Source organism: Epinephelus fuscoguttatus, linkage group LG13, assembly GCF_011397635.1.
Source record: "Epinephelus fuscoguttatus linkage group LG13, E.fuscoguttatus.final_Chr_v1".
In the NCBI taxonomy this organism is placed as follows: domain Eukaryota; kingdom Metazoa; phylum Chordata; class Actinopteri; order Perciformes; family Serranidae; genus Epinephelus; species Epinephelus fuscoguttatus.
Window position 1 is genome coordinate 33,297,224 of NC_064764.1, and position 127,878 is coordinate 33,425,101.

The 127,878-nt window shown below is 41.2% G+C and overlaps 2 protein-coding genes across 2 annotated transcripts; one reads left to right on the forward strand and one right to left on the reverse strand.

The window, feature by feature from the left end:
• Positions 1-420: 420 nt before the first annotated feature.
• LOC125900186 (aryl hydrocarbon receptor-like) lies at positions 421-61,605 on the reverse strand. The gene is made up of 11 exons (XM_049595079.1): positions 61,097-61,605; positions 42,812-43,002; positions 18,288-18,403; positions 16,046-16,135; positions 14,905-15,019; positions 14,638-14,765; positions 13,266-13,468; positions 12,994-13,103; positions 11,490-11,631; positions 8,348-10,124; positions 421-5,361 (listed from the first exon to the last, which is right to left on the reverse strand). The coding sequence occupies exons 1-11, from the start codon at positions 61,153-61,155 to the stop codon at positions 5,284-5,286; spliced, it is 3,009 nt and encodes a 1,002-aa protein (XP_049451036.1). The 5' UTR covers positions 61,156-61,605; the 3' UTR covers positions 421-5,283.
• A 23,454-nt stretch (positions 61,606-85,059) lies between these two features.
• Positions 85,060-95,555, forward strand: ndufa10 (NADH:ubiquinone oxidoreductase subunit A10). The gene is made up of 10 exons (XM_049595113.1): positions 85,060-85,204; positions 87,519-87,687; positions 89,319-89,534; positions 89,703-89,789; positions 89,990-90,111; positions 92,040-92,119; positions 92,226-92,280; positions 92,368-92,453; positions 92,735-92,843; positions 95,350-95,555. Exons 1-10 carry the CDS (start codon positions 85,130-85,132, stop codon positions 95,416-95,418), a joined length of 1,068 nt encoding a protein of 355 aa, XP_049451070.1. The 5' UTR covers positions 85,060-85,129; the 3' UTR covers positions 95,419-95,555.
• The last annotated feature ends 32,323 nt before the right edge of the window (positions 95,556-127,878 follow it).

Here is a 127,878-nt window from a genome sequence, read left to right on the forward strand (position 1 = left end):
GCGACAATTCCTGCTTATAACAGCAACCAGCTCTGCTGCAGCGTCACCAAAGTTCCCTTCACGGTTCAATAATCGATTTCCCAAATAAAAGAGCCACACACAGTTTTAGTCATTGCACACATATATTTATGAAAAAGCATTTAACAGTAGACAAAGGTTGGTTATTTATTTAACATATATTACGATATAGATACTAAAACTACTTGGCTAAATATAAGGTAGATTACATGGAAATTATTATGGGATGTTTTTCTTTCTTTTAATTTTTTAAAAATGTTTTTTACAAATAACAGCAATATGAAAAGGCACATTAGGATAAAAACATCAACACCGCTGTGAATAAAACATTTGGCTCCAGGTTTTTTTCATAGTGGCAACAGTCGTGACATATCCGTGTTAAAGTTCCATATCAAAGACGATTTAAAGGCCGTCCTCAGAGCCTCCGAAGTCTGGTGCGAGCAACCAGGACGCATTAACCTCTGCTCTAAGACTTTCATATTTTTAAGAATTCACTTAAGGTGGTAATGTTTTTTCCATTTATAAGCATTGTACTAAAATGAATATTCAAAAATATATAGTTAAGGACATGTAAAATACTGAGTGATTTCCCACAGTGCAGCAGGAATACGGTAAAGCTGCCATGTTAATGCTGTTTTTGCTCAGGTTAATCCAAACCAGTACTGCTGTATTATCTGTAGTGCGGATATGAAGATCTGACGGAGAGCGGGTAAAAAAACACAAAGGAGCCAAAATGACAAACAGGAAACAAAGCAAAGTAAATATGATCTGCATTGTTAGTTCAAATCTCCACATTCTCGATACTAAATATTCAATGAAAGAAAGCATACCATCTCTACAGAGATAGGTCAAGTTCAGTTTTTTCCCTTGTTTCCACTGTTAAGGACGTTTGTGTAAAGGCTAATGGACTTAAGGAAATTCCCCAGAGCCTTGAAATGCACTTAAGGATAATTTAAATTAGTGCGGCTCCTCAGGATGACTTTAGAAAAACAAGCGCTACTAAGGCAAATATTTTACGATGCTTCATACAAGAAGGCACAGATATATTTATAGACAGTTTCACTGGAATTGCATTGCTAGGCAACAGCTTGAGTCCATGTTTGCTTCCTGTCTGCGGATGTCGTTCACACACACTGCAAAACATCCAACAGGAAACACAAAGGGACCCATTTAGAACATTTATGTTGTCAAATTCAAAACGCTCCATATGAGGATACTTTAAAGCTGCCGATTCGGCATGAAGGCACAAGAGTAATGTATATGGTCATGCTGTGTGCTGTGATATAATTTAATGTTTGGGTTAAGGCAATATATATATTTTGGGATGTTCTTATGGAGGATCACATGCAGTGGGAGAACGTAACAGAAGGGTGTTTTGACAAGGGCTGCTGCAGAGTTGGAGATCTGGAAGCTGTTTTTATTTGTCTGTTGCGTCCGTATTTAGGGACTGCATCCTTTGAGGAATGGCCTGGCTCATTTTAAAGGCTTGAATGCACCCATTATCATTTGTTTAATAGTGGATTAAAGGAATACGTCACACACAAAGTGATCATTTGTTTAACAATGACGCGCCACGTGTTCAATTTGTGGAGAAAACTTTGTTTTGCTCGCATGCCTCTGAACGAAGAATCCAAAAAAGACCAACCTTCATCAGGAATTGAAGTAAATTAGGATCGTGTTTAAAAAACAAACAGCAAAACCAGGGTTCCTGCAGATCCTTAAAAAGTCTTAAGTTTGATTTTGAAAATTTAAGGCCATAAAATGTCTTAAAAAGTCTTATTTTTACTTGTGAGAAGTCCTAAATTTAGACTAACGGAGACATGTCTGAATACCTAATCAGATCTACCCATTACTGTATCTAGTTACATGAATAATTATATGATTTTATGACTTTATTACTTGTAACGCGGTCACAAGTAACGACACTGAGGAAAAACTTGGGACGATGGGCGTTGAAGCATCAGACACTGGAGCACCGATGAGATGTGAACGTGATGTTTACTGCCATGTATTAATGCCGTTTGTTGGTGTAAAATGGTATTAATTTTTCTTTGTTGAGGTCTTAAAACATCTTAAATTTGACTTTAAAAAGTCTGCAGGAACTCTGAAAACTGTATCTGAACATCTGCTTACAAGCTCTCACAACTCGTTAGGGCTGTCAACGAACATTCTAAATTCGAATTTAAATTCGAATTTGAAAAAAAAAAAGGACCTTCGAATGTGAAAATTGATATTCGATTGTGGAGGAAAAAAAACACCACCGCAGCTGACCTCTTTGCGAGTGGGCGTTGGCATCAGACGCGCATTTCTCCACGATGGTTGACAAGCAGTTCTGCTACCAGCTGTTGTCTCCGTCACCCGGCTTGACACATTCGCTCGCGGCTCGCGCAGAAAATAGACCAGACGCCGAAATGATCGCTGCAGGACGCAAGCCGGTCACGGTCCGGCGCTACGAGGCTATTCGCAGTGGCAGTGTGGCCACAGGTCAGAGAGAGGGGGGGCGCGCGAGAGGTCCGTGGCCGTTTATAACGTATTGTTATAGATAATTGTTTTATGTGTTTTAATGTGTAGGTATGTAAATGTTTTCAAAGACGTTTATATTGAAATAAAAATACCTACAAGTAGTTATGTTTCCTTGTATTAGTTTGTCCTCTTGTGGACATAATGCGAAAATTTATTATTATTTATTATTTTTAGAAGGAATATTCGAACAACATTTTTGAGCAATTTTGGCAGCCCTACAACTCGTGCAGCATAATCAGTCTCATTTATCCAGTCATATGCTCCGTACTACAGGGCAATGCAGTGGTTAGCATCACAGCAAGAAGGTCCCTGGTTTGAACCCAGGGTGTGTCAGCGTGGGTTTCCTCCAGGTGCTCCAGCTTCCTCCCACAGTCCAAAGACATGCAGGTTAAGTGATGACTCTAAATTGTCCGTAGGTGTGAATGTGAGTGTGAATGGTTGTCTGTCTATATGTGTAAGCCCTGTGATAGTCTGGTGACCTGTCCAGGGTGAACCCTGCCTCTCACCCAGTGTCAGCTGGGATAGACTCCAGTAAGTAAGTGTCCACGAACAGGACATGCGGTTACAGAAAATGAATGAATGAATGAATGAATGAGTACAAACAGTCTCAGGCACGGCTGAGTAGCGTGCCAAGGCACACGTGTGTCTGCGTGTGTGTTTGGACAGTGATCAAGCAGAGCCTGTGTTCGGGAGGAGTGACCATGCGGCTGTCTTGTGTGGACCGTTACATCATTCCATAACCACAAACCATGGATTACCAGAAGTATCCGGAAGCATGGACAATTATAAAGCGGCCGCCAACAATGTAAGAACAGGCATAAAAATGGACCAAATTACAGTGCAGTGTTACAGGAGCTGATGGGATCACATGTCACTGGAGCTGTTCCTTGTATAATTCCATGTGACAAATAAATGAGCGCATGCTCAGGTGCACTCAGGGGGTGCTACTTGTCAGCAAGGGTGTTTAAGATTAAATTTAAAGTTGTCCTCTGCACTGACCTCCTGATTCAAATCACCCATCAAAACTCATGTTTTCAAAACGGCTTTTAATGTGTATTTTATGATTGTTTTTTACTCGTGGAAAGACTGGATACATAAGACTTTGATTACACTGCATGAGTTGTGTGAGAGTTTAAATTCATGAAGGGTGTTCGCCTTTTTGGATTCTTCGTTCAACGTGGCAGCATGCAAAAAAAACAAAGGTTGCTTCACAAAGTCAAATACACACACGATCATTTTGCGGGTGAAATATTCCTTTAAATCAGACTGAAACTTCCTCAGTTATACTTTTATATCATCTCTATCCTGCTACATTGTTTACCAGTCAAGTAAACATCGCTTATTGTCACTTGTGCTGTGAATTCAGATATCATGGGACTCATCCGAGTTCATTCACCACTGGGGGCGACTCTGCAGCGATACATATGTGGAGGCTGATACAGAGCGCCTGAAGGCACCATTAGTTTTGGCAGCTGTTAGGATGACTGTCTTATTTAGAAGGTTGAATGTTGACCCACATTCATTCAAAGAAGTCGGCCCATGAGACGGGATGCCGCTGTCATCATTGTGGTCGGGCACTTCTGAGAAAGAATAATTCCTTTCTCAGAAGTCTTTGTCGACTTTTTTGTAGACCTTTCTTGAGTCACTGAGCGTTTTGTTGAGATGAGTGTGAGTCGTGTTTTTTGATGGACTGATTTCTTTAAGCACAGTTAGATTTAGTTGCTTTACTGACATGAGTAGGACGCAAGGACTCACAGCTCTTAGTTAGCAGCAGTGCGTTCACATCAACTCAACTGCAGCTATGCTTAATTTCAGCTTTAAAAACGTCACTGAAATGGAAACAATGCAAAATGTTTGCATCAAACAGAGTTAATGTGACTCAGAAAGTTTCTGATTTTCTTTCTGTTGTACTCACAATTTGGGATCTGAGATATCTCTGCGTCTCTAACTCAAACACATTCTCCATAAAAGCACATTTATACTGCATACAGATAAACACGTGTCACATGCTGAGGCATTCTGTACATACGGCATTGTTGTGAGCCAAAGCAGACACAAGTACGATTACAGACTGTATTTATACACTTACATCAGCCACATCCAAGGGTTTCATTTAAAATATACAGATGCTCTTTATCTGTAACAATTTTAATTTGAAGGTACAGCTGTGCGCTCAGGTAGCTATCACTTTCAGTGATTCTTTACAAAGATGACGACAATGTCTTTTAGATAAAGTGTCTACTTTCTCAGCATCAAAGTTTAGATTGATTATATATATATATATATATATATACTTATATATATTTACAAAACAACAGCATGTTCAGGTGTTTTTTGTTTTTTTTTTAGTATTTTCAGGTATTTATACTTGGGAGATTTTCAATGTCCCTGGCTGAAAACAAGGACGTGACGACACCTGGTTTCCCTTATAAAAAAACCTATTTCTTTGGCTATTTGGATTTACTTGACCAATCCTCCTAGCTGGCTCAAGCTCCATCCTGGTTAAGCGCACTTGTGGCTTTATACTTCATTATTACTGTAGTGTATCTTCACTAACAACTGACAAGCAACAGACTTTTAAACATTGCAGACTGGACAAAGTATAAATGACACAGAGTGATATATAAAACATACGACAATGAGGGTAAGCATGAGAGTCCGTGGATAAGCACTGATACAGGCAAACTATACTGAGTTTTGTCCTTGTCCTGGGTTTGTTGGAAATGACAACATGGCTCGGCTCTACTCCGCCAGGTACATGGCCACATCGCAAGCAGGAGCAGCGAAGATCCCACTGCGTTCAGTCAGGACTCTTTCATCCTGCGGGAGAGAGCAGAGAGGACATGTGGTTTAAGGAAACTGTGGTTAAGGGTTTTTGTTTTTTTCATTTTTTGCATACAAATAACAGTGACTGAAAAAAATAAGGGAACACTTAGTCATCACAGTGTAACACCAAGACAGTTAAACAGCTGCTTTGGTGCAAATCAAAGTGACAACAGGTGCGATGCAGAGGCAAAAGCAAGACAACCCACAAAAACAGATTCCAAAGATTCCAGACGCAACAAAACCGTTTTAGGACACTGCAGAGAAAAGTTGCAGTGGTCTGAATGACTCGGTTGTATATTGGCTCAGGTCTGCTCATGCAGTTGCAAGGGATTCAACTGCTCGAGAATTTTTTTTTTTTGTACAGCTGGGTACCCACGTGGGCCGTACACATGAGTGCACGCTGCGGCTGTTGCACACACACACAGTAGTGAACATGGCAGACTTCTGGACAGAGGAGAGAAAAGACAAGCTCATAAATCTTTTGGATGCACTACCCTGTTTGTATAACCTGAGGTTACATGTGTAACCCTGGTTCTCTGAGTGAAGAGACTTCCCCTCCACCCAGAGATATATTGTATATATCTCTATTGGAGACCTGAACCCTTGGGTCAGGTGACGTGGATCATTTCTTTAAGACAATCCACCTGTGGACGTGGCTGACAGCCTATATAAACCCCTGTCAACCACGCCCCCCTGTGATCTAGATCTGATGGAACAAATCCTAGAGCGGCCTTGAGGTGGAGGGGAAGCCTCTTCACTCAGAGACCCAGGGTTACACATGTAATCTCCCGTTCTCTATCGTTCTAGCTTCCCCTCCACCCACGGATATATTGTATATATCTCTATTGGAAATCTGTAAGACACACCGCGAGGGGATAGAGCAGCATCAACTTCGAATGAACCCTGTACAAACAAAAAATAAAAATGTAATTGTCTCAAAGAAGCAACACACGCCACGCTGCTCCAAGTGGAATCAGAAAAATCACTGGGGGCATGGTTGACAGGGGTTTATATAGGCTGTCAGCCACGTCCACAGGTGGATTGTCTTAAAGAAATTATCCACGTCACCTGACCCAAGGGTTCAGGTCTCCAATAGAGATATATACAATATATCTCTGGGTGGAGGGGAAGCCTAGAACGATAGAGAACACCAGTTTAAATTGCTACTCCAACAAAACAACGCAAAGAAAAGGTAACGTTAGGGTATCTAACCAGAGATGGTCACGTTCAAGAATCACTGAGTGCTCTGCTGATGCATCCATGTGCTCTCTGGGGTTTGTTGTGCTCAGCTTTACATTACATCACAACGTACCCGTTGCTGTAGAAACGACAGCCGTTTACAGGATGTCGTAAGAGCCAGTCTCAGTTCGGTGCCTTGGTGTGAAATGTACTGTTGCAAGACGTTGTCTAAGTCTACACGAGGAGAGGCTGACAGGGCCATAGAAGGGCATCAACCCAGCAGCAGGACCGGTATCTGCTCCTTTGTGTGAGGAGGAACAGGAGGAGCACTGCCAGAAATGACCTCCGTAATGTGACTGACGCACATTATGAGCTGCCGTGATAAAAATCAAGTTGGATCAGGCTGTGATTTCAATTTTTTACTTTGACTTTCAGTGTGATCCAGCCCTCAGTGGGTTGATGATTTTGGTTTCCACTGACCATTGTTAAGTCATTTTGTTCTCTGTCAATAGAGATTTTCCACTTGAATAATTCATTCATCAAGATCTGATGTGTAATTTTTTTTGAGCAGTGCATGGATGCTTCACACACATTTTCCACCCGCCAGCACAGAAGATCTACGCAAGCAGCACAATTTCAAAGTGGGCACCCAAGATTTGAGTCATTGATTCAGTATGTGACCAAATGTCTCCCCTTCTGTTCCTGAGATATGACGTTGAGTAATGGCCAGAAAAGTGTTTTACGCAGAACGTTATGATGTCACAATGAAGCTGACCTTTGTTTTTCTGGATATAAAATGTCTTCACTTCATCATTTTATCCAATTAGACATTTAAGTGAAGTGTTGTCATAATCAGCATATGAATTCTTGACTTATGCAAAAAACATGTTTTGCGAGGTCAAACTGAACTTGACCTTTGACCACCAAATTCTAATCTGTTTATTTTTCAGTCCAAGTGGACGTTTGTCTCTGTCAACTACGATGGAGCGTCAGAAAAAAATAATAATCTGAGATTTCAGTAAGTCACAACATTGCATCACGAGGCCTTTGCTCTGTTTGGGACTGTCTCACTACTTCAGGATGCTTCCTATTCAAAAGCTCAGGGAAGCATTTGCCAGCTCCGTTTTAACTGAGGTGGTGAAGTTTACAATTGTTTAGACAATAAGTAACACAATCGTGAGATTTATGCCTGATCAGTATAAGTGTTTTCCGTCAGTTTCAAGTTTCCACCTCTGCTGGAGAGCAGCACACAGAGTCCCAGACGGGGCGATGTGTCTGTCTGGCAGTTTGAAACAACAGAGTAAATCAAGCCTACAGGGATAACATCAATACCTGAGGTCAATACAGAATGCTTTAGAGCCTTACTGCATTATTCCATTATATTTGTATTACTTTAATTTTCACCTGGTGTCTGAATTTCATGTTTTCCTTTTCATAATTAGATATTTCCTCCATAAAATGATGCAAAAAGGCAGAAATTGGTGCAGAAATATTCACCACAACGCAGGAAATTAAGTGTTTGATGCTCAAAACGTCCTGAAGGAAGAACCCAAGACCCCACGCCTTTGCATGGCAGAGAATTTGTCTTTTAGTCTTGAACTTGTCACTTTAAACTGTACTTGTCATTTGTTAGTATATTCCAACGCTGTTTAGACATAATGATTAATTGGTTCATTTAAATAGTAATCTTCAGAACTGATCATAAAAATAATCATTAGTTGAGGCCCTACATTTATTAAGAGTCTAAAAATACTGACCATCATCGTTTATTTTCTCCATTAATTTGAATGATCTTGTTTACCTGCGTCTGTCTGGGGCATTCCAGGTAGTGCTGAATGTTGAGTGTGTGCTCTGAAGAGGACATGTTGGGCGGAGCGGTCAGAGGACTGATGTTGGCGTTCTCCTGGTTGATGGCCGATGTGCCCACCACAGGCTCACTGTGGCTCCACTGGAAGTAGCAGGAACCTTGAGGGGGACTTTGATCCAGAGACATGTCAGCCCCCCTCAGGCCTGAAGACCCAGACAGAGCCAGGACGTCGCCTCCTGCTGGACTGTTAGAAAAGTGCTGGTCAAACATGCAGCTGCTGTGAGTAGCTGCCTGGCCACACGTCAGCCCTCCCTGCTGAGTGTGGCTCAGTCCGGTGACGTTCCTTGGCCAAAGGCCAGCACGTGGGAATGTTTGGCTTTGTGGAGTTTGGCTGTGGCATGCTGGCATCGGCTCATGTCCGTTCTGCATGACGCCAGCATGAGGCAGCTTCTGCTGCTGGCCCTGCGGCCACTGCTGAACCTGGTGGTTGTGCGTTTCAAAAGCGGATCTTCCTTGCAGACATGTTGTGGGAAAGGGAATGGGAATATTAGGTGTGCTAGAGGAAACAAAGTCATTGCATGGAATCAAGGGCGGCAAAATGTCCATGACGCCAAGTGCTACATTGTTTGGTTGTTGAACAGAGCTCTGCAGCAGCTGTCCGTTTGCTGTTATTGCAGGAGCCTGCAAATTGTTTTGAGGACCCCGCGGAAGCTGACTGGATTGCGTCTGTGCAGTCGGGAAGCCCATGTGGTTGATAGGTGCCTGTGCACAGGATTGAAAAGGGGCTGAGGCAGCGGAGACGTCAGAGACAGTGAGCTCTGGGAGCTCTATAGAGGGGCTGTAAATGTCCTGGAGCTGCAGCTGCTGAAGAGGGGGCAGGTTGGTGTCAGCCTGAGGCATCAGGGGACCGTGGTGGGAGAGTTTCTGGGTGCTGCTGAACATCTGAGCAGACTCTGCCAAGCTTTGCCCTGCAGTCACTGGACCATTCATTGCATTCTGCTGGTGAGCATAGAGACCATTCACTGGAGAGTAAGTACAATCAGGGCTCGGGGCCTGAAACAACTGAGGCTCACTAAGTCCGGCTGCGGTTGAGAGCTGGACAGCCTGAGTGAAGGGGACCTGCTGATTGTTGTTGACTGCTGTGAGGCAGGCGGGAGTGCCGGTGTCGAGACAGTGATCTCCCTTCTCCTTGAACAAAACACTATCAATGAAGTCAAATATGTCATTAGTGAGGATGCTGTCCAGCTCAGACCTGACGCCGTTCTGCTGGCCCTCGTCCTGACTTAATCCCTTGAGCGTGTTTTCCCACTCCATCAGCTCTGCATCACTGACCTCCAGATTCTGCAGAGCTGCAGAGAAGTCACCGTCCTGTGCCATTTTTTCCAGGTTGTCAATCACAGCCATCACTGACTGCTTGGCCTCCTCTTTCAATGCAACAGGGTCACTTGACGTGGTTGTAGTTCCACTGTCATGCCATACGTCACTGGCAACGCTAATCAGGGCCTCACTGTCCAAAAACACCTGATCCACAGGTAGAGGGGGGTCTACTGGCTGCGTGTAGGCTCTTTCGTCCTGACTCAGGAAGCAGTCCAGCAGAGAGCCAGGGGTCACATCCTTTTTAATGTCGTCTGTGTTGTTAAACATTTTATTGAACTGAAACTGAGTGATGTCCACTGTGGGGCCGATGTCGTACAGGACGCCCTCTCCTGTGGTGAAGGAGAAGGGAAGCTGCAGCCTCCTCTGACGCAGATATTCCTCACCCTCGGCATTGCTGAAAAAGAACAAATAGTTCATTACATTACTGACACCAAGATCAGAGTCTTATTGAGCTGAGTAAGAAACCTGGCCAGATAGGTGTCTCTTTTACCCGTGCATCTCCTGTCCTGGCAGACAACATGCCATCTTTCATAATCATGGCATGTAAGGGAGTGACTGACAATTATTAAAGGTGGGGTAGGCAGTTTAATTTAGGGATGTCCCGATCCGATATTCGGATCGGTATCGGCCGCCGATATTAGCAAAAAACGGGCATCGGCATCGGATTGGATTGCATTGCATGGAAAAATGCTGATCCAAGAACTCCGATCCAGTTTTTTCACGGAATCCGCTCCAGGTTTTCCGGCCAGCCCAGCGCACTGCGATTCAAGCAGTCCATTCCAGTGATCCGGTCCAGCTTTTACTATCAATCCACCAGGCCAGCATGCAGACGGCAGACCGTGCGGCAGACACACACGGAGGGAAGGGTAGGAAGAGTAGCGGTCAATTTAGTTAACTGACTATTTGTTTTCTGCTCTGGTTTTTTTAGAGTGATATTTTTATTTGGTTTACACTCTTACTGTTTAAGTAAAGAGCACTGATGGCACTGTTTTGGGCACAATTAGTGAAATTGGAGCCATGGATGGACTACATAAACACAACTAAAATAAATGAAAAGGAAAGGCTGTGTCGGTATTGGTATCGGCCAAAACTCAAGGCTGTAATATCGGTATCGGATCGGACGTGAAAAAGCTGGATCGGGACATCCCTAGTTTAATTTTAGCTTCACTGGGCAAAAATCCAGAATAACTTTAAGCATATTGTAATTCAAGTGGACTGACAGAAAACTAGACATCAGCAACTTCTCTTGGCTCCATTTTTAGGCCATAGAAAATGTAGCTTGTGACAGGAGACTGTGATCAATCACAGGTCATTTCAGAGAGAGGGCATTCCTATTGGCTGTACTACAAATGCAGATGTGCGTGCGCGCCCTCAGTGAAAGCTTAATTCAGTGGTGCAGAATCCTGCAGAGAAAGCTGCTATTTCGGCATTGTCAGCAACTGCCTACGCTGCAAACAACCCAAAAAAGGTAGACTTATCTAGGGCTTCGAATCACAGTGTGTCCTCCGCCTCACTCTTCGCTGCTAAAGACCACCTCGCTGGTAGAAGTGTGGGCAGCAGTTTCCGAGACAAACCTACAGTCAGCAGCAGCAGCAGCAACTCCAATCCAGCCAACTCAAACCCCATCTCTGGGGGATCAGTGAGCCCAACTCCCTGCTAGATCAGCAAACTTTCTGTTGCTGCCTTTACACAGGTTAGATCCTGTATTGCTGCTTTTCCTGATTTCTGCCTGCACCAGCTTAAAGGGTCAAACACTTACACCAAAGCTCTCTGATACGCGATGATGAATTCAGGTCTTCCTCCTTTGTAGATCAGCTTGGCGTTGGCCTTCACCCACACCCAGCCGTTCGACTTGCTCAGGAGCCTGAAAACAGTCAGACCGCTCTCTCCTGTTTTCATCACTGTGAAATAAAGACAAAAACAACACACAATGAGAGGTTTCCAGTAAAGTGGCAGTAAATGTTTGGTGTAACTGCTGTTATGGTTTATTCACCATACAGTACACTGTGATGTGCTGTTCTTAGAGCTTCGCTAGCAGATGAATTTAAAATAGAATCTTTCCCTTGAGGGCAGGATAAGAAAAAAAGACCACTGGGTCATTAAGATCATTTTGGAGGCATACATTTCAGGTTTCACAACTTTTCCATCAGATGTTTCTTGACTACAAACTGAAATTATATCTCAAGAAGTTACTCAAAACTTTAGAATTCAACCTAAGGGGGTCACAAATACCCACAACTAAATTTCATGTCAATAAGGGCAGTATTTGATGTGATAATTTACTCTCGATCCAAGTATAATCGCTGTTTCGTTACGATACATAAAAAGGTTACACTAATTACAGTATTTTTATACAATTAACACAAAATTTTAAATGTGCTTAATCATGTAAAACAACACGACAAACAAGCTACTATAAAGGCTAATAGTTAAACAATATTTTCTTGAAGGTCCAGTGTGAAGGATATAGGGGGGAGGAGAAACTGAATATAATGTTTGTTTTCTTTGGTGTATAATAGCCTGAAAATAAGAATCGTCGTGTTTTCATTACCTTAGAATGAGACATTTATGTCTACAGTAGCCCAGAACGGACAAACTAAACAGTGACTCTAGATACACCCATTTGTGTTTTCCCGTCAGGCCTGTCCGCGACGAGAAAAACACCAATTTCTTAAAGTGAAACTGCATAATTCAGTGTTGTTAATGGTTTAAATCACAAGGTCCACGTGTTTTGAAGAGGATGAGATCTATGCATATTATTCAGCTCACGGTAAAAACCTCTTTAACATCTGGATCTTAAAGTATCAGAGAAAAAGGTGAGCACACATTAGCAGGTGCTGGGCAAGCAACCTGTCTCTGACAAACCAAACAGCATTGGAGAAACACTGATATGTAACATGAAACTGCTTAATTCAGTGTTTTTATTGGTTTTAATTATTTGGTTGGTCTGTTGGAGAGGAGGAGACCTGTGTGGATAATTCGGCTCCCAGTAAAAACCTCCTGAACAATGAATACAGATGTAATTCTAACCAGGAGAAGTTTCAGGTGATTGCAATCTGCAATCCTCACCACTAGATGCCACTAAATCCCCTAAATCTCGCACACTGGGCCTTTAAAACAAGTATTTGTCTTTGTATGACCTTTCTAGTAGGAAACAATTTTTAAGCTGCCTATTTGATTGCCTCCTACATCAAACAATGTTGCATCTCCATCAAATAATATCCACATTTAATGTTCATGTGCAGTAGAATTTGCCAACATACTGCGGATGTGGTTGTCGGCACAATACATCATGTCAGCAGCGTGGATGAATTGGTAGCCGGAGCCTCTCATGCACAGTTCAGTCTCTGAATAGCCCAGAACAATCTTCCCCCTGGAGAAAGGCAGAAGAAAAAACACAGAGTTTGTTGAAGCTGGAAGAAACCTCAGTTGAAGACACAGTTGAGATGCAGCATGTGGGATTTTTTTTTTTTTTTTTGCTGCACAGTTGGCAAAATAATACATTTAAAAGAAATAATGGAAGAAGTCGCAGCACCTGCTATCTACACCTGTGGGTGTGAAGTCCAGCTTGTGCTTAGTTTGAAAGAGGAGCATTTTGGCTCTGATCTCCACGATGGCTGGAGACTGGACAGGCATAGCGATGGAGAAAAGTGCCAGCTGAGGTTTGCTAGCGTTCCCATTGTCCCTCATAAGCCTCTGGCCATGGAGGTACTTCAGTCGACCCTGGAACTTCAGAGCCTGGACAGGGTGGGAAAAAAGGGGAGGATGAGAAACTCTGGGGGTTTAGCTTGGAACCACAGCACACTTTTACACTTTGTCAGTCAGTGCATTTTAGATGAGCTTGGGCCCAGTTGTTGATGATATATGACTTTCACTTTGCATGACAGAGTCTAAACTTGCATTTGTAGATGCAGTGATAAACTGTGTTTACTGAAAACGGTTTTCCAAAGAGTTCCTGAGCCCATGTCGTAATATCCGTTAATCATGGTGGTTTTTAATACAGTGCTGTATGAGGGGTCGAAGGTCACAGGCATTCAATGTTGGTTTTCAGCCTTCCTCCTTATGTGCACAGATTTCTCCAGATTGTCTGAATCTTTTGATGGTTTTATAGATTGTAGTTGGTGAAATTCATAATTTTCTTTCAACTCACATGAAATTGTGAAATTCACATGGTCCTTGCTGGTGAACAACTGAGCCTTTCGAGGATGCCCCTTTCAAAGCCAATGATGATACTCACCTGTTACCAGTCAACCTATTTAGTTTTTAAACAACATTCCCAGTCTGTTATTGCTGCTGTCCCAACTTTATTGGAGTGTGTATGAGTGTATATTTACAAAAAACAATTAAGATTATCAGTTTCCCGTCTCTGTTCTCTATTCAATTGAATATAGGTCAAAAAGAATTTTAAATAATTTGTGTTTTTTTATACACAGCGACTGTTTAGAAATCAAGATTGTAGTTTCCTGAAATGGCTCCAAATATTTCGTAACTGCATGAGATTCAAGCAAAAGTAATCACGCCACATTACACCTAGTCTGAGTGGGCGGAAGTTCGCTGCATAGATCAGCCTCTTATTGGGCGGAACGAGCCACCCTCTGAAGTCCCACCCTACCACCTTCGGTTGTGTAGCAGTTTTCAACACGTCCTTTACAAACTTTTGCGGTGTTTGATCTTGCGGGGATGTAGCCATTTTTCTGCCATGGTTTGCGTCCTGTAGGCGATATTTTTGTGGGCGTGTTACACCAAAACCTGTTTACCCCCGGCAATATTTTTGCAAGCGCACCGTTGCTGGCACCGCCCAGAATGATTGTGATTGGTTGAAAGAAATAAAAAAAGGTAGAAAGGTCTGGTGAGCGAGACTACATTACACCTGATTTCGACGACGTAACTTTAAATACTGTACTCACCAGGAAGCCAGAGGAATTGTCCAGGAGGCAGCGGAAGCGACACACAAAGCTCCTCTCCAGGAAGGCGGAGTTCTCTGGGGGAAGCTGCTCAGGACTGTAAAACATTGTGCCGCCACAATTCTGCGAGGCTGAGAACACAGGTTGACGTGAAACATTACGCGTCAGAGCCAGTTACCTGAATCACTGATTTATGTCAGTTTCTTGTCGTGTTCAGGTGTGGAAAGACTGAGCTCATGGTAAAACCTGAAATACAGTCACCGTTCTTACCGTTTTCTCCGTCACCGGCAGATGGAGGGTTGAGAGCAAAGTGAAGCTGCTGTCTGAACAGAGCCCGGTCATCAGTATGGATGAGCTCAAACACACTCTGGTGAACCACGTCAGACTGTCGGCAGAGGAAGAGACACAGCACTTCATCAGCAATTCAAGTCCTTTAAACACGAGATATGCACTGATTCAGAATCCGGAATAGGGTTGCAAATTTCAAGGAATACTCAAGGTGGAAACTTTCAATGGGAATCAACAGAAACAAAGGGATTATTTATCGATATGTATATTTGTATTTCATTGTACATTATTTATTGATGTCATCCTATATATTCTATCTCATCTTTAATTGCAAATGGTGCTTTTACTGCTAAGCTAACCCGTTCTCTTGTCCAGTACATTTAAATATATGGTTTCTGCTTTGTCTCTTTTTGACCTAAGTGGTCCTTGGCTTGAAAAACGTTGGTTTAAAGCATACTTGTCATATGAAACGACAGCTCCAAAGTGGTTTATACTGCAGCAGGAGGGGTATAAGAAGTTTCTTTTGACGCTTGGAAACTTGTGACGCATTGGTGACAAAATGAGTGGTGTAATTTACACCTACAGGCAGAGTTTCGCAGAGTCTCGGGCTGTTGCTTGAACTAAAGGCTGTACTTTGGCATTTTCGTATTGCCCGCAGTATAGAAGCAGATAAAGACAGACCCGCCCCTCTCTCTCTCAGACTTGGACCATGTTTAACCGTAAGAAATGGAGATCATTTCTTGCCAACCGACCACAATACATCACCCACTGGCGCGAGCGTTTATTGGTCCTGTGTGGCACAGTGCATCCTTTTTCTCTGTTTTCTCTGGTCATGTGGCACCAATTTCAAAAGTATTTGCATCTTTCTACTGCATAGACAACCTAGTTTTATTAAAGGGGCATCTTTCCAGCGGCGAAATACTTCTTAAACATCTGTGTGAGATATTTGTACCTAAGTGTTGGACATCTCTCTCTACCACCACCCCTCTCTTGATTGTTACTGCCAAGAGTTCAAAAGAGGGAACCTTTAACAGTCAACTTTCAAGTCTACAAATGAGTATTTGATTCTACAAAAAAATGTTGTATGTAATGTTACATATTATTATAAAAGCCAACATCTTACCTGATGAAAGCCCAGGTAGTCCTTGATTGTGGCAGAGACATAAAACACCAAGCCCTCTGACGTGACCACGATCACAAACCCGTTCAGCGCCTGCACAGGGAACAAACAGTCAGTCAGCATTCAGAGGTTTCTTTAAAGTGCATGCACACATGTCATTGTGCTACTGCAGCACTTTTAAATAATTAAATACCAAAGTCAAACCCATGTGCATACAATTTGGCCAGTGAAAATATACATGTTCGAAATAAAGCAAGTAACACTTGCTGCCGGTCCGCTGCTTCTGCTCACGACCATTATTTTGAGTGGTGGAAAATATGCTTTGCTGGTGGATTTTTTCATCCACCTGTCAAAAAGTTAATCTAATTAATCAGACTTAAGCTTTTTCAAAGTCCTCTAGTGTTGGGTGGGCGTAACTGTGGGACTCCAGGGAAAGAAATGAAACTACAGATCTGTTTGGAAGTATCACTTTATAAATCAACTTTCACCGATTTCTAAAAGGTCAAAATAAGCACAGAAATAAATCCCATTCTGTTGAAAAAAAAAAAAAGAATTAAAATTTAAAATCTGCATTAAAATAAAAATAAATGTATATAAATAAATAAAAACAATAAAACCAAAACTCCTGTGTAATGTTGTTTTTGAACACCAACAGCTGCTGATTCTCAAAGGCCCTTTGTGTTACACAATGACCGCCCATTGAGATCATTATACGGAACAAAGTGTGAAAATGCTCATGACAGGTGAGCGTCAATAAACAAGGTGCAGAGTACATGACAAAGCACAGGTTTTGTGAAGAGCCACAAAGCGTGGCCAGGCTTTGGCAAGAGTCAGCAAGAGGAGCAGCCTCACCTGTCAAAACTTCCTCCTGCATGGATAGACCTGGATTAACTCTACACAACCTGACTAGAGTACAAACAAACAAAGTCTGACTTTAAACACCTGCTAGCCTCAGGCTGTTTAGTAATCAATCAGGCCGTGGGACTGTTTCTCCTACACACAGCAGTAACAGTCAATCAAACTGTTTAAAGGTGTATTTGTACTATTTTTAGGGTGCCTAGCCTTTAATCTATTGTGTGTGAGTTTGTGCTCTTTGCTTGTTGTGATCTTTGTGTGACCTGTCTGGTGTTGCTTTCAGAGTGACAGCAGTTTGGGCAGTAGGGGAGTGCCATATCATCTCATTCACAATAATATGAAAAATTCATATTGTGATACTCGCGATATTTCAGCTTGTTGACACTGACATCATACTGTAACCCACGGCAACAACAAGCATGGCTTAAAGCAAAATTATTACAGACTCCTTGGTGGCTCCAAAAAGAGGAGCAGCTTCAGCAGTGTACTAATTTGTCATATCGTCAAGAATATCGTTATCACAAAAACACCCTGAAATATTGTGATATTGTTTTAGGGCCGTATCGCCCACCCCTAGCTGGAAGTTTATCTGACTGAGGAAATGCACATCATCTGACCTGGTTTCATAGTCCTGCTCCTCATGGCCACAGTTTGGATTGATTAGTGTCGAAGAAAAGGTATTTCTTTCAGGGATGGGGCATTTATAAGATTTCAGATTACATCCATGTCTGTCCAGACTCTCATGTAACCATGACGGTAGACAGTACGTCATATGTGGATGTGTCTGTTTTTCTTTCAAAGTTTTTTTTTCTTTCAAGGTGGGGACCTAAGATTAGTGTCACCAATTCAGTATCTGACCAAATGTCTCTCCTTCTGTTCCTGAGATATGATGTTGAACAATGGCCAGAAAAGTGTTTTTGCGGCACATAATGACATTACAGTGGGTTGACCTTTGACCTTTTGGATATACAATGTCATCAATCATCATTTTATTCTATTACATCCCATTTTATCCCCTTCCTGTCAAATTTTGTAATAAGTGATGCATGAATTCTTGACTTAAAGCCAAAAACAGGTCACAGTGACCTTGATTTTTGACCTTTGACTATCAAAATCTAATCACTTCATCGCTGAGTCCAAGTGGATGTTTGTGCCAAATTTTAGAAAACTTCCTCAAGGTGTTCTTAATATATCGCGTCCACAAAAACAAGATGTATGTCAGACAACACGTTAACATAACACCTCTGACAACGCCTTTGCCAGCGAGGAGACATTATAGAAGCCAAATGTAACAAGCATTAAGATGAATGATGAACATACGACAAACAGTTAAAGCAAATGTGACACATTTACAAGCAGCATCTGCATGGGTGCTTGACTTGTGTCTTACCTGGAGCAGCAGGTCGCCCTCAGAGAAGCCCGTGACGTCCATGTTGTTCCCGTTCTGCCCATTCTGCCCGTTCACTCCAGGTAACATCAGACTGCTGTTATTGGTCTTCATGGCCCCTGCACAAAAGGTGACAGAACAAAGACGAGGGGTCAGCAGAGGTTATATTAACATCGCTAAAGGTTTTAAGCATTTTCAGCAAGGTTATGTATTATATCCCTCAATTGAACTGGCTTTGTGTGACAGACAGTGATGTGATCAGGATTTAAATCAATCTTTTAATTTTGTTTTTCTTTTTGACAAATTCAGTGTTTTCTGCCCCCTGACACTTGGCCATCATTTGATTATGGTTACGTTAAATGCGTACTTTTCTAATGGAAGACAAAGCTGTTGCGCAGAACATGAGGGCTCTGTGACTACAGCTTGTGATCAGGTCTTCACTGTACCCCTGTCCAGGTAGATTTTTCTTACGTTTATATCTTGAATAATAATCTAAAAATGATAATTTCATTTATTTTTATTCATAGAAATAAATAAAGAGCTAAGATATAGGCCTACTGTTTATTTTTAAAAATGTTTGCTTAAAACCCTGACACATCAAGCTGACGGTTGGCCATGTCACCCTCGTCTGTGCAGTGTGTCCTGCACTGTTGGCCCTTGTCGGCCCCAGTCGTCTTTTTTTTCTTCCCAATTCAACATGGTGAATTGGTGTCTGCCACAGAGGAGCCTGTCTGTGAATGAAATCACTCCGATTAGCAGTTCAGCTCAGCACACGAGAAGAGAAACGGAAGTGAGGAAAGTAAACAAACAGTTGAAGTCCAGAGGGAGCGAGACCGAAACAAACGTGTTACATAAGGTAAGATTATTTTTCTACAGCCACTGAGCCCTTTAGCAGAAACGTTTCCTGGTGGTTTGTGTTATTGTTCACTGGCACACAGTAAATATGTTCTGTTCTTTCAATATTGGATTGTGTTGTTAATGTGCTAACTGACTAACTAGCGTCAAGACAGTCTTCCTTTTTTGAATGAGGATGACAGACTCCCGCCATCTGCTGCTGTGAAGTTATTTCCTCATCTCACGGTTGATCATCGGCTGTAGTCTTAACGGTGTGTTCATGGGCAACTTTTTTGGTTGAGACACGGCGACATCAGGAGATGCAGCAGGGGGCCTTTGTTGCCACTAGTTCTCTGAAGTTGATTTGGTAAGTTGAGGCCTTTACAAACCTAACATCATGAAGGCCTCATGACCTTCCATGAAGCTTTGGTGGCCCCTTGTGGTGGCAGTGGACCCTCAGGTTGGGAACCAGCACCATAGTTATTCTCCCATTTTCTTTTATCAAAGTTTTTTCTCAGAGAAAGGTTGAAAAAGGACAGTTCTCAAACCTTCGTGTTAGTCTAACAGCCTGTATCATAATCAAATTATCTTGATAAATGGTTTTTATTGCTGTTGCACTAACGTTGAAGGTCACTACAGTTAATTTCTACAAAGATATTGAAAACTGCTGGTTTGAAGGGACTCTCCCAAATTTCAATAAAATAAATGGAAAAATGCTTTTCATCTTTTTTTTTTTTGGAGCTGCTTCTTATCAATCATCACTGACTTTAATAAAGCAGAGAGCCCTAACCACATACAGACAGTGCTATGTAAGATAAACAATGTCTGAAATGTGGCTTTATTGTCGTTTCACTGAAATAAATTATGTGTTTTGGAATTATTTAAGTCGTAAACTACTGCGGAAAAGTTATGGATGTTCTATTTGACAGGTATAAAAGCACAAACCAAGCATGCCAGCGAGTTCGTTGGTTGTAATAAACGGCAGTAGTCGGGGTCTCTGAGTTCATTCATTCAACTGTCACTGTATATGCAGCACAGTGCAGGGGAATAGATAATGGGTCTTTTATATAGTTTACTTGGCAAAATATCACATGGCAGCCACATCAAATCTTGCATCTTGCCTAAAGACATACTGTTTGTAGTCTCTCTTACACATTCCAGATGCACAGTATGTGGCTTGATTAATTATTCATTTAGAAGTAAAAAGTTTATTTGATGGCTGAGAACTTGTTTCGCTGCCTCGGCATGTTTAAGGTTGAGAAAGGCACAACAGGTTTGTTCTCTCAGGCTATAAATACACACTCCTCTGTTAATATAATGAGGCTACTTCAAGAGACCTGTCCACCGATCACATTTGAGACTGTACTCCAACTTGTCGAGGGATCCACACCTTCATCTGCACCATTTCAGAGGTCCTGTGACTGAAAGAACGTGAAGTAACAGGACACTGCTGACATTCATTAGAGCCGCTGGGTGTCGAAAACATGTCAGCTAGAGAACAAAGCCAGTTTAGACAACTATTTCCAGGTAGAGGATTACGAAAACTTGGCAACGTCTCTGTTGTGTTTTTATATAAGAGAGATGAGCGAGGTGCCTGAGTGCGTTTGTTGCAGACACAAAATCAAGCCTCCAGTGTAAGCAGAAGTTGCATCACATTGTTAATACTGCTCAGGCAGTGCTTAGAACGTCCACATCGAATGACAGCCTGCACTAAGTACAGCAACCACTCGGCTCCACTGTTTGTGTTGGCTTGTTGGCTTTACCTTGGCATCTGGGTAAAGTCACACAGTCCCTGCTGAAAGGCGTCTCACTGTTCATCATTGTTCTCTGGGTAGCCCCGCCATGTCGTGTCATGTTTAGACTGCTTCCCACATTCAGAAGAGTCATGCTATTGTTCTGAGAGACGTTAACATCTGAATGATTCTGCACGTTAATGGTTGAACATGCTTACGCTGCAAGCCTTAAGTCTGGGCACAATGCAAAAGTATGCAAATGAGCGTGTAAGTTAGCTGCGGCGAGATACAGCAAGTCAAAAGAGGGTTTTTTTAAATCACTGTGGCAGCACTTGAGTTTGTGTCACTCAGTAACATTATGAAACTGGCCATCGCAAGCTTAAAAGAATTAAAGGATACTATCCGGATTTTTTCTCCTAAAAACCAATGCATAACCTCATACAAAAGAAATCCCTCTCAATCATCACCTGTGAACGCTAGAAGTGTGTGGGGTGTATTTGTCTGCAGAGACTCTGAACTCTGCCTGGATTTTCTTATTTCACTGTGGTCAGGACGTTCCTGGGCACAACGCACAGGTGAGTTTGTGACTTTATAAAAAGCTAGTCACCAGGAACCAGATCGTAAGTTGCACACATCTTAGAGGAAAGCTACAAAAAAAGTCACCAGAAGAAAATTTTGGCACTGTACATCTCTGCAAACCACAGGTATGTTACATTCTTAGGTCAACTGGGTGTTGTATCAACTTTCTAAAGTGATATAGTATATGAGCTGATTGTCATCCAGGAGGCGGAGGGGATGGTGGATGGCGTGACACCTCAGCGAGACGCTCGCCAAGCTGCAGGCCACTGTTCAACACCAACAAACAACAAAGCCAGTTGTGTCTTAGCCAGTCATCACTGTGTTTCCAGCATCTTTTTTGACCAAATATGGGTGTTTTTTAGCAACCTGTTGCTGCATTTACAGCCGGTATAACTCCACCAAAAGTGGATGTTTATTAATCAAGACTGTGTTTCCAGCCGGAATAGTGCGACAAAAAGTGGTTGTTTTAAAAGATACATTTCCAGTCAGGATAGTGCCATGAGGAGCAGTCGTATTTTATCAAAACATCGCTGCGTTTCATGCCAGGATAGTGCCACCAAAATGGTTGTTTTTTTTTTTATTAAGACATGGCTGCATTTCTAGCGGGGATAGTGCCACAAAAAGTAGCTGGTTTTACAGCAATATCATTGCATTTCCAGTCAGGACAGTGCCATGAAGAGCAGTCACATTTTATCAAAACATCGATGCATTTCCTGCCAGGACAGTGCCACCAAAAGTGGATGTTTTTCACTGAGACATGGCTGCATTTCTAGCAGGGATAGTGCCATGAAGAGCAGTTGTTTTTAAAGACACATTGCTGCATTTCCGGTCAGGACAGTGCCATGAGGAGCAGTTATGCTTTATCAAAACATTGCTGCATTTCCTGCTGGGATAGTGCCATAAAAAGCAGCTGTTTTTAACCAAGTCATTGCTGCGCTTCCTGCTGGGATCGTACTCACAAAAAACTGGGTATTCTAAGCCAAAGCATGATCTTTTCCTAACCATAATCCAGTGTTTTTGTGCCTAAACCCAACCACTTGTTCATCACAACGCTGTGGAAACATAAAGAAACGTTATTTGCTACATAAGAACATACAAATGAAATGCAACAGTGGTTTGCAGAAATATACAATGCCAACATGTATTCTGGCAATTGGGTTAAGTATCAGAAAGCACAGGGAAAAAAAATGCAAATATAGTGAGGCGAAACGCCAAGCAGACATAGCTCGTTCCAAGCCAGACTGAATCTGGGGTTGGCTTTAAATTTGAATTTGATGGCGACACTGTTCACAGTAACCAACAATTCCAGCATAGTATACCTTTAAGATTTATCTTGAATTACAGTATGCATGGGTAAAACCATGTTAAATGGCGTACTATATGGTGTACTGTTCCTTTTGCAATTCACTGTTACACCCATGTGGCCGTTCTGCAGACCAAAACTCTTCTGTGGATCAATACATGATATGAATGTAAGATCATGAGTATGTAGCAGCAGCAGAAAACAAAACAAACTATCTGGCTCGAGTCAAGCTTCAACTGTTGGTCCCCCGCCAGAAGACAGGTTTTCTCATTGCTGGAGAACTAATCTGGCAGCCTGCATATCTGCACACACATAACACATACACAGACATAACACACAAACACACTCTGTCCTCTTGCATCTGTCCCTGGGGGTTTGTTGTAAGCAATAGCCGACAAGAGCGCTTCCCTTATCTGGACGGCCACTACAGGAAAATCCCAGGATATGGCCTCTCCCAACCCGTCCGTTCAGTCCTGTCACGCAACTTCTTTAAGGAGGGAAGGGGCCCCTAAACACTCCCCCTCAAACACAGACACATACAGTAGACACTCCCCACCCTTCAGCTAGAACTCACACAGTGTTTACACAAACACTAAGACCTGCACAGCCTGACAATCACATGTCTACACCACACTAAGCTGCAGGTCTGACACACAATGCAATCCGTGCATACAATCACTGAGTGCAGCCAGTCCAGGATAGAAACCATCCGACGGACACTTCAAGTCCAAATCTGGATTACCAGCACTTTTTTTTTCTTAAATTCAGTGTTAGCGTGAGTAAGTGGGCCTCATTGTCGTCGTCTGTTTGTTTTCATTCTACTTTTCATCCCCAGTGGTGGACTCCGCATCGCGTTCTCCCTCCCCTTCTTTTTCCGCTGCGAACAGCTCGACACTTAATGGCGCTGCAGAGTTGTTCGTGTGCACTTTCAGTTCTCCGTGCGGCTGCAGGAGAAACATGTTTGATGATTGTTGGCCAGAGGTTGACCAGAAGTTGGAAAGGCATTCCTGTAAGTTTGTGGGAGGCAGCAAAGGAAGAAAAACACAGATTCCCACTAACATCAAACATACACACTGCCCTCACAGAGCAGGAGAGGGGTTTTCACATGCCTCCAAAATATTGTTGCACCATGATTTTTTCGATACTGTTTGATTGATATCATTTGATGGCATGTGATGGTGGGAATGGACACTTAAAGGCTCAATCCCAATACATCACTTCAACTTACCACTTTCCACCACTTTCCCTTACCCTTCCATTTTGCGCGTTCATGTCTACAGGTAGGATGTCTGGATTTTTGTTAGGATAAAGGGACAGGGCAAAGTGGCCCTTCAAAAAGACATTTTTTTCAGAGGCACACTCCCAGCATCATGAGAAATAATCAAGGAGATGGCTGCACAGTCAACATAAGAAACCCACAATCTTTGTTAATAAAGATTTTAAAAATTACAATAATCAACGTAATATTTTAGTTTAATGTTGTTTCAATTTATTTTGGTCCTTTTCTTTATCACAAGCATAACATAAAAAATTCTAGGCCATGTTTACATGAAAACAATCCGCTGAAAACGGAAACGTTTCTCATTTTCTTTTTGAAAAAAGTTCCGCTTTCAGGCGACAACATTTTGCTAACAATCACCGTGCACACGGATCCACAAAAATGACCAAAAACGCTATAGTACACATGCCAGGACAGTAGTTGGCGGTGTGACTACGCAATGAAACAATACAAAATGGCAACCGCACAAACATTTGTCTAGACGGACGACGAGGTGGAGTTGCTTCAGTAAATCTACACTTTGCTGGAAAAGCGTTGATAATTTCAACAGAGTGAGCAGCACAAGCAGAGCTCAGGAGTCTGCCATTGTTGTTGTGATGGTCAACTTTCTCGCACATGCCTAGTAACTGGGACCGTAATGCGCATGTGCGAAAAGTCTCGTTTTTCAGAGGAACTGCATATTGCAGGTTTACATGACAACGGAGACGGTGCTGTTTACAAAAAATTGCACTCTGGAACCCGTTTTCAAAACGTTGCGTTTTCAGGCACCCAAAACACAGCTGTCGTGTAAACGATCAGCCAAAACGCAACTAAAGTTTACTGTTTTCAGTTGAAATCGTTATCGTATAAATGGGACCCTAGTCTACTGCTGTGCTAGTAGCTAACTAGCTAGTTAGCTAACGTTACATTGTTTGTGCTGATTAGTGCACACAAGTACCCTGGAAATCCAGAGTTTTCACTGGAGCACAATTTGAATTTGCTCAGCGAGTCACTCTGGCAATCAGTAATGATGCTCATCACCCATGCCCTTGGAACCGAGCTGCACCAATCACATCGGTGTATCTGATATAGGCGGGCCAGAGGCGAGCTAAACAGATGATGACAGTGCTGCAACAACGAATCAGTCAGTAAACATTGCGAGATGGCTACGGATGAACACCAGTTGTTTGAAACGGCTTTGGCCGCTTGGTGCTGCCCCTCGAGTTGAGCCATTTGCATTACTCATAGCCAGACCCTAAATCTTTCTAGATTTGGATCTGGATTTCTAGGCTAGCACAAAAGTGCTGTATTCTAATATATTTCCATTTCGCATTCCCCCTTTTCTGGCATATACCACCTTGAATTTAACTTAAGTCCAAAAATTAAGTTGCTGTTATAGTTAAAGGAATGATTTACAGTTCAGCCTGGGATTTCAAAGCACATCTGCAACACTACAAAGACGACTTAGGTGCTGATTACCTGCTGAGTAGATCGACAGAAAATCTTCATAATCCAAATATCCTTGTTTCAGGTCATAAGAAACAGCTCGTATAAGACGAGAAAACATGACCACATCACACCAATCCTGGCTTCACTACCCTGGTTATCTGTTGCTTTTAGAATTGACTTTAATTTTATTGATGACTTACAAAGCCCTGACGGGCCTTGCTCCAAGTTATATAACAGACCTTTTATTGCCCTATGTTCCTTCTCGCACCTTGATATCGTCAGTTGCATCTTTTCTTGTTGTTCCAAGGTCGAGATTAATTCACAAAGGTGATATAGAACCTTTCCAGTCAGAGCTCCATGACTTTCGAATGACCTGCCTGAGGTGATCAGAGCTGCAAACTCAGTCTCATCTTTTAAATAACTCCTGAAAACCTACTTGTTTAAAATGGCCTTTAGGGTGATTTTAACTGCTTTATTATAGTGTGTTTTACTCTGTTATGTGTGTTCTGTTTTTACTGCTTTTATCTTGTGTTATTTGCTTTGTCTTTTATTTGGTTTTGTAAAACACTTTGTAACTGTGTTTTAAAAGGTGCTATATAAATAAAGTTTATTATAATCATTATTTATGATGTGAAAATGACAAATGTTCTTTGATTACATTTCTTTATATAACTTTCTTTGTTTTATAGAAAGTCTCTGTTGTGGGACTTAACCCTACAACACACATGAAGGCCTTGACAGTAGTTAGTTTTCCCTTTGACATTTGCTAACTACAACACCAAGAGAGAAGAGTTACAGAAACGTCGTCACATTGGGAAATTTATGGCTCTTGGCGACAACAGCCCCAATTCCATATTTCACAGCGATGATCTCATTCAAAACATCCTGCAGTCGCCCTTAAAGCTTCTTCCAATACTGTCAAACTTTTTTTCAAGCCGAGGTGTAATGTGACACCAAGAGAGGTCACTTTTTTTAGCATCAAACTGTAGCTTCCTGTTTCAGGAAAAAAAAAGAGGCCATTATCGGATTTGTGAAATGCAGAGCATGCTTTTGATGCAAGATCCACTCCAGGCAAACATCCCTGTCACTCAGAGAATGAGGTAGCCTTTAAAGGATTTGACATCTTTTCATCATGGTGTAATTAAGTGAAATCCAAAGAACTTTGAGGAGACGAGGAGGAGTTTCTTTGAGTATTCGGGGAAACAAGTTAAAGCAAAGGAAAACAAGTCAGAGTCTAAAGTAGTGGTGGTGAAGCTTGAAGCACTGAAGAGTGAGAATAAAACACAGACATAACTGGCTTCAGTCTTATATTTAAAGCAGTGATCAAACAATGACAAGTAAAAAAGAAACTAAATCTTGAAATGCTTTAAGTTGAACTAAAAACACTACAGTCACTACTTTAAAGTATTTGCATGTGGCACTGAGTTAGGACACAGTGAAACTAAAGAGAGAAAAAGGAAATGCTGTCAGGGGCTGGAAGTCTGCCAGGTTCAGAGAGAGAATAAAGCATGCCAGCAATGCATAGGGGAATATTATCTTGATTTGAAAACATTTAGTTCCAGTAGATCCTGTACAGAGATCTGTGTTCTCACGCAGATGTGCAGGAAAGGGCAGTGCTTGCAACAACTCACAGCCAATGAGCTGGGTCACCCAGTCCACAGGTTCAACCTCCCATTAGTCATTTGATTAATGTCCCCATTTACTTCCATGACTTTAGGGGAAGGAAACAGCCTCCTGTTTTTTCTTCACGATCAGACAAGAGTGTCATCTCAGCATGTCAAGGAAAGAAGGGAAGAGCAGCTCTGGATAGAAAACAGAGGTTTGCACAGGCTTATTATGGCTATGAAGCCACTGTTGTGCTATTAAAGAAATATGTATTTACATAGCAAATTGTTGGATTTCAAAGTGTTTTTTGGAGTGTTTTTATTTGATTTGGAGGGGGACGGGGGATCTATGTGAAAGTACATTATTCCTGTTTTTTTTTCCTCACACATTAAAATCACTTGTTTTTACAGAGACATCACTGCGTTTCCAGCCAGGATAGTGCCACGAAAAGCAGTTGTTTTTTTACTGTGTCAAGACTGCACGTCCAGGCAGGATAGCGCCATTCAAAAGCAGTTGTTTTTTTAGCCAAGATAATGTTGCGTTTCAAGCTGGTATAATGCCATGAAATGGTGTTTTTTACTGACACATCACTGCGTTTCCAGCTGGGGTAGTCCCACGAAACGCGGTTATTCTTGTGACATAATTGCATTTCCAGCCAGGATAGTGCTATTAAAAAGGCGGCTAGTTTTTACCGATATATTACTGCTTTTCCAGCCGGAATAATGCCATGAAAAGCAGTTTTTTTTATAGAGATATCGCTGCATTTCCACCTGGTATAGTTCCAGAAAATGTTGGGGTTTTTTTGTTTTGTTTTGTTTTGTTTTATAAAGCCAAGTTATCGCTGTATTTCCAGCCAGAATAATGCTACAAAAAGCATCTGTTTTCTACAGAGACACGCTACCCTTCCAGCCAGGAAATGCCATGAAAAGCAGTTGTCTTTTACTGAGACATCACTGCATTCCCAGCTGGTATAGTCCCACGAAATTTTGTTTTTTATCGTGACATCACTGCATTTCGAGGTGGAATATGGCCATTAAAACAGCAGTTGTTTTTTACAGAGATATTGATGCTTTTCCAGGCTGGATTGTGCCACGAAAGCTTGTTTTTCCACTGGGATATCACTGCGTTTCCAGCTGGGATAATACCATGAAAAGCAGTCGTTTTTTTACTGTATCATGACTGCATTTCCAGGCGGGATAGTGCCATTAAAAAAAGCGATTGGTTTTTACTGAGATAATGCTGCATTTCAAGCTGGTATACTGCTACGAAATGATGTTTTTTACCGATATATTACTGCATTTCCAGCCGGAATAATGCCATGAAAAGCAGTTGTTTGTTAGTGAGACATCATTGCATTTCCAGCAGGGATAGCACCACCAAAAGTGGTTGTTTTTTATCGTGACATCACTGCATTTCCAGGCAGAAAAGGGCCATTAAAAAGCAGCTGTTTTTTACCGAGATATCGCTGTGTTTCCAGCCAGGATAATGCCACGAAAAGCAGTTGTTCTTTTTAAAGATATCACTGAATTTCCACCGAGCATAGTGCCACAAAATTGTGTTTTTTTTTTTAACCAAGATATCAGTGTTTCCAGCCAGGAAAGCGCCACCAAAAGCAGTTGTTTTTTATCGTGATATCACTGCGTTTCCAGGCAGGATGGTGCCATTAAAAAAGGCGGTCGGTTTTTACTGAGATAATGCTGCGTTTCAAGCTGGTATAGTGCCACGAAATTATGTTTTTTGCTGAGACATCACTGCATTTCCAGCCAGGATAGTGCCATGAAAAGCTGTTGTTTTTTACTGACATATTGCTGCGTGACCTGCCAGGATAATGCCACAAAAAATGGGTATTCTATGCCAAAATATGATCTTTTCTAAATCAAAACCAAGCAGTTTGTGTACCTAACCTTAACCACACATTAACCACAGCGTTGTTGAAGCGTGAGCGTAATAATTCTACTACATAATAATAAACAAATGTAACACTGTTTGCAGAAATTAACAATGCCAACATTCATCCTTGCGATTTAGTTGTGTTTACGGGCCCTTGTGCCAGCCCTGTAGTGCAGGTTTATAAAGGTTTGTGTGCTGCAGCACAGAACCCACAAGCAGGCCTTGATGATCAAAATAAACAGTGATTATATACCATTCAGGACACAATGTCTGTGTTGCTGGTGGTGGTGGTGGTGGTGGTGGTAGTGAAGTCTGGGGGCATCTGTTTTTTTAATCAACACCCGCTCAACTATTTTTGGCTGTCTGGGCTCTTTATCTGCTTGACAAGTAATGTCATCGGTTTTGGAGCTAGGCAAAGACAGTTATAAAAAAAAAACAAAAATGTCATATTGCAAAAATGATTCTTATCAGTCTCCAGGCAGTCATCGTGTAAGACAACAACACAAATACCGACTTGGCCTTCTAAATATAGCCAACAGATAATGACAACTTGTTTGTTGAAGCTGAGTATAAATGTTTGAAGTCTGGAAATATATGCAAATTATAATCAACACTAAAAGCTTACTCACACTCCTGAGTAAAACCACTGTTTATGTTTTCAAATTCCTTCTGAACCCTGACAGATTTTAATCAGGGCCCTTGAATAAGTGAAATAATACATCTTCTGTGTCTCTGATCCCCCAACCAAACTTTGAGTGGGACGACAGCTGATTTTGTTTCGGCGCATAAACAAACACGAGCATTTTTGGAAGACTCTAAATGTCACAGAAAGCGTTGGTGGGCGAGCTCGGCTCTGGCCAACAGGGAAGCAAAAAAAAAAGAAAGGGTTTGGGTATGAAGGGAGATGTAGCGCTGTGGTTTAAAAGCTGGAGGAGTGACTGAGAACAAACCTTCCAGAGAATGGAAATTGAACAAAAATGAAAACATGATTAAATCTGTCTCCCAGCGGTTGCCTGCATTCTCACGACATACTGAAAGGCGAGTCAAGAATCAAGAGCCAACAGGCAACTTCTGTCACCCCAGTGAGATGTCCTCCGCTCACATATTATGATGCTGAGTTGACAGGTGAATTATGCTGAGGTTTTAAGGGCATGTATGAGTAAAACACACATCTTAAAATAAAAGAAAAAAAATACTCCTAATGAGACCATCAGGATTCAATAACAAACAAGACTGGGCTTCCCCGTACTGATACTCTCCTCTGAGCTGCAAACGTTTGCCAGGACTTAAAACGTTCTTCTTACCCCTTTATTCCTTCTGTTACACTTGTGTCATGTGTACGGGTTTGTGTGTACATGGTTCAGATATCCCAAATACCAAATTGTATCAAATTATAGCACATGATACGGTGTTACCACATCAGCTATGATTGCTAACAGGCCCTGGATGTTTTCAATGAACTTGGAAAGCAAATCCACATTTTTCAGCAGCAGCGAGCCACAAGCCTTTCAAAATATCCAGCGCTGCCTCATAAAGTCACGCGATGAGGCAAACAGTCCAGCTCTCTCCAAAAGATCTGCCTTTTTCAAGGCAGCCATAAATAGCCTGTTTCATTATCAGGTCTTTAAATCTCACTCATATCCCCCAAAATTGCTTATGTTTGTTCTTTTTTCTAAAGCCTTTTCTTTTACCTCACAATTTATGGGATCATTATCTTAAATTCTAGGCATGCCCCGACTTGCACACACATCGTAGGCTGATGTTTTGACTGGGATAACCTCTGAGAGGCAACCTTAGTGATCTCGTTTACACAGATAGCAAAGACTCTGTTAAGAAATCCATCACATGTATAAAAACGTCATCTGTCTTAATGTTGTGCAAACTTATCTCATCCAACTTGATACGACTGAAACTGCGGCTGAGTTTAAGTTATTGAACTCTACAGAGTTTCCTACACAGAGGAAGTTTAGAGCTTATCGTACTGCACAGCTGTTGCTGTGTGTGTATCTGGAAATGTGTGTTTACTCTCTCCATTTTCTCACAAGAGCTTATTTTGTGTGAAATGGTACAGCACTGCATGAATCCAGTTTTTTTTAACTTAACGTTACGTGGAGGTCTTTAGCACACTATTCAAACACTTAACGTTTGCATATATGTAACATCTCTCTGCCACTGGCTCTGTCTTCATTCCTTCACTTTTATTTCTGCTTGGGACATACAAAGTGTTAATGAAGCTATATTGCAGTGATGGCGTCCTGAGCAGAGAATGAAGTCACGCTCCCTCTGTGTGTGTGTGCTGTAATCTGAGCTTCTCTGTGGGTTATTGTGGTGTGCCGGTCTGGGCACACGTGCATGTTAGTGCATTTTCTGTATCCCATTGACTAGCTCATAGCTGCAGCTCTGCACAGTGCTCATACTCATATCAGGACGCTGTTGTAGAGGAGGCGTAGTGCCCACCCTCCAGTTCCCCCTGGTTAACACCGTGACCTCCGTCAGGACTAATACTGATGTTTAGCACTGTTTGTGGAGTTAGCACCGTTAGCTGCTAGCAGCCAGCTCAGATGGTGGCCACCCTCCTGTCTCCCCAAAGGTTACATCCATAAAAGTAAGTGGCTTAAATTCTTCCCCTTTAGCGCTGTAAACTATGTTAGCACCACAAATCATGCTAACGGTGCTAACAGTGTTAACAATGCTAAAGGACGTTTGTGGCTAAAATTGAGCCAGAGCAACCTGGGGGGAGACCAGGGGATAGGCACTTTGTTTCCACTGCAACGCTGTCGGGTCAAGATGGCGTTACTAGCGGTAATCGCCAAACAAGCAGCACCACTAACTAGCTTCCGCCAGACCTGTTTGGTGCGCAGTAACAAACTAATAATTGGTTAACCTTTGACATCCCTAATCCAAATTAATACAACATTACATGTCCAGACAACTCATATGCTCTGAAACTTTTAGCATGTGAATGTTTGTTGCAACATAAAAGAGAAGCATACACTCACCGATTAACACACAGTGAGTTGCACTCATGCTCACAGTGCACTTTCTGTAAAACAATTAAATTCACTATATTAGGAAACGCATGGTCTCACCCACATATCTGTACAGGGCCATCTGTACCAGCTACAACAACAGAAGGCAACATAAGATACAGAGCTGCCAAGCGTGACAGTCACGCAATTTGACCCATTCTCACACCACACGCCACACTTGACATTTCTCACGTTTATATTTCCCCATTCAATACTCTGTATTTATTTTTTTCATGATAATAAACTTTGGTCCTCGCAGCTTGCCATAGTTCGAGTAACTCTGATTGACCGACCGAGATAACCAATCCCAGACCAATCCATCAAATCCATCAGTCCTTTGTGCCTAGATCTAACCAACCACGGAAGGCACCACGCAATATAAACTAATCAGAAGCAACGTAAGGCGGGTCTTGGCATCTCTAACTATCTTTCACACACAACAGCGCCGACATTTAAAACCCACTCAACGTTCTCCTGCTTGCTAGAAGACGGACGGTAGGTAACTACCCAATTTTGTTCACTGTTGATTCGCTGTTTCTCCTTGAGTTTCCTAGTTAATATGTACTGTTTTAAGGCTGCTATAAGTCTATCATTGTCCTGTATTTGTTGCAGAGCTGTGTAACATTTATTTGCCTCTTCTCTTGGCCAGTTCACACTTGAAAAAGAGACTCTAACGTTAGTCTCAATGTGTGTGTGTGTGTGTGTGTGTGTGTGTGTGTCAGAGTTACAGACTTGTAAATATCAATTTGAGAACCACTGTAAAACCAGCATTAGGAGGCCACAGTGCAGGGAGGGCCGCTGACATGGAGGTGAGGACATCAGTCTTAAGGTATAAATCGACGTTAAAACAGGCCAAATCGATGTTAAAAAAGGCCAATTTTTTCCCAAACGCATCATGACATTAAAGTTTCACTCTTGTCATTTTCTGAAACTTGGCAGCCCTGTAAGATACAAAGTTTTCCACACCACATGCCACCATTCATCTTCCTGTCTTTACAGATCTTTTTAGATTAGCTTAATCTTAGCTCTGGTGGTTTGTACATAAAATGCTATTAGTGCTCATTAATCATTTCTGTAGCCGCCCCCATAATTCTCCACCGAAAGACAAATGAAGTGTTGAAAAACAAAGAAATCTTTGTGAAACTTAAAACCAGGACCCTCAATCACTTTTATGCTTATTTACACAACACTAGTATTATCAAATGACCTCTTTGTTTGATGAAATACAGTCAGTAATCTGCGGCGAGGTTACACTGAACAGAGAGTATACATCCAAGATTTGCTTTAGGATTATTATTGTTTCTGTCGTGAGAGCAGCTGCAACAAAACAACAATAATCTTGCAATAAGTCTGATTTATGATCATGCGTCAGGGAAACCAACACCCTGGTTAAAATACACAGAGAGTAACCTGTCTTACAAAGCATGACACTGAAGCTCTTTGACTTTATATTGGAAGTAGACAAACAAAACAGTGAGATACTTGATGCTGCAATCTAATATCCCTCCTGATAAGGAACAACACACTTTTTTGGCTTCTATTGTGCACTTATCAAACCGGCATGTCACATAAGGAGAAAGTTGGCACGGCTAACGCTGTTTATCATTGCAGACATATCACATGTCAGGCCCATGCCAGTGCCAACAGGTAAAGAATGAGACAGCGTGTTTGTCTATAAGAACGCGTTTGATGCCAGTAAAAGCATTCAGGGGCGTTTGGTTTTACACCACACCCTCCATACAGGAGACAGGGGTTGGGAATGTTAACATGGGAAGACTTTTGTGGGTTAATCCCTGTTACTGTTAGCAGAGAGGCTTCAGTCTGCAGTGCAGCTACAGTTTACTGCTAAACCATAAAATTATGCACAGTTACATTACATAACTAGCAGTTAAGTTGCCTTTCTCTTGGTCTTTCTCACACATGGACTCCTCCTTTGTCTTAGTTTCTTCAAGAAGTGAAAATGTGAAATGATCATTATCACTGACTTATTGAAGAACTGTGGTCACTGAAACCAGACACGGTCTCGTCCCATGACCTTTTAACCCAGGTCAGGAGGAGTGTAATGAGGAAGGGTTGGCTAATTGTCTGTTGACCCAGATTTAACCCACATTACTAGCTGCGGTTACATGGACAATATTTCTTCATCTTACCGATGTCATTCCGATGAGATATCCCAATTTAACAGTTTACAGGACACTAAATAAAGTCATCAGATTAGATGTGTTTATAAGCCCCAGAGCATCAAATCATGAATATAACATTTTTGACTTGTGCAAAATTGATTTGCTTGCTGTCAAGTGTCAAATATGTCGGAAATATAACAGTTAAAGAAGGTCTTTTCCAGCCTCATAAGAGAAAATTCAATTCATTCAATACATACAGTATAGAGGAAGAAGTGGTTCCACCTGTTAATATAATTTAAACAGGATTTATATTTGTGAGTCAGACCCTACACCATAGCCTTCGCATGTGGCCTTCGCTGTTGTGAGCATTTATACATGTGCGGTGGTGTGTCTGTGTCGCTCTGCAGTTACACCTCCAAAACACTTGTTGGCAACAGGGTCTCTGTGAAGTGCTGTAAATTTAAGTTGATTCAAAACACACATTAATCACACATTAAACATGGGTTATTAGAGACAATTTCAAACACAAGTACACAAATCAGCTTCACTATAACTCGCAGCATTCACAGACTGGACACATTTTCCCCACAGATACAACATGCTAACATTATTAGCACAAGCCTATGGCATTTGACATTGTATAAATTAGCCTAGCAGCTAGCGATCTTTTCCTCCTCTCATATAAAGCCAGGGACCACAGCAACATTTAACAAAGGCAACATGACAAAATTCAGCTCCATTACAACAGGTTTACTGTCAAAACAACTGTCTTATACTAAACACGTTTTCCAAACAAATATAACATGCTAAAGTTATTAGCACAAGCCTATGGCATTTTACATTGTATACATTAGCCTAGCCATGAGCGTAGAGTTCCTCTGCTCATATGAAGCCAGGATAAATCACACACAAGACTTAAAATGCTATTTTTGTGGAGGCTTTATTGTCTTCACAATGTATTGTTTCTTGTGAAATTAAAGTAAATAAAAGCTTTGTTTCCACTGAGGGAAATGGTTTCAGCTTACAAAAATAGGACTTCTGCGTTGCTGCAACGTGTAGTTACATTTCTGGGGAGGTGCTCGTCCAGCTACGCAGTAGTTGTTACTTACTTATTTACTTACTATTAGTGTAACCTAGGTTATTTTCTGTAGCTACAAATTACAGATGTCCCCTACGTGAATTTGCGTTTTCTAGGATAGCGAAGGCATGTCCCGCCCTACACTCCCTCTAATTGGCTAGTATTGGTTGCCTTCATTGATTTGATTGGTAAGGTTTAGGCAAAACAAGTAAGACTGGGTAAGAATGTCAAGGTAGGTGAGTTGGAGGCAGAGTAGGGGCAGATCATGCCTTCCCTATCCTAGGAAACACAAATTCAGATCTCCTCAACACCCCACATACATTGTTAGACTCTACAATTTACAGATTTTCCCTAAACCTCTCATATGCAGGTTGATGCTTCTGGTAGTGACAAAAAAATTATGTCCAGCAACTCAGCACCACAGCCTGTAACATAACATGAGGCTACTGTTTGGAAATCAAAGAAAACATTAATTGAAGAGCACTCACATAGGAATGTAGGACTATCAAAGATCTGATAACTTTTGAAATTATGAATGATTCGTTGTCAACATCAGCAAAGGGGGGTGTATAGAAACAGCTGTTGCAGCTACAGCAACTTTAGGTGCTACATCACCTAATGTTACCCCCACATGCATTCTTTCCACATGTGCAGAAGGAATATATTTACCCCAACCAGAGAGAACCAATCAAGCATTTGCATGGTTAATAGGTGCTAAAATGTTCCTATTGAACACATTATCAAAAGGTTTACACCACCCCTCTCAGCCTGACTGCGAATGCCCTCCAACTGGGCTCCTCTGATTGAGGTGGTTACATAAGTGAATTTTACTCTGTTTGGGCTATTGTTCTGATTGTAAGTGGAAAATTAGGGCCCATGTAAACGCACCCGGTGTGTCAGCAATCAGAGGCAACCTTCCCATACACATCAATCATAATGCAACTACAGATATAGTCCATTGATTTACATTTTCACGAGCCCTGTTAGGGGGCCCACAGGACAGAGTAGTAAAACCAAAGCAGCAGAGGCCTTTTTAATGCTTGGTGTGGGTCAGGCTTCAAAAACACTGGGTCCTACATTTCCCAAACTGTTACCATCAATAGCTTCTATTCACTGCCAGGAAAACGCCAACAGCTTTGTTACTCTATGTTCCCAGTTAGTAACTAAAATGTTCTGTTGAAGCTGAGATCATTTTATTAGACTTGACAAACTCCAGAGCCACAGAAGGCATCCTACTGCAGGCTGTGCAGCGCTCCTTATGACTGGTAAACCGACCTTCATGTGTAACAATGGTGAGGCGGTAATGTGAATAAAGTGCAGCCCATATTCTGATGTGATTATGCAGCAAGCACGATGTGCAGAACTCAAATGTGAGAGTCATGAGAGGGCCTGTGAACACGCTGAACCAGCCATGACTCTTCATCAGTTTTCACACGGTGAACGTAAACATACCAAAGATGCTCTGTTAATGACATCCTTCAAACTTGTCTCATTCATTGTTTTCTCATCTTTTAAACGCTCTTAAGACTACAACAAACTTCCTGTTCTTCCAGCTAACAGCTATTTACTGAGCGGTGTGTCTTTCTGTCAGAAAACAATGAATACTCTGAAGTGGAGGCCCAATAACCCACAGACTGGCAGGCTCCAAGCACTGATAAGTACCAGCGGATGATCCTGTAAACAACTCCTTTCACCCAGATGAACCTGTCTGATTATTAGCCAGAAGTAGATTATATTGTGTGTCTACACAACCAATGATTAACAGGCTGTTTAATCAATAACTAAGGTCAAAGATTATAACTTAGTAACTGCTAAGGCAGCAGAATGAACGACACAGATCTACAGTGACAAAGCAGCAGTATTTACAGGGTGATGGGTTGCACATGGGCTGTGTGATGTGACATGTGATTTTGATCCTGCCCTCCGCTGCTACAGGGCACAGACTGTCTTTTCAGTGTGCCTGATTACTGCTGTTGTCAAATGAGCTGAGGGAGAGGGGTGAGGAGTAAGACAGTGTCAGGGGAACGAGCAAAGGCGTAAACACTGAGAGACTGCAGGGACATATCTGCATGTACGAGGCTGCAAAACAACAAAAATAAAAACGCATGATGATCAAATTCTCCATGAATATGACTAAGGTTCAGTGTTCTACAAAGAACCACTGGATATTTCAAATGTGCATTTGTAGACTTTCCCACAGTTTTAAAGTTTATTTGTGGTCAAAATGCCAGACTCGGTCAGCTGGAGAGCAGCAATGCGTTCACAACCAAAACTGATAAGACAAAACAGCTGCTCTTAAAGGATTCTTAAATCAGCACACAATTTCATCTTTTCATGAGGAAAACAAAGACACATTTTTAGGGAGGGAATTTTCAAAAGGCTGCCGGCAACCCAATCACTACAAAAAATGTTGGCATTGTAGGATTCTGCAAACCATGGATATGTTACAATTAGGGCTGGGCGATAAAGTGATCTCGAAACGGGATCGCAATAAAATGTATGTCGATGACGATGATAAACTGTAGTCATTTTTAGACCCAGATAGATCCAAACAGCGTGTCAGGCAGCAGACGTTAACAGACAGCTGTCAGTCAATCTGCAGTGTTGGGGATGTGCATCATTGTATACGCCCATTCTTCACTGCAAAGTTTGTGCCGAGGTGAGGAGAAATAGAAAGTAGCGTAGCGATAACGAGAAGAGGGGAAAATGAGTGGAAGTGAGGAAGCTGAAGAAGAGCTTGCATTATCCTAAAAAACGGACGAAATTGTGGATGTAACAGGTTTCACAACGTCAATAATTTGGAAGTGGTTCGGCTACTTGAAAGGTGACGACGCACCGACACAGACAGTCCGCAAAATATGTTGTTGATTGGTCCCAACCACCGCGACTACACTAAGAGCATGAAAACCCAGGCCCAAATTGTCCAACAACAGGTGTTGCTTGCACATCTGGCGCAAGCAGGGCGGCACCAAAACAGGCATCAATAGCAATCAGAAAGGAGCAGAGATATAACAGATGCAGTGTCATACTTTCTAGCCCATGAGCACCGTGGAGAAAGACAGGTTCAAGAAATTAAAGTGCTAGACTGCAGGTACGAGCTCTTAGGAAGGAAATATTTTTCTCAAACAGTGGTCTGCTGCTTTGCATTTGTCTCGCCTAGATGTCACACCATCCACCATCCCCTCAACCACCCAGTGACAAAGTCAGCTCATGTACTACATTCCTTTAGAAACACTGATATGCTACATATGAAATGTGCAAATAGAATGTATTTGTGGTTTGCAGAAATGTACAACGCCAACATTTTCTTCAGTTGACTGAGCTGCTGCCTGATAGTGGATCTTAGTTCATCCAGTGCTGCAGAGAGAAACAGTTTCACTTCTGTTTCCTGTGGTTGTTTGTGTCAGCAACTGTCATTTGGTGCAGGGGAATTTTTCAGTTGACCTTTGACTAGAGTTTTGTAGGTGAAAATCAGGACAGCCGGAAAAGAATGGGAGCTAAATGAGGTGGAACAGGATCTTAGGCCACATGCATAACACACACACACAGACACACAGACACAGACACACACACACACACACACATTGTACTCTTTTACATTGGCATCATTTGAATCGGGGTACAGACTGAAATTTCAACAAGAATTTCAACTTCAGATATTACATTCAGGCTCCCACTTTAATTTTCACTCCCTTGCCAGTACTTGTCTGGCGAGGTGTGCGGTACACACATTCTCCTGCATGCTCCTTGTTTATCAACATGAGTTCATGTGTGAGCAATGGCATGAGCATGGTTTTAGTGTTTAAGCATCAATACAATATCTGGCACAAGGTGTTTGATAGGAGCTTGACATGACTCCACTGATACTCCACATGCTCTGTCTGTCCGTATATAAATACAGTGGAGTAAAACCATGTAGAACCTGCCTTGCACGGACAACTAGAAAACCATTTATTTGAATGTGTGACAAATTCTGTAGCTGAAAGGGTACTGTACCTTTAAGGGCTATAACAGTTCTTGTAAATGTACCAAACATCATGTTCAGGTGCACACAGCCACACACAGAATACAAGTGCAAGATGAGTTCCACCTGAAAACTTTAAGCCATACACCGTTAGCAACATGTGCTAAGGTTACCATGACAAGCTGATCGGCATGAGTCTATTGCGAGTGAATTAAATGGCAGAACTGGAAGGGCCGACTGCGGGTTCTCGGTCACCTAAAACAGCAACGGAGAAAAGAGTTGCGTGTAAGACAAGGACAGTGTGTTAGCTACTGTTATAAGGTGTGTAAATGGACACAGATCCAACATGCACATTCAAAGGCATCACCCACATGTGCCAATAATTGGGATGATAAATGTTTGGGTCCTTTGAATGTATAAGTTGTATTCTTACTATTCTATGTATTTTGTATTTTCAGTTTCATACCATAAGATAGAGCGGGGCAATTAATCGAAAATGAATCGAACGTAAACTTGCCCATGTCAGTAATTTCTGGGGGGGTTTCTCCTCTTAATACTTTCCCCATTGTGCGTGTTCATGTACTGTCCCTTTAAAAACGTACTACTGTGTGCGTGTGTGTGTGTGTGTGTGTGTAGTCATGTGACACTGCCCTATCCAGTCCGCTACCTGGAAGCAACATGGAGGAGGACTCAAACACCGCGCCGACTTAGCAACTTGAGCAGCTTGTACCAGAGAGAAATGACGTGTCTGTCCATGAAGATGACACCGAACAGAGGGAAATCGAATGTAAACACTGCGGAAAAAAACGTTTCAGCGACCAAAGGTAAAACCACAAATCTGTTTCAGCACTTTGAGCACAATCGCACTACCAAATATGAACAGTGCACAGCTCAAAAAAAGGAAGTGCCTCCAGAGAGCCGCTCTTGATAACACAAGCATTTACAAGGGCTACACAGTATGAAAAAGATTCAAGAAAACAGTTCATCTGTGTGTGTTTCCTTCAGTTATTTTAAAACCACAAAGATAAGGTCAGGGCTAAACTATGAGGGCAAAAAACCAAAACAGGTAAAGGTAAAATGTTCAATTAATCGTGATATTGATTTGAGGTCATATCACCGAAGCCCTACCGTAAGAGATGCTTTATAGTTTTGTTCTGTATTCATACAGTGTAATAATAAATGTCTGAAATGTCCCTTGTTTGTACAATGGAGACAGTTTACTACACTTGCCAGTGGGCAAAATGTTACCTCAGTCCCCAACAAGAGGGTTGTGTCCAACTTTGACAATTGCACTACTGTCTATTCAGGATAAATGAAAAGAAATGTATCCTTGTGCATTTCTGTTTCTGCTGTACTGAACTCACACTGAACCGTGACTTGCCAACAAGGGTACAAACCGAATCATGACCTCTGTGTACCCTCACACCCCTTGTACCTTCTCTCTTCATAAAATACATGCTGCACTTGGAGCAATGTAGAAATCTAAATTACATCTGAGTTATGATCTCTTGTATCTACCAGCTGCACGTCTCTGACACATCCTAAAAAAATATCTACCAATAAAAAAACAGATATACCACTGTAATTAAAGCAGGTAAACAAAACAGGGGAAAGTTTATCACATCATAAATGTCAAGTTGTAAAAGCAGGTGAGCAAAGCTTTTGGAAACTACTATTTAAATTGATTGCACAATGGCGCAACAGCAGCTCTTCGGCCTATCTCGCCCGCATAGCAAAGAAAAAGTAGGCAAAAGGGTGTGAGAACAAGCAGCGCTGGAATGTCACAACTCCTCTGACTGCATGAAACCATTCATACTAGATGTTCACACTGCAAACCACTGTGCTAATTACAGTCTGCAGCTACAAATGTTTTGATGTTTTGGGCTGTTTTAGGTTTTGCTTTCATGTCGTTCATCATGTCACTGCTGTAACAGTGGGAGCTGTGTAAAAACTAGCTGTGTAATAACAGCTTGCACAGAAAACAATATAGAAGGACGGCTGCTGTAATGTACTAGCACTCTCTACAGAAATGAGTTAAAGCTGTGGTAGGCCGTTTAATTTGGGCGTCACTGTACAAAAATGCCACAATAAACATTGAGCTTACTGTAATTCAAGAGGTCTGAGAGAAAACTAGACTTCTGCACCTCCTCTTGGCTCTTTTCATGATTTTGAAAATCTAGCCCGGGAGACAGGAGACTCAAGTCAATCACAGGTCATTTCAAAGAGAGGGCGTTTCTATTAGCTGTTCTACAAATGCAGATCCATTCCAGTGTTGGCATCAACTGCCTCCAAGGCACAGCAAACAAAAAAGGAAGATGGACTTATCAAAAGCTGGGTTGAGAGTTGAAAGTGTTTTAGAGATGGAGAAAAAATGTTGCTAACAGTTTAGCTTTCTGCTAACTAGAAATAAAGGCTCATGGCTGCAGCTTCATGTTCACATTTACGTAGCTAACATTAGCTAGAGCCTCAAATCACAGCGTGTCCTCCACTGCACTCCCCGCCGCATCAGACCACTTCACTGTTTAAAGAGCCACAGTCAGCAGCTGCAGCAACCTGAATCATGCCAGCGCAAATCCCAAATATGCAACTCCTTACTGCAGGATTAGCAATCTATCTGTTGCTGCTGCTGCACTGGCCGAATTCGAGCCGCTACAGCCACCAACCAAATGTCCGTCTCCCAAGCTGCTGCCCACTCTGCTCCCTGAGAAGCAGTCCACAGCGGCGGGCAGTGAGGCGGAGGGACCGTGGGGTGGCTAGCTAACTGATTCAGGTCTCATTTGTGGTCTGATAAACAGGAGGAGAGCAGGGCAAGGAGAGGCTATGAGAATGTGCTGTGTGCAACTCAATGAACTAAGATTAAATAAATCAATGAATGGGAAACACTGGGTTACTGTTTGAAGTGTGTGCACGTGCTCATGGTTGTCTGGTGGGAGGGGCTTAGGACAGAGCAGGGAGAGCTGCTGCCTTTTCCAGATTTCTGCTTACCCCAGCTTTGATGAAAAAGGAAAATTATATAAAGATGTCTAATCCTGATAATATCATGATGCTGGAATACATTCTGTGCACATTTAGGCAACTACTCCACTGGCGTGCAAGCTCGTCACTAATCCATCCAAGCTTCAGCAGGGTTTTTATTGGCGAGGAGATTCAGCGCAACAGGTCCAACTACAAGATCACACAGGCAAAACAATGCACGGAATATGTACTACAAAGCAACAGAGACAAGACATAAATTCTAACAACATCAGCGAAGCCCGAGGCAACGGGGCGACTTACTCAGCAGCCCGTCTGCCAACACCTCGGCTAAAATGTCTGTTTAACTCAAAGAAAACTATCATCTGCGGGTGGTGGAGATGTTATATGTGTGACTCACATATAATTGACTCACACATGACTCATCATGTTTTCAAAGCCAGGGTGCCTTTGAGTTTAATCAACTTAAAGTGTGGACTCCAATCTAAAAAATCATTTTTTTCACAGTGACTATTGTAGGTAACAGAGAGGGTGGAGTAAGGTTACAAGTACTGAGGATGTGTTGTTTCCTAAAACCAGATTCCTGCATACTTCTCATTCCAGCCCTGGCTGTCACTGTTACAGTGCATTTGCCTATGTTGCTCTCAAATCAGTTCCAGTTTCAGCGACTGTCAGCGTCGGCTGCTACGTGACCCAGGCTGATTCTTACCTTTGAAGTAGCTCTTGACCCTCAGGTAACCCACGCTGAGGCGAAGGACCGACAGTTTGTCCAGACGAGAGCGAACCTCCGCGGGAAAGGGCAGGAGGTCTGTCAGCCTGTCCAGCTCCCCGTTCAGCCGATCCCGGTGGCGCTTTGAAGGGTTTGATTTAACAACTTCATTGCCATCACTGGCCTTCTTTCTGCGGAGGAACAAGAAAAACATATAGGGGGTTATTAAAGTGTTAAATATGCTGATAAAGAAAGCCTGTTATTAAGAGCTGATTCAGCTCAGGCCTGGCTAACCGGCCCTGCCAGAGCATGCCATCTGTTGCGGGGTGCATTGTGACACATGCCAATTAAACATGAGCAATAGTAACTTTGAGAATGCTGCAACAGTTTCAGACCTACTGAGAGAATAAAGACACAGCCGTGATGTGACTAATAAACACTGCAGGTCAGAGGAGTCAGCTGGACGTCAGCTTCCATGATGAGTGTTTGATACAGGAATGCTGTCCAAGGCCCCATAACAGCTGTCGTTATTAAATGCCTGCACAATAATCATTAGTTTATTCTAATTATGGAACAAGATTGTGAGATGGGTTGTAACACGTTATAAGTTTAAACTGTTCTCAACTACTATTAACTCCACTCCAGTATATTGTTGAGCCAGGAATCCACTTTTTACTTTAATAACGGTCATCGTAACAAACTTTGCACTGCAAAGATGAACATATTTCCACAGATACCATTTGATATAAACTATAAATGGTAATCAAAAGAGGACAAAGGGAAGAAGAGAAGCCTGGATAATTCACTGCAAACCTCCAGGTGTTCATATGATGTCAAATGACATCACAACGTACCACCTGATAAAGCTAATAACTCATCAGAATTACACATACCACCAAAGCGACTGTCAACAGACTCTTATTTCACTGTTTGCACAATAAATGGAAACATACAGATAAATGTACATGACACAAAGCAGCAAGCTAACGTGCAGGAATGTTTAAATGCTCCTTGGCAACAGTCCAGTCCCAGTCCAGCTGCAGAGCCGGTTGTGTTGGCAGAGCCGCAGAAATGATTAAATAAACAATCTGTTGTCGCTTATTTCTGTTCACTAATAATTGGCGCCTGTAAAACTGTAGTATAAAAAGCAATATCACACTCAAGGGCTGTGATTATCTTCAGCACTCCCTCTCATGTAATATTGCTTAATTGCAGTTTGGGAAGGTCACTTTTGAAATTTAATGAGTTACAGATTACAAGTTACCCTGTTAAAAGTTGTAATAATTAATTTAACTATTTTAATTACTTTATCAAATTGGTGTTACCTCATAACCCCTTTGAAATTATTAACATTTTGATTAGTAACTGTAATTTAATTACATATATTTTCTTAGTAACTGTATTCTGTTACAGTTACTAAGAAAATATATGTAATTAAAATATATATATGTAATTAAATTACATTTATTTTGTAATTTATTTTTGCAATTCTGTTACATGTAAAGGGGGTTTATACTTGTGGAGCAAACCCTACACAGTTGTGAGCATGTATACTTGTGTGCAAGTGTGTCTGTGTCACTCTACAGTTACGCCTCCAAAACACTCGTCCGCAGCAGAGGTTTCTGTGAAGTGCTGTAAAGTTTAGTTGACTCAAAACACACATTAAACACACATTAAACATGGCTTAACAGCGACAGTTTCAAACACAACAACACAAATCATCTTCACTATAACTCACAGCATTCACAGACAAACACTTGTCTTTTTCCGGACACATTTTCCCCACAAATACAACATGCTAATGTTATTAGCACAAGCCTATGGCATTTTACATTGTATAAATTAGCCTAGCAGCTAGCAGACTTTTCATCTACTCATATAAAACCAGGGACAACAGCAACATTTAACAAAGGTAACGTTACAAAATTCGGCTCCATTACAACTCACAAGGTTCACTGACAAAACAACTGTCTTATACTAAACATGTTTTCCAAACAAATATAACATGCTAACGTTATTAGCACAAGCTTATGGCATTTTACATTGTCTAAATTAGCTTAGCAACAAGCAGAGATTTCCTCTGCTCATATGAAGCCAGAATAAATCACACACAAGACTTAAAATGCTACTTTTGTGGAGGCTTTATTGTCTTCAAAATTTATTGTTTCTTATCTGTGAAATTAAAGTAAATAAAACTGAGGGAAATGGTTTCAGCTTACAGAAACAGACAGGAGGTCTGCGTCACTGTACCTGTACTAGAGTACAGAATTCAGCACTTAAACTCTACCCATCACTGCAAGATCCTTATATAGCTTGGAACGATACAACAATGTCATGTTTCATCTTTTCAGGTTAGTTTGGCTCTCTATAATGAAAAGGTAGAAACTGCACTATGTTTGACTGACATGCGCAGAACCTTAGCAGATGATGCTGAACTGTGCTGCATGAAGCAAACTGACGTGGTCTTTCCCTTCAGGACGGCTGCTGTAATGTACTAGCACTCTCTACACTCCCTGAACTGAAGCTATGTTTTTTTGTGTACAAGGGCCTATAAATGCTCCACAAAATTAGAAGTACAGCACTCTGACTCAGAGCCCTAGTCTTAGTCTTTGCAGTGGTGAACAGGACATCAAGTTGACATTGAGCAACAGGAAACTGCACCCGATTTTGAACAGCAAAAAGATCCCATCCGCTGTCTATCTGTTCAAACACGAAAACAATACAGAGTGGGTTTTTTCTCAAGGACGCAATCTTCAGCCGAGTATAAACAGCACAGACACCAGCATGCAAAATATACAAAGTCACCACAAGTCATTTCATCAACTACTTGTGTAGTTTGTCAAAATGGAAACCTCTCTCTTTTTTTTTTTTTTTTTTTTTTTACCACGACAGCAGCTTTATTTACTCCGCTTGACTTTCACTTTAAGGGCGACAAGATTTGAGACCACCCATGCTTGCTGGAGATACATGTCATTACTCACAAATCAGACACACATGCTATAATGGGAGCGAAACCAAGTGCGAGTGAAAGGGCGCAACGGGGACGACACACAACACCACTGTTGTCATTCCTGCACTACACACCTGCTGAGGAAAAACACTTACAGCTTATATATGGAGGCTCAATCCTGCCAGGAAGAAAAGTAACGATAAAGGAAAGATAGGAGTGTTATAATGCAGTAAACCAAAACTATGATAGTATAAAGATACTGTTCAGTCTAGTGAATGTCAAAATGCCTAGATCCCCAAATCAAAACTTAACATCTCTGCAAAAGCGCCAGCTGTCTGCAGCTTTGTTATCGCCTCCTCACCTCTGCCAGACCAGCTTCTTTTGTGTATAGCCGTGCAGTCGCATTGCGCAGGAGGAGTGTGGAGTCTAACGAGGTAACAAGGTTATTTACCTAATGAGATGAATGTGATGCTAATAAGCGTGAGCCAATCTGTTGTTTAGTTTAACCACGTCTAATCACTAAATCCTGACAAGTGCCAAACCCTCTGCCAAAAACATGTCTTTAATCTACGTCCTGACAAAAGCGCCTCTGTGTGCCCTGTGAAAGCGAATAATATTATGGAATATAAATTATCAAGGCTAATTAACTTGATTGGTAACTGTTGTCATGGTCAGACCAAACATTTACTAGGCCACCATGCACATCAGGAGCGTGAGGCTGACAGTAAATTCTAGTCACAGTTTTTTATTATTAAAGAGTCTACAGCTGTTTAAACTGATGGAGATCCAGCAGGCTGACTATACAACAGTGATATTCAACTTGAGGCCCGTGGCCCACCAACCCTTTTGTAATTCACAATGAAAATAAACTAATACAAACTGAGATTTTGGTTTTATAAATGCAAAAAAGGTGCCAGAGTGCACATACAAAGCATCAAAATAAAGCCTGGTTGTAAAAAAGAGCAGAAAACCCTGATGAACGTGGCCACTGCCAATGGTGGGGATAACGTTACAGGACTGTAAACAGCTGGCCCGCAACTGTAGAGAGCAGAATATTTTTACATCTACCTGGGTGAATTCAGGGTTTATTTGGACTAATGCTGCACACAGATACCCACATACACTGTATACCCTGGTGAAATTTCAGTTACACACCCAGTCACTGCATCCCTATGAAAGCAGCAAACAACGACAATCAAGACCTAGCAAGAATAAATCCTAATCATTTGATTTGATGTGGTTACACTAAGACCTTTGCTAGGTCTTACCAATATGGACTAAAATTCATATCTCAGTATTTTCAAGCTGAACGGCACAATATATATCTCGGTATTTGACAAAATGGGCTACATGTTCAGCTGCAAGTCAAAGCCACATTTGAGATGTTACGAGCACTTTTATAAACAGACTGTGATCAAAATAAAATGCAAGGACGGGGGGGGGGGTATTAAAAGTATTTTTCAATACTCATCTGTGTGAAGAAGTGAACATCCAACGTCAGAGTTAATTACTAACGAGCAGAACCACACGGCCGGGCTCCACCGGCTGCAAACCTACGTCACGTCAGCGTAGCGTCGCGGCCATAGACTGTATAAATTTGGGTATTCATTTGGGCTCCACTGACTGCGTACGGAAGCGACACGTAGAGACGCCAGCAGGGTTGTTTACTGTTTGCCAAGCCCAGAGGCTAGAAGTTATTACAAATATTTGAGTTATTTACAAATTTACTGTACTGTTTGTCATCTACTCACTTTCAAATGTCCGCCACGGACATTTACACAATGTCACGGATAAACATGGATAAATGCATGGAAAAAATCATCACATATCACCTCTGATAATGGTTCATTCATTTAAAAACGCATTGTGCTCGTTTAGCACACTATTTCATATAGTTTTTATCTGCTGGAGGGTCGCGTAGCGCCACAAAAATAGAAGAGCCGCGTAAAACAGAGAGTTGTCGCGCGACAGACGGGGGTTGTCGTGCCGCTCCCGTTGCCAGTGGAGCCGCTGTAATTGATTAACAGGGTGGCGAGCTGCTACAGGACTCGCGCTGCAGTTAACACTGCTAACAGCGTGAGTTAATGTCTCTGCACATGTTGAGCTTCCAGCTACGTTAATACAGACACAGGCTAATATAACATGATGAGTTAGAGTTATTCGAACCACTTTTGGACTTGTTTGCCCACATATTTGTACCGAGAGGTCTTTGGATCCGTTCTGCTACTACATCTGCTTCTTCTTCTTCTGGTGGACCAGGTGCGTTAAGTGCGTCTTTACGATGCATACCGCCACCTATTGCACCGGAATTGTAACGACAAGCTACATTCACAGACACTGAGTCCCATTATAATGTGTTTATGAGCAAGGTCGAACAGGTAGCGCCAAAAGCATAAAAATCTCTATGTGGCAGAGATAATTTATTCGTGGCGCACCGCCACAGATAAATGAATGTATGGGAAACACTGTGTACGTTAACTTTTTGCATACAGCACCGGAGCTACAGAGGTTTAAAGGTTCGCAGCACAGGACACAAAACTATAACATGAGTATAAAAGTATCAAGTAGGCTTAAATCCATGTTGTCTGAAAACAATTAAAAAGTTCTTTTCCATGGCCTTTCAAATGAACCTCGTGCTGGAAAATGATTAATCTTATTAATGCACAGAGCATCAACAGAGAGGCCGAGGGAGGGAAGAAGCGAGACACATTTTGTCCTCATTATATACGTCTTGTATATGAAATGTTTGTTAAATACATCTGTCGCCTACATCTAGGCGCTGTTTCTGTTTCACAAAACAGACTACAACTACCAAGAAGAACGGTGATGCGCTACAATCTGCCTCACACACAAACCACAATTGCATGTGTGCTACTGCGGTAATTTCATGTCACAGACTGATTTGGCGTAGCACGTGCAACATATACCACTGGCACATTGTAGACTAATGAACAGACAGATTAAACAGAGGAGCAGCTCTGTGTCTCTCTGAGTGCTGCTGGAGAGCTTGAAATACATCGATATATTGTACACAGTCGTTATATGGCCCAGCCCTAATCCTGGCACTGTAAAATTATTATTGGTGGTATTAATATACACACACAGTGAATCGCTGGGTGTCAGCTAAGAATGCTCTGATTGAGAAACAGCTGATTTTCAATACAAATGACTCACTGGTTGGAAAAAACATCTAGTAAGAGGTAAGGCGAGTAAATAAACAACCCTGAAATTGTGTTTTCATTGCCTGATCCGTCATGGTTGCGGTTCTTTAACTGTTGTTCAGGGTACGACTTCAGCTGCTGTCACTCAGGCAATTTGGAACAAAGATAAATTAAAGGAAAAAAACAACACAAGCCTCCAGATTTGCTTCAATGCTCCCAGCCAAGTCCACAGAACTCTATTCACAGTTCCTCCACAAGGTATTCCCTCTTTATACAACCTTTATTTAATCAGGTAATCTCATTGAGATCAAGATCTCTTTTGCACGAAAGACCAGAGTACAGCAGATAGAGAGAAAAACAAACATGGCCAGACATAACAAAAGAACATACAGCATTAGAGACAATCACAGACTTCAAAATCTTCCATCCTTATTAAAGTTTTACGGAGTCTGTCGTCAGTCTGTACCCACTTTGAGACTTTATTCAAAATTTTGCCAGAAAAAAAACAAAACAAACTACGTGATGCCTCTTGTGATTAACAGACATGTTTAGAAACCCTGGTTATGCAGCAGTTGCCTCCATAATCAGGCTGCTGGGGGTGGCAACCTGGGAGCTGGGTGGTTTGCTGGTGGATTAACAGAGTGGAGGATGAAGTTGTTGAAGGGTAAAGCTTCAAACGACCGAGTTTTTGAGTCATGCCAGGGGTTGGCAATAGGGCTGGGCGATATGAACAAAAATTCATATCTCACAGGGCTCGACAGTGCGAGCGTTTCACTCACATTTGCGACTAAAAATAGGTGTGTGCGAACTGTAAAAAATATTTAGGGGCACATGTGCGCATAAAAAAAAATCAGCCGAAGCAGCCTATATTTTTGTCAATAAAAAAAATATGATAATCTAACCGCAAATGTTGGAGGAACTCCAGACGCCTTCCCTCTTCCCTCTGGGCGGTTTTCCAAGCCACTGTCGGCACAATGAATATAAGTCCCTGTCGGCAGCGTGGAAATAAGTCAAAGTGTGAAGGATGCGGCGGACCTACGGTGAAGCCTGTTCCGTTCTCCCCGCGGTTAGGGACCGTTCGCCACGGTACCGCTGCTGGGCAGGGTGGAAATAAGTCCTGCAGAGTTTCAGAGGACCTGGAGAATGTTTTAGGATAGTAATAACATTATACAAGATAATCATATTGCAAAGATAATATATATATTAGATAATAACATTAAAGACAAAATTAAATTGCAATACTTTTTCAAAACTTGATGATTTTACCTTTCTGTACATTTTGTATACAAATTCATTAAATAATTTTGCTTGTAAATGTCTATTTGCATCACGTTTATCACGGAAAACACATTATTTGATCAATTTACATTGTGCCCCTAAAGTTCTTTGTGTGCTCCTTACTTTTTCAACTTAGGAGCACATGTGCACCTTGGGAAAAAAGTTAGCGTAAAACCCTGTCTCAGTATTTACTAACTAGCGATATATGATATATATCTTTGTATTTTCTAAGAAACGGGCTACATGTTTTCAGTTGCAAGTCAAAACCACATTTGAGATGTCACAAGCACTTTTATATAAAAATAAAAACGGTGATCAAAATAAATAAATAAAAATAAATAAAATGCAAAGACAGGGATTTTATTCCCATTTGAAAATATGCAGCCGCACAGTTACACCTCCAAAACACTAGTCGGTGGCTGAAGTGCTGTAAAGTTTAATTGATTCAAAACACACCTAAAACACACATTAAACATAGCTTAATAGAGACAATTTTCAAACACAAGTACACTAATCAGCTTCACTATAAGTTGCAGCATTCACAGACAAAACATTTGTCTTTTGCTTTTCCCCACAAATACAACATGCTAATGTTTTTAGCACAAGTCTATGGCATTTTACATTGTATAAATTAGCCTAGCAGCTAGCAAACTTTTCCTCTACATGAAGCCAGGCACATCAGCAACATTTGACAAAGGTAATGTAAGAAAATTCGGCTCCATTACAACTCACAAGGTTCACTGACAAAACAGCCATCTCCTACTAAACCAAAACAAATATAACATGCTAACATTATTAGCACAGGCCTTTGGCATTTTACATTGTATAAATTAGCTTAGCGAATTGCAGCGATTTCCTCTGCTCATATGAAGCCAGGATAAATCACACACAAGACTTAAATTGCTATTTTTGTGGAGGCTTTATTGTCTTCACAATTTATTGTTTCTTATCTGTGAAATTAAAGTAAATCAAAGCTTTGTTTCCACTGAGGGAAATGGTTTCAGCTTACAGAAACAGACAGGAGGTCTGCGTCACTGTGACGTGTAGCTACATTTCTGGGGAAGTGCACGTCAGGCTACAGCTCTATAAAGTGTTGCTGGAGAACTTGTGTGAGTGAGTGGGGCGGAGCTATGCGGAGAGTGTGACAGAAAAAAAGATGCACACTGTTATGTGTCATGTAATGCAACTTGACTCTATATCGATATGAACCCTGTTGCCTAAATTTATATCTTGCTTGAAAATATATCAATATATCGTACATAGTCATTTTATCGCCCAGTCCTAGTTGGCAAGCTAGGGACTACCAGGACTTTGAGTCTTCATCTCCAAAATTGCAGCTGCAAGCTACTGGTAAGCTAAACTGTGTCGTCTCTGTCGTCTTTGTCTCCCAGCGATAAGGAAAACCCTGAAGTTTATTCTGGCGTCATGTTGGTTAAAATGTTGGTGACATTCTTGTGTAAACAAATGTGCATGTAAACACAAAAGGTAAAATCAAGATCAGCAAAATGATTGAGGTCATGTCTATGTATCTTACAATAAGTTGACAACGTGATTAGTTTAGGTGTACAAATCACGTCACTGTGTATAACTGATGATCATTGCGCTGGACTGCATAGAGATGTGATCGTTATCAATGTGTTGCAAAGCGTTGTGGGTAACCTTTGAGATGTCCTCAAGCAGAAGTTTTCTCTGTAAATATTTCTCAGGAGGAACCAATCACAGATCTGCCACAGACTGGCCAAATCTAATCAGCTGAATCAGTTGGTTTCAGCCCTAAAACACAACGTCATCAACTTATCCAGGTCTATCACTACCAAAGCATATATGCAGTTTCAGGTTGCAAATTCCCTACCTAAATTCCTCCTAAATTTCTCTCTTTACCGAAACTCTGGTTAATGATAGGCTATAAAGTTTCCCTCTCTGCCACTAAACAGTCTGCAGGGAATGCAGCCTGAACTTGATTGCTGGCTTCAGACCCAAGCTGTACCTTCTCAGAAATGAAGCAGGACTGATCTCACTCTCAAGAAATGCCGAGCGCAGACAAAAGCCAGCATTCAGAACCATTTTTTCCACCTTGATTTGCTATGGATCACGGGGTTGAGCAGCAGACATCAGGATGTTCATTGTACGGGAGGCAGATGTTATACCTCATCCCTCGGTTTCTATTTCATTTCCTTATCTCAAGAGCGAAAGAGCGGAGATATGAACCCAGTCACCTCTGCCTCTGAGTCTAGGAGGCCCATGTTGCACTCAGTCTGCTGTAATGACACTGACACACATTTGTCTGCTCGGAGCAGGCGGAGCGTCTGCCAGATCGAGAGGAATGACTCAGTGGCTCAAAAGTAGGAAAAGCGTGCTTTCTATACACATGTTTGGCTGCTGGAAAACACAGACTGCAAATTTGGACGTAGGATAGTTTACAAAAGCAGGCCTTAGACTACAAAGAGCTTTCCAGACAGAGAGGTAAAAAATAGAAGAGAGAACTCACACAAAATAACATATGTTGCACATAAATGTACGAGAACAAAGATGATGAATGGGTTACAGCAACGGCAGTCCTGTTTAACAAGATCCTACAGAGCAGCGTTCTGAAATCAATCCAAACGTTAGGCTTTCTGTTATATATGCTCATGCTGAGACAGAAACCCCCCTTGTTTACTCCACAGAAAGTGTGGTTAATGCAGCTCTCCGGTTGCATCATGCAGCACAAAACATAATTACGAAGCGGCATGAACAAATGCAAAAATCAGGCACAGATACGATCTGAAGAATCACTTTGCCAATAAGTTGCTAAATCCGCTGTGTCCAGAGGAGCTTGAGAGATATGCAGAGGCAGTAGCGTGACAAAGAAGTAATGTATTCAGCGATGTTCTGGAGAAACTACGGATGTGGAGAGTGTTTGAAACAGAAGTGGAGAATTGGATGCAGACATTTCTATAGATGTTGTACATGTTCTTTTTTGTTGTTTTTCAGTTGTGACTCTGGGGGGCACCGCTGGAATCCAGGAGGGAGCCAGCCACAAACTCTTCAGAGCTTTTTCGGAGTCTTTAGAAGTTTTAAGCACTGGCTTCAGGTCAGGTTTTCACCCAGAGCTCTTGGGCTGGGACTGGTTTGGGCTGAACGTTCTGGCTACGCTGGTTGCTTCTATCTCAGTGTCACGCACACACAGTGTTTCTTAACTGTTAGAGATACTGTTCGGACAGTACTCGCATCTGGGAAAAAAAAAAAATCCCCATGTTCCCAGCCCAGGCTATTGTTTACATTACATCAACTTGGCAGACACTTCTGTACAAAGCAACACTTTTTACTACACCTACACACACCAGCAGCAACTTTGGTTTCTGTGTCTTCCTTTGGGGCATTTAAACATGTGGACAAGAATAGCCAGGGATCAAATATCCAACTCAACCTGAGCAAGAGCTGTCTCATTTGTTTTGCCCTGCTCCACCAAGCAGATAGACATGATGATATGTAAGACTGAAAAACATTACAGCTTTCAAATTCATTTGGGTATGAACTGCTATGTGTCTAAGACGTCAGCCATTGAGATGTCTGCCTTCTCTCTAATATAATGGCAATAGATGCAAAAAATAAAATAAATGAAAAATTCAACAAAATTCTTTCCAGAAATCATGATCTGGTTACTGAAGATAATCCACAGACCTTGTTAAGAGTCGTTTCATGTAGGAACTATTTCTTTCTACCTTACTACACCCACAAACTGAGAGGCTCATGCTTGTGACTGTGCGGGATGTAAACATTAATGGCATCCTCCTTGACTGAGCTGTAAAGTTAGCTAGCTCTGTGGTGCTAAGTGAGTTAGCAGTAGATACATGCTTCTTTTTGTGCATTGTTAGCGAGTGTAGTTTAGGAAAAAAGTAAGTAGTAGTGCCCCCTTGTTTAGTGTCTAAAGGGCTGCTGGAAACGAAGCAACTGGTCGCTACAGAACACCCAATTTGGTGTCAAAGAGACACTAGGAACACAGTGACGGGTCACTACAAAACACCCAAGTTCGATGCCTAAAAGCCACTACAAACACAGCAACAGGTCGCTACAACACACTCATGTTCTGTGTCAAAAAGCTGCTGGAAACACAGTAACAGGTAGCTACAACACACCCAAATTCTGTGCCTACAAAGCTGCTGAACTCACTGCGAAAGGTCGCTACAAAACACCCACATCCTGTGTCAAAAAGCCACTGGAAACACAGTGACAGGTCACTACAAAACACCCACATCCTGTGTCAAAAAGCCACTGGAAACACAGTGACAAGTCACTACAAAACACCCAAGTTCGATGCCTAAAAGCCACTACAAACACAGCAACAGGTCGCTACAACACACTCATGTTCGGTGTCAAAAAGCTGCTGGAAACACAGTAACAGGTCGCTACAACACACCCATGTTTGGTGTCAAAAAGCCACTGGAAACACAGCAACAGGTTGCTACAAAACACCCAAATTTGGTGCCTAAAAAGCAGCTGGAAACACTGCGACAGGTCGCTACAAAACACCCACATTCGGTGCCTAAGAAGCAAATGGAAACACAGTGACAGGTCGCTACAAAACACCCACATTCGGTGCCTAAGAAGCAAATGGAAACACAGTAACTGGTCGCTACAACACACCCAAATTTGGTGCCTAAAACTACATAAAACTGCTCATAACAAGGTCTGCAGATTATCTTGAGCAGCCAGAAAGACACTGCTGTTGAGTTTTGCAAATTATTAAGCACCACAAGCTGAGTGCTATCTAGTTATATTGAAGAGAAGGAAATATGACGAATGATATATGTATTTTTGATTTTGGGGTGAACTATCCCTTTAAGCTACACTGTCTGGTATTCTAAGACAGCTTTAACATACCCAATATTATTCCATAGCTAGCAGTGCACATAGGTTTCTTTCAAGTTGTGTCATAAATGGAGACATTTTTCCTGTAAGTGTGTTAGACAGGGCTAAAAACTCAAGTGTTTCACTGGTGTTTGTGAAGACTCCTCCTTGAAAAAGAAACAAAGGGCAAAAAACAAAGGGCAACTTTGTTACTGATCACCAGGAGTGTTTTGGTGTCCTGCCAAACCTCTTATCAGCACGTCTGCCTGTGTGTGCGTTTCTCACAATCCCTTTAGATTACTGTGCAAAAAAACATTTGCACTGGTGAAGCATATTATCCCCTCTGATTAAGGATGCCATTGTTTGCTAAAATAAATGCACAGTCTCACTATTAAGCGTCCAATTTATAATCCACTTACTCAGTGTTAAGTACACATTAGCACTGCACTCTCTGGAGGGCTTTAATGAGCCCGATAAACTATAATTAACTAATATTTTCACAGAAACCTGTAGGAGTGCCGCTGCTGTTGAAAAACAACACTGTAGTGGGCTGAGAAAAGGACAAAGCAGGTCTCAAATTAATTTTCTGTGTTGGTAGTGTGTATAAAATTGAATGAATTCTTATTGTTTAGTTCCTACATGAATTTGGGAGACTACAGTTGGAGTAATGTGTTTTTGTGACAACATGATGGTTGTCAATTTAAATCTTGTGAGTTTGAACGTCCATTACATTCAAGTCCTTGCCGAACAAGTTCACACAATGCAAGTTAAGTCTATCGCCAACAGGAAAAGCTCTCTGTACTTCTCAGTGTGCTGGACTTTCTGGAGTGTCTGTGGTGACATTCCCACACAGGCACAGTGATGTGATGGGTTTTATGTCAACCATCCAAAGCATTAGATTATATTATATTTGTTTTGTCTTTTTCTTGTTGGCACTGCTTTTCATTTTGGTTTTTCAATGCTTATTGAACCTAAGTTCAATGCCAGGACAACATCTAATGTCAAAATAAATGTGGTGTAGAATACTAATGACAGGTGACACGGATATTTTGTTGGTTTTAAGTTGTGTTGTTAAGTAACCAAAATCCACCGTCTCACGCAAACATCCTCTTGACGTAGAATAACGACGTTTAATCACAAAGTATGGAAACCAAAACTCAAAACGTCATAATATTAAAGGCCACACAACATGAACTTCTAACGTCCTTAGACATTTAAAATATCGTTATCTCGATGTTTATTCCAATCAAAATTTTACGTCCATCCAATGTAAGATTGCAACGTCTTTCTGATAACATACTAATATTCGGTGTCAGCTAGGATGGCAGACGATACTAAGAAATCCTAAGAAGCCTCCAAGAAAAATTGAGTAGATGCTCCAGATAAAAAAGTATCTTGGCATTCAGAGGGAGGATTAAAGTCAAAAAAGACTTGTGGGGGGCCCCAGTAGTTAGACTAATAGAGCGTGCGCCCCTTTCTTGTCTATCTATACTATCTATGAAATTTTATCTTTAAAAAAAGAGGTGGGTGTGACGCAGCTAGCTCACCTGTTGGCATATGTTAAAAGCATGCGTTGATGTAATTACTCTAATTGCCAGAGGGAGGAGACAGAAGTTCTGCACTCAAGCTTTAAATGTTTCAATGCATGAGAACAACATTGCTTGCAAACTGAATAAAATGGTTGCAATAAGAGTGGGAGAGTTAGTGCATGGAATACATTACATTTTAATAATGTAGCAGGATGCATGGCAAAGGAGACTGGCAACGCACACAGAAGGCGTCCACGGTAATAAAACAGAGAATTAGGATGGCCAGATCTGCCGTGGAATGCCCCTGTGTAGTGACCACAGCTTTTTACAGTCAGGCTCAATGGTGCCTTTGTGCAGCTGAGCCCAGCTGGCTGTCCAGAAAACCTCAGTCCTCGCTGCACAGCCCCACATCTTCAGAAACACAGACGTCTGCACACAGGCCACCTTTTTATTTTGGGATTTACACTGGGAACTGCCTATACCCGAGCTGCCAGATCACTATAAGCACACGTATCTGCTCTCTGTTGACTCACAGTGCATCTGTGTTTAACAGTATGATTTTAAAAAGCACCACAACATGTTTACAAATATTGCTTATGTAAACAAACCATTACATGGATTTAGTTTGTCTATTTAGTTAGTCTGTTGTTAATCCCTGCATTAAAGACATGCCAGTCAATTTAAAAGTAATACTGGGACACTGTGGTTTGAACTGTGATGGAGGGCAGGGCCTAAGCTTTATATTTAGACCAAAAATGGTGCCTTTTTTTGCTCAAGTTTCATACTTGAGTCTCTTTTTAGCTAGATTTTGGTCTCTACCACCACCTAAGAAAACCATCTGTCTTTATGTACATCCATTAGCAAGAATACTGTTGTAACCCTAACTATAATGAATTATTAGTCAGACTTCAGTCATAATTTTTGTGACCCAAGTGTAGGACTTGGGACTTGAGACCACCTTTGTTAAAAAAGTCCCACAAAATACTGTAATGCAGTAGTCAGACAGGTGGTGGACTAAGTTCACAACTCCATAATTTGAGTCAAAGTGTAGATACTCCTGTACAAATATTACTCTAATAAAAGTGAAAGCTGCCGAGTCAAAATAGTACTTGAGTTTGGGTACTGGAGTACTTGCTTTTAAATTACGTACGTATACAAAACGTAATGACGTAATTAAACGTAATTAACAAAAGTGTTTATAGAAATGTAGTGGGGTCAAAAGAACACTCTGAATTTTAAATGTAGTGGAGTCAAAAAAAAAAACAATGCTTGTTTAGTGTCTAAAAGGCTGCTGGAAACACAGCGACGAATCACTATAACACACCCACGTTCAGTGCCTATAAAGCAGCTGGATACACAGTGACAGGTCGCCACAAAACACCCACTCTGGTGTCAAAAAGACACCGGACACACAGCGATGGGTCACTACAAAACACCCAAGTTTGGCGCCAAAAAGACACTGGCAACAAAGTAACAGGGCACTACTAAAAACACACAAATTAGGTGCCTAAAAAGCAACTGCAAACACAGCGACAGGTAGCTACAACACACCCACGTTCGGTACCTAAAAAGCAGCTGGAAACATTGCAACAGGTCCCTACAAAACGCCCATATTGGGTGTCAAAAAGCCACTGGAAACAGTGACGTCACTACACACCCACGTTCGGTGCCTAAGAAGCAGCTGGAAATTCAGTGACAGGTCGCTACAACACACCCACGTTTAGCACCTGAAAAGCCACCAGATACACTGCAACAAGTCACTACAAAACACCCACGGTCAGTGTCAAAAAGCAACTGGAAACACAGCGACGAGTCACTACAAAACACACATGTTCAGTGTCAAAAAGCAACTGGAAACACAGCGACAGGGTGCTACAAAACACCCACATTCAGTGCCTAAAAAGCCACTGTAAACACAGTGACGAGTCACTACAAAACACACACGTTCAGTGTCAAAAAGCAACCGGAAACACAGCGACAGAGTGCTACAAAACACCCACATTCAGTGCTTAAAAAGCCACTGTAAACACAGTGACGAGTCACTACAAAACACACACGTTCGGCGTCAAAAAGCAACCGGAAACACAGCGACAGGGTGCTACAAAACACCCACATTCAGTGCTTAAAGGGCCAGTGTGTAAAATGGGTTGAAAACAGTGACATCAGTGGTCAAATTCTCGATTGCAGGGCTCACTCGCTCACCCCTCCCGGCAGGTAAATGACAGTGGCCTCGTAGGGACAAAAAGCCTTGCGCACAACTTTTTCAGGAGTAGGTCTATCTAGCGACGAGGTGAATGTTTATTTAGTAATCTAAACCATTTTATGATATTGTAATGAATCCCTCACAAGCAGGAGACCAGAGGAGCATTCGGGAAAAAGGTCCGTTTATTTGAGCACTCCAAAAACTCCGGTAACACTCCAGGGGGTAAAAGACTCCGTCCCAAACTCTGACTCTTCTAAGGTAACAGACACACTTCATAACTTTACACACATACTCGTTTACCATACTGAGTGGGGACCCCCCTCCCCTCTCTGCTCCGCCAACCTCCAGCCCGCACGCTGACTGACAGCGTAGCCGATAAACAGAGCTCAGCTTAGCCTAGCAATATCTCCGGACTATAGTAGCTGCAATGGACGACTTTGAATGCGATTTTGAAGAGTTTCTTGTAGCGGACACAGACCCAGAGCCATACCTGTTTGAGCCGGAGCACACAGATGAGGAACTCCATGTGTTTGATGCTGAGCGGGCGAGAAGAGAGGCTGAATGCACAGAATGGGATTCGGTGCTACTGCTACCATCGCTGGGGAGATATATCACCAGGAGGGAAAGCGCCGCAGAGAGTGCATCACAAGGAGTGAAGTTACGTCTTCTTTTCTTCGCAGATGACGGTTCGGGTTCATTCTCTCCTGTTGCGTGGTAAGTGTGGTCCATTCACAAACTTTATAACCAAAAAAACTTTTCACTACTCTCTATCGACGAACTACTAATACTCTGCTGTTTCCTCCTCCTTCTTCCTTCCTTCCGCTGTCTTCGTTGGTTCATTTATACACGCGAAACGCGTTCTCTGGCTGGCTGGATTGTCCACTCGGTCTGCCGTACATACATGGCGGCGCAAGATGGCAACCTCTCTAAAGCAAGGCCCTTGCTATATATATATATATATATATATATATACACAAATTTTATTTTATAGCGATCATACACTTGTATAAACATATTAATGGGTAGAATATTCAGATTCAGATTGACAATAAACCATGCCAAATATTACACACTGGCCCTTTAAAAAGCCACTGTAAACACAGTGACGAGTCTCTACAAAACACACACGTTCGGTGTCAAAAAGCAACTGGAAACACAGTGACTGGTCGCTATAAAACACCCACCTTTGATGCCTAAGGATATTTTTGATTTACCTTCATTTGTTTTATATTACTATTGTCTATTTGGTTTTTTTTTATCTTTTAGTAAGAGTTAGTCCTGACCTACTTTATTATTATTTTTGTTTTTGTTTTTTTGTTTTACTTTTTAGGTGGTTTTGTGTCACTGAAAATGTTTTAAAAACTCAAAAACAAACTTTAAGTCACGAAAATACTACTGATGTTAATGCATCAACAGTTCAACACTAAAAAAAAAACTTTTAATGAAGTAAGAATCTAAAACAACTTTTATTTTCTAATGTAGTATTTCTTTATGTACTTCCAACTGACTGTAAAGTTTACTATAAAATAATCTTTTCAAAACGGTAATAAACAAGAGGAGCATAAAGAAAAACCAGAGGAATAGGCACTATACAGCGCGCGCACACACACACACACACGCACACACACAGCAGTGATCCCACAAAGATGGAGCGCGAGGCCGTATCAGATTACAATAACATACTCGGGGCCCGCGAGCCCTCCGCCCTCCTCGGAGCATCGCGTGAGAGCAGCAGCCGACTCTCCAACTTGATTGTGATTAATGCGCGAGGGCAAGATATCCATGCCAGATCCAAGCTAGACACATTCTTAAGGTGGTCCGCGAGAGAAGGGGAAACAAAACCCAGAGGAGACTGTAACCGTCTACACACACACACGGCCACATTTTACCGGCTGTTGCTCGTTATTCTGACAACTTCTGCCTCACAGTTATGGATATATAACTATTATATGTGATAACATAGTTTTAACGAGGATGCGGTCGACCTTAACTCGGCTTACCTTCATTTTCGCAAAGATGTCTAGTTTGATTTAATTTGAGGTATTTTAATTTAAAGCAGCTTTCTAAAATAAAGCACACTTTATGATTATGATGATGCCCATCTTTCTATATAACGTCCACCACTTCCGATAGTTGAAAGTTACGTCTCTAACGTTAACTCATAAACGCACCAGTTGTTGTTAACGTTAACTCAGGTGGTGTGTTTACGTACTTAACTTTAACTTCAAAATGTCAGCTTTAAATATGTATATACTCATTTTAGCCCCATAAGCTGGCTGCGTACAGTATAAAGAAGGGCTGTGGAGTCACACAATAGTTTCTGACAAGTCTTACTGTTTGAGAACAGGCTTCTTCCTCTTCTTGTTAGCGTAAGACGCTGGGTGTCCCAACATGGTGTCACTTCGTTTAACGCTCACAAACTTGACGTTGTTCACAATCGTTTGGCTGATTCACTCCTTCGCTACCGAGGCTTCCTCCATCCGCTCAGCGACAGCAGTCGGTTAGTCCGTAGTTTTCTCAGCCAGTGAGTGAGTGAGTCCAACTCTAATGTTAGAGAGGGAGAAAAAAAGGCTACCGGGGTCCGCGGAGGTTTGGTGCCGCGTTGCCAGTTCCTGTGGGCGGTCACTGACGCTGACCTTGGTCGGCGGTGCGGTGAGGTGAGGTTGAGGCAGCAGACTGAACGCAAAAGCGGTGAAGTTTTGTGAGGGGGGAGGGAAGGGAAGTTTGGAGAAGTTTGGCGGAGAATACAGCACAAGTCCAACCCCCCCTTCTCTGCATACACACCGCAGCCTTAGTATTATTATTATTCAGAGTCACTTGAGTTTTCCTTTTTTTCTGTCTCCGTGCACGGGGCGTTTTCAGGAAATGTATATGTGTGTCAGAGCTGTGTTTTAAGGTGGACTGGACTCTGACTGTCAGCTTTTGAAACATCCACAGTGTGCTGTGATTTTTGACTTAGCTGGAGAAATATGTTCTTTGGCTGAGTTTTCTGACCACAGCAGGAAATATAGAGAAGTTTCCATAATAATTTACATTAAATCTGATGCATACAGAACTTATTTTGTACTTCACTACATCCTGTCTTCAGTGTCATGTTCCCACTGTATCTATGCTGTTGCAGTTTATACCTACAGGCCTACTGTGCCTTAATCAAGAGGTGTCCAATTTTTTTTTTTTTTTTTTTTTGAATGGAGGCCATATTAGATAATGTGAAAATACCTGGGGGCCCGCTGCTTCTCACATCATGATCACACACAAATTAGACCAAGCCAAAAGCCAAAATCTCACGGCACAACTGTATATCTGTGCATGGTCGCTTCTTTAATCACGACATAAGACCAGTAGCTTTCATGATACTGTCTACTGACAGTTTATTTCCTCTTTTCTTTCAGCGGCAGGTTGTCATCGCTGCTGCTTTGTTGTAATTTGCTCCATACAATAAAGCATCCATTGTCCTGTTCACAGCTTTCTTCTTTTAATTGGCACCTCGGATCAACTCGCCAATCCGGCTCTGTGTGTCTAAACGCCCAACATCCGCCGAAAATCTGGCAGTGTAAAAGGGGCTTATCACAGGGCTGACACATAGAGACAGACAACCATTCACAATCACATTCACACCTACGGGCAATTTAGAGTCGTCAATTAACCTGCATGTCTTTGGAGTGTGGGAGGAAGCTGGAGCACCTGGAGGAAACCCACGCTGACACGGGGAGAACATGCAAACTCCACACAGAAGGGCTCCCCTACCCTGGGTTCAAACCAGGAACCCACCATGCTGATACAGTCAATTAAAAATTGAAAATGAATTTAAAACTTTTTGTATAGGCCCAGTTGAATATTGCAATAATAATGTGTGGTTATCACAGAATCTCACATCAACCACTGAATTAGACATATACGCAACTGTGTCATCTTCCATTGAAAAAGTATTCAATGTTCCATTGCTCTTGAAAGCAGTGGCCCCTGCTGTCGACGTTACTGCTTCTTCCTTGTTTGTTTGCTTGTTTATGGTCTCCATGAAAACACAGAAGCTCTGCCTGTGTAGTTCCTACTTGGTGCATTTCCACAAACTGTATGATAGTCGTGCCACGAGTCAAAAAATGGAAAGAGTGATCTTGCTTTATTAACCAATATTGTGTGGGGTGGCCACATATAGTATATTTTCAGAGACAAGCCGCACGACCTTTAATATTGATATTATTTATTTCGAACATGTAAAAAAAAAAAAAAAAAAAGACATAAACTTACAAACAAGCAGACAGAAAGAAAGTAATATTTGCAAATATCGAAAAGCATAATGTTACACATCCGAAAAGGAACAGAAGGAAGTAGTAGTTAGTAGACTTCGGACATGCCTGCCTCAATCTCATCCACTTCATTCTCTGTTGAAAATAAATAAATGGGAACACATCCACAATGACTGATTTATATAAACAAATTCAAGAACACAAACAAAATCCAAGTGGCTATTTTTAGAGAAAGGTGTAAAATAGGGTTGCAAATTGTAAGCAATGTCCTTAATTGATCATTGGTAACATTAACGATTGATTCATTTTGATTTAAAAAAGAAAACTTTGCTTATACCAAACAATACCACATGCATTTTCTTCTTTTTCTTCAAACTGCCTATGAAACATAAGGATGTAAAGGCCTAGACATATGAAACATATTTAATATAACTGAATAATGGTTTGCCCACTTCATTTTCCAATGTCGGTCCGTACCCCAAGACAGCTGCCTTGTCATAAAATGGTTATATTGCGTACTGTTTGCTAATACTGATCACTGAAACATGCTTTCACAATACACCATTATATGATGATAGAAGAAGAATGAAGAATGAAATTCAAGACTACACACTGTGTATATTTCAGAATCAGATCTTTTATCAATTAAAATAATAACAACCGATTAATCAGTCATTGATTACTCGTTGTCATCCATAGTTTAAAAGCCTTTTTTGGCATGTTACATGTCAGCACAAGCAAGCCAGCGTCAAGTTTGGCCACCAGCTGATGTAGATTTAATACAAGTGAGGATAAACAGCTTCAAAGTTTTGTGTTAAGTCCAAAAGCTACACGTTAATGGGGGCTTTTAACCTGTAAATAATGCCACTACTTTATATTACATATCTAATTACATGGCCAAAGCTCTGTTCACACTCAAACAAACTGTGGACACCAAAACATCACACCCATGTGTAATTTAGCATCTAATTCCAAGACAAAGGGCATTAATATGCTAATATCAGCCTCCACTCCTGTGGAAAGTCCTTTTACAAGTTTTTGGATTCACTCCCGCTCAGCTGCAAGAGCATTAGTGGGTGAGATCTGAATTTCTTCCACGCTAAGCTGGAGAAGCATATCTTTATGGACCTGGCTTTGTGCATAGGGGCATTGTCATGTTGAGACAGGAAAGGGCCTTCCCCAAACTGCCGCCACAACACTGGAAGCACTCTATTGTCTAAGGGAGCAGTGAATGGTGTAGCATTAAAACTCCCTTTAAATTTCTTGGAACTAAGGAGCCAAGCCCAAACCATGGAGAACAGCCCTAGACCAAAAGTGCTCACAGATGTGTCCACATACATTTGGCCACAAAATGCCTTTCTGGGCAGGTTTTGAGTAGATTATGCTGAAAATTCACACTGTCAGTTTGTTCACATCTGTCAGTATGCATGTAAAACATTGATTTATTTATGTGATGGTCGCTATTGGCTATAACTATGTAAGTCGCCCTATTTAGTGTTTATGAGCAGTACATATATGTGGTTACAGTTAGGAAAACATCATGTTAAGACTAAACATACCTGCTTTTGGGGGGCACGATCCCTGCAAGCAATGCAGCAATGTCCTGGTAAAACAAATCTGTTTTTTGTGCCACTATCCCTGCTGGAAAAAAGCAGATGGATCGCTACAAAACATCTATGTTTGATGTCAAAAAGCCACTGGAAATACAGTGACAGGTCGCTACAACACACCCACGTTCAGTGTCAAAAAGAGGCTGGAAACACAGTGACCGGTCACTTCAAAACACCCAAATTCAGTGCCTAAAAACCCACTGGAAACACAGTGGCAGGTTGCTACAAAACACCCAAGTTCAGAGCCTAAAAAGCCACTGGAAACACAGTGACAGATTGCTACATAACACCTAACTTTGATGCCTAAAAAGCCGCTGGTAAAACAGCGATGGGTTGCTACAAAACACCCACATTTGGTGTCAAAAAGCAGCTGGAAACACAGTGACAGGGTGCTACAAAACACCCACGTTCTGCGTCAAAAAGCCACAGGTAACACAGTGACAAGTCACTACAACACACCCACATTGAGTGCCTAAAAAGCAGCTGGAAACACAGTGACAGCTTGCTACAAAACACCCACACTCTGCGTCAAAAAGCCACTATAAACAGACTGACAGGTCACTACAACACACCCACATTCAGTGCCTAAAAAGGAGCTGGAAACACAGTGACAGGTGGCTATAATACACCCAAGTACGGTGCTTTTAAAGACGCTGTTAACACAGTGAAGGGTCACCATAAGCTGAAAAAAACAGCAACGAGTTTGCTACAAAACACCCATGTCGCGTATCTAAAGAGCTGTTGGAAAAAGAAGCAATGGGTTGCTATAAAAACACCTACATTTGGTGCCTAAAAAGCAGCTGGAAACACAATGACATGTGGCTACAACGCACCCACCTTTGGTGCCTTTAAAGACGCTGTAAACACAGTGAGGGCCGCTATAAAAACACTCACCTTTGGTGCCTAAAAATGCTTTAAAAATACAGTGAGGAGGTGCTACAGACACCCAAAAGCTGCTGGAAAAACAGTGACAGGTTGCAACAAAACATCCTTGTTCCAATGTTGTTTGTTTGTGGTCAGCAGCCTGGCAGGCGCCTCGCCCTGGTGACCATCCACCATCCCCTCCACCTCCTGATGACAAAATCAGCTTATATACTACTTATATTTATATACTCTAGAATTTTTTATAGGACATATATGAAGCATGTTAATGGAATGTAATTGTGGTTTGCAGAAACGTACAATGTGTCTCCTGGTGACTGGGCTGGTTTGTCAATGCTGTCATTCATAATCTGTTTATACAGCAGCCTCCATTCATATGTAGGAGGAGTTATAGCTTTTAGCAAATATATGAATAAAGACTTACATCTGCTTGCAGCAATATTTTAGTGTTATAAACTATTTATTAACTGTTTATATATGTATATGTTTATGCTTATAAATGATAATTAGGGCGACTAATGCTAAACTAAACTAATGCTAAACTAATTTATTTACAGCAGCTCTGCAGCCAGTCTTACCAAAATGAAGGTTATAATATTCCATTTTAGGCAAAAAGCACTTTGGCGAGGTGTTGATTTAACTTCATGATTTATCTGCACTGACGGGCGTTCCTGTTATTTTGGCCACCCCATTAACATCAATGAGAGCAGACTAAATACAGAAACGCCTCCTTTTATAGTTGTTTGATGTTTTGATTTCCTTCGTTGTTTGAAAAGCAGCTTTCTACCTCTCCTCGCCGCACATCGGTGACAGCTAGAGACATGTAGCCGACAGTTGCCATGGAGACCATTCACACCCAAAGCTCTCCCCATCGTTCCTCTGTAAACAGCAGTGTTTATCTTGGGCACGCTGTACTTCCTCATAACAGCCGTCAGTCATGTTCACATTCCCTGCTTGGAGTTTGTCACTGCTTCAGGTATTAAAGTGTTTCCTGAACAGCATCAAAGAAAGCACTTTTCCTTTTTGTCATGACACACACACGCTACATACACACACACACACACACACACACACACATTATCTCCACAGTGACAATGTGTACTTTCAATTTGCCTTTGTGTCACAGCTCAGCGAGTTCACCTCTACATGCAATGATTTGATTCGAGGGTTGTTCCTTGTTTTGCTGCTTTTAGTGAGTGAGTGTTTTTACAGACGCAGCTTCATTGTTTGTGTCACTATTGTCAAAACATGCACTGTTGTTCTCAAATTTGCATTTGAATAAACAGAAAAAAAAACACACAGAGCAGCGTGCTCCAAAGAGCAAAACATCAGAAAGAAAAGAGAGAGGGAAGAAAAAGAGAGAGGAGCAGACATGTCGTGCTTTCATCAGGAACTTCAGCTGTGTTTGTAGTGGATCTTTGACAGTTTGACTGCCGGATGACAGAGAGCTGCCTGAGGTGGAGGTTTTGACATGGAAGCTCTGCCGTGTCTCTGTCTCTGAGAGAGGAAACTTTCTGTCTTGTAATAGGTGTCTTAAAGGACACGTTCAGAGTCATCAGAGTCATTCTCCTGATTTTAAGGTCTGGCACAAACTGCAGGGATTATGTTTTGGAAACAGTGGGCAAACATTAAAAACTCTAAAAATATTCTTTTAAAAACTCAATAGTCTCTTTTACTGTTAGTAAACAGTATGTCATGTTTTAGTGGGCGGGACAATGGAGGAAGATGATATGAGTGGTGCATGAGGAAATATTCATTCCAAGTGTCACTCTGGCACAAACTGGACCATTCATAAATTCGGACTGTCGAAATGTACTGTTCAGTTATCCAGAGCACCGCACTCTGGGAGTGTCAGAGCGCACTCTGGGCACTCCGTCTGTGGAGACGGAGCATCAGAGCGCTGACCAGAGTGAATGTGCCATTAACTTAACCATTTGTTAATTCATGTAGAAATATAACACTCCGTTTCTTCGACCAACAAGGCTCTCATTTTAGTGTAGAGCGTCAGACTGAATTTACCAACACACCATGTCAGGTCACTCACTCTCCGGGACCGCCAGTGTTAGGGGGCGATCACACAGAAATGAGACGCGGACGCTTGAAACGCTGGAAGTGCTTATTCAATGCGCGCTAGCTAGTGGTGTCTGACGCTCAAAAAGTTGAAAATATTTTAACTTTTCAGCGTCTAAAAAGAAGCGTCTACAAAAACGCCCGTCTAAAAAGACGCTTGAACGCTGGTCAGACGCGCTGTATCATAGGAAAACACTGGTTTTACTGGCGTTGCGCTTCTGGCGTTTCATCTCGGTGTGATTGCTCCCTGAGGTTACTTGAATAAGTAAACACTGACCAACGGGACCAGACTGGCCGACCCGTATGCTCTCACTCAGTGGATGGATGATGTCACAGGAAGCCAATCTTACAAAGGAGGACGACGCTTGTTTGTTTTGCTATGGAAGCTAACATTAGCCAATGCACTAAAAAGTTAGGGTTCCAGAGAAATCCAATATTCCTCTTAATCCCTCCCCAGTTTCTGATGAGGTGGACATGATAACCCTTAATACACGTAACGTTATTCATCCCTACGACACAAAAGGTCTGCTGATTATCTTGAGTAACCGGATCATGATTTAATGAAGGAGATACTGCTGTCGAGTTTTTCAAATGTATGTTTTTTGGCACTTTGAGCACCACAAGCCGAGTGCCAGATAGTTTCTTTGTTATGAGAGAAGGCAGACATCACTATAGTCGATAGCACTAACGCTTGACTCACACCAAAACAATCTAAATAGATAAAAAGCACAACAGGTAAAAGGAAAATAAGGATTTTTGATTTTGGGGTGAACTGTCCCTTTAAGAAGCATATATAAAATATAATATTTTTAAGTACAACTTGTGCTCAAGTCATAATTATCTTCCCACAGCTGCAATCCCAACAAACAATCAGAAAACATGCTCACGGCAAGATGGTAGGAAAAAAAGTCTCCCACTGTTGTAGTATATTGGTGAGAAACCTCAAGTCCTGGAGCTGGTTAAAGATGTTTTAGACCGGTCTGTAGTGTCAGTCTTAAAGTTGCTGCTCTTATGTCTAATAAGTCTAATGCAAGTAGAGCTTCCTTTGAGCCTAAACAACGTCACAACCCAACCCCCAGGGTAAAACAGGGCTAAGAGCCATGTTTCCGTAGTAACAATCAGTGACACCTGCTGACCAGTGTTTCCATCACCTGCAACAAATGTGGTTTGATTTGTGGTTTGATTAGGATGTTGTGGAGTGAGCAAAGAGAAGGGACAAAGTTTAGAGGCTGCAGTAACCTGTTCAAAATATACAGCGGTGGATCAGGTATTTTACTTTAGTAAAAGTAGCACTACAGCATAAAGCTAATGGTAAATAAATGGACGTACATAACTCCTTTCTAGTCTTCCAACTCAAAGTGCTTTTACACTACGAGTCACAGTCACCCATTCACACACTCATTCAGACACTGGTGGCCGATGCTACAAGGTGTCACCTGCTACATAGCTTTAACACACACACACTGATGGAACAGCCATCAGGAGCAATTTGGGGTTCAGCATCTTGCTCAAGGATAGTTCGACATGCAGATTGGAGGTGCCGTGGATCAACCACGTACACACTAATTTTGTTGTAGGACTGTTTGTGAAAATGTACCCAGAATTCATGGCAAATTAGTCCCACTTAAGATAGATGGATGACCAGTTTGATCTAAGCCACGGTCAAAGTCTGAACAAGAGCTAAGGTTAGTTTTGGCAGCAGTGATTATGTCTGTAACATAAAGTCATCAGTGATGCTGTTGTATTTTCTGAAAATGTATTTTCTGACACGTTGAACACTGCAGCCAAAATAAAAAACAATAAATCAAGTTAAAGAGGTGAGTATTTTTTTTAGCACCTGTCAAAATGTTGACATGTCTATTTCCATCCCGACGCTCCCCGGAGCTGTCGTTAAAGCTAACCTACGTGCACACAGGCTGTGACAGAGACCCCCACACTGAGCATAGAGCAGCCCAGCACTGAGGAAACTGGGAAATGTGAACATGGCAGCTGCCGTGCCACCACATTTGACATGTGGTTGCTGGTGAGCGCCATGCAACTGTTCCCATGCGTTTAATCCACTCTGAATGTTTGTTTATTTGGCGCCGGTGCATTCCTGTGTGACAGCCACCGGTGCACAGCCATCAACACCAGGCTCAATGTCTTTATTTCACACTAACTTTAGAGCAATGTTTTATTCAGCCCAGCTGTGGTTTCCATTCAGGAAGGCCAGCTACCTCACTGCCTTTTTATTGTTCTCCACCCACTGCATAACTTCCCTCAAACTTATTACAACACTGTGTTTTAACTGTTTGGATTTCATCATTTGAACAGTTTGGTCTTGTCCTGGGGTCTGCTGCGCTCACAGATAAAGTATTTAAAGCTGAGGCAATGAGCTGTGCATGCTTTTAGGGAAGTGTTAGTTCTGTGATTAATTCTTTCCTTTTCTCTGAGCAACATTTATGTGAGCTCATCACAGTTATAAACCTACACTTGTAAAGACTGATCAGTAATGAAAATACTAAATCTCTTTGACATAATTAGGAATCAGTCAACATTATTTCTTAGTATAACAATGACCTTTGAAGCGAAATGTATGACTTAATGTCTCATAGTTAGACTGTATTGAATACATATACATAATCATTTTTTAAAGATACAGAGTCACAAATAGAAGATAATCTATGATTGAATACAAGGAGATACTATCTAAATCATAATTAGTGTAAGTGTTGAGCAGAGCATTGTGAAGCCTTTGAAACCGGGAGTGACATCATTTTTCTTGTGCTGCTTTCAGGCGCCTTTTGCAAGTATTTAAACCTTTGAACCCCAAACAAACTGATGTGATTTCTCATAAAAACATGGGAAAAAATGCCATGAGAAACTTGGAAAGAAATGTCCCACAAACGGCAATAAAATAATAGATTCAGAAAATTATTTAAAAAAAAATAAAAACCAGGGAAGAAAGAGGGGAAAACTATATTCACAATTATTATTATTATTATTAGATATTCAAGATTACGGTACAGAATTAGGGTATTTTTAAGCATTTTTTCCAGGCCATTTCCTTACTTGTTTGTTTTTAACTTTCTTTCTTTTTTTTAACTAATTTTCTCATTTTGAATTTCCTATTTTTACTAATTTCTTGCAATTTTTGGGGGTCATTTCTTCTTTCGTTGCTCATTGCCTTCTTCCCATTTTTTTAAAAAGAAATCAAGCCAATTTGCTCATGTTTCAAAAGGTTCAATAATACCATCCACATTCTCAGAACCCATCGGCTGTATTCGGTGTCTGACTTCCAGCAGACGGCGATACAGCATCTGGGGGCAGACCCCTGATTTTTTTGCATTCCGGTTTGATTTGGGCGGTGGAGGCGACTTCCGTTTATATACAAGTAAATATGCTGAACCATTGCGATGGATTCAGAGTTTGCAGTGACGCCAGTTATGTTCCGCCTCGTTAGTTCACCACATGGACCGTTTAACCTGGCAACAACTACAGCCGGCTCAAACGTGATTGGTCAATATCACGCGGACTACAAACAGCCTACAACCAGAAACCAGGGCTCTTCCACTCTTCTTCTGGAGGCAAGATCTCCAGGGTTTGCCTACAGATATAGAGACTATACCATCCATGGTCAGCAAACCTAACTTGAATGAATTAGGTGTTAAAAATGCTTAATTCTTCTTCATAATTTTCAAGTCAATGCTATAATTATCAGATATTAAAGCCACAGTAGACAGTTTAATTTTTGGTGTCATCACTCAAAGCTCCTATGATAAACCTTGAACATATTGTAATTCAAGTGGACTGAGAGAAGACTTCTTCACCTCCTCTTGGCTCTGTTTTCAGGCTTTAGAAAATCTAGCCTGTGATGGGGTCTTTGGTCAATCACAGGTAATTTTAGAGAGAAGACGAGTTGTTCTACAAATGCAGATGCACGTCCACGTCCCTTCAGTAAAAGTCTTATTTAATGACAGAGAATCCTGCAGAGAAAGATTCTATTCCAGCATTGGCAACAACTGCAAAGCAACCCAGAAAAGGAAGATGCACTTTTCTAAAAGAGAGTCTGAAGATAAACGAAATAAAACCTGTCAATATCGGCAAAACGTTTCAGAGATGGAGAGAAAATGTCACTAATAGTTTAACCATCTGCTAACTAGAGGTAAAGGCTCACAGCTGCAGCTTCAAGTTCATGTTTATGTAGCTGGCATTAGCTAGAGCCTCAAATGACAGGGTCCTCCAACTTACTCCATGCTGCCATGATCATCTTTGCGGGAAGCAGCAGGCAACAGCTCCAGCTACAGACCCCCAGTCTGTCATCGGTGCTGTTGCCCAGCGACGAATCCTCAGACGCCCCATTACACAGGTTAGACCTGGTGCTGCAGATGGTCACCAGCCTTCTGGGACATGGGGCACTGGGTTGGTTTGCACTGGTTGAATGCAAGCTCCTGCACCTGTTGACCCAAGGTCTGTCTCCCAAGCTGCAGTCCACACTCAATTTGGGGAGGCAGTCCAGAGCGAGCGGAGGGACCGTGGGGTGGCTGGCTAGGTAAGTCTTGTGGTCTGACAAACAAAGAAACACAAAGCAGGGAAGGGATGGAGGGGATGAGCAGACACGCTGCGCACAACTCAACAATTAAATAAGATTAAATAAATCAATATATAGGAAACACTGGGTTACTGTATGAAGCACGTGCATGTGCCCGTGGTCTCCTGATGGGAGGGGTGTGGGAAAAAGTGTAGAGAGTTGCAGGAGGTCGTATTTTCAACTTCTGCCAAACAAACACACAAGAGTTTTCATTTTCACCTTTCAAACTTTATTAATGTGTTTGTTTTGCTGGGGGAAATGGACTGAAGCAACGGGTGGAAAAAAAGCTCGGACTGTCAGATCCTCTGTTGGCCATCAGCTCTCTGTGAGCTCCAGAGTCCTTTTCAAACAGGCAGAGGTTTGACAAGAAGCAGGACTGCTGCCCTCTGGGAAGGGAAGAATCGCGTGTGAAGGACAGGAGGGCAGTTTTTAACACAGCGAGATGTAACTGAGATCCATTATACCCTCAACCACAGGGCCATTAAAATGAACAGTAGGTCGTATAAAGCACCCGGTGAGTGTCATGATTTCTGTTCATTCGCACTTGTGTGGGCAATTAGTTTCATGTGTGATGCTATTAGTTAGGTATGGGAGTTACTACTGTGGTGTTAGTGCGCAGCCAGTGGGAGAAACCTCAATGTCAGAGAATAGTAGAAATGCACTTTATGGAGGAGAAAATCTTGTCACTGGGGCAGGAGGTACATATTACAGGCACACAGAGGGTACTGTCGTCATTGTAGTTAAGTTTAGTCCTCTTAAACTCCACGTTAAAGCAGCTACAAGGAGTTTTAACTGGTTATGAAACGTCTATTCATTACTTATGCCTCTGTATGACCTATATAAGCAAATGAGATCAGTAGCATGAAGATTGGCCACTTCTATATACTTATTGTTAATGCCTGTTGTAATGCCTAGTTAAAAGCAAACAAGATGAGATTTTCTTTTAACTGGTGAGTTATATAAAAATTCACCCCCGTACAGATGTCATCAACAGGAAAATTAGCCACAGAGACCAAAATCGTTTTTGCACCAGGCTGTGAACGTGTTTATTTCTGCTGTAAAGTTGGATGTTTAAACATGGGGGTCTATGGGGATTGACTCGGTTTTGGAGCCAGCCTCAAGTGGCCATTTGCGGAACTGCAGTTTTTGGCACTTCTGCTTTGGCTTAATTTTTCAGCCCTGTAGGTTGCCGCATGAAATATACATCACTTCAGCATTATGCCTCCTGCAGACAGCTGTGTTTAAAAATTGAGCGTAGCGTTAGTTAGGCAGCTCACATCCCAGCTACATCAGCTGAACTCCAACAGTCCAATCAACTGATGGAGCAGCTGATTGATGGAAAGGAGTCAGCTGATAGATCACATGATTCCTTTCTATGTAACCAATTGGTGAATCTCATTCATGGCGCCCTATTTAAACTGCTCTGGCCTGCCTACTGTTGCTGCTTCCTCTGCAAGCCGCTTTGCAACCTGCCTCCACCCCAGCTCCTCCTTTTTATGTTGTGTCTGACTTATCACTGTCATTTCTGTTTGTCATTAATGCTGCTCTGTTTTGTTCCTGGTGGGTCATTCCTGCTGCTCTCCCTGCCTTAGGCTTTCCATGTAGGCACATGGAAGGGTAGGGAGGTGTGCTCTCTCCGCCTCAGGCTTTCCTCGTATGCTTTTGGAAGGGCAGACAGGTATGCTCACTCTGCTTTATGGCTAGGCGTGTGGAAGAGGCTTTCTGCGTAGGCCCGACAAAAGGTGGAGAGGCCCCAAAACAGAGCCATGCCGCCACATATAATACTGCAAATGGAAATAGTTAATAATTAAAAAATAGTCCTCAAAATAAGTTGTGTCTTTGTTTCACTTGCTTCCAGGAAAACAAACAAACAAACAAAAAAACACATGCTCAGTATTTTTAAGACATTTGGCAGTGGTGCTCATGGGAGATGGTCTTCATTCGGGGACACACTATCACCTTTGTCCACAGGGTTCACCAAACTCAACAAGTTTCTTGTAGTTGCTTTAATGTGAAGACCATGGTCCTGGTTCAGCAATGGAAAATGGTGCTAAACCATGAGCAATTAACTTAATGTCTCAGTAATTCCCTAATTTTAACAAGGTGCTGTTGTGTAAGTTGCCTGAAATAGCCATCATTACACTTCAGCAGCCAGGAGTCGATCTGGTGGGGAACACAAATGAGAGACAATCACAGATATCTTCAATGTCTGTCTCGTCTAAAGTCTAAAATCTAAAATCTAAAATCTTGCAAATGTATTAGCCAGTATAAATTAGACAGCCACGTGCTTCCTTTGATTGACATTAAAGAGGCTGCCTGGGTGCGTCTTTTCACAGAGGTCCACAGTGCTCCCCTGTTGCTATACAAAGTCTCGACGTTGAGCACTTCCTTTAACACTTAGCAGCTATAAATCAACATGCATTAAGAGCAAAGAGATGTGCAAAAAACATTTGCATACATTTTGGTGGTGTCAGTATTGATTTATAACACCCAAAGTGATGCTGCCAAACTGTACTTCATAAAGTAAACATATTCAGTTTGCTGTAAGGACAATAAGAGCAGCAGATGCGTGGAAAAAGAAGCTGCAGCCAGAGAATATTTGACATTTTTGCTTAATAACGACTTAAACAATGAATCCACTACCAAAATATCAGCCAATTATTTTCCCTTAGTGGACAAATAATCAATGAATCATTTCAGCTCTGGTTAATATGACTCACATTTCAAAGACTGTTGCAAAACACTGTGAAGCCTTTGTAGCAGCACCAGCCGCACATACCAGGTAAATTGCACAACTCTGCAAAATGATTTCATATTGAGCACCCTGCAGTTGTTCTCCTGTGTTGTTCACTTTCACACGAAGACTTTATGTAACATCAGATGTTGTCAGCGCACACTGATGGTGCAGTTAGCGCACCAGAAGTATCTCAAAATGTCTAACAGGAAATGATTCAAGGTGTGAGCCAGTGTGTGTCAGTCGGGCTGTGAGTTTAAAACACTGTTGCCAATTATGAGTGTTAATCAGAGATGCACTACTGGTGCAAAGCACACGAGAAACACTGAACACAGGTTGTTTCATGAAGTCAAGATGAAGGATGCTGCTGTAGGTTTCTCTGTATGGTTTAAGGCAGGTGTGGCGTAGAGCAGAAAATGTAAGCTCCTCTTGTCGTTGCCATGCTGAGTTGTTTTAACGATAAACAATGCAGGCGAAACCTCCTCCCTGCTGGCACCATTAAAGCCAGTCCAAACTGCAGAGGAGTGAAATAAAACCTGCTATAAAACCAGCGGAAATTTGGCACAGATAGATTTGCCAAACCCCTCAGCTGGCCTCACAGGGCTTCAGTTGTGAGACCTGAATGTGGAGTATTGTTATTTTACTGTCGACTAATTACTCTGGTTCCTGTGTGTGTGTGCGTCTGTGTGTCAGGATGTGTACACAGGAAAGTGTTGGTACCGTACTATGACTGTGTGTATTTACTGTACATGTGTGCATAAGTGTGTGTTGAATGAATTCATCTCTCGGCGTTGGCTGAAAAGACCTACTGCTTGCACACATCTCGTCACAGCATTCAGTCCTTTACCTGCACGATACAACTTAATTACAATCTGCTGCGTCAGCCCAGTCACTAGAAGAAGAAAATGTCAGCATTGTATGTTTGTGCAAACCCTGAAAATGTTGTATTTCATATGTATCATATCAACATTTCTAAAGTGACGTAGTATATGAGCTGACTGTCAGTGGGAGGAGGAGGAGATGGTGGATGGCGTGACATCTGGGTGAGACAGCTGCCAACAGACAACTGTTCGAGACCAACAAACAATAAAACTGCGTTTCCAGCAGCTTTTTAGCCACTAAATGTGGTTGTTATTTTTACCAAGACATCACTGCGTTTCCTGCCAGTTAGCTGGAAGCAAAACAGGACTCACCGCAGGGCTCTAGGCTACATAGGAGTCTTGAAATATCATCTTGTTGTGTTATTGGGTGCTGGAATATGAGTCATGAGTCATTAAATCTGAACACATACCAGCCGCCACTGCCCGTCAACACGAACAAAGACAGCTATGGTTAAATGTGATGAGACCAAAGGACTGGACGGAGGCCATCATCAAAAATGCTCACATGTGCAGCGCACACTTCATATCAGGTTAGGGAAAAAGTATTTCCTGTTGTAGGGATGAATAACGTTATGTGTATTAAGGGTTATCATGTCCACCTCATCAGAAACTGGGGAGGGATTAAGAGGGATATTGGATTTCTCTGGAACGCTAACTTTTTAGCACATTAGCTAACGTTAGTTTCGATAGCAAAACAAACTGGAGGAAACTGTTCCAAGAGTCGTCCTCCTTTGTAAGATTGGCTTCCTGTGACATCATCCATCCACTGAGTGAGAGCATACGGGTCGGCCAGTCTGGTCTAGTTGGTCAGTGTTTACTCATTCAAGCAACACTTGCAGTCACGGAAAATGAGTGGGGTCTGCCCATTGGTCCGACAGCCCATTATTCCGACAACCCATTGTTCCGACCATATTAAACTCATTGTTCCGAAGTCCCGTTCTTCCGAAATCATCATGATGCCCTGTGGTTAAGTTCTGGTTAGGTTTAGGCACAAAAACCACTTGGTTAGGGTCAGGAAAAGATCATGGTGTGGATTAAAATGAAAAAGAAAGTGGCAAACACATAAGCTGTGAGCCTGCTTCGCCTCAAGCCTTTCCCTGCTGACCCAGAGCCGGTCGCGGCGCACCATCAAGGCAGAAATACGCCCGCCGGGAGCCGTTCAGCACCGCAGAGAGCTCCCCACACAACCTGGACCCCAGAGTTGATAACAGGAAGTTATGGTGCTTCATTCTCTCATCTCTATGACACTTGTATCTTGACCAGTAGCCTACTTTTGTTGCGTTTGCTGATCCTCTATGGTACACAAATACAACATAGCCTAGTATAATCACATATCGGAACAACGGGACATCGGACTAATGTGATGTCGGACCAATGGCACGGACCTGAGAGAGTGACCTGACATGGTGCGTTCGTAAATTCAGTCAGATGCTTACATACACTAAAATGAGAGCCCTGTTGGTCGAAGAAACAGAGTGTTATATTTCTATACGAACTGACGAACAGTTAAGTTAATCACACATTCACTCCACTCTGCTGCTCCAAGAGTGCGGTGCTCTGGATAATGGATAACGATCCATTCAGACAGTGTTACGAATTCACCAACAGTCCAGGAATGAGTATTTCATGAGTATTTCTGAATGCACCACTCACATCATCTTCCTCCATTGTCTAAAACAAGCCAACAGATCTTGCTAGCTAGCGCTTGCTAATGTTGCTGTTTTGCCTCAAGCTAAGCCCCGCCCACCAAAAAAGTCATATGGTGTGTCTCAAATCACATACTTCCGTTAGTACACTTCCATGTAGTATACGATGTGCACTGTGTACTCATTGGCGTAGTGCGCGAATTTCGACAGGGTAGTGTTGTCTCAAACCAAACACTGCCGTTGTGCACTCACCGGAAATGACGATCGCAAATTAGCTAGTTAGCAAAGTAGCATTAGCATTTGCATTATCGTTCGCGGTACCAAATCATTACAGACTGCTAAATTAACCCAATACACATACTGCTGGCTTATACCCGACAACAGTATAGTGGTGCTTATTGCAAAAAACACATGTATTTGTACAATGCAGCGACGTCCATGGTCACACAGTCCTTGGCCGCCATTTCCAGTTTGAAAAGTTGTCTCTCCCCTTCCGCTACATAGCCAAGATGGCGACCATTGAGGGTGAGAAGTGTCCATAGTTCCACACTCAACTTCTTGACTGTTTTGAGTGCACCATCCGGGTACTCACAGTGCGCTGCATTTTTCCATACTTCTCAGTGTGAATGCACTTATGCACTCAAAATATTAAGTTTAAGTACAGAAGTACCCGATTTGAGACACAGCAATACTGTTTACTAACAGTAAAAATGACTACTGGCTTTTGTGACTAAACCTAACCACATGTTAACCACAGTCCTGCTGAAACAGTAAATTTCAGTCTACCCACCACATATTAGCATACAAAGGTAATGTATCCGTGGTTTGCAGAAACAGACAATGGCAACATTTTCCTCTGGTGATTGGGTTGGTTGTGTCGTCTCTTGAAGTAATCTGTTTTTAATAGGTTCCTTTTCATTAGTGGCATCGGAAAAAAATACAGAAATAAGACACTAGTTTGTCCATCAATTCATCTGACAGTCCCAAACAAGATAAACTTAAGGAGCTACTGGCCTGACTGCCATTTTGGATATTAATGGTCCTCATAAGATGAATCCCAGTGTTTCTGGTGACCTCCCCGACCTTTACTGTGGTGTCAACATCAGGTAGGAATTTCTGCTCATACAAAAGATAACTCAAAATTATTAAAATTTGATGAGTCTGTTTTACATCCTATAGACGATAAACCCTTTTGATTTGACAAACACATGCAAGCCTGTCTCCTGAAATTTATGTTTATGTACAACTAAATACTTTTACCTAATAGCGTTTTGGAGAAAATGTAATTCCTCCATGGAAAGTTTTCCCAGTCCACAAACTTGTACCGCACAGACGTCATAGCGAGGTGTTTGGGGCGGATGGTACAAAGCACAGAGCTTTGACAATGGAAACACTTTGGTTGAGGTCGGGGAAATATAATGATTTTGGTTAAATACTGAAAAAGAAAACACATCCTGTCTCATGTCCAGCCAAGACCACAAACTTTCCCCAAACCTTAACCAAGCACTTTGAGTTCCTAAACACAACCTTAAAAAAGTTAATCAGGCTTTAGTCACCACAAGTGGATATACCAGGGAAACAAACATCGTGTAGATACACGGACCACAGGTGGGACCACGTCATTGTTTGGGAAATCACAAGTGGGTCTCGAGTCTTTGCGCTCAAGTTTCATGTCTTAAACTCTGGGTTTCCAGTCCTAAACAAGTCATAATTCAATCTTCACCAGATGTAATGTCATTTGAACAAAGCAATAACATATTAAATTTACAAAAACCATGACTTCTTTTTTAAATATTTGGTTTTTAGTTTAATATAATTTAAAAATACTGTGACTAACTTAATCATAAAATAAAAAGAGCTGACATGACATCGTCATAGCATATATCACAATTAATGATCGCCACAACAGAATGAACTTTGTATATTTCTGACTTTTATGATTGTATTTATCTCATGTTGTAAAATGTCAACAACTTTTTCTTCCCAGATTGGCTCAGGGGAAGGTGTCAAATACTTTCAAGTCAAAAGACACAAGTCCAAGTGAAGTCCTGAGTAATACTGTTAGTATTTAAGGCCGACAAGTTGCAAGTCTTTTCTGATTCTGTAAAGTCGAGTCTAAAGTCATCAAATTTGTGACTTGAGTCTGACTTGAGTCCAAGTTGTGTGACTCGAGTTCGCACCTCTGCTATGGACATAATGAAACTTTGCAGGTCATTAAAAATGTTTCCTTAATACATTAATAAAAACATGTATTTGAGGGGAAAAGGCAGACCCATGACCTACTTTCCTTCTCTATCACTCAAAATCTTTTTAAGTCCACTAATGGTCACACTTAAAAAACTAATCAAAACAATCAAAAATAATCAATTTGCTTATAGAGGATGGAAAATGACTTAAGAATAAATACATAATAAATAATAAAATAAATATGATATAAATAAGTAACAAATAAATACAATATAAATAGGTAAATGGACAAATCAATAAAAGAACAAAAGAATAAATAAATAAGTGAATGAATGAATAAATAAAAATAAAGAAAATAAATAAATAAAAATTAGATAATTAAAAAAGGACATAAATTAATAGATAAATTCTTTCAATCTATTTCTACATTTTTTTTCCATCTACATTTATTTATTTCTGTGTTTCTGTGTCTGTATGCTAATGAGATAGGAAGTTTTAACCTCAGTCTAAATGTAGACATACATTTAAAGTATGTATTTCAATACTTTATTTGTTTACTTGTTTATATGTGCATTATTTAATTTCTGTATGTTAGCGTTATTTATTAAATTTATATTTGTATTAACTCATTTGAATATTTATTTATTTATTTATTTATTTATTTAATTAATTCTTTACATATTTAATGCTTTATGGATTTTAAAAACATATGTATGTGTTCAATATTTTTTATTATTTTTCATTTATTTGTGCATTATTTAATTTCTGTATTATTTTAGCATTATTTATTCAAATATATTTATATGTATTAACTTATTTGAATATTTATTTATTCATTTTCAAAACCTTTACATGTTCAATGTTTTATGGATTTTTAAAAAAGAAATTATGTATGTTTTTATTCTTTTACTTATTTACTTATGCATTTTTTAAATTTCTGTATTATTTTAGCATTATTTATTGAAATATATTTATATGTATTAACGCATTTGAATATGTATTTATCTATTTTTAAATTCTTTACATGTTTAATGTTTTATGATTAAAAAAAATCTGTACTTCAATATTTTTTATTCTTTTACTCACTTATTTTTATTCCTGTATTGTTTCAGCATTATTTATTAAAATGTATATTTGTATTAACTTATTTGAATATTTATTTATTTAAGTCTTTACATATTTAATGCTTTGTGGATTTTAAAAACATATGAATGTTTTCAATATTTTTATTATTTTACTCATTTATTTGTGCATTATTTAATTTCTTATTTTTATTCCTGTATTGTTTCAGCATTATTTATTAAAATTTATATTTGTATTAACTTATTTCAATATTCATTTATTTATTGATATTAAGTAGTTTTTTCATCCTTCCTTGTTGCAGTCATGTTGTGAGGTGTAATAAACAGTGTGGCCTCTAGGGAGGCTGTAGACTTATAGCTGTCTGGGTACAACTGGCCCACATTGTGCAAAGTGTTTATGTCTAAAACCTGGTGTGTCTCAGATAGATCAGAGAATTGGCAGCTAGGACTCGATGCAGCATCTAAGGTGTGTGTCTGACAACATCTAGTGAGGAACAGAACGAGAAAAGAAGTTGGAAAACAGAACTAGATACAAAAAAGAGATAGATATTGTTGGTGCTGAGGCCATGTGGTGTCCTCACTTATTAAATTAAGTGTAGATCTGCAGTTCACTAAGTTTTCTGTGAGCAGACGTGAAACACACAGCGCTCATACTGCATGGCCTCTGAAATATGAAGCGGTGCAGTCGACTGTCAGCCGTGTTTACATTGGTGGTTTCCTAGCCTACAGAGGAAACAGTCAGTGAGTCACACTTGTATGCTGACAGACTGGAGCTGTTATGTAAAGTCCCGAGAATGCAGGTGTGAACGCAGCGAGCCGGTCGCTGTGAGGGAAGGTGCAGGGAAAGACGTATGAGCCTATAACCAAATGAGACGGTGATATGTGTGAAGTCATTACAATCCCCAGAGTGAGGCTGCTTATCGTCTAATCAGCAGCATTTCCATCACACCTCCGACACTACACCTGTTCTGTTGGTGAGTCACCAGTGTGCCACAAAGACGTGAACACGGGGTTGGAGAAACCCACATTATGCAAATTCCAGTCCAGATCAGGAAGATTAAAAACATATTTTCATACTGACGGAGAAGCATTTGGATAATTACTTGCTTTGATGCTGAACTGCAGTGACAAGAGGAGAAGCTGAGATCATGATGTCGCCTCAGGCTCAACACAGGGGGCCATGAGGGGGCATCACCTCCCCCGCATACACCCTGTGTTTGTATCTGGGAGGGCAGTGTGGTCCAAATCCTGCTGTTCACGCCGTCACATGCAAAACCTCACAAAGGTCGGCTGATGTCATGTTGTGACTGTTTACATTTCTTGTGGGAGAGTTGTGTTGTGTTCAAGTTTTCATGCCATCTGTCTCATGAGCCTGGTCCAAGCCACCGCTCCGACTTACAGCTGTTCCTGCTGAAGTGATGAAAACCTGGGGGTCTGTCACAGAGAGGGCCGGTTTGTGTTCCTGCCGGTGGTGGAAGAAATATTCACATCTTTCAGTGAAGTAAACGCAGCAATACCACAGCGAACCACAATGAATCTTCATTTATGAGTGGACAGATTTGGGATCTACTGACAGTGCTAGTGAGGCTGGTTTATTTAAAACAAATTAATACTGCCACCTGCTGGTGAAAAGATAAAGCTACACGTCAGGCAGGGATCTAGTTTTACCTGGTTATTGTCTTCCCCATAAAATAAAATAAAATAAAATAAAATAAAATAAAATAAAATAAATCAAATAAAGTAAAATCAAATAAAATAAAATAAAATAATAATCTCAGTGGGCGCTCTTAAGGATTCATTAAGGATAAGGGTAGAGTCCATGACCAGAATGAGAATTACAAGAATTAATATAAGTTTGATAACTGTGGGGTAAAATTACATTTTGGCACACAAGTATTTTATTCTAGAATTAGAAATTATTAGTCAATTAATCAATTACTCAATCAAACATAAAATTAATTATCAACTGTTAAGGTCTCCTGTTGTGTGCCGAAACCAAGCGGAACTACTTTGATAAATGCTTCATGTTTTCAAGCAAACTATGTTATTAGCTGATTTTCCCTCTTTAATTCTGAGGATTTTGCATTTTTGTAAAAGACTAGATATATATATATTTGAGTTTTCGACTGTTGATCAGATAAAACAAGTTACTTGAATATGTCACCTTTGACTCTGGGGAATTGTGATGGGCATTTTCCCCACGATTGTGTTAGAATCTTTGACACTATGACATTTTATTGACAGTGCTTAAATTCTTCCAGTTCTTCTTCTTCCATTTCTAGTTCTTCTTCTGGTTCTGGTTCTGGTTCTTCTTCTTCTTCTAGTTCTGGTTCTTCTTCTTCTTCTTCTTCTTCTGGTTCTAGTCCTAGTTCTTTTAGTTCTCCTTCTTCTAGTTCTTGTTCTTCTTCTAGTTCTAGTTCTAGTTCTAGTTCTTCTTCTTCTTCTAGTTCTTCTTCTACTTCTTCTAGTTCTGGTTCTTCTTCTAGTTCTAGTTCTTCTTTTTCTTGTCCTGGTTCTTCTAGTTCTTCTTTTAGTTCTAGTTCTTCTTCTTCTAGTTCTAGTTCTTCTTCCAGTTCTTCTGCTAGTTCTAGTTCTTCTTCTAGTCCCAGTTCTTCTTCTAGTTATAGTTCTTCTGCTGGTTCTTGTTCTTCTACTTCTAGTTCTTCTAGTCCTAGTTCTTTTAGTTCTCCTTCTTCTAGTTCTTGTTCTTCTGATAGTTCTAGTTCTTCTTTTTCTAGTCCTAGTTCTTCTTCCAGTTCTTCTACTTCTAGTTCTTCTTCTTCTTCTAGTCCTAGTTCTTCTTCTAGTCCTAGTTCTAGTTCTTCTAGTTCTTCTTCTTCTAGTTCTCCTTCTTCTAGTTCTAGTTCTTCTTCTAGTTTTAGTTCTTCTGCTAGTTATAGTTCTTCTACTTCTAGTTCTTCTTCTAGTCCTAGTTCTTCTTCTTCTAGTTCTAGTTCTTCTTCTAGTTTTTCTAGTTCTCCTTCTTCTAGTCCTAGTTCTTCTTCTAGTTCTTCTACTTCTGGTTCTTCTTTTAGTTCTTCAAGTTATAGTTCTTCTGCTAGTTATAGTTCTTCTACTTCTAGTTCTTCTAGTTCTCCTTCTTCTAGTCCTAGTTCTTCTTCAAGTTCTTCTACTTCTAGTTCTTCTAGTTCTCCTTCTTCTAGTTATAGTTCTTCTGCTAGTTCTAGTTCTTCTTCTTCTTCTAGTTCTTCTAGTTCTTCTAGTTCTCCTTCTTCTAGTTATAGTTCTTCTGCTAGTTATAGCTCTTCTACTTCTAGTTCTTCTTCTAGTCCTAGTTCTTCTTCTATTTCTAGTTCTTCTTCTAGTTTTTCTAGTTCTTCTAGTCCTAGTTCTTCTTCTTCTTCTTCTAGTCCTAGTTCTAGTTCTTCTAGTTCTTCTTCTAGTTCTCCTTCTTCTAGTTCTAGTTCTTCTTCCAGTTCTTCTACTTCTTCTACTTCTAGTTCTTCTTCTAGTCCTAGTTCTTCTTCTTCTAGTTCTAGTTTTTCTTCTAGTTCTTCTGCTAGTTCTAGCTCTTCTACTTCTAGTTCTAGTTCTTCTAGTTTTAGTTCTACTTCTAGTTCTCCTTTTAGTTCTTCTTATTATGTTGCTTGAATTGGTTTTGTGCATGAACAACATAATTAAATGATGTTGAGTTTTCTCTGATACATTATAGGGAGAGGTTGAATTATTCACACTGCATCCACTGTTTGTAGTGTCTGATGTGATGTGTAGTGTGTGTGGTTTTGTTGTTTGGATGAATGTTGTGTTTTGTATTTGTGTTTTGTATTTTTGTATTTATTAAGTCGAGCCTTTTTATGCCAAACAACGCAGGCTAGGTTTACTAAATTAGATATAAAATTGAATAATTTGCACAAATTAATAGTTTTGTCTGTTTTTTATTTTAGATTTTAGATGTGCTAATGTTTGGAAAAAAAATATTTGATCTGTTTGTTTTAATGTACAAAAAACGATGGTAATATCTTCAATAATTTCCTTTTATGGATGCAAAATTAGGCTGAAATAATTAAATATAAACAGTTTTAACACAATGCATTTGGTGGTCAACACATTTAATTTGTACATGAAGTGGAAAATAATGAACCAAACACTACAAATTAAAGTAATGTGACAAGTAAGCACAAACCTCAATAATTTGTGTAATCACACAAATTACATATTTTTAAGTTTGATATTATTTTAAGATATATATTTAAATCTAAATTTTTGAAAGCAGAATATAAGATTTAGCTAAAAATAATGAGCAAATTAATTAAATATTGTTCATTTTGTGAGAATTTTGGATACTTAAACAAAATAAAAGTCAGGCATCGACTAGACCTACTCAAACGTGTGACACTGCACCAAGCAAAGGCCCCCCAGCTCCTCTGACGTCATATTCAGTTGCCGGCTAGGTTATTTTTCGGGTCAGGTCGGAGGGTCTTTGGAGGACAGGTAATCATGGCCCTGAGGGTGGTCAGACTGGTCATCCCGTCGGGAGCAGCTGCTGTTAAAGCTGTGAACATTACACAGAAGGTGAGAAGAGAAAACACGCGGACACAGAGTTTTATTTGTTCTGCTGAGCGTGTCAAGTTTACAAGGACAAGCTAGCAATGCTAGTTAGCTTCCTAGCCGTTAGCATCACAATCAGTCCCCACTAGGCTACCTGCTGGTTTGTTTATGAGGTTCTTGGCAGGAGAGAAATGAGAAAACAAGTTGCCAGCACATATAAGTAAATGTTAATTATATTTATCGACGCTTACGTGACGTTCCCAGGCAAACATGTCGAGATAACACCTTGTAATTATGCAGTTTGGTGAAGCTAGCCGGTCTCAATGTTGCTACATGCAGAGTTTTAATGGTACACCTGTCACGTTTAAGTTTTCATCAGCACCTTAACACTTTATTTTTAAAAAGTGTAATCCAGTGAGGTCGCAACTAGCACCTATTACTACCTTTACGGACAAATGTAGTCAGTGTGTCTCTTCACGTCACTTTACCTTTTACAAACGTTTACCTACTGTTTTACAGCTGATGACACCTCAGTGCAGACATATTTACATTTATCATCATGCATATACATTCATTGCATACTTGTTTAATACGTGAAGTTTATTCATTTGCAATTATTGACATTTATATGAGTTTGCATTTTATTTTTGCTACGTTTTGTCCCTATTTTAACGAGCACTATTTATGTTTAGATTCTCGTTGTGTTTTTACTTGTGTATTCCTTCCTTAGAAGTACAATGGTATGAGATTTTCTTGGTTCCATAACTGTCTCTGAAAATATCGTGGTTTCACGGTATCATCGTATCACAGAATTTATATTATTATCTTTCAGAATGATTCTTAAAGGAAAGAAAACAGACAGCTTATTATTGGTTGTACACACGTTTTATTACTATAACTGAAACCTTAAACCATTTTGTTAATGGAAGCTTGTGTCAAAAGTCACCCTTTTTAAAATATTTAAAATAAAGGGGACGTTCTCTGTCCAATTGCATTTTTAGAAAAAATATTGTAGATAAGCAAATGTACACAGTATGATAACCGTGAACTTTAATATCACGGTGTACCTTGAAACAGGTATATTGCTGCAATCCTAAAAGCACTAGAATTGAACTAAGGTGCGGTTAAATGCAGATATACTAAGCTGTCTGTTATTTAGGTACAACTAGAGCTGGTGTTCTCTCATTGATATAAATGAGCTGGACCAAATATTTGATTAAATTAGTTTCAGATTTATTGAATTTATTGCTCCGCGTGCAGGTACTGAAACAACAAAATGCAGTTCAGCATCTAATCAGAAATGCTGAATGATAAGGAATAAATAGAATCTGAAATGAACAGCAAGATGCATGAATATATTAGATATGGACAGTATGAGCATAGTTAGCAGTGCGGCTGTAGTATAAAGTAAATAGTGCAAAGTGTAAATTACAGGTAATTCTAATATTATCAATTGATCAATTTCAGGGCTCCTCCATTGCATTAGTGTTAGCTGCTAGGTGCACCTGAGAAAGCAGCAACTTAGCGCTGCCTATTGTAATTCATCATCACATTATCAGTCTGTTACCTATGGTTTGTTGTTTGTTGAAAGCACCAAAAATTTAAAGAAAAAGTTACTTATTTTACTTGGGCTTGCTCCTTATTATTCAGGATTGATGTGTCTGTTTCTGTAAATTGATTCATATTGTGACAAGCAGCATCGGATGAAAGACAGGAAGCAGCTTACAGCGATATTAACCCTTTAATGGCTTGGGCAAAAACAATGTCATAACTATAGTGGGTGTGAAAAAATGCAACAGCCACCTCACTAATGGTCAAAACAATTACCGACATAAACCGCCATGTTCTGAACACATTACAAATACTAACAAAACAGTAGCTGTTTATTCTGTTGCCTTGTCTTTGTCAAGGCTGGAATACCAACATAGTGCAGTGTGCAGATGTGTGAGGTTGTTGTTGATGTGACAGTCACTTTGTCCATTTCATTATTTGCAAATTTGTTTTGGAATATGTACCATAGAAACCACTAAAGATATTAAAATGGTCAGGTCCCTTGAGGCCCTTGTCCTCGTGTCATATCTAGTTTTATTACCTGTAATAAGTTGAAGGGATGTTTCCAAAGTGTCCATTCCCAGATAAACTTGAGTCGACATTTTCACAAACTAACTTCCTTCCTCGCAGTAAACCTGGGGCAGAGTGGTGTTCCTGTGTGGAAATGCTGGGTTGGTTGGTTTTTGAGATCTCGGGCAAAATGGGTTTGGAGGGAATCAAACTTTGGTCTGTATCAACTCTGTGTTATCAATTAATTAAAGCTGGTGGGGGTTTTTTTGTCATTCAGGCAGGAGTTCACACAAGCTCAGTGAGAAGCCTACGGTACGGCTGGTGGGCCTATGCGCTGGGCGAGAGGACGACGCCACGCTTTCAACAATACAGCAAAATCATCACCTTGGATGGCAACTTGGCCTCGGGGAAAGGAGCTCTGGCTCAGAAGCTGGCTGACAAGCTGGGTAAGTAACTCAGTGTAGGGATGCTTCACTAGAGAATCTCAGCAAGTGGTTCTCTCAGGTTTACAGTCATGTAGTGGATCAGTGAAGGCATTCACAGGCTAAAATGCTCAGTTCCTTCAATCATGAGGCTAAAATGGCTTAAATTTAGCTGATACTGCTCCCTGCATCAGAGGTGAGTAGTGATGTTGACATTTAAGAGTTTAAAAATCTGGTAATGTGTATTTTTTAAATCATAAACACACGGCTTAAACAGTTTTGACAAGGACCCTTGAAATTCGTTTATTAAAAATCGTGACAAAGATCTGCACAGAGCGGGACATTCATGAGTTCTCCCTGGTGAACAAATTAAAGAAAGGTGACACCATTTCTAAAGTGCCTTAGACTTGTCTCTGTCAGCTCCAGTTAACATTTATTGTTATGCAGCGGTCAACGTATCACTGCACACGCTTGACATTTTGGGAAATATGCTTGTTTGTGGTCCCAGCGGGAGTTATGCCTACTATACACAAGAGACTTTGAAAAGACTTTTTGGAAGATGAAAGTCAGACACCCTCTCACACTTGAAGACAATGTAAGTTTTTAGTTACACACTTAAAGGTTTTGCAAAGACTGAGGATCTTGCAGCATTGCTATTTGCAAAACTACAGCTAGATTTCTTTTGAGATTATTTCCATCCTGCTCTTGGTGGAAAATGTTACACCAAACTCCCTTTAAGAAATATGATATTTTAGCAATTCTTGAAGTATCTGTAAAAACACATAACTCTAGAAACACAAGATAAAAGGCATCATGTGTCGACAATATTCGTGTCAATTTTGGCATCAATATAATCCATAAAAATATTCTGGATTTGCGTACAAACTTAACATTTTGGAATTCGTCGCCTCAACTTGCTACCAGCCCCTGTTGGTTAGCTGTGTTGTAGTAGTGGGAGGAAACAGTGGGAATGAGAGGCGAAGTGTTTTCAAAATTAAGATTTCTCACTAAAATAAGTGCTGGTTGGTGGATCAGATACACGCTGAATTAAATACGAACTCTTTCAATAGTCTTTCCAAAAAAAAAAAAAGTTACATTTTCTGTAAGGCGCGTCGTGGGAGAAATTGTTTGGACGCGTGTTCTGGTCAACAACAATAAACCAGTGTCCGATTGGTCAGGTTTCTTTGAGTGTGGTGACCCATTTATTTTAGCATGTGCTCACCTTCACACAGGTGAAACAATGTATGTCCATTATTGAGGTAAGTTTCCACTTAGCAGTTTCAGAGTCCATCACAGGTAAACGTTCATTCAACTGTTTCAGTTTCAGCCGGCTACAAACTCTTCATGTTGCCACGCTTGACACGGTCAAAAAACTGTTTGCTTCCCTGTCAAACACCTGCTGCCCCTTACCTATATTACCTGTGTTTTCCTGTTCTAGTGTGCCACCCTGTGGACAGACAGTAAAACTGCATATTTATATGTAGTCATCATTATTTAAACATGAGTTAAAACCAACACAAATAATGTTATTGTGGGTTTGCTGCCTCCTGTTTGGTGCTGGAGAGAAGGCAGCCATGATTGTTGACAATATCCATGTCATTGAAGTTAAGTATTTGCATCAGCCATGACTAAAATCTTCCGATATCTATCTCCAGGGATGCTCTACATGCCTGAGCCTGACACTTACTACATGGACAAGATGACCGGGGAGAAGGAGCCACTTCCTGTTGACTTCAACGGGATGTGCAGCCTGGAGAAGTTCTACACGGACCCCAAAGCTGCTGATGGAAACAGCTACAGGCTACAGCTGTGGATGTACACCATGAGGCTGCTTCAGTATGCCGACGCCATCGAACACCTGCTCACCACAGGTATCAGTGACTTGGAGGGCTGAGTGTTCTGTTGGGTCATTTACAGCCAAAAACTATTAATCAAAATCAAGTTTGGGATATCAGCTGATTGATTTTAGTAGTAGAAGTTGGTGTATGACAAGATTTACAGAGTGTTAACAGAGTCATCCTGATCTTCTGTGTTTTAAGGTCAAGGAGTGGTCCTGGAGCGTTCTCCCTTCAGTGACATGGTGTTCCTGGAGGCCATGTTCAAAGAGAAATACATCAGGAAGGAGTGTGAGTACTCAGGATGCACAAACACAATGCACAACCACTTAAAGTAATTATATATTTCAGTAGGCTTGAATATAAAAGCTATTGACAGGGATTTCCCAAGTCTGTTTTCAGATGTTAAACTTGGTCATGACGTGTATTGTGAAAACAAATTATGTTCCATTGGTTACACATTGTTTAAAGAAATGCCCCGTGGCTTGCAGGTGTGCAGCACTACAATGAGATCAAAGGCATCAGCATCTGCGAGTTCCTGCCGCCGCATCTCGTCATCTACATCGACCTGGCAGCCGAGGAGGTGCAGAAGAAGCTGAAGCAGAGCGGCAAGGTAATGAGACACATTCACTGACGCCACGTGATGCCGTCATCTCCGTGGGAAACTGTAATTATGTCAATACATCTCAGTTTCACTCATTAACTTTCAATAGAAGACGTAATGTTCAGTGTCAGTAGGTGAATAAACACCTCAGAGGAGCGGATACACTGATTCCAAATAAAACGTTGATATAAAATGCTAATATTTTAGGGTCACCAAGCCCCTAAATTTGGTAGCCAAAGTACATTTTTGATGTCCCTTGTGTAAACTAATGTAAAAACACTATCCTACAGAAAAGGCAATTTAACACAAATTTACATAGCCTTCCATGACTGTGACACTTCAGTAAAACAAAAGACATCAACACAGTGAAAATATCTTTGTTAACATACGATTTATTCTCTCATAGTCTCATAGTTCATAGTCTGATGTTTCTTTACTGTATTGTCAGTGATAATTGTGATCGGATTAATAAAAACATCATTAACATGTTGAGGAAATAAATACTTAACGTTCCTCTCCACAGAAACTCTCAGTCCTGCGTTGTTTAGCTCTGTTAGCTGTTTGCTGTATTAGCTCTGCTAGCTCCACTGGTTCAGTTATCTCCATTAGCTTTGTTCACGCTTAGCTATGTGGGTTCAGAGAGCTCCGTTAGCTGTTAGCTCTGGTAGTTCAGTCAGAGTGTTAAGTTCTATTAACCTCATTAGCTGTTAGCTCCTCTGGTTTGCATAGCTTTGTCAACTGTTAGCTCTGTTGGCGAGTAGTTCGGTTAGAGTGGCTAGCTCTGTTGGTTCTGATAGCTCTGTTAACTGTTAGCTCTATTAGTTTGGTTATGTCTGTTAGCTGTTAGCTGTATTGGCTCCCTTAGCCTTGCTCACTGGTAGCTCTAGTAGTTAGATTAGAGTGGTTAGCTGTGTTAGCTCCGTTGGTTAGGATAGCTCTATTCGGTCTATTGGCTAACTCCGTTAGCTCCGTTAGGTGTAAACTCTTCGAGCAGTTATTTCTCTTAGCTGTTAGCTCTATTGGTTTTTTAAGCTCTGTTCACTATTAGCCCGAGTAGTTTGTTTAGAGTGGTTAGTTCTGTTAGCTTCATTAGCTGTTAGCTCTGTTGGTTTGATAGCTCTGTTAGTGGTTAACTCTATTTCCGTGGTTATTTCTGTTAGCTATTACCTCTATTGGCTCTGTTAGCTTTGTTCACTGTTAACTGTTGTAGTTTGGTTAGAGTGGTTAGCTCTGTTAGCTCCATGTGTTGTTAGCTCTTTCAGTTTGGATACCTTTGTTAACTGTTAGCTCTATTGGCTTAGTTAGCTTTGTTCACTGTTAGCTCTACTAGTTTGGTTAGAGTGGTTAACACTATTAGTTCCATTAGCTGTTAGCTCTGTTGGTTTGGATTAGCTGGTAGCTCTATTGGCGCCATTAGCGTTGTTCACTGTTAGCTCTAGTAGTTTAGTTAGAGTGCTTTGTTCTATCTCAGTTGGCTCCATTAGCTTTTGGCTCTGTTAGCCACACACTACAAAACTCCGCTGCCCACCGGCTACTAACAGCTAGCTAGCTCTCCAACAGCATGAAGACATGCTCTGCTCAATTAAGATGGTCATTTGCTAAGTGGTAGTTATTTATACATACAAAAATCCTGTTCATGCTGGAGGCGTCTCGGGGTAAATCTTTGTTCGCCCCAAACACATTTTCTGTCGCCCCGGGGAGACTGTTAGCATCGAGCCCTGGTTCAAGAGAGAACTGAAAACTTAGTGACTACAGGGGGCCACCTGCAGGCGATGTCTGGTGGCCTCAGAGTATGTTTTTGTGGCCAGGGGCTGTCGTGCCATGGTTAATGTTGAACCCTGGTATAAAGTTTCATAGTATATAGTGTTGTGTTTTAATCTGGCTGGTGAATCAGTTAATCATTACCAATTATTAAAATGTAATCTCTGTATTCTCAGTCCTATCTTCAGAATGTGCCCCTTACGTATCTGAAGGGCATTGAGGAGAGCTACAAGAAATCTTTCCTGCCCCAAATCAGGTGAGAATTTGAAACTATGTAGAACAAACGTGTAAGAGATTTCTGACAGCTGTCAAATTTAACATAAATCACATTTGATTCTTATCGTCTTACGTTTTTCTGTCAGTAAACAGTCGGAGGTGCTAGCTTACGAAGCAACCCAGGCCCAAGATGTTGAAAGGGTAAGATTCTTTCTCAGGTGTTTTTTGATGCCTAAAATCTATTTATTATTTTGTGTAGACAGCTTACGGGTTGTGTGCTGTCCACAGGTGGCAGAAGACATTGAGTATTTGAAGTTTGAGAAGGGGCCGTGGCTGGAGCAGGATGATGTCACCTACCATCACATGAGGATGCTGTGAGTTCTTGATTAATGTTACACGTTCCCACATTTAAATGCAAATTACACAGAGGAAGATCTCCAACAGGTGAAGTCGGATTCACAGCCTCAGCCTCCACTTGTCACACTCATTATGGATAAATATGCAAAGCACCTGAAACGAATCACATGGAATACTTAAAATGCAGATTCCTCCTGATTGCCTTTTATACGCTGTATTCCTCCCATACATCAGCATACATCAGCACATTGCTGTGATCTGATTTTTTTTTCAGTGCCCTTTTGTCTGTCTTTCACAGTGTGGAAGACAAACAGAGGGTGGCAACACTGACCCACATACCAAAGTTTCTTCCAGAAATAACCATCGGAGCCCACGACTATGATGAAAAATACTACGCCTATAAAGCGGTATGTAGAGACAAGATGCTCGTTTGTTACAGCCATGAAAATGCCATTCCTAATATCACTCTCTGCTTCATTTGTGTCCATATGTACGTTATATTTAGACTTTATCTACTGCACGGTAACTCACAAGGTTTACCGACTAAACACTTGTCTTATATCAGACATGTTTTCCCCACATGTACGACATGCTAACGTTATTAGCATAAGCCTGTGACATTTTACATTGTATAAATTAGCATAGTGGTATTTTCTTCTACTCATATGAAGGAACAACAGCAACATTAAACAAAGGTAACGTCACAAAATTAGGCTCCAGAATAACTCGCAAGGTTCATCTTCTTTTCCCACACATATACAATATGCTAATGTTATTACCATAAACCTATGACATTGCCTGTTACATAAGTTAGCCTAGCAGCTAGCTGACGTTTTCTCTTCTCATATGATGCCAGGACAAATTACAAACAAGACTGAGATGCAATTTTAGGGGACTTCATTGTCTTGTCAATTTTTATCTGTGAAATAAAGGTACATGAAAGCTTCGTTTCCACTGAAGGAAATGGTTTCAGCTTACAATAATAAACAGGAGGTCTGTGACGCCATGACTTGTAGTTAGATTTCTGTGGAGGTGCACGTCAGGCTCGCTGTAGGTATGGCCTGATTGAATGCAGAAGTCTGGTTTAAGGCTTTGAGAGAGAGTAGCTCATGTTCACAAATGTTGATTATGGATTTATGGATGCCTTAAGTGCTCCCTCAAGTACATCTCTTGAATTTCTGCACTGCTCTGCTCAGTATAACTAAATAAAATCTACCACAAATTACACATTTAAACAGCTTCCAAACACAAAGAATGTCCCCTGGGATCTATATATATAAATCAACAGCTGATTTCCTTCTTTAAGTGAAATCCTAAATGATTGTTTTTTTTCCACCTGGACCTTTATGCTCTGCCATTTCTCCTCTAATCATCACACTGTAACTATCACAAAGTCACATATATGGAGTTTCTTGTCGAGCCGTGAGCCTCACGTAGGTTTACATTACCAAAGGTTTATGACAAAATCACTTGGCGACACCGACTCCCATGCGCGCACAGTGAGAGAGGAGAGGGAGAGACGCTGTGCTGCTGCCAGAGGAGCCGCTGAATGAGTTCCCTCTGAGCAGTAAGTCACTAAAAGAGTCTGAGAAGTCCGGGGCTGTTCATGAAACATTCAGGACGCCACAGTTTATTCCACACTACTGAAGCTGCTCCTCTTTTTGGAACCACCGCGGAGTCGGTAATAACAGTATGATGTCACTATGTCAACAAGGTGAAATATCGCGAGTATCACAATATGAATTTTTCATATCATATTAAATATTGTACCCGTGTTATTGTGAAAGAGATAATATGGCACACCCCTACTGCTCTCTCTTGTTCAGGGCTGGGCTGGGACGAGCTAATATCGACCGGTATATTGGTGTCTCAGATTCACAATCAACAAACAACAGGAAATTATGTCTTAGAGATAATACCAATCAGTTAGAGGAGAAGTTGCTGTGCCCTAATGCTGTTCCCACAGATCAGCTGGGATCGTCTCTAATGAGACACTGGCTGCTGCTGTATAACAGTAATTAGCTGCGATGCAGACGTATGGCTTGCCCTTTTCTTTTATGTTTTGTCATTATCTGAGGATAAGTTGCATTATCTTGTGATGAGCACTTTATTGAAAATCACACCGAGGATCCTGTCTCCATCCCCTGGTGTTCTCTATATATTGAATACTCTTATTTCTCTACCCTTTGCCACGTGAAGCCCGAGCAGCGCTGCCAGCGCCGTGGAACTAATTTCCTTCCGCTGAAATATTGAACGACTCGCGGTTACGAGAAGGCAAATGCCAGATATGGAATATTCTACAAGGCTTTTGGTATCATCAGTCTTGCAGGGAAACATTTGGGTATGACCTTTTCTGTTTATTGACTGGAGACTTTTTTGTCTCCCCTTGCTGCAAAAATCAGGCTGCGTAATGCTACAGGAGGCTGCGACCTGACATTTAGTTCTGAGCCCGGATCTCGGTGGAGAGAATGAGAACTGTGACACGTGGTGGCGTAATCTCCCCCGGCACACTTGAGTTGACAAAGTAAAGTCAAGGAAAGACGTTTGCGACGCTGATTTATTGCAGCTTCCATCAAATATATGAAAAAATGTATTTGACAGTCAGAAAACCTGAAGGTGTAACAAGGAGTGATGATTTTTGTTTTTTACTGACATTATTTAACCGATTATTCAGCTGTCAGCAGTGAGGGATTTTCCGCTGATCAAACACAACACCTTCCTGCATTACTTGAGAATTAGATATAATTATATTTAGTGTTAAAATTTAACTCTGCAGGCAGTCCACTTACCTTAATTAGATGCTTTCAGCTGCTTCAGTTCCAAAGAGTTGCTCATTTTTCAACCATCCTTCTGCTTTAAATGTTCACGTCTTGTTCCTTTTAGTTTAATTGTCAATTTGTTTTGTCCTTGCAGCTCCCTGGGAAGAAGTATGCCCCTGGTTATAACGCAGATGTCGGAGACAAATACATCTGGCTGAAGTGAACGAGTCCACAAGTCTGTAACTAATTCAAGCCGAGTGAAGTCTGGACTGCTCGTCCGTTATTGATCCACTTGTCTCCTGCTGTACATCCTAAATAATATGTATGTGTGAAAAGAATAAATTTTGAATCTACAAAGTGTCTTTTGTTCTGACTCTTCATGCCGGGGAGGATGGGAAGATAGGAACTTTGATGCATAGGATCATGAATCAAGCGTGGGTCACTTTGACATGCTGCATTGTTGAAAAAAAATGTGTGAATAGTGTTGGAAAAGTCTGAAAATCCAAAATGACCAACATTTATCAACTAAGATTGAATTAAACGCATAAAACTGGTCCAATAAAGAGCAAAATATTCCAACTCATCATGAAATGTTTTTGCATTTTCATCCTCACAGTCAACGATTTATCCTCTTTTTCTTTGATTAGATGTGTTTATCACAGTTTTTTTTTTGTATTGCCTGGTAGCACTTTTTCTGTCAGTTGCATAAGCAGAAAAAATATTTTGGCGCGTCTGTGAAAAAACATCATAGGTACGTATTTTGTTTTGTGTTTCAAAGTCTCCATATTCCATGATCTTGCTCTCAGATCTACAAAGGAAACGCCACAATATTTCTGTTATTTATGAATATTTCTCTAAAATGCTCTTAGTATATGTGATTTAACTGTGTTGAGCTCTCAGAGTAAAAAAAAAACAAAAAAAAACAACCTAAAACAAACAAACACCATCAAACAGTTTACATCTCACACGTCCCCAGACAAGCAGATTAATCTGCTCTAAAACGAAATCCAACGCATGGTGACAAACATCAGAGTAGTAGTTTATCTTCCAATAGGTGGCCTGTGGTGGAGATGCTGCCAGCTGAACATCAAGGTGCATGTGGTGCAGCTGGCACTGAATGTGGTGACCATTTCATTGTAATGTAATAAATCTGCCAGCTCACGTTCCAGTGAAGACAGGACAGTTGTTCGGACCACTTGTCTGGTCTTTGGTTTTTAATCCTGTTTGTTGGAGAAAACAGTCTCCAGGTTTGACAGTGACCCTCAGGAGTGAATTTATATTTGGGGAAAAAAAGACGGGGGGTAATTTTTAAGTACGTCCATTACGAAAGAACATGTTCTGATTTAATTTGGAGTTACAGCTGCTCAGCAAAGACAAAGACTTTCTGGTGGTAAGGGCGAGCTTGGCTTTCAGTCATTGCGGGTGTGAAGGTGGCGTAAGATCAGCAGCTCCTCCTGCTTTTTTTTTTTATGTATCCTTGCAATGGATATTTATGGATGACAAAAAATGACAAAAGTTAAAGTATAAATAAAGAAATTAATGTATAAATAAATACAGAAATACAGTAACTAATAAATAATACAGCAAAAAACACTAAAGAAACAAATGAGAAAAATAAATAAATGCTGAAATAAAAAAAATCAATACACGCATTAATATGGAATTAAACAAATGCATAAATAAATGTATAGAAATTGATTATTTAATAGGATGTAAGCAGATAAATGCTTTAAATCTTTTCTGCATTTTTTATTCACCCACATTTTTTTTTATTTGTCTGTATGCTAATGTAGTAGAAGAACCTTATTTATTTCTTTATTTATTTATGTATGCATTTATTTGTTTATTTATTTTAAAATCTTAAATTTTTAATTAATGATTCTATTTTTAATTATTATAATTTAATTTTTGATTTTAAATGTATTTATCTATATTTATTATTATTTCATTTCAACATTTATTCTTTTTAAGATCTTAAATTTTTAATTATTTTTAATGATTCTGTTTTTGATTATTATAATTTAATTCTTAATTTTTAAAATTTATTTATTTATTTATTTATTTTATCCCTATTAAAGGTTTTTTGAGGGGAGTTTTTCCGCTGTGAGGGTCCAAAGGACAGAAGGATGTCGTATGCTGTCAAATTGTGATTGGTGATATTGGGCTCTATAAATAAAATTGATTGATTGATTGATTGATTGATTGATTGTTAAATTTATTACTTTATTTATTTCAATATTTATTTATCTGTTCCTGTATTTATTGATCCATTTATTTATTTATATTTAAGTAATTTTTCAACCTATCTGCTTTGATGTGTTATCGATATAACTTAGCTGCCATTTTATTTTTAGAATTTAGAAGTATTAAACTCCTTGAAGCACTCAGCAGCAGCTGGCTTGCTCACAGTGCACAAACTCCTCACATGCAGCTGATCAGGCCTGCCAACACTGATATTACAGACCTTTAATAAGCCGTAGTGTATGAGAGACATCTCCAGAAAACAAATCCTATTCACAATTATTTCAATAATACAAACAGAAATAAATAACCTCATTTGATTGGGCTCTGTTTTCTGTTGTAGTCACCAGTCACCGCTCCCTTATCACTCAGTCAATCACAGCCTTGTTTCAAGGCTCTACAGTGTCTTGGTTCTGTTAAGTCTGCCGATATGGCCTTCAGTTTTATTCTGAAGGACTGGAGCCAGAGCGCCCGTCTCTGAGAGAGATTATTATTTCCTGTTTGCTGGAGGAGGCTCTTGTTCTAATCAAGAATTGATCACCAGCACAGATACAAAGATAAACCGGGCTCAGTAGCAGAGTATAGAGGAGGGACGTGGGGAAATCTCCAATAACTTGCTTCCTGCTGCCAGATCTCAGCTCCCTCCTCACCACAACAGTCCGGCACGGTGCCCCAGACTGTACAATCTAATCTAGCTGTATTAAATTGCTCACCAGTGGATAGTGAACAGGTTGCAATGCATCTAAGACTCCACATATCAATGGCCTCGGAGAGCTGGAGACACACACAACCTCTGGAGCCCCGAGGTTGAAGGAAGAGTAAAATATGAGAAGTGTTGTTGAGCATCACACACACACACACACACACACACACACACAGTCACAGTGGATGTGAACTGAAGAAGAATTACTCAACATCTGCTAACCTAGAGGCTGAATTATGATGCCCTGCTCAGCTCTGGCCACATGATAGTTGATTAGATTGAAATGAAAGGCTGCTCCTCAGAACATCAAAAGCCCTGAGCACATGCAGAGAAACATAAGGAGAGTTTTCCTTGTTGTGCAGGGGAAGACGTCTGCATACTTCTTTTATTATTAGCCTGGTGGTGTCACACTAAAAACCACAGTTTAAATCCAGTAGGGGTGACATCCCCGCTGGTCACACCTCAAATCACCTTCTGTCTGTATCTGTTGTATGATGGGCCAAATCTGACCAGAGACAGTGGTCGCTGATGTCACTCCCAAGAGGCAACCTCCAGGGCTGAAAAATGAAGCTGACACTGGAGTGCCGAAAACTGCAGTTCCTCAAATGGCCACTTGGGGCTGGCTCCAAATGCGAGTCAATCACCTACCACCAATCAAAAGAGCCATTTTTGACCAGATAATACAAAAATGTCTGGAGCCACGAAGAATAGCCTATTTTAACTTTATATAAAGGAAAGGCAGCATATTAAGTCTAAATTAGCCGATTAGCATTATTAATAGGTCTAAATGAGCATTCTTTACTAACTCTGCAGAGGGCTATTTATGATTATTCAGTACTTTAACTTTGCAGATGTGGCAGTAAAAGCGCACAAACCTTTCCACACCCTATTAAATACTTTATTTTCCTTCAAGACTTTTCCTATTTTGGATTTGGAATCCATAGCTAGGCTAGCTAGGGAAACTTAAGACAAGCTACTGCTACTGAGGTTGGGCAAACTTCAGAGAACAGCGCGCTAGGCCATAGATGTAGGATAGAGGGACAAACAACACTCATATCTTGTTTCTGGGCGTGATGTTTAGAGCAACTAGGACCCACTGTCTGTGAGCTAGATGTCACTGTGTACCCAACACAATTTGCTATTTAACCAAGATTTCACGGCGTGGCTGTGACAGTACAATCCATATGAGCCTCAGTGTATTAAATGCAACGGAATTTGATGGGCAATCTGACGGGAATTGAGAAATTTGAACAAACATGCAGAATGAGAAACACCACATTTCCACTTAAAACTCGCTAACTAACGGCAGTTATTTTCCAGTTCTGTTATATCCTCCTCTCTGCTACATGTTCATGTATCAGTTCAGAAAGGGACTCAGTGCAGAGCAGCAAGTTAAAGGTTCAGACAAAAAGTGAGCTTTAATGAAGCTGATAAAAACATCCCAAAACGGACAGGTAACTGAAAGTCTAAAAGAAAGAAGAGCCAAAATTTAACTGAAAACCAGCCGGGATAACACAGTGAACACAGGGATATAAAAACAGAGGAGAAATCTAAAACAGAACACAAGAGACCAGGCAGGAAACAGAGCAGCAAACATCATCAACCCAGGAACGAACACAGACTAACTGAACAGGAACAAAGGGAAACACACAGGTATATATAGAAAACTAATCACAAGAACGAGACACAGCTGGAGTAGGAGGACACTGGCAAAAGGAAGTAAATTGGGATTGGCTGACAACAAGGGTGTGGAGGGGAACACTAGGGTGGAGCAAACAAGACTAAGAGGCCGTTTACACGTTGCCGGCTATTTTCATAAACGGACATTTCACCGTTTCCGTTTTCAAAAAGATCTTCGTTTACACTTACCCGTGTATATATACACAAGAGCACGCCAAACCTGTAGGTGGCAGTGTAACGAGAGACTCAAGCCTTCCATGTATCCATTGTCACCATAGCAACATAGGTCGCACTTTTGACACAGGCGCAAGTTACGGCGCATACTGTAACGTTGACTGCCTATAACTCTGTTTATCTCCGTTTATCTCAGTTTACATGCAAACGTGCAACCGGAGTTTTCCAAAGTCTCCACTCTGGCCGGAGTTTTTAGAAAGACTCGTTTTCAGAGGAGAAATCTCCGTTTGTGTGTAAACGAAGGGCACAAACGAAGGAAGATGTCTCCGTTTATCAAAATCACCGTGTACGTGTAAACGGCCTCTAATACAGAACAGGTGTGAAGGGAAGACTCTGGGAACAGGGAAGGACTAACGAGACAGGTGAAAGACAGGCGTGACAGGAAAACACACAAAGACAGAAGCAAACCCAGACATGACACAAGAAACAGATTAAACAAATACATAACATGAAACAGGGACGAACACAAACAGAAAACCCCCAGTGAATTCTATAAGATAACAGAGTATAAACAAAAACACAGAAACACATACAGGATAATTATGTTACAGTAAACATCTGCGTATAATTGTCCCTAACTTTACACTCTAAAAAAGAATATACTGGTTCAACTTAAGAGAATAATTAAGTTTACAATTTGCATGCATCCATGAAACAAAAGTATAATTTTATACAGTGAAAAACTAATTCACTTTAAGTCTTATCCACTAACCCCATGAGTCATTTTTAGAGTGTAGGTAATTGATGTTAGTACATGTTTTTTTCTTTATTTATTTTTTTAAAACTTGGTCTTAAATTTAATTCTTGGTGGCATAAAAAAGTCTTTAAAAGTCTGAAACTTAGCCTGCCTTAGGCTGTAGGAGCTCTGCCATGGCTGTAAATGCACCGTGCTAATCAAGCTAGCAGCTAGCGTTAGGGTTAGCTCCACACTCTGGTCCAGGTCACTTATGGCTCCAAAATACCAAACTTGAGGCTTCAAACTAGGAGTCCACAAACCACTCAGTGACGTCAGCAGTGGCTACGTACATTGTTTTTATACAGTAGGGGTGTAACGATCCATTGATCTAGATCGATCTGTATTGTTATCTTTAGGGTATGCTTTTATTTTGAAAGTCTGCGTCAAAGTCAAACAGCGGCAGGCAGGTGGCAAGCAGCCAAGAGAAAGACGATGAGGAGTACGTTATTTACTCAGCAATAAATCAGCTGTGTGGAAATATTTTGGATTTCGGAGAAAATGCGTGTCAACAGACAAAGAACGTGACAAATGTAAACAATGCTGTTAGGAGATAAAACACAAGGTAATGTTACCTGCCTGGACAAGCATCTCACTCCGTAACTTCTTACTGCGGCAACATTAGCTGCTCTGTTTCAACAGTGTTCGCTGAAAAATATGAGCATGTAGGCTAACATTGAACCTTACTGCTCTGTTGAGAGATGCAGTGACTTAAACCACTGGTGAGTGAGAAAAATAATAACGTTACATATGATTTATTAATGTATGAGAGGAAAAAAGTCTGTTAGCCGCTAAGCTAATTTATGCAACGTAAACATGCTTAAGCTGATAATGGGTGACGAGCAAAACATAATTGACATGTCATGAACCTTGACAGTTATTACTGGGCTGAATTTAATACTTTTGTTGAACGATGTTGTCGGTTTTATGAAACAGATGATGGTTTGGGATAAAATGAAGATTTTTTTCCAGAAAGGTCTGTCTGTCAGAAAGCCCTGAAGGTTAACTTATCCCATGTGCTGTTTTATGTGTGAGTGGAGTCAGTATAAGGTAAGGCTTTACTGCACTTAAGCGGTTACGGTTGTTTTTTCTTTTATGGCCAAAAGTAATAAATAAAGGTGTGGCAGCTGTCTGTAGCTAATTGTATTAAATGGGCAGATTATATTGTCTCATATTGATCACATGTCCCTGCATTGCATCGAATTGAAATCGTATCGTGGCAGACTTTGCAATGACAGATATGGTATTGTGATGAAACCAATGATTTACCCCCCTGTTAGTATACAGTCTGTGGTCTCTTCATTAAAAGGACAACCTGGGCTTTTTTCAAGCATCTCAAGCATCTTGAGAGCCAGACATGTACAGATGCTGCAGCCGTATCCAAACCAAGCTTTTCTAAATCCAGAACCCCTAATTTTCTCCAGCATGGATAAACCTATTGATGCAACCACCCATCTGCATCATGCTGACAGACACAAAGCTGTATAACAAAATATTTGCTGCCCAAACAGACCAAAGCCTCATCATCAAAAAGACTCTGGCTCCAGTGAGCCTCTTCAAGAGATCAAAAGTGTTTAAACATTTGGCCAAATCAAACCCTTTCCTCTGAACGCCTGGATGATGTACAGCGACAGGACCCACTCACCGGAAAGCCGAGCTCATTAGTACAGAAATGATTGCTGTATAACACATAGCTCTGACAGCTGTAGTTCATTGAAAATTATATATATTATCTCCCCATAAATGAGTCATCAACCTAAAGAAACAGAGATCTGCTATTATGATAATAGGCCTAAAAATATTCAAAGAGCAGCCACGGACTGAGAAGAAAGTGATTAACTTCAGCCTCTCATTATCCTGTCATATAAATGACCGGCTCCTACTTATCTCAGTAAGCCTCCAGCCCGACACTCTCCTTCGACACAAAACACGCTGCTCAGAGCTGTGGGCATGATATGCTGCATGACACCGGCACTCAAGTCCAGCTTCACAAGACAATCCAGGTTCTCAGAAGTTCTGCTTTCCAAGATAGCGTGGTAGTTGTGAGCCAGTACAAGCTCTGTGAGGACGTTCACTCCCTGAGAGAGAGATCTCCCCGAGGACAGAGAGCTGGTTCAGCCTCTGTAAACCTTGGAGGTTGATGAAAGTTCTGCCTTCCACAGAAACGATGTTATTCTCTTTCCAACACTTCAGACCCCGAAGTGCCCCAAAGGAGCCCAGAGGGAGCTCTGTCAGAAGGTTCCTGGACAGATCCAAATACTTTGTGTTGGATGGGAAGTTGCTCTGAGCAGTGGAGACATTTCTGTCGGAGCAGTTGCTATATTTCAGGTCTGGGAGACAGTTACATCCCTTATAACAAGCTCACACTGCCTGAGGAACTGAAGAGGCGAGAAATGATAGTGAAGGAAAAGTAACCTAAAGGCAGAAGTAAAAAAAAAAGAAACAAATGTGCTTGTTGCAAAGTTTCTCAATCTGTTGTTAGACTGTCACTTCACTCTGAAAAAGCTATTTGTATTTAAAGATCTAAACTGCTGTACATCACATGCAAACTGACTGATCAACAAAAGTTGTGAGTTAAAGCAGCTACAAAGAGTTTTAAACTATGAAACAGTCTCTGGTTAATACTGACGCCTAGATATAAAATAAAAACACAAGATTTGCTGTCTCTATGATAATTATTCTTAATGACTGTCGCCGTGTCTGATTTCCTGCCAAATCAGATGCAAAACAAAACTGGAAAATCTGTTTATATTTTCTCAGGCAGAAAGAAAAATAATAGAATTAACCAAAACACAAAAAAGCTTTAACGATTATGTAAAAAAGATGTGTGCTTATGCAAGTAAGTACCATGCAGTTTCAACCATCATGATGTCCGCCCATCAATTGATCCGCAGCTTTTGGCCCCGCAGAGCAAAGATAAAGTTAGCTCACCAGCAACAGTATCCTCACTTTGAGAAAAGGTATATATATATGACAGCTCCAAATTATACCTGAGGCATTTTACAGCAACTATGATGAACATCTCTCTCCCTGATGGATTCCACTATCCTGTCGGCTTTGTGCCTGTTATGGTACACCCATTTGTCAACGATCAAATTAAATTCCTCCCAGTGTTTTATCCCACCTGCCAATCCTGTTTCACTGAAGAAATACTTCACAATACTGACGCGAGGTACTCTCGAAAAGCCGTTTCATCAGGACTCTTAGGTGTGAACAAAACAAAAAAAAAGAGCACTTCACAGGTCACTCAGAGTGTAACAAAGAAAGAAATCAACTCTGGACAGTCAGCAGACAGTGGAGGCCAGACGCCTGCCAGGAGCTGAAAAGAGGTTGTCTATTTGCACTCCCAGTGCCAGAGCACCAGGGCTACTCAGACAAAGGCGGTGTGAATAATTGACAGCACAGCAGCCCAGTGCAGTCACATTGAACTAATGGAGGATGAAAAACATGAAGTCTGGAGAGGGGAAGTTGGCGCACTATCCTGTCTGGTATAATGTGACACAGAGGTCTTATCGGGTCGGGGAAAAGGTCACGTTTCAGAGGTGGAACAGATCAGAGAGCAGGAAAAAACATATTGGTGGACTGAAACCTACAGGCTGAGGGGAGAATAATGCACCAATGATGTCAGCAGGTATTTGAAGGCCTGGGGGGAGGATTTGGGTAAGACAAGTAACCAGCCACCTGTAATGAAGCTCAGCGTACGTTCAGTCACAAAGACTTTCTTTATGCTTCATTTATTCACAGTTCTTTCTTTATCTCACTCCTCCGCCTTCTTCCAATCCCTTTATTATGGACGTTTGCTCTTCCAGTTAAACCAATGAAATTTTGCCATGATCTCTACCAGCCAATCATGTTGCTGCTTTCACATTTTTAATCTGTTCTCCTCTCTGCTGCTGCCAGCTGTCATTGCAGGTCAAAGTGTCGTGCCCTCCTCCACCTCCAGTCATTATATCCAGAGCTCAGGTCAAGCTCATTACATCCAGATCCTCAGCACCCTCTCCATCTCACCACCGCAACAACCAGCCTCTGGGAGGGTTACCTATTCTAAAATCGGTTCACCTTCCCTCTTGAAATATACAACATCATGATGGGTCTCATCACCCAAGACTATTAACATTCTCATCCTTTTTCTGCCCATGTAAATAAATGTTTTACTCAGAATGAGTCTCTCCTGATTGAAATAGCAGCACTCCATCTGTGCGTTCAATACCCATACTACCATACTATATGGTATGCCAGAAAAAGATTTAGTATGTCAAATGCAATATGCCAAAAATACAAGGATGTCCTACCACATAAGGTCAGATTTAGCAGTATGCAAGCCAGCATGCTCTTGTGGTCATTCTGACCCACAATCCTCTGCACAGCGGACGATACGTCACATCAACTGAGCCGCAAACAGATGACAGCTTATTGACAGCTGTCAGAAGTTGCAATGATGGATGACAGCGCACTCAGGTGACTGATGACCAGTTGATTAATGATAAGAGGAATATTAATATAAACAACAACAAAAGAGCATAAGTATTAAACAACAATGTATATCCTCTTTAATTTTACTATCCTGAATATAATATGTTAGAATCTACAATGTATGCAGTTATTACTTATTGTAAAATAACAACATCAGAGCTGTCTGTGTTGGTCTCTGTCTCTGGTGAGCTTGGTGAACAGTATTTTATCTCCATGGTAACAGATGTATCAGTAAGAAGAGGCTCAAAATTCAGGGCGTTATATTTTGAGGAAGTAGTATGTCTCCTATGTTCTCATGTTCCTATGTTCCTAAGATCCTGAGTTTCCATGGTTCTATGTTTCGATGGTCCTATGTTCCCAAGGCCCTATATTCTCATGACCTTATGTTCCCATGGTCCTATGCTCCCAAGGGCCTACGTTCCCATGTTCCTATCTTCCCAAGGCCCTATGTTCCCAAGGTCTTATGTTCCTAAGATCCTGTGTTTCCATGTGTTCCCAGGGCCCTATATTTACATGGTTCTATGTTCCCATGGTCATTTGTTCCCAGGGTCCTGTTTTCCCATGGTCGTATGCTCCCAAAGGGGCTACATTCCCATGGTCCTATCTTCCCAAGGCACTATGTTCCCAAGTTCCTATGTTCCCATGGTCCTATTTGCCCATGTTCCTGTGTTCCCATGTTCCTATGTTCCCAAGGTCCTATGTTCCCAAATTCCAAAGGTCCTATGTTCCCAGGGTCCTATGTTCCCATGGTCCCATGTTCCCAAGGTCCTGTGTTCCTATGGTCCTTTCTTCCCAAGGCACTATGTTCCCAAGTTCCTATTTTCCATGATTTTCCATGGTTCTATGTTCCCATGGTCCTATTTCCCCATGCTCCCATGTTTTTATGTTCCCATGGTCCTGTGTTCCCATGGTCGTATGCTCCCAAAGGGGCTACGTTCCCATTGTCCTATCTTCCCAAGGCACTATGTTCCCAAGTTCCATGATTTTCCATGGTCCTATGTTCCCATGGTCCTATTTCCCCATGTTACTGTGTTCCCATGTTCCTATAGTCCTATGTTCCAAAGGTCCTGTGTTCCCATGTTCCTATGTTCCCATGTTCCAAAGGTCCTATGTTTCCAGGGTCCTATGTTCCCATGGTCCTATGTTCCCAAGGCCTTGGGTTCCCATGGCCCTATGTTACCAAGATCCTATGTTCCCAGGGTCCTATGCTCCCAAGGTCCTTTGTTCTCATCGTCCTGTGTTCCCCTGGTCCTATATTCCCATGGTCCTATGTTCCCCTGGTCCTGTGTTCCCAAGGTCCTATGTTCCCAAGGTCCTATGTTCCCATGGACCTGTTTCCAAGTTCCTGGTCCATAGTTTTGGTTAACTCTGCATATCAATACATAAGACATAGAAGAGCCATAAACAGATTTCAGTCAGACAATTCATGTTTTAAATGTATATTTCACCAGCAGAACACAGTTGGTTTGGAATCTAGACTCCAGCCTCATCGCTCCCCACAGACATGTTTACATGAGATGTTTGGGGTTGATGATGAAATACCTTCTCTCCCTTGACGGAGCCTGCAGGTGATGGAGGTGGGGCTGGCAGAGCAGGCAGCAATATTAATGCAGGGCAGCAGCAGCACTGACAAGGCAGTGGGAAAGCTGGGAAATTTCTGCAGCTTAACTAGACCGCCAGATTGGGAAGGTGTGTTTTGTTGATGGCACATAGAGTGGGTGGGTATGATGTATGAATTAGTGCAGCTCGAGTTGACTGCCTGGACTAGCTTCCAGGCATCGCTCCATTTAAATGTAAGAATAAAATTGATGATTGTCTGTCAAGGTTTTGGGCACCCTTTCCAGGTCTTTTTCCCGCACCTTTACCTGTTTGAAGATTGGAAATAGTTCATTCATATGGATATTTTACCTTAACCTGACCTTTGACCTCTTTCCTGACCTTAACCTGTTCAGAAATGGGAACTAAACCTGGCTCTGGACTACTTTTCTAACCCTTTGCCTTGTTTTCGAATCCTTAATTGTTTAGTTGTTATTTTTCCAATAAATTCATCCTCATTATAGTTTTTTAATTTGTTGGACTGCAATTAATTTTGGAACTGTTTTCCTGTCATAAAAAAATAACTATATTTAGACAGGGACCTGTGCCAGTACAATTTCATATTACTAATAATAGTAGGAATACATTTTATTTATGAGCATGTTTCAAGTCACCCAAGGACATTTTGCAAAACCAGATAAGACCAGCGGTACATAATAAAAGACAACGACAAACAATAATGATAATAACAAATAACAACAATAATGACGTGCATATACAGATAAAAGAATATACTCATAAAAAACACATTATCACTTTCAGAGTCATCATTTTAGTCCCCTAACCAGTGTCATATTTAGCAAACACAAAGCTGGAAAACATAATTTCAGGTTCACATTATGTGCTATATAGAGCTGGGGAACATAGAAATGACCTTCTCTTTCACTTTGAACAAATGCCTGTCATATTCATTTATTATTACCTTATTTATCTAAATTTAAATGTATAGACTGTAACTACCTTTCTGTACTTGATCTAATGCCCAAAAGATTCAGGAATATCCTCCTGAGACCCTTCATCCCCATACGAGCACATCACATCTTGGGTTTGCTGCAGCTTATACTTCATTCTACTTAACTTAGTCGGAGCAATCCTAGCAACAGTAACAAGCTACGATGCTCGGAAATATTTGTTTGAGGACACTGGGACTGTATTATTGCAGCATTTTACACAGGCCAATCAGGTGTGACTTCCTACAGACAAAAAAGACATGCCTAGCTTGGAGTATGGAGCAAGGAAATTTCAATACATACTGAACATGTTCAGGCATTTAAATTAACTGTTTTATTTTATGTTATTACAAACTTGTGGCTATTTAAAAATGTAGTTTCATAAACTAGGCTTGGGAACAAAGATCACACCCCGAACACATCCCATTTCCACCCAAAAGTATTTAAGCACACCTGATACATTCTCTTTCTCTTCGACACATTTCTCACATCCCACCCGGCCAATCCCTTCTCACCTCTTACATGTTTTTCTCTGCTCTGTTCTGCGTAGAGGAACCAGTGGGGGCTCTAGACAACAACTCCCTCACTCAGTCTCACTCCCAGGATCTCTCCTGCATTCCTGCCTTCAACCAACACATCCATCATCGCACTCACCCGCTACCCAGAAACCCAGACGTCATCCCTTGACCCTCAATCCTTAATTTCTCACTGTTCATCCCTTAATTTCTCACTCTTCATCCCTTGATACTCATTCTGTCATCCCTAACCTTTCATCCATTTGGCCCTCTGCCCTCATCCCCTCATCCCTCAACCCTTCCACTCTCATCCTTTCAACCCTCATCCCCTCATCTCTCAACCCTTTGGCCCTCATCCATTCGTCCCTCGACCCTTTGACCCTTATCCATTCATCCCTCATCCCTTCATCCCTCATCCATTTGACCCCCTACTCTTATTAATTCATGCCTTAGCCCTTTGACCCTCATCCATTCATCTCTCAACCCTTTGACCCTCATCCCTTCATCCCTCATCCATTTGACCCTTGACCCTCATCCATTCATCCCTCATCCCTTCATCCCTCATCCATTTGACCCTCTACCCTTATCCATTCATCCCCCAATCCTTCAACCCTCATCCATTCATCTCTCAACCATTTGACCCTCAACCCCTCGACCCTCATCCCTCATCCATTTGACCCTCAACCCTTTGACCCTCATCCATTCATCCCTTCATCCATTCGACCCCCTATTCTTATTAATTCATCCCTTAGCCCTTTGACCCTCATCCATTCATCTCTCAACCCTTCGACCCTCATCCCTTCATCCCTCATCCATTTGACCCTCTACCCTTATCCATTCATCCCCCAATCCTTCAACCCTCATCCATTCATCTCTCAGCCATTTGACCCTCAACCCTTCGACCCTCATCCCTCATCCATTTGACCCTCAACCCTCATTCATTCATCCCTTCATCCCTTATTGATTCGACCCTCATCCCCTCATCCCTTCAAACCTCATCCCTTCATCCCTAATCCATTCGACCCTTGACCCTCATCCCTTCATGACTCAACCCTTTGACCCTCATTTCTTTATCGCTCATCCATTCGACCATCGACCCTCATCCATTCATCCCTCAACCCCTGACCCTCATCCCTTCACCCTTAACCCTTTGACCCTCATTCGTTTATTGCTCATCCATTCATCCTTCAACCCCTGACCCTCATCCTTTTATCCCTCAACCCTTTGACCCTCATTCCTTTATCGCTCATCCATTCGACCCTCAACCCTCATCCATTCATCCCTCAACCCCTGACCCGCATCCTTCACCCTTAACCCTTTGACCCTCATCCATTCGACCCTCAACCCTCATCCATTCATCCCTCACCCTTTACCTCCTCATTCCTCCATATTCATCCTTTTATCCCGCACCCTTCATCCGTCAGCCCTTATCCCTTTGTCCTTCATCTCTGACCCTGAACCTTTCATTCCTCACCCTCTGACCCCTCATCCCTTCATCGTACATGCTATCATCCCTCCATCCCAATCCTTTCCTTCTCTAATCCCGCTATCCTTACCCCTTCATTCTTTCCTCCAAACCCATATTGGCATGGTCTTTGTAGTGATAAACCCAGTGTCCCCATATTGAGGTCATCATGTAGTTAAAGAACGACTTCCTGTTCAAAGACAATGCTTAGTTTTTCATACCTATCAGGTCCCACTGATCCCAAATAGCTAGGAGATATTAAAAATGCACACCAAACAAAAGCTCAGGTCTCAAGAGGATATTCAGTAAAATAAAAATATAGAGTAGAGTTTGGGAGATTAAAAAAGAAGAACCCTGTCATTACTCAGTGGACTGACCAACACGCTGAATGGCTTTCTGGGTTTTGGAGGCAAATGATGGCTATAGGAGCTTTGTCATGTGTTAAGGATTTGGGAAATTTCACATCCCTGCGGAGCACTTCACTAAAAGCCGACTTTAAACTTTCATCTAAAACTCATGGCTTCCAGGATTAAAGCTAATTTAACGCTATACAGCAGGCTGATATTGAACGTGTTGCACCAAAAAGCAAATTTCGCTCCATAGAAATGCCCTGGGAAGCCCCGCAATGACTCAGTGATGAAGCCCAGGGAAGATTATTGGTGCTGGGGTTCATTTCTCAGCTGCAGTGAGCTGTGGCTGCTGCTCGGTGTCGTGGGAGCCCCTGAGCCTGGAACAGAGAACCAGAGCAGGTGGAAAAAGAAAGGTTAAATCAACAAGCCTAATTACCATTTATTAAGCAGCTCAGCGTAACTGCTTACTGAAATCATTTCTTCATGTCTTTCTCAGGGTATCTGTTAATATGTCAAAGGCTAAAAGTGGAGCCGGTCTGATGATAACACATCAGGCTCTAGTCAGGAGGCAGCAGATGGCAGTGTTGCTATCTGGATCCGTGCAGTGTGAAGACAGTGTCTAGGAGACACTATGTATGAAGCTGTGGGCATATGTGCCTCTGAGTAACACCACTGAATGGTGAAATACATGCTCGCAGAATCCTGAGTTAGAGGGTGAAACACCTTTCTCTCCTCACTTTGGCTGTTGTTTGCAAGATAGGTGTGTGGAGTTGAGAAGTGAGCGAAGCCCCTGGCAGTATTCTCCTCACTGCATATTCCCATTGCAACGTTTTCTTTTACTGATATCCTCAATATTCATAGAAACACGGGGTGAATGGGTTTGACAATGGATGGGTGGATAGACAGAAACACAGGGGGTCTCCTGGATGATTAACACCACCATAGATATGTTGTATGTTATGTTCATCTGTCTAAATTATTAAAACTTTGGTTCTGAGAAATCTTTTTTTTCTCCGCACTGTTTCTTATGGCAGATGGCTCTAAATAATACAATACCCATGAACCTTGGCCGCTGTTGCTATGGAGAGGCAGCCAGACATCGGTGAAAACTTCAATATGCATTGTTTTTCAGAATAAAAGTTGGCATTGTGCAAACCATGGCAGCAGATAATGTTGAAACTTTCTTGTGGAGACACAATGTCTTGGTAAAATACAAATATATATATATATATATATATATATATATATATATATACTGGGTGTAAGATGCAGGCGGGAAGAGCATACCAAGGTCAGAACGGAAGACTCTTCCTAAGGTGGTGGAGTATAACCAAGCTAAGATTCTGTGGGACTTCCAGATCCAGACTGACAAACTGGTGATGGCTAACCAACTGACCGACATTGTATTGATCGACAAACAACAGAAGAAGACAGTGGTGATAGATGACAGCAACATCAGGACGACGGAACATGAGAAGCTCGAAAATACCAAGGGCTGAAAGAGGAGCTAGAAAAGATGTGGGGAGTAAAGGCAACAGTGGTGCCAGTGGTAATCGGAGCACTCAGGATTGTGACCCCCAGACTGGGAGAGTGGCTCCAGCAGATTCCAGGTACAACATCTGAGGTCTCTGTCCAGAAGAGTGCAGTCCTAGGAACAGCTAAGATACTGCGCAGAACCCTCAAACTCCCAGGCTTCTTCTGGTAGAGGAGCCGAGCTCAGTCTCATGGTGCTAGACCTGGGATGTAACTCTCCATGCACTGTGAGAAGATTCCTTGCCTTGATATCAGTGGCCTCTATCTCCTCATTTGGTGAGCTGATCATATTATTATGGCAGGGTGCACGTGTTGATGGCTCAGACCTTGTTCGGCCGTTCAGCCGACTTTCCAGGACCTGCCTTATTCTTTCTAGGTATTTGGCTGTGGCTGACTTTCCTGCGGCCTCCTCATGGTTCCCATTTACCTGCGGGTCCCCAGGGTATTTGTAGCTGTCCTGAACATCTGCAATGCTGCCTTCTGGGTAGTCCAGTGCCCTCGGTTCTGATCATCATCCCTCATTTTGACACCATCTGACCACACTTATCTAGTCCGAATGACATTCCGATGTCATGGCTGTAGGCGGACCCTCATGTAGGTTTGTTGTACCCCATCAATCTCTAGTTGTGATAGCAGTTGTCGTTTGTGAATGTTGGAGCACTGGGAACATACAGATAAATGTAGGACATACAAAGCAGCTGGCCTGTGGTAATGTGTAGACCTCATGGATGTATAGAGAACTGGAGACAACGTTGGAGGTGGGGTCCTGTTCATATGAAAGTTGCTTCTTGGTGCATGAAGCCAGAAAGTTCCTGCAAGATTACCCTGTTGATCGGCATTGTGTGGCCCGTAGAGCAGGTGCACTAGAGACTGATGTTGACAGAGCCAGCTACTAAGGGTTTAGCACTTCGGGAACTTGAATAGGGATAAAATGATTAAATCAAACAGCTCTTCTAGACTTTCCAAATGTCTTACCTTATGTGTCCAGCAAAGGACGAATGTTTTGTCTGTGAGTCTTGAGTTATAATAAAGCCAATTTGTGTACTTGTGTTTGAAACTGTCAAACACCACTTGCATCTACTGTTTTGGAGGTGTCACTGCAGAGCGACACAGACACACAATCACACAAGTATATTATGGATGCTTTCTGAACTGCATACTTTTTCTTTTATATATCCGTCACCATGGAGATAATACCATTCACCAATGTCGCCAGAGACGGAGGTCAACATGGATGGCTCTGATGTTATTCTGCAATAAGTAATTACTGTTTACATTGTAGATTCTAACACATTATACTAATGATAGTAACATTACATTGGCTTTACATTTACTTACTGTATGCCCTTTTGTTGTTGGCTATATTTATGATTATTATATTTAATTAAACAATTAATATTCCTCTTATCACCAATCGACTGGTCATCAGTCACCTGAATGTGCTGTCATCCATCATTGTGACCTCTGACAGTCAAGGTGATGTATCTTTAGCTGTGCAGAGGATTGTGGGTCAGAATAGTCAGAAAAGCATGCTGGCTTGCATGATGCAAAATTGGACGGGATGTAGTAGAACGTCCTGGTATTTTTGACATACTGTATTTGACATACTATTTATTGGGACATACTAAATCTTTTTCTGGGACACTATATAGTATGGTAGTATGGGTGTTGGAACACACAGCACGTATTAAAGGAACGTCCTCAGGCTGGCATGTTTGGACCAGTCATACGCCTTTCCATTGTGGGGAATAAGAATTTCCCACATGCAAGACCTGCATAAATCAGAGAAAGCAACTAAACCGGAAATCCTGCAAAGTGAGTAATTAACCGGGGATTAGTGGAAGTCAGTGAGTAATCAAAATTATATCAGGGTAACTGCACTTTCTCAACTGCAACAGTGTAATCCTTTCAAAAGACAAACAACAAAAATAGCCAAACACTGTATATCACAGAATAAGCTCTTAAAACTACCTCCTACCTCTACAGTAAGTCATGGTTTCAAGGCCACACTATTGTAGCAGAGCAGCTCTGATTCGAAAGAAATAAATGTAAAAGTCAAGATCATGAAGCAAATTTCTCTGCATTCATTTGATTCCCAGTCAAGAAACTCTGGTAAGAACTGCTTTACCTTGTTGATATGGACTTTAAAACTCCTTTTGACTCCTTTTGAACATTTGTAGCATTAAGTATTACAATTACACATAATTTGTTTCAGTTGTTATTACCTGACACGCTTAGGCCTCCATAGTTAATATGTGGAATGTTTGAGACTCAGTTTCTGTACTAAATTCACCTTTGGGTGTACCCCACCTATAAAGGGGTGTTTCCCACCTTATCTCTCCCCTTTTGTGGTTGTATTTCATAGGCAACACATTCTCAGTCCGACCTCGTCACATATTGACGTTTGGTCATGGACTTTCCACGTCCACATCCACGTCCAAGGTACCGACACCGTGTCAAGTTCTGCCTGTAACATGCATTGTCTTCTTTCAAGATACAATTTTTGTCCTTCAACACCTAACACAAATGGTTAGGTTTGTGTAAAAAACAAGTGGTTGGGTTTGGGGAAAAAAAGAGCAGGGTTTGGCTTTAGAATCTTATGGGACGCAAGCACCGCTCTCTCGGATGAAAGTCGGTGTTGGTTGTACCCATCCACTACACCTTCCACCCGCCCCACTTGACTTTCGCCGCCTTAACTTTGATCTTTGTCCTGCCATGTTTCCCCCAACATCGCTTACCTGAAGGGTCCATGTCATTGGTTCGACAGCCCATTTGTTCGACATCTCTTTAGTCCGACTGTCTGCGGTGCTGAACAGCTCGCGGCGGGCGTATGGTGCGCCGCGACCGGCTTGAGGCGGAGTTTGTCACTTATGTGTTTGTCACTTTCTTTTTCATTTTAACCCACACCATGATCTTTTCCTGACCCTAACCAAGTGCTTTTTGTGCCTAAACCTAACCAGACCTTAACCACAGGGCATCATGATGATTTCGGAACGGACTTAGGAACAATGAGTTTAATATGGTCGGAACAATGGGATGTTGAACCAATGGGCTGTCGAACCAATGGGCTGTCGTACCAATGGGCAGTTCCCTACCTGAAGAGGTAAGCGTCATTGCTCTTGTAGTAATTTCCATGTTTTAGCGCTGTCAAGCTGTTTATAAGTTCATTTTACAGCCTGAACTTACTGTATAATATGGTAACATTTTTCTGTGCCACTTCATTTGTGTAGGGGATCGAGTTATGGGGGTAATTGACGAATTTTATTTTTACCTCTTGCCGTCAGGTATGTTTTCTGTGTTTTATTATACTGAATTGATTGTAACATGGCAACCCTTTTGCTGCTGTACTCCATGAGAGATAGGATCGAGTTATATGGTTGTAATTGACAGGATTTTGGTTTTACCTCTTGTTGTAAGAATTGTCAGGAATAAACAGAGATATCCACGGTCTGGGCCTCTTTATTTCAACACAACACAGAAAACACTAGAGTCCAATGGTTACAGATAGATGTGATGATAGATGTGCATGGACCACAAGTGACTTGCAAACGTGTCAAGTTTGTAAAGAACACACTTTATTTTGAAGTACAGTGAATTTCTAGCACGGAGCTTTTATTTTGAAGTGCTGTTTCCTGCTGTAGAGTGAGTGAATAACAGACGGCAAACTAGCTTGACAGCATGTCCAAATCAAGTGTGATGCTCAGTGTATTAACCTGTGTGGACCTTGAACTAATGAGTAAGGAGAAATCTGGACCCCATGGCTGGACCAGTTGAGAACCACTGGACTAAAACATAAACTACCTTGCCCATGTTCATGGTCATGAAAGAACATATCACCCTGTATAATAGTATAAATGACAGTGTGTTTTTGGATAGTGATGGGGTCTGTGACACAGAAGACTAAGCTATGTCAGGCTTTAGACGATACTTGTTAGCCTTTACTTTAATTCTGTACTGATGAGTTTTATGTTGATCCTAGCCTTAAGAGTGCTCTGACTGTAAGACACCTACACCTCATCTAAGGAGAAAATGAATTAAACTTACAGTCTCCTGCTGCTCATAATAACACCTCCTACTTAATATCTGTATTTGAGCTCTATTTTTGACATGCAGTGAAGGCGCCTGCTCCTGGTTGAAGGCTTCCCACTTCACATTGCTGTCATGGAGAGCACAGTTCACACATTCAGCTAACACCGAGTGTGTGAATGTAACAACATTGGTTTCGATTGCTAACTGTAAAAGAACTTCCCCCCAAAAAAACGTGTTTGCAGGATGATGTGATGTGACGCGCTGGCAGAGTTCTTTGTCACATCCCCTGACAGGTCATATAATAGGGTTATTGATAATCTGTCACCTCTGGTACTTTATGTGTTGCTGTGGTTCAAGTGTGATATTTGAGTGGAAGCGCCTCCAGCACTCGAGGATGTTTCCTTCGGCATTACACACTTTATGGATGCCATGTACCATTGATCTGACCTGTTGTTTTCATCCTGTATGATTTCCAAAAGTGTTACCAATATTTTTCTGCAGAATATACGTGCCTGAAGAACTGTGTGGGTTTAGTTTTGATATCTAAAAACAAGGCCAGCTGCCGAGCCAGGCATCAGTAAAATAAGAGTCGTAACCAGGTATGGATTGATTAGGAAAGTTGAGCCAAGGACACACAGCCAGCAGCCTTTAGTTTATTTGCTGTTGATTTGAATAAAAACCAGAGTGGCTGTGTTCTATATACTGGCTTTTATTATCTCCTTCTCAAAACTTGCAAAGTTATAAGCAGTCTGTTTTCCCAAAATCAATGTTTTCTCCTGTGGGCATCTGCTGCCAGCTCCTGAGTAAAAACATTTAAACCAAGACCATAAATTAGCAACTGTTACAGTACTTTTCTCTCTGTATCTGTCACTGTTGTTGACTTCCTGCCTGCTGTGTAACTGTGGACATGTGTTGGCAGGAAAAAACAGGGTCCAAACTGCTCTGGATGGAGCTCACAGTACATTGGAGGAAGAATGGGCAAAATGAAGCTGGTCCTTTGTGCATAGCACCACCATTGTGTGCCATTTTCAACCTGTAATTGAGTGTCCTCCAGCCTCCTGTGGTGCCTGTCCCTGAGCTGCTTCACTCAGTGCATTGTGACACTTCCTTTGACAAACTTTCAAGAAGATAACTAGACAATTTGTCATGTGTTGTTTTTTCAAAGAATACTGGACTGAAGTCAAGGCTTGCTCTTCTTTCTTCTTCATCTTGATTTGAAGTGTTAAAGTGTTAAAGAAGCTGTGTCCATCATTCGGATCATATCTATGATTCAGAGGCCCCAATTTAGACAGAGAGCTTTTTGCAGCTTGCTGCGTCTTTTCTTTATTGTTGCCAGGCAACCACCAAATCGGCTGTCCTTAGATCTGTACCTTGATCGTACTTGACTGTGCCTGAACGCGTGAAGATCCACTCATTACTAAAAGTTTATGTCATATAAAGACTAAAGCACTGGTCAAGTTGTCGCAGTGAAATTTAAGGTGTGCTGATTGATTCATCGCATCAGCTCATGCACTGAGTAACATTACAAGTAAACGTTCCACCTTAAAAGTTGCCTGCAGTCGGCCCAGTGAAGTTATTTTTTCTCAAACTCCAGCTGCTGTGCTTTCATTAACAGTTGACTAATAAAACTCTCCACAGTATGAACAGTGGTTACATGAGCCTCAAAACCAGTCACAACTCAGCCCTGAGCAGAGTGACCGTCCTCTACTGACCAATCAGACTGCAGTGTTCACAGCTCCACCTTTTAGTACCAGATCTGTGTGCTAGGTACCCCAACAGAGGGGGGACCAAACATGGGGACGGTACGGAACGGTTCCATTGGTACCATCCACAACTTTCCACAGTGGGAACGGAAAAAAAGCGTACCGAACTGAACTGTACTGTACTGCTTGGTGGAAACTTGTGATCAAAGGAAGTGTAATTACAGTAGAGAAGCAACTGTGTATAAAAATATATTCCTTTCCTTTTATGTCCCCAAATTATGCAAATACGAATGTAGTTGTCAAACTTACAGGTCATATAGTTCATTAATCCCCAACTGTGGCGGCTTCCACGACAAAGAACAGAGAAACTCAACACACACATTGAGAGCGTGACATCATTCTCTGCTCAGGACGCCATTACTCCACCATATCTTCACATAGAAAATAGCTGTTTGCCGCTCTGAATATTCTGAATGTCGTATACAGAACAGTTGAGGAAGAGAAAATTTGATTGCATTAGTTGTGCGGCATATATCTAACAAATGGTCCCATACACACACTGCATGTTTTGGGATCTTCTGCTAATTAATGTGCGTGATACAAGCTTGCAGGATACATTTGCAATTGGTTCATGATAAGTCTGCAGAGGACGATAATGTGAATAGAAATTTCCTTCGTTATCTTGTGACTGGTACAAATGGTTGCATAGCAAATGTAATTTCCAAGCCATTTCCTTATCTCTGCCTTGCATTCCCTTACAAAAGCATTGTTTCTCATACTTGTGGAGCAATAAGATCATGAGATGAATGACAACTATCCCTTTGTTTCATCTTACAATTGTGGCAGTTTTTTTCGCCATTCACAATTCTCTTTCCTGGAGCATTTTCAGCAAGGATATTCTCAAGGAGTTGCAGGTGATGGACATGAGTAGGTGCCCTTTGCATCAGCTCAAAGAACAAAGCAGTGAAAGGGAGCAGTGAGTTTCCTGATTGACAAGCTACAGCCGAGCCCTCTGTGGGGTTGTTAATCTTCCCCTGCGAGTGCAGGAATTATCTTGCTGGACCTACTGCCCTTTCACTAAGAATAAGAAGTCAAGTTTGGGAATTAGACAGCGCAAGGACGTGCTTCATCATGTATAAGCCACACAGGGGAAGAATTTTAGGTGAAATTTGATTCGTCTATGTAACAAAGTTGGGTTGAATTTGCCTACAGTTTAATTCAATCTAGATTCAAGCCAAACTCTAACAATGGAATTAGATAAAAGGGGAAGGGATAATAGCTTCCTGAGGGAGATTGGGGTGAAAGTAAAGGTCGTCAAGCAAACGAGAAACCCAGCCTGAGGTGAACTGGTGAACTAAATGGGTTAAACAGAGACTGGAACAGTTATGAAAATTGTAACACCATGTTTTGGATTAAAGGCTCTAGGGCTGCACCCTGATAGTCGGCCAAACGTTCGTCAACCAGAAAAGTCATGAGTTGGCAACATTTCATTGGTTGCTTAATCGCAAAAAAACCCAAAAAACATGAGTTAATAACATGTCGGGCAGGAAATCCAAAGTGTGGGATCATTTTGAGAAGGTGAAGGACGAACCCAAGGTGATATATAAACTCATCTTCATTGGTCGACTACAAACATGACGTATCATCTGAAACATGGAAGTAGCTACATGCCCATTAGCCCACAGCATCATTAACAGGCGGCTCGCTCAGTGTGTGACGTGCACTTGTAGATAAAATATAGGCCTATATTAATGAAGGTTCATTAGTACGGTTTTGTATTTCTCTGTAATGTAGCACAGTGTTAACAGTGTTACTGATACTATTCTTTCTCACACCTTCAACTCAAACCACCGAAATATATAATTTAATAATTAAATTGATATCATAAACATGCAGGTGACTAGTCGACTAATGGACCTAAATGAGGACTATTGGTCGACAAGAAAAATTCTTAGTCAGGGACAGCCCTAAAAGGTTCTGTTATGTTACTTTTTACCTGTATTAATCTTTTTTTATCGCCAATGGATGAATGGATTTCAACACTTCAAAACTGAGACATTCCCTGACTTTCTCGGTTGCCTCTAACAGCTGGACTGATTTCTTAATAAAGGACCCAGGATGAATGTTTCAGGAAGATCTAAAGGATGTATGTGTGTTCCCAAGTGCCTTATCTTTCTTCAACACTACAGTGCTAACACTAGCTCATGTTAGGGTGACCTCCAGCCCATGTATTAGAGTGTGCACCCCATACAGGCTGAGTCCTTTGCAGCAGCTCAGGTTCGATTCTGACCCACGGCCCTTTGCTATCTCTTTCTCATCTTCTCTGTCAAACTTTGGCTATTATATCAATAAACATCAAAAACAAATAAACAACTGGCATCCACTACAACACAGAGTACACACATGCTGCGTTTCCTGACTGAAGGTTTTGACAGCAATCTGTCATGTCTGCTAGAGTAATATTATCTTTAAAAGTACAAAAGTAACAAGTGCATGATTGAGTGTCTCTGAGTCAGTTTATCAAAGAAAGCTTTTGATTTTTGGATTTTCTGAGATGGAATATGGCAACCTTAATTCTGTTGATATAATTCTTAAAACAGAGTTCACAAATCCAGGTTACTCCCAGGCTTTTAATGCGGTCAGGTATTTTAGTTATCTGAACTCTCTGGGCTTTAGCTCACACAACCAAAACTCAGTTTTCTCCCTGTTTGCTGCCATTCAGTTGTCAGTTTTTTTCCAAGCAGCTGAATAGGGAGTTTATGGGATGGAAGTCATCACTGGATTGTGAGATGAGAAGCTGAATGTCATCAGCGTAATTATGGTAGCTGACAATACATTCACTGATAATGGAGCCAAAGGGAAGCATATATATATCCATTTACAATGGTTCCAATGATATTCCTACGAAAATGCACATACAACGGTTTGTATGGTAAAGACTTAGCCCCCCAAACAATAACATTATGTACTCAACATAACGTTTTGTACTTAGGTTAGTTATATAGGTTAAGTTTAGGCAAGTAAAGTTACTTTGGTTAGGTCAAGGGATGGGAACCTGGACTACCCAAAGAGCCATTTTTGGACCAAAACAAACAAACAAACAAACAAACAAACAAACAAACCTGTGTGGAGCAGCAAAACATGTTTGAGCCTTATAATTAGGTAGCACAGCCTTTCAAGTTTTCAGTGCTAATAGGTCTAAATGACCATTCATTTATGTTTTACCACAAGGTAACCCCTCTGCAGTGGGCTATTTGTTGATATTTGGTAATTTAACTTTGCAGCTTTGGCGGCAAAAGCCAACAAATCTGTCCATGAATTATAAATTCTTTATTTTTCTTCAAGACTTTTACTTTTTTGGATTTGGACTTCATAACTAGGCTAGCTAGGGTAACTCGAGACCAGCCACTGCTACAGAGGTTCGGCAAAATGTAGAGAAAAAAGCGCCAGGTCGTAGACATGTGATGCACGTTTTAGTTGATGAAATTTTTAAACATTGTTCTTACTTGGTGTATAGGCTACACATTTTTACAGCTGGAGAATGTAAGAATTAGTTAAGGCCTATGACACTGATAAATTCCAATTCAAATGTTAAATTGTTATTCATTTACTATAGTTTTTTTTGTCAAAACCACAGAAAGCAACTGAAGAGGGGCAAAAGAGTTGCATGTGGCACTGGAGCCACAGGTTGCCTACCCCTGGGTAAGGTTCAGGAAAAGAAACATGGTGACAAGGTACCTTTAAACGACACAAAATACTGGCTCATGATTACGGGGGTAATGTACTATTGTGGTGGATTACTTTTCTTAGGTATATGTGCGAACAGTCAACAAGAACAGCCTGGTAGGTTAAATAGAAGAGGACCCAGGATTAAACCCTGCGGGACCCCACACACCAATTCATGACTGTTAAGGTGGAAGTTCCCAAGTGTGACATTACAATTATGCATTAAGTTGATGTAAAACAACCTGTGCAACTGTATCAATCTCAATCTCATCTATGCCATTTTTCTGTTCCTGTTGTTTTAGTTTTTCTTCTTGGCAATTGTGTGTGCATTCATGAGAGTGCCATCCTCAACCAGGATGTGGAGGCAATGGTTAAAAATAAAAGCAAACAAGAAACCAAAGAAACAAATAACTGAATGATAAAAAGGCATTTCACTTGATTAGTAAGGGAATATATGATACCTCACACATGTGCATGGATAACAGGTAAAAAAAAAAAAATGGGTGTGCCAAAACAATCTATTCAAGGTAAACCCAAGCTGAGCTCACTGTTACTATTTGCATTTAGGTTGTCACTGATTTCTGACTTGAATTATACCAACTGTCAGATGCAAACAATAAGGTTCTTTTTACGGCAGATATTTTGACATGTCACAGTAGGACAAGTGCAGGTGTAAAAAAATAAAATTAATGATGGCTGAATTCCATTAGACTGCCTCAGTTTCATGATACTGTGCATGCTGGTTTACTGTCACACTGTCATGGCTTACTGGGACACTTGAATAGTATGGAGACATTGTAAATAGTAACAACTGTGTTTTTCCTAAGACTGCAGTGAAAAAACTGTGGTTGAGGGGGAACTGTAGGCTACATAATGAATCAGGGTCTTCTGCCATTAATGGAATTATGTTCTATTAAAATGGGAATAAGAAATGAGTTGAAGGAATCTCACTCGCTTCAGCCCCTCCACAAGTGGAGGTCGATGCTCACATAAAGGACGACAAACAGTTCAATGGGCCACTTCACAAAGAATGCGCCCAAAGAAAATAACTGAAGCACACGATTCAATTAAATGTTTAATAAGGTGCAAAAGGACTAATGTGGTGATGCGCACTGCCTGTTCAAAGTCATGGTACAGATTGAAAAAAATTTAATAATCTCATTCATACAAAGAACTGTTTCTCATGGGATAATCAGGATAGTAGGTACTCAACCCATAAACCAATACAATGACAGCACTCACTAAAAAAAGAGGTGTGACACTGTGAAAAACAATCGAATATACACTCATCGACCACTTTATTAGGTACACCTGTTCAACTGCTCGTTAAGGCAAATAGCTAATCAGCCACTCAGACAGTCACGCAGCAGCAACTCAATGCATTTAGGCATGTAGACACGGTCAAGACGACCTGAGCATCAGAATGGGGAAGAAAGGTGATATAAGTGACTTTGAATGTGGCATGGTTGTTGGTGCCAGATGGGCATTTCAGTATTTCAGAAACTGCTGATCTACTGGGATTTTCACATACAGCCGTCTCTAGGGTTTACAGAGGATGGTTCCAAAAAGAGAAAATATCCAGTGAGCCAAAATGCCTTGTTGGTGCCAGAGGTCAGAGGAGAATGGCCAGACTGGTTCAAGATGATAGAAAGGCAACAGGAAGTCAAATAACCACTGGTTACAACCAAGGTGTGCAGAAGACCATCTCTGAACCAACATCACGTCCAACCTTGAAGCAGATGGGCTACAGCAGCAGAAGACCACACCAGGTGCCACTCCTGTCAGCTAACAACAGGAAACTGAGGCTACAGTTCACACAGGCTCACCAAAACTGGACAATAGAAGACTGGAAAAGCGTTGCCTGGTCTGATGAGTCTGGATTTCTGCTGCCACATCAGAATTTGGTGTAAACAACATGAAAGCATGGATCCATCCTGCCTTGTATCAACGGTTCAGGCTGCTGCTGGTGGTGTAATGGTGTGGGGGAGATTTTCTTAGTACCAACTGAGCATGGTTTAAACACCACAGCCTACCTGAGTATTGTTGCTGAGCGTGTCCATCCCTTCATGACCACAGTGTACCCATCTTCTGATGGCTACTTCCAGCAGGATAACGCACCATGTCACAAAGCTCAAATCATCTCAAACATGACAATGAGTTCACTGTACTCCAATGGCCTCCACAGTCACCAGATCTCAGTCCAATAGAGCACCTTTGGGATGTGGTGGAACGGGAGATTCTCATCATGGGTGTGCAGCCGACAAATCTGCAGCAACTGTGTGATGTCATCATGTCAATATGGACCAGAATCTCTGAGGAATGTTTCCAGCACCTTGTTGAATCTATGACACCAAGAATTAAGACAGTTCTGAAGGCAAACAGGGTCCAACCCAGTACTGCCAAGGTGTACCTAATAAAGTGGCTGGTGATTGTATATTGACTATCACAGGCTATAATATTACAAAATCATCAGTCATAAATAACATCAGAGCTTAAAATACCCAGTATTGTCACAATAAACACAGCTAGAAATGTCCTCAGGGTTTTGCTGATCTCAGTGTCTGCTTCTTGGCAGCTGTTACGCCAGCCACCAAATCTCAGCTCATATGTTTGTAATCTAAGCTACGTCACTTCAGAAATATTGACATAAGACATATGAAACATACAGATGTAACGCATCTGTGGTTTGCAGAAATGCACAATGCCACATTTTCCTCTGGCGACTGGCTGAGCCACAGTCATGGTGACTACAGGTTTTTATTTTTTTAGTCCATCCTGGTAAACAATGTTAGTTGTTACTGAAATGTGTTTTAGCTGCAGCATTGTTATTCCAGTCACTTCTGCGCCCATGCTTTTGTCTGAGTTTCTCAATCTCTCACTTCCACTTGAGAGCACGGCGTTGGTTAATTGGAATTCCCCGGTCAGTAAGAGGAGACATGTCGGATGGTGACAGGGGCAGGGTGCACTCTCTTACTCTGTCTTTCACACGTGCACACACACACACACACACACACACACACACACACACACACACACCCATTAGTATTTGACTTAGTGTATGCTAATTATAATTGCCGTCCACACTGTACATGTAATTACCATCATTATGGTGATGGAGTTGATCGGGAGTTGATGTGAACGTTAGGGTGAGAAAAAGCAGGTGAAAGAGCCACGATCATTAAACCAATAGTTCAGATTTTCTGAAGTGGGGTTGCAGAGTTATTTTCCATAGCCAGTGTGCTACATACAGTAGATGTCTGTCCTCAGTGTGGAGAAACAGACAGGACTGCCAACACGGGAGTTAAGCAATGTACTGCTGTGGACAGGGGCTCCAGCAAAATGTAGTCTGTTTCAGCCGCCTTAGAAAAAAATCAATATCAGTTTAACTTCCTGGATCAGTTTGTGTTTTCTGTAACTTTGGTGAATTCGAAATAACACAAACTAAACACTAACCAGTCGAGGCATTGGTAGACCTGCAGCTCCTGTGTTCTGTGAGGTAAATTAGTGTTCTTGTCAAAGGAGTCTGGTGAATTTAAAGAAAACAAAATACCGGCCTCATTTCTCTCCTCATTTTCTTTTTTAATTTACCAACTGAGGCAGAGTTTGCTCAGCACCGTTTCATTTTGTGTATTTGATGCAGGGATTTTCTAACTGGAAGTTACTGTGAACAAACATTGTGGTACAGTCTATTCGCCTAACTTACTGAGCTCCTTTACTTTTAGTCTATGCAGGGTCCCCACATATTGTCATTGACATAATTCCAAAACTTGTCCATGACTTTTCAAGGAACAGTAATAACAATTTTTTATATCCCTTCACATGTTAATTATGATGATGATCCACAGAAAATGAAGCTCTAGTGAAAGTTCATTTAGGAGGACAATACTTTTCATGCTCAGGCTCTGAGTTTCTTTCTCACCCTGCCATTCACTCCTTGCACACATGCTCACTCACTGTCTCTCGGTGTCATTGTCTGGGTCTGTCAATTGAGTCATCAGCTGATTCACAATGAACAAACAGCACAGTGACACACCTTTTGGGTCAGCCTATCATTTTACTGCTCCTCATTTTAAATATGGTCCTGTCTCTGCTGTTGTTCTTTCTTGCTGCCGTCGTGCACGCCCTCCACCTCCCCATCACCACCCAGTTTTTACGGATTCATCAGCCTCATACACCTCATCAGCCTTAGAGTCATCAGCCACCAGTGTCTGGACTCCATGGGGGTTTTATCCTGCTGCCGCTCAGATGTCCCTCGATCATAAAATATCTCCCTCTGATGTCCAAGCTCCAAGGACTTCTGTTAAACCTTAATCAGCACAAATCATCTGTTAATCTGTATTAAATATTATCTTCTGATTGAACTGAGCAGAAGAGGTCCCAGAGCTGAGAAGTGATAGCCAACAGTTCAGTTGGCCTGTTGGTTGATTTGTTTAGAAAAAGAATGCTCTGTATCTTGAAATTACCACGCTCCACTGTCAGAGCAGTCAAAACAAACCCAAAGTGCACATTGGTGCTGTGAGCAACAATCGACACCCTAGATTGCCTATGTCAGTTGGTATGGAACTTTGGGATTTGCGACCCTGTGTGTGAAATCACACTGTCACAACTTTTTTTTCTTATGGTGTTATTCAAACATCAAATTCAAACTCTATTCAAACATAATTCCAGCTGGCTAGCGTACATAGACTGAGGGACAAACACAGGGAGAAAATGAAGGCACATATGTGACGGAAACAAAACGACACACATCCAGGCATACTGGAGCGACAGAAAATACATGTTATGTTACATTAAATGAATTATGCACAACAATATTCCTAATTTCCCAGGCCAGGAAAATGAGATTGTGGAATTCAGTGACTTTTTTAGGTTTACTGTGACCGTGGGAACTCTCTGTGTGTATAGCCACAAGACAGTTACTGCATTGGGCTTCCCTCTGGGACTTAATGGTAATCCTTGTTAGTGATACTTCCTCTTGGCATGAGGGACGATGTGAAGTCATTTAACAGTTCGTATATTCTCTAGTTGGTGTCTCATCTTGCACCTCAGACACAATGAGAGCAGGAGACTCTGAAATATTTCAGCATGAATAAATGTAATTTGCTGCTCTGTATTTTACTCCTTAATCAGATGCAGCGCCGGCATTAGTCTATTTTCTCTGTGAGCTGGGAAAAAAACAACAGTGGGAGAGGCAGCGAACTGCATTTGGATTGACAGCTCCATGATCTGCCCACAGGCAGCCAAATGTGGGAGTTGTCGTAGGTTCATGGCGGCCCCTCTGCGTTCTGTATTTTTCTACCCTGAGTGTGGAGCCTCCACAGGAGGCATCTCATCAGTGGATGTCTGCGGGCAGACTGTAGAAAAGTACTGAAGTCCCACCCTGTCACTTGGTTAGACTCGGCTCCACCTGCATCACACGGTTTCCTTTGTCATTCTTCCTGAAAAGCTGAAATATGTTCCTGTGGTTTTCTGCCTTGAAGCCTAAATTAGCCTGGATTGTACGTGCTGTTGAACGTATTTAATGTACTCTTTATTCCGAAAGACTGCCTCAGTCTCAGCCCCGCAGGCTCAGTGTGCAGCCTGTCATTAGACATACAATGATAATTGTACAACTGCGGCAATCTCCAAAATACTGCTTGCTGGAGTGAGTCACAAACCTCTTCATGAACCAACGCACATATATATAGTGCAGTTGCGTTATATATGTGCTCATATGGAGGTGCATGCTGTGAATGAATCACGGCTGTATGACACAGATCTTAAAGTTGAATTCTGTTAGTTTCAGTCAAGTCGCTCTCATACAGGGAGTTAGAAGTGTGCTTAAAAGAGCATCCCATACACCACAGCTCATTAACTCAGAGGTTTGGTGCAAAGAAACTTTGTCTCCAACTTTTCTTAATGCTAAAAACAGTTCCATGTGTTCCCAGGAGTTTGTGTAGGTGGCCCTGAAGTCACAACAGAAAGTAGCGAATCTAATGAATAAGCAGTGGAGGTGATTCTAACCACTTCATCTCATTTCTCTGGTTTGTTAGACAAGTGTGTGTGTGCATATACGTATGTGTGTGTATGTACGTGTGTATGTGTGTGTGTGTGTGTGTGTGTGCGTCTCAGGGACAAAGGAGGGGAGAAACTCAGCTCCATGGAGGGCGACAGTTGGTGAATGGGATACATGTGAATCCATCTGTGATGATTTAAAATGAGTACCAGCTGTGAGGCTGTTACCAACATGGAGTCATTACTTTACTTCTATCATTTCATTAACATCAAACTGATAGAGGTTCACTTATCACGACTTGTGTCTGCTACTGTATATTTTCTGCCCAATTTAGCGTGATTGGTTTGGCTAATTATTCACAGTAACCTCTGTATACACAGATGGAGCCCTCTTTCATTGAGCTCTGTCGTCTGCACAGCTCGTCTTTGCAAAGATGAAGGTTGGAATTAACAGATGTATCACAAGGTTGTATTTGTAGCATGAGCCTTTGGATATGTGGCTTGACTTCAAGGCCACGTAATTTGGCCACTTGCTAAGCCCCAGCAAAGAAAAGTTAAGTTTTCTTTTGTCAGAAGGAGGTCAAACGTAACCAATAAGAGGCAAATCAGAGAATCATCAAACTGTGGCTCAGGCAGGCAGAACAAAGGCTGGGACACTAGGTGAATGCAAACTAGGCAATCTGGCAAAGACAGAATGAAGTTGGGCTCATATATATGCTGCTGGACCAATCAGGGAAATGTGGAGCAGGTGAGTAAGT

Coding starts and splice junctions, on each gene's coding strand:
- LOC125900186 (XM_049595079.1), bottom strand. CDS start 61,155: ATGTTGGGACACCCAGCGTCTTACGCTAACAAGAAGAGGAAGAAGCCT. Junction 43,003..61,096: donor AAGAAGCCTGTTCTCAAACA/GTAAGACTTGTC, acceptor GTTCCTCCGCAG/AAAGAAGGCCAGTGATGGCA. Junction 14,766..14,904: donor TGCCGGTGACGGAGAAAACG/GTAAGAACGGTG, acceptor CTGTGTTCTCAG/CCTCGCAGAATTGTGGCGGC.
- ndufa10 (XM_049595113.1), top strand. CDS start 85,130: ATGGCCCTGAGGGTGGTCAGACTGGTCATCCCGTCGGGAGCAGCTGCT. Junction 85,205..87,518: donor CTGTGAACATTACACAGAAG/GTGAGAAGAGAA, acceptor TTTGTCATTCAG/GCAGGAGTTCACACAAGCTC. Junction 90,112..92,039: donor AGCTGAAGCAGAGCGGCAAG/GTAATGAGACAC, acceptor CTGTATTCTCAG/TCCTATCTTCAGAATGTGCC.